The 131,597-nt window shown below is 53.4% G+C and overlaps 11 protein-coding genes, 1 long non-coding RNA gene, 1 other non-coding gene and 1 pseudogene across 30 annotated transcripts; 7 read left to right on the top strand and 7 right to left on the bottom strand.

Annotated features, from left to right (window-relative positions):
* Positions 1-5,963: 5,963 nt before the first annotated feature.
* On the top strand, positions 5,964-14,406 carry FAM3A (FAM3 metabolism regulating signaling molecule A). Of its 3 annotated transcripts, XM_070784935.1 has the most exons (10): positions 5,964-6,158; positions 6,492-6,564; positions 8,465-8,572; positions 9,158-9,181; positions 11,269-11,392; positions 11,478-11,536; positions 11,935-11,985; positions 12,559-12,643; positions 12,720-12,846; positions 13,774-14,406. In XM_070784935.1, exons 2-10 carry the CDS (start codon positions 6,552-6,554, stop codon positions 13,867-13,869), a joined length of 687 nt encoding a protein of 228 aa, XP_070641036.1. In that variant the 5' UTR covers positions 5,964-6,158; positions 6,492-6,551; the 3' UTR covers positions 13,870-14,406. The 3 variants fall into 3 exon arrangements, with proteins under 3 accessions (XP_070641036.1, XP_019811742.1, XP_070641037.1); XM_019956183.2 differs by lacking the exon at positions 5,964-6,158 and having other exon boundaries at positions 6,499-6,634; XM_070784936.1 differs by lacking the exons at positions 5,964-6,158; positions 6,492-6,564 and adding an exon at positions 8,311-8,332.
* A 4,293-nt stretch (positions 14,407-18,699) lies between these two features.
* On the top strand, positions 18,700-22,505 carry SLC10A3 (solute carrier family 10 member 3). 3 transcript variants are annotated; one of them, XM_070784934.1, is made up of 2 exons: positions 18,700-18,810; positions 20,689-22,505. In XM_070784934.1, exon 2 carries the CDS (start codon positions 20,827-20,829, stop codon positions 22,258-22,260), a length of 1,434 nt encoding a protein of 477 aa, XP_070641035.1. In that variant the 5' UTR covers positions 18,700-18,810; positions 20,689-20,826; the 3' UTR covers positions 22,261-22,505. The 3 variants fall into 3 exon arrangements, with proteins under 3 accessions (XP_070641035.1, XP_070641034.1, XP_070641033.1); XM_070784933.1 differs by having other exon boundaries at positions 18,706-19,463; positions 20,662-22,505; XM_070784932.1 differs by having other exon boundaries at positions 18,707-19,463.
* A 537-nt stretch (positions 22,506-23,042) lies between these two features.
* Positions 23,043-25,736, top strand: UBL4A (ubiquitin like 4A). Of its 3 annotated transcripts, none has more exons than XM_019956211.2 (5): positions 23,043-23,200; positions 23,354-23,459; positions 23,690-23,904; positions 24,012-24,118; positions 25,571-25,736. In XM_019956211.2, the coding sequence occupies exons 1-5, from the start codon at positions 23,153-23,155 to the stop codon at positions 25,680-25,682; spliced, it is 588 nt and encodes a 195-aa protein (XP_019811770.1). In that variant the 5' UTR covers positions 23,043-23,152; the 3' UTR covers positions 25,683-25,736. The 3 variants fall into 3 exon arrangements, 2 of the variants coding, with proteins under 2 accessions (XP_019811770.1, XP_019811772.1); XR_011565398.1 differs by having other exon boundaries at positions 23,044-23,200; positions 24,012-24,296; XM_019956213.2 differs by having other exon boundaries at positions 23,044-23,200; positions 24,012-25,736.
* An 8,065-nt stretch (positions 25,737-33,801) lies between these two features.
* Positions 33,802-35,425, top strand: LAGE3 (L antigen family member 3). The gene is made up of 3 exons (XM_019956374.2): positions 33,802-34,054; positions 34,379-34,507; positions 34,668-35,425. The coding sequence occupies exons 1-3, from the start codon at positions 33,831-33,833 to the stop codon at positions 34,780-34,782; spliced, it is 468 nt and encodes a 155-aa protein (XP_019811933.2). The 5' UTR covers positions 33,802-33,830; the 3' UTR covers positions 34,783-35,425.
* Positions 35,426-36,167: 742 nt separating this feature from the next.
* On the bottom strand, positions 36,168-52,492 carry PLXNA3 (plexin A3). Of its 4 annotated transcripts, none has more exons than XM_070784769.1 (33): positions 52,375-52,492; positions 49,988-50,608; positions 49,086-49,625; positions 48,305-48,487; positions 46,338-46,466; positions 46,167-46,267; positions 45,766-45,889; positions 45,525-45,681; positions 45,348-45,447; positions 45,081-45,195; positions 44,763-44,963; positions 44,489-44,585; positions 44,166-44,356; positions 43,941-44,086; positions 43,731-43,851; positions 43,490-43,626; positions 43,232-43,402; positions 42,761-42,854; positions 42,427-42,666; positions 42,205-42,348; positions 41,891-42,125; positions 41,662-41,804; positions 41,303-41,559; positions 41,130-41,196; positions 40,890-41,048; positions 40,633-40,792; positions 40,432-40,535; positions 40,139-40,235; positions 39,751-39,941; positions 39,277-39,446; positions 38,539-38,751; positions 38,180-38,330; positions 36,168-37,197 (listed from the first exon to the last, which is right to left on the bottom strand). In XM_070784769.1, exons 2-33 carry the CDS (start codon positions 50,579-50,581, stop codon positions 37,102-37,104), a joined length of 5,628 nt encoding a protein of 1,875 aa, XP_070640870.1. In that variant the 5' UTR covers positions 50,582-50,608; positions 52,375-52,492; the 3' UTR covers positions 36,168-37,101. The 4 variants fall into 4 exon arrangements, with proteins under 4 accessions (XP_070640870.1, XP_070640872.1, XP_070640871.1 ...); XM_070784771.1 differs by having other exon boundaries at positions 39,751-39,923; XM_070784770.1 differs by having other exon boundaries at positions 40,890-41,036.
* A 7,637-nt stretch (positions 52,493-60,129) lies between these two features.
* Positions 60,130-65,908, bottom strand: FAM50A (family with sequence similarity 50 member A). The gene is made up of 13 exons (XM_019956265.2): positions 65,702-65,908; positions 64,569-64,653; positions 64,371-64,470; positions 63,974-64,119; positions 62,288-62,364; positions 62,116-62,182; positions 61,914-61,975; positions 61,606-61,682; positions 61,275-61,329; positions 61,022-61,070; positions 60,858-60,928; positions 60,659-60,769; positions 60,130-60,549 (listed from the first exon to the last, which is right to left on the bottom strand). Exons 1-13 carry the CDS (start codon positions 65,810-65,812, stop codon positions 60,541-60,543), a joined length of 1,020 nt encoding a protein of 339 aa, XP_019811824.1. The 5' UTR covers positions 65,813-65,908; the 3' UTR covers positions 60,130-60,540.
* Positions 65,909-66,689: 781 nt separating this feature from the next.
* On the bottom strand, positions 66,690-72,558 carry GDI1 (GDP dissociation inhibitor 1). Its single transcript, XM_019956061.2, has 11 exons — positions 72,403-72,558; positions 71,216-71,323; positions 70,959-71,058; positions 70,676-70,810; positions 70,010-70,208; positions 69,612-69,743; positions 68,966-69,065; positions 68,442-68,613; positions 67,994-68,138; positions 67,814-67,868; positions 66,690-67,723 (listed from the first exon to the last, which is right to left on the bottom strand). Exons 1-11 carry the CDS (start codon positions 72,445-72,447, stop codon positions 67,571-67,573), a joined length of 1,344 nt encoding a protein of 447 aa, XP_019811620.1. The 5' UTR covers positions 72,448-72,558; the 3' UTR covers positions 66,690-67,570.
* Positions 72,559-73,147: 589 nt separating this feature from the next.
* Positions 73,148-80,950, bottom strand: ATP6AP1 (ATPase H+ transporting accessory protein 1). The gene is made up of 10 exons (XM_019956137.2): positions 80,764-80,950; positions 80,418-80,544; positions 77,555-77,629; positions 77,095-77,288; positions 76,534-76,574; positions 75,707-75,792; positions 75,100-75,341; positions 74,573-74,620; positions 74,248-74,479; positions 73,148-74,035 (listed from the first exon to the last, which is right to left on the bottom strand). Exons 1-10 carry the CDS (start codon positions 80,913-80,915, stop codon positions 73,826-73,828), a joined length of 1,407 nt encoding a protein of 468 aa, XP_019811696.1. The 5' UTR covers positions 80,916-80,950; the 3' UTR covers positions 73,148-73,825.
* Positions 80,951-81,195: 245 nt separating this feature from the next.
* On the top strand, positions 81,196-84,813 carry LOC109554737 (uncharacterized). Of its 3 annotated transcripts, none has more exons than XR_011565124.1 (4): positions 81,196-81,776; positions 82,405-82,556; positions 83,738-83,839; positions 84,547-84,813. It is a non-coding gene; the product is annotated as an uncharacterized lncRNA (long non-coding RNA). The 3 variants fall into 3 exon arrangements; XR_002180202.2 differs by having other exon boundaries at positions 83,687-83,839; XR_011565125.1 differs by having other exon boundaries at positions 83,637-83,839.
* Positions 84,814-96,249: 11,436 nt separating this feature from the next.
* On the bottom strand, positions 96,250-104,623 carry TAFAZZIN (tafazzin, phospholipid-lysophospholipid transacylase). 6 transcript variants are annotated; one of them, XM_070784332.1, is made up of 11 exons: positions 104,115-104,605; positions 103,830-103,958; positions 102,606-102,651; positions 102,271-102,356; positions 98,209-98,289; positions 98,060-98,101; positions 97,766-97,828; positions 97,553-97,605; positions 97,121-97,198; positions 96,910-97,008; positions 96,250-96,740 (listed from the first exon to the last, which is right to left on the bottom strand). In XM_070784332.1, the coding sequence occupies exons 1-10, from the start codon at positions 104,221-104,223 to the stop codon at positions 96,910-96,912; spliced, it is 786 nt and encodes a 261-aa protein (XP_070640433.1). In that variant the 5' UTR covers positions 104,224-104,605; the 3' UTR covers positions 96,250-96,740. The 6 variants fall into 6 exon arrangements, with proteins under 6 accessions (XP_070640433.1, XP_019811732.1, XP_070640434.1 ...); XM_019956173.2 differs by having other exon boundaries at positions 96,250-96,719; positions 104,115-104,602; XM_070784333.1 differs by having other exon boundaries at positions 96,250-97,008; positions 104,492-104,623.
* Positions 104,508-115,648, top strand: DNASE1L1 (deoxyribonuclease 1 like 1). Its single transcript, XM_070785016.1, is given in 11 exon segments — positions 104,508-104,675; positions 107,452-107,626; positions 107,738-107,891; positions 111,715-111,780; positions 111,782-111,914; positions 112,275-112,363; positions 112,448-112,534; positions 113,586-113,686; positions 113,846-113,958; positions 114,040-114,288; positions 114,377-115,648. Coding segments are annotated over 11 exon segments (1,482 nt in total). The 3' UTR covers positions 114,524-115,648.
* Positions 115,649-116,354: 706 nt separating this feature from the next.
* RPL10 (ribosomal protein L10) lies at positions 116,355-118,823 on the bottom strand. Of its 2 annotated transcripts, XM_019956129.2 has the most exons (6): positions 118,665-118,820; positions 117,876-117,934; positions 117,670-117,777; positions 117,332-117,470; positions 116,643-116,805; positions 116,355-116,562 (listed from the first exon to the last, which is right to left on the bottom strand). In XM_019956129.2, exons 1-6 carry the CDS (start codon positions 118,685-118,687, stop codon positions 116,410-116,412), a joined length of 645 nt encoding a protein of 214 aa, XP_019811688.1. In that variant the 5' UTR covers positions 118,688-118,820; the 3' UTR covers positions 116,355-116,409. The 2 variants fall into 2 exon arrangements, with proteins under 2 accessions (XP_019811688.1, XP_019811689.1); XM_019956130.2 differs by lacking the exon at positions 116,355-116,562 and having other exon boundaries at positions 116,643-116,794; positions 118,665-118,823.
* Positions 116,851-116,985, bottom strand: LOC139181793 (small nucleolar RNA SNORA70). Its single transcript, XR_011565532.1, has one exon. It is a non-coding gene; the product is annotated as a small nucleolar RNA SNORA70 (small nucleolar RNA).
* A 123-nt stretch (positions 118,824-118,946) lies between the features above and the next one.
* LOC109554806 (large ribosomal subunit protein P1-like) lies at positions 118,947-127,584 on the top strand (annotated as a pseudogene).
* The last annotated feature ends 4,013 nt before the right edge of the window (positions 127,585-131,597 follow it).

Raw genomic sequence — 131,597 nt, 5'->3', positions numbered from 1 at the left:
CCACGACAAAGTATTTAGGAAGGAGTGGCTAAGGGACTTGGGGACATAAACCAAGGGGGACAGGCGAGTCCAGGGCACACAACAGTCTGGCACCACGGAGTGGTACACAGCTGGCCTTCGCGCCTGAGACCAAGAGCAGGCGCCCTCCAGGGGATCTGCTGGCTTCCTTGAGCCTGGCTGCCTCTGGCTCCATCTTCACATAAGCTTCTCCCTTGACCAGGACACCAGTCATCCTGGACTGGAGGCCCAATCTCCCCCAGAATGACCTTAATCTCAACTAGCCAGATTATCTCTGCACATGCCTCATTGCTGAACAAGGGCACAAGGGGCCAGGTGAGCCTGCCCCCCAAAGGCAGTGCCCCCCCGGGCATCTGTCCAGCCTTTTCCCTCGACCAAGCATCAGGAAGGGGGCTGCAGCCGCTCCTGTGGTCCCCGCCCTGGGCCTGAGTTCTGGGACGTGTGGCTAACCCAAAACAAACATACAGGATGCTCCTCGTTTGCCGGGATGTTTCATGGAGGGACCAAGCCAGCCAACCAACATGTGACCTGAGTAGGCAAGGTCCACTCCACAGGTCCCCGCGGCTGGCAGGGCTCAGGGGTCATGGAGCCAGGGAGGTCTGTGACCGCGGGGCCAGGCCCGTAGGCTGTTGGTAAGAGCTTGGCCACCATGGCTTCTCACTTGAGCTTAGGCTATGTAGGGAGACCACCAGGTTCACGTGGACCTAGATTGAGCAGAAAAGGACTTGCTGGGCTAGGGACAGCTGGAATCCAGACCCATGGTGCCTTCAGGTCCGCATGGAGCAGCTGAGAAAGCCCCTTGTGGACATTTGGGCTTCATTTGGGGTAGGGACGCTGGCCTTGGTTCTCTTCCCTGTGCCGGTGGCCTGGGGAAGGGGCAGTGAGTCCTTCGTTCTAATGCTCTGGCTCCTGCATAGCTACAAAGAGTCCTGTCCTGTCCTGGATGCTATGGGGCAGCTGTGTGCCCACAAAGGCCAGACGCTGTGCTTAGTCGTTCAGTCATGTCTGATTCTTTGCGACCCTGTGGACTGTAGTCCGCCAGGCTCCTCTGTCCATGGAATTCTCCAGGCCAGAACACTGGAGTGGGTTGCCATTCCCTTCTCCAGGGGCTCTTCCCCACCCAGGGATCCAACCACGGTCTCCGGCATTGCAGGCGGATTCTTTACCATCTGAGCCACCAGGGAAGCCCTCAGGAGAAAAAGCAAAGAAACAAAAGAGCCTTTCTTGACCCTGCTGGGGTCTTTGTGCTCAGGGACCCCTCACACAGCTCCACAGACACCTACAGACTTTGGGGGACCCAGTAGAGCTGAGTTCTGGGGAGAGTCATCCCAAGCCCCTTGGAAAGCCTTCTGGCATGGCATCACTGAGTGGGACACTTAACAGCGTGGAGGATCCATGTAGGGCCAGGAACCGGAAATGGAGGAGAGACTAAGCTCTTCCTGGACTCCCAACATGTGATGACTACGTGGGAGCAGGGAGGGCAGGGTGGGGACCCCCAAGCTGATCCTCTCTGAGTGTCCCCACCATGACAGAGGGCCCAGGCTAGAGAAGTTAGTGGACAGCTCAGATCTTGGTGCTACCCTGTGGCAGAGATGAGAGGGCCCTGGTGAGGATGCTCAACTATCACCGGATGCCCAGTGCCAATGAAGGACAGACATGAAGGACCTGAGAAGGACAGTAGCTGTAATCTCAGCTCTAGGAGCTTGCAATGCAAAAGAGGCATGAGGTCCTGGTTGTTGTTCATTCACTCAGGCATGCCCAACTCCTTGAGAATGCATGGACTGCAGCACGCCAGGCTTCCCTGTCCTTCACCATCTCCCGGAGTTTACTCAAACTCGTGTCCATTGAGTCGGTGATGCCATCCAAGCATCTCATCCTCTGTCGTCCCCTTCTCCTGTCCTCAGTCTATCCTAGCATCAGGGTCTTTTCCAATGAGAAAAGGCTCTTTGCATCAGGTGGCCAAAGTATTGGAGCTTCAGCTTCAGCATGAGTCCTTCCAATGAGTGTTCAGGGTTGATTTCCTTTAGGATGCACTGCTTTGATCTCCTTGCTGTCCAAGGGATTCTCAAGAGTGTTCTCCAGCACCACAGTTTGAAAGCATCAATTCTTTGGCACTCAGCCTTTGTTATTGTCCAAGTCTCACATCTGTACATGATTACTGCAAAAACCATAGCTTTGACTAGATAGAACTTAGTCAGCAAAGTGATGTCTCTGCTTTTTAATACTCTGTTTAGTTTTGTCATAGCTTTTCTTCCAAAGAGCAAGCGTCTTTTAACTTCATGGCTGCAGGCACCATCTGTAGTGATTGTGGAGCCCAAGAAAATTGTTGGTCCCTGTTTGCATTGTTTCCCCATCCATTTGCCATGAAGTGATGGGACCAGATACCATGATCTTAGTTTTTTGAATGTTGTTTTAAGCCAGCTTTTTCACTCTTCTCTTCCAGCCTCATCAAGAGGCTCTTTAGTTCCTCTTCTCTTCCTGCCATAAGAGTGGTGTCATCTGCATATCTGAGGTTATTGATATTTCTCCCAGCAGTCTTGATTCCAGCTTGTGATCCATCCAGCCTGGCATTTCTCATGATGTACTCTGCAAATAAGTTAAATAAGCAGGGTGGCAACATACTGCCTTGACATACTCCTTTTCCTATTTGGAACCAGTCTGTTGTTCCATGTCCAGTTCTAACTGTTGCTTCCTGACCTGCATACAGGTTTCTCAAGAGGCAGGTCAGGTGGTCTGGTATTCCCATCTCTTTAAGAATTTTCCAGTTTGTTGTGATCCATACAGTCAGAGGCTTTAGCATAGTCAATGAAGCAGAAGTAGATGTTTTTCTGAAATTGGCTTTTTCTATGATCCAAAAGATGTTGGCAATTTGATCTCTGGTTCCTCTGCCTCTTCTAAATCCAGCTTGTACATCTGGAAGTTCTAAGTTCACATACTATTGAAACCTAGCTTGAAGGATTTTGAACATTACTTTGCTAGCATATCAAATGAGAGCAATTGTGCGGTAGTTTGAGCATTCTTTGGCATTGCCTTTCTTTGTGATTGGAATGAAAACTGACCTTTTTCAGTCCTGTGGCCACTGCTGAGTTTTCCAAATTTACTGGCACATTGAGTGCAGCACTTTCACAGCATCATCTTTTAGGATTTGAAACAGCTCAACTGGGATTCCATCACCTCCACTCACTTTGTTCATTGTCATGCTTCCTAAGGCCCACTTGACTTCACACTCAAGGATGTCTGGCTCTAGGTGAGTGATCACACCATCGTGGTTATCTGGGGTCACTAAGACCTTTTTGTATAGTTCTTCTGTGTATTCTTGCTACCTCTTCTTAATATCTTCTGCTTCTGTTAGGTCCATACCGCCTCTTTTATTGTGCCCATCTTTGCATGAAATGTTCCCTTGGTGTCTCTAATTTTTTGAAGAGATTTCTAGTCTTTCCCATTCTATTGTTTTTCTCTTTCTTTGCATTGTTCACTTAAGAAGCCTTTCTTACCTGTCCTTGCTATTCTTTGGAACTCTGCGTTCAATTGAGTATATCTTTCCCTTTCTCCTTTACTGGTTCCGGTTAAGAGCATTCAACTGTCACCTCCATTCCAGGTGCCTACAAGGAGGCACAAGATTGAAGGGGGGGACCCTGTAAGGACAGTCACTGGTCCCCTCATCTCTGAATAGTCCTTAGGGCCTCACTGAGTCACACCTTTGTACCTACTCTGGCAGTGGCAGAGGTGGCATTGGGTGAGGGCATTCAACTGTCACTGGCAACCCAGTTGCCTAATCTAGGGTCCAGGCAAGAGGTCCCGTGTAAGAACAGGCACCTGTCACCTCAGCTCCGGGTGCCTACTTGGGAGTAGAGGCAGGAGATGCCAGCACAAGGGCATGAGCACAGAGGTCCCCGTGAGCCCTGTCACTTGACAACTCCGCATGCAGCGTCTGCACAGAGAAGGCAATGAGGGATTGGCTGAGAGCACGGGTTCTGGGTGTCCACAGTTGGCACGAGGAGCCAAGCAAACACCGGGAACTAGCACTGCGGCTGTGGGAGCTGCCCTGCGGATGAGCAGGAGGGCCCAGAGGAGACATTCTGCACTGGGGCGCGTGACTTGCGAGGGTCTCATCCTCTCTTAAGTCCCCGTCGAAAAATATTCCCAGAGAAACAAAGCCGCCCACTGAAGCACAGAAGACTGGGGAGGAGTCCTGGGCCTCTGGCCCTGCACCAGTGTGGTTTCCCTGGGGTTGATGAATGTGTCATTGGGCCCTCAGGAGGACTCATTAAACCAGCGTTTCCAAAATGTCTGCTCTGAGAAAGACGTAAACAGTGTCCTCTAAGCACTAGCAGTCTCCCTGCTGCCTGGTGCCTGGCTGGCAGCTCCAGGGAGGGACCAGCCACCAGCTTCATCTATTGGGCACCACAACACCCAGCATTGCAGGAAAGACCACTGAGGGAGGGCATGGTGCCCAGGGCTTGGTACTCACAGACAGGTGTTGTTGTCCAGTCAGTCATATCTGACTCTTTGCAACCCCATGGACTGCAGCATCCCAGGTTTCCCTGTCCTTCACCATCTCCCGGAGGTTGCTCAAACTCCATTGAGTCGGTGATGCCATCCAACCATCTCATCCTCTGTTGTCCCCTTATCCTCCTGCATTCAATGTCCCAACATCAGGGTCTTTTCCAGTGAGTCAGTTCTCCACATCAGGTGGCCAAAGTAGTGGAGCTTCAGCTTCAGCATCAGTCCTTCCAATGAATATTTAGGACTAATGTCCTTTAGGATTTTCTGGTTTGATCTCCCCGCAGTCCAAGGGACTCTCAAGAGTCTTCTCCAGCACCACAGTTCAAAAGCATCAATTCTTTGGTGCTCAGCTTTTTTTATAGTCCAACTCTAACATCCATACGTGACTACTGGAAAAACCATAACTTTGACTAGATGGACCTTTGCTGGCAAAGTGATGTCTCTGCTTTTTAATACTAGTCTAGGTTGGTGATAGCTTTTCTTCCAAGGAGCCAGCGTCTTTGAATTTCATAGCTGCAGTCAACATTTGCAGTGATTTTGGAGCCCAGGAAAATAAAGTCTATCGCCGTTTCCATTGTTTCCCCATCTATTTGCCATGAAGTGATGGGATCGGATGCCATGATCTTACAGATAGCAAATAGTCAGTACTATGTGATCCCAAATACTAATCGCTGACAGCTGCAGCAGGGGCCTGAAACATCACCTTGATCTTGTAGGGAGAAGGGGGGGGGGGGAGTGTTGTGGATGCCATTGTAGAAGTTCCTGGATGCTAACCAGAGCTCTGTCACGGCCTAGCTCTATCAACTTTCTCTGGTATTTTTGGTTCTTTCCTTAGGGAATTTTCCCATAAGTGAGGTCATTGGGTCAAAGGGCATGGATGTTTCAGTGGTTCTCACGCCGCCGGGCTGCAGACGTCCCAGACCAATGGGTTCAGGCTACAGGGTGGCCCCAGCTCTCCCAGCCCCGGGGGCGGGGGGGCGGTGATGAGGGTGCCCCGGGCGGTGTCCGGGGTGCCTTCCTGAAGGAGGCTGGGGGAGCAGGCAGGAAGTAAGCGCGTGTGAGCGTGCCGCTCTCTGGAAAACAGACTGGTGAGCGGGGAGGCCGCTCAAGGCTGAGCCTGCTGGCTCCTGGATCATCGCATCCCGCTATTTCCCCGGACACGCCTCTGTTACTCCGTGTTACGAAAACGTACAGATTTAAACGTTGAAAGAATTTCTCATTACGCCCCGGGATCCCGCCGCCCGTTTGTAGGGTTCGGATCTGAGCGCCCGGCAGGAGCGTAGCCCCGCCCTCAAAGCCTGGGAAGGCGGGGCTCTCCCCGCTGAGCGAAGTCTCAAGAGGAGACGTCAGGGGCGGGACCGAGCGTGGCCCCTCCCCCCGGAGCCCGGCCCGGGGGCTCTGCCGGAGAGCGCGTCGGGGGCGGGGCAAATTCGGGCCCCTCCTACCCGGTAGCCCGCTGCCCAGAGCTAGCCGGTGACGGCGGTGGCAGCTGCGGCCGTGCTCTCGCCCCAAGTCGCCATTGCTGGGCCTCTCGAGCTGCCCCGCGCAGCTCCCTGGCCTCGCCAAGTAGAGCGAGGCGGGTGGCCTCACGACGCTGCCTTCGATCCGGCTCGCATCCCTCCCCGCAGCGTCAGGCAAGTCTCTGGCTGGCCCGGCCCGCGTCGCCGGCCTCCATGCCCGGAGAGGTGGGAGGGGGGGCCTCCCGCGGGAGGGACCCGCATCTGGGAGAACCACTTCCACTTCCCAGCCCCAGCGGCTCCCGGGTGCTCGATCGTGACCCGCCTGGTTCCCGCGTCCCCTCCAGTCCCAGCCGGGCTTCTCTCCACGTCCCCAAGGGGCCTGGCCAGGGACTTAGACCAGCAAATCGGCGCACCGATAACGCCCGCACCATAACTGGGGCCCACCAAGAGGTCGTCCCTGACCCCCACCCAAACCTGCTTGTTCTGCTTTGTTGCCCCCCTCCCCAGAGCGCAGGGTCCCCAAAGGCTGCACCTGCTGGCTGCCCCAGCCCAACGAGAGAAGTGGACATGAGGTTGGCAGGTGGGTGGCTTCCACCGTGAAAGGGAGAGTCTTGGAAAGCAGACTCGGCTGGAGGCCCAGCTGCCCAGAGGTCTGTCTGGAAGGGCGGGGAGGGCGGGAGTGGTGGGACCACTGGGTTTGTTGGGTTTTGCAGAAACACTCATTCTATGACCTTGAGCAAATCCTTTCACTTCTGAGGACTTCAGCTCCCAGCTCTTTCAGTCGTGAGAAGAGGGGTATGATAGTCTGTTTCTCCCAAACGGGGTGACTGGACACTCTTTGGAAAAAGAGCTATGTGAGAGACGCCCCAAGGAGTGCAGCAGCTGGGTGGACAGGGAGATGTGGTGGTCTTAGACAAGAAGCTGATCAAAGTGGCCCTGGGCTCAGATGGGAACCCACTGCCAGTTCTGCTGTTGCCTGGACAGTTGAGACAAAGTGGGCTTGGGGTCCCATCAGTTTTGGGGTGGACTTCCTAGTGGAAAAGGTTGCAGCACTATGAATGTATCCCAGGGAAGCTGGCCCATGAGGAACTGGCTGGGAAGATGTGGCCTCAAGAGTGGTCAGGGCTGGGCTGGGAAAATAAGAGTCACTGCTCTGTGAATGTCAGTTCAAGGCTGGGAGCAGAGGAGGGCACTTATACAGACAGTTGAGGCAGGAGGGGAGAGTGAGAGAAGGGTATGGACACAGGATTTGGGGATTCCCCAGTGTCATTCTGCAATGTTTTCACTTGCTGCACTGTATGAATGGAGGGATCATTTGCTGAAAGACAAAATACCAGAAGAATAGTTTGCTTATTTGGGGTAGAATAGAGAAGATGAGTTCTGTTTTAATATTTAGTTTGAGACACCTGTGAAATATCCAAATAGAAATAGTAAAGTAGCAGTTGGCTATATAGATATGGCTCAGAAGACAGGACAGAGCCAGAGATAAATGTTAAGGACAAGGAGAATGGTTGACATAATCCGGGAAGAGTCCATGGAAGGAGGTGAGAAGGCCATGTGGGACAGAAACCAGGACAAGCCCAGGTCTTCAGGGCAGAGTCTCAGAGGACAAGAAGGGTGAGGAGCATCCTATGGGCTTCCAGGGTGCCAGCCCAGAAGGGTTTCTGTGAGAGGGCTTCAGCCTGGAGACAACGAGGGCCCACAGGTAACCCCGGGGTGCTGACCCCAAGAAGGTCCCAGGCTAGGGGCCTTGGCGACAGGCTGTCCTACGGGGCTGATGGAGGCCCGGGCAGAGAGGAGGAGATCAGAAGACAGAGGGACCAGGAGGGAAGTCTATGCAAGGAGGGAAGAACCAGCATATGCGACTCTGGAGGGGCCTGAGAGGAGGGGAAGGGAGCAGATGGAGGCCAGCGGCCAGCTGGGGACGTGATCCCCAAGGACTGTCCTCCTGCGTCTTCAGAGGACAGGAGATGTTGACTATAGAAGACCAAGAGTGAGACAGAGTAAGCTATTCCAAGAACTCCAGCCAGGGTGGAAAGCTGGGCACCCAGCTCACAGCAGGGGAAGGGAGGCCTGCCTGGCCTTCTAAAGGGGTAAGAGCCTTCTCCTCCATCATTGCAGGAGAAGGGAGGGGCAGGGTGGCGGGGACTCAAATGCATGGGGACCTCAGGGGTTAGGTGGCTCCTCTGTCAGCATGGGAGGTGGGTAAAGCCCTCTCCAGCAGGGGCTCTGAAGGCCCCTCCACAACGCCAGGGAGAACCAAGCCAAGAGCCTTCCAGGTGCAGCGGCCTTTCCTCCTTCACCCACCAGGAGCTGATCCGCTTCTCGTGCCTGGTGGGCGGCCACAGGTACCCCCCACTCCTGTTCTCCCATCCCTTCCTCCCCAGCGGATGAGGAGATCCGCTCTTGAGAAGGCCTGGGGTCGTCCGGGAGCTCGCTGCCCTCAGAGGTGGCCTCGCTCATGTCTGTCCTGCCTCCAGGCCCCCTTCGCATCATGGCCCTGGTCATCACCGTGGCTGTCACCTGGATTGTAGTCAGCATCCTCCTCAGTGGCCTTGGCTTTCCTTGGATCCAGCAACTCTTCGCCAGTGAGTGTGGGACTTTCCCTCACCCTGCTACAAGGGTCGCTGGCGGCAGGCAACCGGACCTGCGGGCTGAGGCTCAGGACGGGTCTGGCAGCGGTCTGGTTTGTCTGTTTCCTCCTGGCAAGACACCGGGAGCTGTCCTCGCTGGTCTGCCTCTTGGTGTCCCCCACAGCCTGACCCTTACCACCCAGTTGCTTTGGCTGGACACACCAATCCCCACTCATTAGAATCCATTCAGTTCAGTTGGAGTCACTGGGGCCTGAGTGGGAGGGCAGGGGAGCTTCAGCTGAATCTTGGGGATGATGCCCTCGTTGGTCCCTGGAGGCTTTCCACTGGGTTCTGAGATGGGGAGGGAACTCGACCCCGTCTTGCTGGGGACACCTCATCTCTAAGGACTTTTCACAAGTCCCATCTACCCTTTCCTGAAACAGAGAGTTTTGCATGTGAATGTTTAGACGCCCAGGAATGTATGTGCCAGGGTCAGCCTGGCATAGCCCCTGGCCCCTGATCCTGGCTTGTCCTCCATGTTGACTTCCTGGTACAGGACCAGGCTGCCCTACTAACAGAAACAACTCTCTGTACCCACAGGCCAAGAGAACTCAGTGACTGCAGGTAAGGTTCCTCTCACCTCACGGCTCCTGCAGTGTACCTACCCCTCTGACCACCTTTGTGACAGCTGTGCTTGTACCCAGCCCACTAGGGTTTCTCTTCTCCATTTACCCCTCCCCATACTATAGCCCACTGGAACTGCTTGCATGCTGGGAGTCCAGAGAACAAGTTACCTCCTTCCAGAATACCTAGGGGGCCAGGCATAGGATGGACATTGCCATTCTGAAAGGGAGGAATTGTAAGGAATAAAGAGGTCATCAGTCTCAAGCAAGTCCAAATCCCAGCAGGGCAGATCCATTACATTTCAAAGCCTAAGAAGAATCCCTGGGCCTTTGAGGGGGTGAAGGTTGGTGGGGCTCTGGAATATAGGGGGCGATCTTACCCTCCCTTTGGGTCCAAGCCAACTGTGGCCTCTGCAACTATTGACCTGCCCTTGGAATTCTTCCTCCCTTCCATCCTTTGTCTGTCTCTCTCAGTCCAGCCTGGAAATGTTCCTACTTGTATACAAGTCTCAAAAAACCTTGTTTATCTCCCTTGGAATTCATGAGGGTCTAAGCTATAGACAAGAGAGTCCTCCAGATCATTCCTGGATAACGTCATCTCTCTCCCCTGGCTTCTGCTGACACAGCTGAGTGGGTCTACAAGTCACCCGTCTAGCTCTTAACAAACAGTTGTCCAGCCACACCCTGGGTGTTGTCTCCTGAACCTGCCCCTCTCATTTTTTTTTTTTTTTTTTTTTTTTGCAATATGGTTAGGCTGAGAATTTTCCAGACCTTCACATTCTGGTTCTTTCATGCTTAACTGGCCTGTCTTCCCTCCCATGTTATTGTGAGCGACAAGGAGAAATCCTCAACACTCTGCTTAGAAATCTCCAAGTTCAGCCTTCACGAGTTGTACCTTCCACAAAACACTAGAACACAATTTGGCCAAGTTCCTTGCCACCTGATGACAAGGGTGGCCTTTTGGCCAGTGTCCCAGAACACATTCCTCATTTCTGTCTGAGAGCTTACCAGAAGCACCTTTAGCATTCACATTTCTAGTGACATTCTGGGCACAGTGATGTGTGATTTCTCCATGAGGGTAGAAGCTTTCTCTACTGTTCTCTCTTCTTTCTGAGCCCTTAGCAGAATTACCTCCAATGGCTGTATGTCTACTAACAGTCTCTTCAAGGCAATCTAGACCTTTTCTAAGAAGTACCTCAGAATCCTACAGCCTCTACCCATTACCCGGTTGGAAACCCATTTCCACATTTTGGGGGATTTATTACAGTAGCACCCCACTTCCTGGTCTCAAACTCTGTATCCATTTCCTGGGGTGGCCATACCAAAGTGGCAGAAACTGGGTGGCTTAAACAGTAGAAGGATATTCTTTCTGTTCCAGAAGCTCCAAGTCTGAGATCTAGGTACTGAAAGGCTACTCTCATCCCAGAGGCTCCAGGGGAGGCTCCTTCTGGCATCTTCCAGCTTCTGGTAGCCCCAGGTGGCCCCTGGCTTGTGATTTCATCCCTTCTGTCTCAGCGCCCATTTTCACATGGCCTTCTCCTCCACGTCTGTGTCTTCTGTCTTCTAAGACCACACATCATTAGATTTAAGGTGATTAGTGAAGTCGTTCAGTCGTGTCTAACTCTTCGTGACCCCATGGACTGTAGCCTGCCAGGCTCCTCTGTCCATGGGATTTTCCAGGCAAGAGTACTGTAGCGGGTGGCCATTTCCTTCTCCAGTCATTAGATTTAGGGCCCACCCTATTCCAGGGTGATCGCCTCTAAATGAATTATAATGTCAGTAACCCTGTTTCCACTGAAGGTCACGTTTTGAGGTCCTAGGGTTTCAGAGCCTCTTCTGTGGGAACACAATTCACCTCGTAACACACCATCCTCCTGGCGGCTCTCCTACTATCCTCTGTTCTCCCACCAGTGGCCAAAGAGCCTCCCTGAGGGTCCCTGACCTCAACCTGAGCCATGTCTCCTCTGCACGCCAGTCCCCTGGTCTGTGATCACTCATTCGTCCCTATGGGCTGGGCCTGACCACCCCCTCTCAGGTGTCCAGTGCCCCCAGGGCCAGGCCCAGGAGTCACGCTGGTTGTCCCCACAGAGCCGCGAGCCAGGAAGTACAAATGTGGTCTGCCCCAGCCGTGCCCCGAGGAGCATCTGGCCTTCCGTGTGGTCAGCGGCGCTGCCAACGTCATTGGACCCAAGATCTGCCTGGAAGACAGGATGTGAGCCTCTCGGGATGGGGGCAGGGAGGGAAGCAGGGGCTGCATGCCGTTGATGGGCCATTGGAAAGCTTTGACCCGCTTCCAGGCTCATGAGCAGTGTCAAGGACAACGTGGGCCGGGGACTGAACATTGCCCTGGTGAATGGTGAGTTCCCCATGGAGCAGAGATGCAAAGCCGATTGGCAGCCTGCCACCCTCTGTCCACATGCCCACTCCGGGAATTCCCGGGGGGCCTGGGGTGGTAGGGGGCAGCGTGTGGGAGCTGAAGGTTCCACAGAAGTGACCCGATGGACAAGAGCAGGGTAGCAGTGAAGATCTCGAACTTTCCAGGGATGGGAGGCTGCTGCCTGGGGAGCCCCTGGAGGGCTGCCAATGCCTGGCAGCTTTGGGTGTGTCCTGGCATGTGAACCAGCAGCACGGTGGTAGGCATTCACATGTTGGGGGTATTGGGGGGAGCTTCTGGAAGGGCTGCTGATCTGGGGGCTCCGGGTGGCATCACTCTGGCAGCTCCTGCAGCAGCGCCCAATTCTTCCCCCTACCCAGGGGTAAATGGAGACCTCATCGAGGCCCGTGCCTTCGACATGTGGGCAGGAGGTGAGTCAGGCTGCCACTACTACTTTCTGACTGTGGGTGGAATGACAGCTCCTTTGCCCTGAACGCTGTTCCCTCTAGGTTCTCCCGGGCAGCTCAAGTGCTCCCTCACCTTCAGAAAAGGTGGGGAGAAGGACCGGTGTACAATCAGGGCTTTGGCCCTGGCTTCTTGTTTTCTGGGATTCCCTGGTAGCTCAGATGGTAAAGCATCTGCCTGCAATGTGGGAGACCTGGGTTCAATCCCTAGGTCGGGAAGATCCCCTGGATAAGGGAAATGGCAATCCACTCCAGTACCCTTGCCTGGAGAAATCCCATGGACGGAGGAACCTGGTGGGCGACAGTCCATGGGGTCGCAAAGAGTCGGCCATGACTGAGCGACTTCCCTTTTTCTTTCTTTCCTTACTTGTTTCCTAAACTCTTCTATTTCTTATTTGGTTCCTAAACTCATTTGGCGACTGGCTTGGCATGAATCCCTGGCCCACTCACTCCCTGCTTTAATTTCCTCGTTTGGAGAACGGGTTGGTGAGGGAGGGGTGCTCAGAGGTGGCCAGTGCTCCATGGGACCTGTCCCCCCAGATGTCAACGACCTGCTGAAGTTCATCCGGCCGCTTCACGAAGGCACCCTAGTGTTTGTGGCTTCCTACGACGACCCAGCCACCAAGTAAGTGATGGCCGAGGCCGCCCGAGGCCTCATCCATCTAGGGTCACAGCTCACCTCTTTTCCTTCTGTGCGGCAGGATGAATGAAGAGACTCGGAAGCTTTTCAGTGATCTGGGCAGCAAGAACGTCAAGGACCTGGCCTTCCGGGACAGCTGGGTGTTTGTGGGGGCCAAGGGTGTGCAGAATAAGAGCCCCTTTGAGCAGGTATGGACACAAAGCCTGGAACCCCCACTGCCTGGCCCAGGGCAGTCTGCCCGCCCCTCTGGCCTGCATCCTCCAAGGTCCCCTTCTGTTCATGCCACAGCCTTCCCTGAATTCTGCCCAGCACACCTGCCCCCCACCCCACGGTGGTCCTGGCTCTGCACGAGGAGGGCAGTAACTTTGATCTTCTCTCTCTTGTCTGGATTTCCCCCTAAAGAACCTTTGAATGGCAAAGCTTTCACATGAGCAAGAGTCACAGTTAAGACACCTCCCTGCTATACATCTTCAAGATGCTTGCCAGACATCTTGTCAGTCGTTTGGTTAAGATTCCATGCTTCCACTGCCAGGGGCAAGGGGCAAGGGGCATGGGTTCTATCCTTGGTCAGGGAACTGAGACCCCTCATGCCACGTGGTACAGCACCACCCCCACCCCCAAAAGATTCTCAGTGATGTCCCATCCCTGCCAAACCCAGGACCCCAGTTTAACCTGCTCCCCAGCTGCCCTCATTGGGAGGCCCCCTGCCCCCAAACCCTGCTCCCCGCAACAGGGCAAGGCAAATAGGCCATTCCAGTGGTTTCTGGAAGGCTCCAGCTGCCAAAAAAGCAGCTTGACTCCCAGACAAGAAATGTCCCTTTGGGCCTCACTCTTGGCACAGCTTTCATGGGCTCCCTGTGGGTGAGGTGGGGGCTGGGACACACCCCGTCCTTCCCTTCCCAGCATGGGCCAGGCCCACCAGAGTTCTGAGAACCTGACCCCCTCCAGCTGTAAGGGGACAGCTGCCACCATCTTTAGCTGAAAACACTGAGGCACTGGCAGACGGGGCTGGGTGCCCAGAGAATGCCCGCTTGGTTGACCCCAGCCCAAGAGGATGGAGGGTCTGTCTGGCCCCGGTGGCTGAGGATGAGTCCATGCCTTCTTCTATCCCACAGCACATGAAGAATAGCAAGCACACCAATAAGTATGAAGGCTGGCCCGAGGCGCTGGAAATGGAGGGCTGCATTCCCAGGAGGCCCGCAGCCAGCTAGGGGCCAGGCTCGCAGATGAAACTGAGCAAGACTGCGTGTGCCCAGCCCCTGACGAGGCGCCAGCACAGGGCTGAGGCCCCGACCCCACGCCCAGCACGTCAGGGCTTTGAGGTGGTGACCAGCGACCAGACAGTGACCAGTAGTGGGGGCTGCCCAGCGGACCCATTGCACTTTGTGTCTGGGGGGAACCCCAAGGTACCTGTCTCCTTTTCCGAAAGCTGCTCCCCTAGTCAACCCCCAACCAGGCGAGTCCCAAGCACCTGCAGCCCCAGGTTTGGTAGTGGCTACCTAGAAGGTTTGGGCACCTTCCAGAACCTCTGCATCACAGAGTGCCTCGCAGCTCCATGGGCCAGGCCTGTTTCCAGCATGATTTGTCGTGCTGGGCCACCTGGCCACCTCCAGGGAGGGGCGGCCACCTTGGAGCCGGGCCAGCTGCGTGCTGAAGTTGCGGCCTGATGGAGTGGCAGGTGGTCGCCCCTGTGGTTTGTCAGAGGGCCTGCCTTCTCCATGACCTCTTAATAAACTGGTGGCCCCCAATAGGATGAAGTGTGTTCAGCGGGGTGAGTCAGGGGTGTTGGTGTCCTGGGGGAGGGACACGTCCCCGAGGCTCAACCGACTCGCCTCCACACCCTTTGTAGTGGCCTGTGTCTCCAGGGTGCATGTCATCCACAGGCCCCTCTGCCCAGTGGGCATCCCTGTAGCCTTGCCTGGAAAGCTGATTCTGGCTGCTGGAAACTGGCTGAATCCCTTGGACACAGGCCTGTAGGGATAGGAGTGGGGATTCAAATCAACCCAGGAGGCTTCCCCCTCCTGCCCCGGCTCCCTCAAGAGCTGGTACGTCTCCCCGCAGCACTCAGCTTTAGATCCCTTTGAAATCAGGGCATGAGAGATCAAGGTAGGAAGGCTATTTGGCACTTCTCAGAGATTACAGCTCTATTTCCCTGCATTGGGTGAGAACCAGCAAGAAACGATAAGGAGTTTTGCTGGAAAAGTATACAAAGTGGCACAGAAATGGCCTGGTGTCAGGAAAAGGAGGGAAGGCAGTTTGGACTTCCCAGGTAGAGGAATCAGTTGGGCACCAGCCAGGTCACGTTGAAGGTACCGTGGTGGAGGGCAGTGGACGTTTGAGTCCCCCTCGAGGGGTTAAGTGCTGCCAGAGTGTGAGTGCATCATCAGAAAATGAAGGTATTTAAGGAGGCACAGAAGAGAGGGAGTCCTGGGATGGCCCAGGAGGAGAGGCTGTGGCTGTGGGGCCACAATCACAGCCATAAAGGGTCAGGGAGTTGCAGACGTGAGGGCAGCCTGAATTTCTTGCCTGGGAGATGGTGATCACACGAGCTGAAGACCAGCCTGACCCCGTGCCAAGAACTTGAGATGTTTTCGTTTTTACATTGACTTTGTTTTTTAGAGTTTTAGGTTCCCAGCAAAGTTGAGCAGAAAGTCCAGAGTTCCCTTATACCCAGCCTCCACTGAAACATCATCACCACCCAAAACCCAGGGTGGACTTTGGGGTTCCCTCTTGGTGTCGTGCACTCTGTTTGACAAGTGTTCATAACAACAAGTGATGGTTGAGTCACTAAGTCATGTCTGACTCTTCCGACCCCATAGACTATAGCCTGCTAGGCTCCTCTGTCCATGGGATTCTCCAGGCAAGGATACTGGAGTGGGTTGCCATTTCCTTCTCCAGCGAATCTTTCTGACCCAGGAAATCAAACCCAGGTTTCCTGCATTGCAGGCAGATTCTTTACCAAGTGAGCTACAAGGGAAGATGCAATAACTGAGTACTTACCATTATAGTATCATCTATGTTATTCATCTTTTTTTAACCTTCTATTATGGACATTTCCAACATCCTCCAAAGTAGAGAGGATAGTCTGATGGATCTGGATGTATCCATTGGGGCTGCCACAAGGATCAACATGTGGCCAGTGATTCATCTGCATGTATTCCCTGCTCAGTCGTCACAGCAACCCCAGTGAGCAAGTGCTGCTGTGACCCCTGTTTAGAGAGGAAAAATGGTCCCTGGTATACTTAGGAAAGCTTCCCTGGGGCTGGGAGGTTAGAAGCCAGCTAAATAGGGCCCCACAAAGTTAGTGACTCGCCTGAAATGAAACGCACCTTAGTCAAGGGATGAACTGCAAGGCTGGGAGGTGCCTCTTATCAACCACTATGCCAGCTGACCTGCCCCAGACCTTCATTGCTTATGCTGGATTCACACAGATGGAAGCAGCAGGCCAGCTTTATCCCCCACATGGCCCTACACAGGCCAGGACGCTGACAGTGGGTGGTGTGCAGCCTGCCAGACTTCCCAAAGTAGAGGGCCGTCTTTTTACACCCAGTGGTCCTCCTCCACCAGGGTTTTGTCCCCCAGGCCTACCCTCAGGAGTTAAGACATCCTCAGTTACAGTTACAAGAGCCAGGGTCCCAACTCAACTGGCACATGTGAAAATAAAGCCACGATAGCAAAGGGAGGCTGAATTTTCCTGTAACAGACCCCCAATGCCTACGGGTGAGTCCAGCTCCAGTTATGTCCTCAGGGCTCTCATATGTCGGCTCCCCTTTCTTTTGTATTCATGTCTTTTTCAAATGTGCTGACTTCCCAGGCAGGGGGAGCAACCCCAGCAAGAAAGAAGTCCCATCTTCCCAGTCCCTAGGGAACTACCTCTCATTGGCCCAGATTGGATTATGGGTTTATCTTTGCCTCAATCTTTGTGGCTCTGATTGGCTACCTCTGTGTCATGCACCCTCAGAGGCCAGCATTGGGGTCCTCTACATGCAAACCTGTGTACCGAGAGTGGAAGAGAGATGGCCCTCTAAAGAAAACTCAGGTACCACAACCTGTAGCTGGGCTTGTAAAAACGCCAGTTGTCACATTTCCCAGTAAATACCAAATGCATCCCATATTCATGCTTGTATAGAATATGCCTTCCATGCCTGCTTATTTATCACAGTCTTCCTGGAGGCCACTGCGTGGAGAGCAGGAGGTAAGTCCACCTCTCAGGGTCATCACTGTGCCCTGTTAGTGAGATGGTGGTGGGTCTCCCATCTGAAGTGCCCTGATGTTCTTTTAGCTGTAACTATCATGTGTTCCATCTGTTTTCTTGGTCCAGATGACTTCTTTGGAACTAGATATCCTTGACTGACTCATAGAGACCTTCCTTCTTCTGGGGTAAATTATTAATCCTCAAAACTAACTACAAACATTCTTGTTTTTTTGTTGTTGTTGTTCAGTCACTAAGTCGTGTCCAACTATTTGTGACCCCATGATTTTAATTTAGCCACCCCTTTTTCCTGGAGGGAAGGCCTCCAAATTCCTTCAGATCAGACACCCCACCAGCCCCCTCTGGCTTTTCAGGGAAGGCTGGAGAGACTAATGATAACGGGGAGCAGCCTTCTAACTACATTTATTCTCCTTGACCCCTGACACCAATTCTCATCCAGTTGGGAATAGAAAAACGAAGGGTTCCTCAAGGGTGAACACATTGTTTAGGTTTTCCATCCCCAATGTTCAGCTGATCCATCCCCCTTCTCCCTCTGGCCACTTTTACCCCATCCTCAGACAATGACAGCACCACTGCTCCTTTGCAAACTTGCAGTCTTCAACCTAACATGTGCCCTCTCACCTGTGCCAGCCTGCTTCCATCAGGACCTCTCAACCCCATTTGAGAGGGACAGTACAGACTTTCTGGGATATTAAGTCCACACACACACAAAAGGCTTATGTCTTAACTGAAACTAAAGAACAGCCTAGAGCTACAGCTCTGAATGTTTCTTGATCACTGACATAAACCCTCTCGAGTGTGCACCCCCACCATGTGTGTCTATCTGCTTACACATCACATGAATGTACTAATCTGAACTTTATAACACACATACACAAATACAGTTCTCAATAAATAAGGCTAAATTAAAATTAATAGGTTTTTATTCAGATGATTAGTTATTATTTATTGGGAAAATAAATAAAAATAGATATGCTACAGGTCTTTTTGGACATTCTCTACGATGTGTCTTAAAAACCTTCTTGGGGCAAGAACCTGCAACTTTGGGCACCACTGGCCTCCATCACAGCCCTGACAAGAAGTTCTTCCAGAACAGTGGGTAGCTATTGTCCCACCCCCTGACTGCAGTTGCCCAGCAACCTTTGGGACCATACAAAGCTCCTTTGATTCTACACTTGTTCACTGTCTTCTCACATCCACGTTCTACACCTTCACCACTTTTTTGCCCTTCCTTATGCCATGTGTTTGCACTCCTTCTCCGTGAAACCTTAGGACCTTGCTGGTGGCCCCAAATAGTTTTGAAACGTTCAAAAATCCACTGATCTTACACAGGGTGGAAATAGGCGCTCGGTCATTGCTTGAACGTAGGAAGGTGGAACATGGCCGAGACTAGGTCCCAGAGTCTGGATCCGTGAGAGTCGGCCCTCTGGCCACAGGGCTAGCGCCCAGAGAAGGCACGTGACAGAAACCCTGATTCCCGGGTCCCACCACTAAGCAGCAGCTCCCGGGCGTCCTAGCTTGGATAAGGGCTAAGCATGCGTCCCACTGCCCCTAGAGGTCGCAGCGTGGTTGGGAAGGACTGGGATGCCTACCGGTGCGGGTCGCCCCGGCAGCGACCACAGAAGACTGGTATACGCGTCTCACTAGCCACACGAGAGAGCACCCAGCACCGACCCACCACGACCCGGAAGGCAGCCAGACCGGCGCGCGCGCGCGCGCAGACTCGTCGCTCGCGTGTTACGTCACATCCGGTCTAGGCCCGCCCCGACGGTGAGAGGTAAGGGGGCCGCCGTGGGGTAGGCGGGGCGGAAGCGTGGGGCGGAGGCGGAGGCGGTGCTTTGTCGGGCTCGGGGCGGAGCCCCGGCTGGCAGTGCTCGTGGGCGTCCGCCGGCCCGGCAGGCGCTGGCTCCCGCGCCGAGTTTCCGGGCCGCCGAGGCAGGTGAGAGCCTCAGGCCAGAAGGGCGGGCGGAAGGCGGCTCTGGCTCCGGCCAGTTTCCTCCCTTGCTTGCTGTGGCGGCCGGGCGCCGCGGAGAAGGCTCGCCGCCGGGCGTTCGTGCAGCCGCGGGGACCGGGAGTGGCGTGAGGGATCCCGGGGCCGCCCGGGCGTATCGTCGGCCTGCCGGCTGCAGGGCGCCCCTCCCCCTCTCCCTCCCCAATTTCTGCCCGAGCTCTGATCTGCCCTGTCCGACTACTTCCGGACTCCCAGGTAGGGAGGAGCCCCGGGTCAACACTGCCAACTGCACCGACACCGAACACTCGGCCAGTGTGGGAAAACCTGCTGACCCGGGGTTCCCTCCCTCGTCTTGGGGCGTATCTGCCCAAACTCTCCTGGCACCTCAAGAAGAAATGGTGGGATCTGGGCCAGATCCCCCACACAGTGACTCAAAGCCACCAGTGGTACTGGAACGACGGGGTGCATGGCCATTCACCTCCTCTGCCTTCTGAACTGGTTCACACCAGACCGGTGGCTTCAGTCCCAGGTGCCTTCGTTTCTTCCCTGTGAGTCCCCTCCACTGTACTTCTCCTGCTCCCTCTGGTTTTCCTGCCTCCCTCTTCAGCGGTGGGACCCAAGGCTGAATCAAGGCCTCCAGGGTAAGTAACCCAAATGCCAAGCCAGGAGAGGCTATGGCATCCCAGGGTGGTAGAGGATGACTTTCCCAGGGATGAGCCTTCTGCTGAACCAGCCCTCCACCACCTACTTCCACTGCTCTCCAGTCTCAAATGAGACTATCCCCGATAGGATCTAGAGACACAGGGGCCTCTTCCAAGACTCGGACAATGCCAGGCATGAGTCAGTCAACAGTAAGGATGAAGAATTACTGTGTCCTCATCTTGGTTGCCCCAGTTCCTGCAGGAGAGTAGGGTGTGGGCTGCCCAAATTGAGAAGTGGAAAGAGGCAAACGTCCTTCTTTCCCCTTGAGGCAGCCCATCCCTCTAGAAACACTCCTCAAGGGTAGTTCTAGGCTCTGGTAGGGGTCCACGTGGGCATGAGAGGAGTCCCTGAACTCTGAGCAGAGCCTCTCAGATGGCACAGTGGCTCTAGGAGCTCCAATTTTGGGCCTGCCAGGGGAGTGAGAGCTCTGACAGAAAGGGGAGAAACCTCTCAGTAGACACGTGGGCCTATCTGATCCCTTTCTGCTGCCCCTTCTGGCAACTTCCCTGGGGAGAGGGGGACCTGCTTCCTCCCAGAACCTACATCTTGCCCCTGTCAGCAGGTAGGTAGGCCAGATGGCCACACACAGCACGACCATTCACATAGCAGTGGTGAACACCAGCACATGGGGCCTTTGGCCCCGGGGTCACCCGCTGCCCACACCACTTTGCCGGCTGCTCTCTGCTGGTCAGATGACACTCAGATGCCGTGAGCTGGCTTGCTGTCATCGGGCCTGCTTCCTGGGCATCCCTGGGCTGTCCTGCAGAGATTTCCTCCTGGTTGTGGTACTGCCGCAACTGTGCCTCAAAGCAAGTGCGGCACAGGCTAGTGGTGACAAGATTGGGGCTGTCTCTCCCTGGTGGCTGATCATGGCTGATCCCCTGTTGTCAGGCCATCTCTGAATTGTGGAAATCAGCCCCAATCAGCAGGCTGAAGGCAAAGTCATACCTGTCGCTGGCCCTTCTGGGGAAGTTTGAGGCAGTTGTGACTGGGGAAGGGATACCCAAATGGCACTCAAGGGCCAGCACTAGGCATTCCCTTTCCATCCCCAGGCTTGCAAAAAGGGACCCTGCTGAGTCTCCCACCAGTGGGCTTCTCGGTCATGCTCCTGGGCTCACAGCTGCTCACCCTCAACAGCCACCACCATGTCCCTTCTCTTCTCAGAAAGAGCTCTACCATCAAGAAAGGCAGCCCAGCACCAGACCTCGCCCATGGACCCTTCTCAGGACCACCAAACAGCACCAGCAAGGCTGGTCTCCTAAGCCACAGAGGGCCTGTGCACCCCACCCTTGGGAAGGAGCCATGGTGTTTAGGAGTGGTGAAGGCCACTCCCTGCAGTGGCCTGGCCCAGAAGGGGGCACTGGTTGCACGGGCCCCCAAAGCATGCTCAGAGCCACCCTGCTGCTTGTCAGCCTGCTGTGGGGGGCCCGGGGAACACCCAGTGCCAGTCTCAGCCCAGCTCTGGGCCATCCCATGCCTCTGACCAGGGGCCGCTACCTGAGCATTGGAGATGGCTCTGTGATGGAGTTTGAGTTCCCAGAAGAGAGCGAGGGCATCATTGTGATCACAAGCCAGTACCCAGGCCAGGGCAATGGGACGGGACCCAGCCCCATGCTGAGGGTCACCTCCCTGGACCCAGAGGTGCTGACCATCAAGAATGTGAGTTCTATAGCCTTGGGCAGCGGCGGCAGCTTCGTGGTAAGCATCCGCTCGGGCCTGCCTGGGATAGCCCCACTCCACATCCAGCTCACGGACCCCCGTGAGGCCCCGCCCAGGCTGATCGAGGAACGGAGAGATTTCTGCATCAAGGTCTCACCAGCTGAAGATACCCCCATCACCCTCGGCACTGACCTAGTCCACTTCTCAGAGAACCCAATCCTCTACTTGCTCCTGCCTCTTATCTTCGTCAATAAGTGTTCATTTGGGTGCAAAGTGGAGCTCGAGGTGCTGAAGGGGCTCTTGCAGAACCCCCAGCCCATGCTGCTCGGCCTTCTGGGCCAGTTTCTAGTCATGCCCTTCTATGCTTTTCTGATGGCTAAGGTCTTCATGCTGCCCAAGGCCCTGGCTCTGGGCCTCATCATCACTTGCTCGTCGCCCGGCGGCGGGGGGAGCTACCTCTTCAGCCTCCTCCTTGGAGGGGACGTCACTCTGGCCATCTCTATGACTTTCATCTCAACGGTGGCTGCCACTGGCTTCCTGCCGCTGTCCTCAGCCATCTACAGTCGCCTGCTCAGCATCCATGAAACACTCCATGTGCCCGTTTCCAAGATCCTGGGGACCCTGCTGTTCATTGCCATCCCCATTGCAGCAGGCGTGGTAATCAAGTCCAAGCTCCCCAAGTTCTCGCAGCTGCTGCTACATGTCATCAAGCCCTTCAGCTTTGTGCTGCTCCTGGGTGGCCTCTTCCTGGCCTACCGCATGGGGGTCTTCATCCTGGCAGGCGTCAGGCTGCCCATCGTGTTGGTGGGCTTCACGGTGCCCCTGGTCGGCCTCCTGGTGGGCTACGGCCTGGCCACGTGCCTGAAGCTGCCAGTGGCACAGCGGCGGACTGTCAGCATCGAGGTTGGGGTGCAGAACAGCCTGCTGGCCTTGGCCATGCTGCAGCTGTCCCTCCGCCGCCTCCAGGCTGACTACGCCTCCCAGGCCCCTTTCCTTGTGGCACTTAGCGGCACCTCGGAGATGCTGGCCTTAGTAATTGGCCACTTTATCTATAGCAGCGTGTGCGCCGTTCCCTGAGGCCCCCTGGGTCAAGCTTTCACCAGGCACCCCTAGCCCCCAACCTCCACCAACTGTCCCCACCATTCTTGTGTACCAAAGGCCTTTAGTTCTCATGCACTATGCACTCAGAAAAAAAAAACCCAGGCTTATTTTTTTTACTCGTTTTTTATTCTCCAGCTTTCAGTGCCAAAGAGGCCATGCTGAATTCTGTAGACGGGCACTGCCCAGAAAATATATTTCAATAAAACAGAAGCAAGCTTGGGTCCCTTGCTGTCTTTGCCCTCTGAGGCCTGCGGGTCGGGGAAGGAAAGATGTGGTATGGCTAGGTAGGCGTGGGCCAGGGTGGAGGGCTGGCTTGGGCGACAGAGTGACCTCTGGCCAGATTTAGCCCTCCTCGCCCCTGCATCACCTCAGAGCTGTGTATCTGTTCTAGAAGGAGCAGTGGGAAGGACAGAGGCCTGACTCCCCGGCCAGATCCCAAGCTCAGTTGCTTTTCTACAGGTGGACTAAAAAGGAGGCCGGCGGGTGGCGAAGCGGGCTCGGCAGAGCCGGGCCTTCTGCGGGCTCCTGAGAGGCAGGGGATGGAACGGGCATCAGCGTTGACCTGCTCTGCCCGCGGGCGGTGGCGCGCGAACTCCCGGCCCGCCGTCTCCCCGGGCCCAGCTCGTCCCTCCACCTTTTTCCCCTCTCCGCGGGCTTCCGAGTTCCGTCGCCCCGGGGTCGGCGGAGGACCGGCCAGGTTATGGGGGGAGGGGCCTGCGACACCGCGGGGAGGGGCCGCGACGCCGGGCGCGCCCCTCGCGAGGCTTCCGGCGGCGGCGGGCGGTTCCGGCGCGCGCCCGGGGCGGCGGCGCGCGGCGGCGGGCCGTTGAGGTGCGCGCCGGCCCGAGTGGACGCCTCGGCGGCCGCCATGCAGCTGACGGTGAAGGCACTCCAGGGCCGCGAGTGCAGCCTTCAGGTAGCATCGCTGGGCTGGGTTGCGCGGTCAGCCCCGCCGGTGCGGGATCGAGCCGCGGGCGGGGACGGACCCGGCGGGCTGGCCACCTCGGGAGAGCCGCCCTCCGCGCGGGCCGCGGCCTCACCCCCCGCCCACCTTTCTCGGCCGGGACAGGTGTCGGAGGACGAGCTGGTGTCCACGCTGAAACATCTGGTCTCCGAGAAGCTGAACATCCCGGTCCGCCAGCAGCGGCTGCTGTTCAAGGGCAAGGCCCTGGCAGGTAACCAGGGAGAGGGGACTCCGGGGGAGACCCGCGGGAAGCCAGGGGACGGGGCGTCCAGCCCAGGCCCGGGCAGCAGTGTAGGTGGAGGGGGCTCTGGCTAGGTGACCCCCCACCCCCACCCCGGGAGGCCACCGCAGCGCTTCGCCTGGGCTCCCCGAGGCCTCGCAGCGCCGTGGGCAGTGCGACTGTGGGCCACAGCTCCATCAGTTTCTCTCTCTCTCTGACAGATGGGAAAAGACTCTCCGATTACAGCATCGGGCCGAATTCCAAGCTCAACCTAGTGGTCAAACCTCTGGAGAAGGTGTTGCTGGAAGAAAGCACCGCGCGGAAAACGGCCGAGGCCCCGGCCCCACAGCCCGCCGCCTGGACGCTCATTTCCAGAGTTCTGGCCCAGCACTTCAGCGCCGCCGATGCCAGCAGAGTCCTGGATCAACTCCAGAGGGTGAGAAGCGTGGCCCAGGACCTCTGCGTCCTGCCCACCTGCCTCTGTCCCAGCGGGCCCCCCGCCCCAAGCCGCACCCCTGAATCCTTCTGGTTTTCTCTCTTCAGGATTATGAGCGGTCCCTGAGCCGCCTGACGCTGGATGACATTGAACGCTTGGCTGGCCGCTTCCTGCACCCCGAAGCGACTGAAGCTATGGAGAAGGGGTTCTCCAAGTAGGATTCTCGGAGTGTGGGGAGGAGCCTGGCCAGGCCACAAGCTGCATGTAGCATTAAATGTCTTCTTGTATTGCAACTTGACTCATAATACTGCCTGGCGGGTACCCGGGTACCTGTATCTGGCTCATGTTAGGTGCCAGGCCCCACTCATTGGCTCCCACATGTTGCACAAAAGGTGAGACAGCCGAGGCTCCTAGCGGGCAAGGCAAGGAGCCAGATTCTGAGTCCAGCTAGCTTCCAGAAGTGCTTCAGGGTGAGAGGGAGAAAAGGGTCGTTCAAATGGGTTCTGAGGGGTGGCCATGGACATTCCAGGTTTAGCCCACTGAGGAGAAACCCTCGAGCAATACCTTTTCCAGGCCTGGAAGGGGAAGCAGCTAGCCCCTGATGCCCAATCCTGTCACCTCATCCTTGGCAGGTCCAGCATTGGCAAGAGGTCAGGTGACGGCCAGCCTTGGGCCCCCTTAGAAGCTGCAACCAGTATGCACTCAAAGGGAAGGTGGGCTGGGGAGTCTAGGATGTCACCCGGCTCTGAGGAGTGACCCTAGGCAAGTCCCTGTGCCTCGTTGGTCCCCAGCATTCGACTCTGCCCAGTGAGGGCTGCTCTTGAGACTCTCTCAGTTTCCTTTAGCTCCAAAGCCTGGGTTCAGGAGTCTGTAGGCATCCTACCCCTGTGTCCCAGATACAAACTGAGGCCAAATGCTGAGTGAAGGCCAAGCGTGGCCCAAAGACGGAATGTCCTGGCCCTTAGTGTCACAGCTTTTCTCTGGGCACCCCCTTCTGCTTGTCTCCTCCAGACACAAGTGGTCCATGACCTTTAGAGATGACAGGTGACAGTCTTGAGGTGACTCGAGCAGGCCCCTGTACCCTTTGCCCATCCTCTGCCACATGTGGACAGGGCCTCCCACTGTGTACACCACTCACTGAGAGGGAACCTGGGTGGGGGCAGAAGCTGGTGGGTGGGCCGTAGAGATCATCTAGGCACCTGCTCCTTGGAGGAGGGCATCTGGGCCACCCTCTGGCCTGAGCCTCATGGGGTAAGTGCTGGGTCCCCAGGTCGGGAGGACGGACAGTGGCTTGAGGGCCAAAGGCTTTGAAGAGCAGGTGGAAGTCCATGGTTCCACCCAGGAGCTGGGCATGCACTGCCGCAGGGCCCATGTGATAGACTTCCCTACGCTCTCATTTCTTTGCAGTCAGGAAATTTTATATTGACCTTTTCAGTCACACTAGAGGTGCATGTGAGACTTTAACCTGAAAGGAACTCTATTAGCTGAACTGCTTTTGGTTTCCCCATCATTGATTTAACCATTACAGGATATTGGTTTAAGCAATAAAGGAAAGGTATTGGTTTGCGAATTGGAATTGGTTTGTAAAAGTCCAGGGGTATTGGCAGCAGATAAACGATTTCCCCAAATACCCAGTTTCTTCCTACCTCCCCTCTGCACTCTGCAGTGTCTGCTTCATCCCAGGCCTCTACCTCAGGATCAGAAGATGGCTGCCTGCAGCTTCCACCGAACCCCTCGGTCACAGCCAGCATGGAGCACCTTCCCGTCCTCTAGCATAGCTTCCTCCTCAGCTGCCCCAACAAATAAACGTTGTCCCTTTTGGATGCTCAGAACTGGGTGCCTCCATCATTTTGTCAGGGGCTTGGGTGGGCTGTGGAAGGGAGAGGGCAACTCTCAGGAAGGCCAGGTCCTCAGGGAGGGCTGATGTAGTCTTGTCAACAGACACAAGAGACAGCTGGTGAGTCTTATGTGCCTCCTGACTGGGCAGTGATGACCCTGTAGTGGCTAGGAGCCATCTGCTGGGTGCAGGAAGTCATTGAGGAACTCAGGCTGCCCATGGAGACAGGAGTGGTGTCTCCTGGGTGTATAGCAGGTGCCTTGATGACAGGACCAACGGGCCGATTCCGCAGCCCTGTGCAGCTTTCCACGACATTCCGGAGGGCCTGCGGACACAATGTCCCAGACACTGCAAGGATGCATGAAATTACTTCCCAGAGAGCATGACTGAAGAAAGGGGAGAGCACTGGACCTGGGGGGGACTTCACCAACTGGAGAAACTACAGAGGCCAAGGCGCCTCCACAGATGCAAGGCCACAGGGAGAGCTTGGTGTCAGAGGCCAGGAAGGCCCCTCCAGCCAGGGTGCAGAGTGTCTAGTGCTGCCAAGAAGCAAAAGAGAGGGCAGCCTCCTCTCAAGCTAACAAGAAGGTCATTGGCGATGTTTTAGGGCAAGAAGCTGCTGCATGGTGGAGAGGAGGAAAGGTCTTGCCAGTGACTGGAGACCCCCGGTTCCAGAAGCTTGTCTGGGCAGGAGTGTGTAGCTACAGGGGTGGAGGGGGGAGACAGGGAAGAGGTGCTGGGATGAGAGATGGGAGGCCCAGGTGGGAAGGGGCCACGGAGGCTCTGGTCTAGGCCTTGTGCTATCGCTAGAGGATAGAATGGCCACGGGCTGTGCCCTGCCTTTTTCCTTAGTTTCTGGGAGGGGGTGTGGCCCCATGTACCCTGCAGGCTCCAAATGCTGCAATATCTTTCCACAGGGGCTGGAATGTTTATGGCCAGCACTGTGCCCCTTGAGCCAAGTGTCTGCCCCAGAGGTGGGCACTGACCCCTCGCATTACCCCCCATCCCCTGGCCTGAAACCACTCTCCTCCTCATGGAGGGTCCTTGAAACAGCCCCACTAGGAGATGGCAGGGCGAGTGAAACGCCCAGCTGAAGTGGCCACAGACAGCAACGGTCCAGCACCTGGAATAAGATGCCTGTGGTGCCACTTGCCATGGGCACACTGACAGAGGGGCAGGCTCAGAGGAAAGCAGTGTTTCCTTTGGGGTGGAGCTCACTGAGCTGGAAAACGCCCAGGCAAAGATCAGCTGTGTGCACAATTTGCTGGCACATTGCTTTCCACACAGGCCTGGAAAAAAGCCAGCCTTGCCAAGTCCAGTAGGTCTGACAAGTGCTGCTCAGGATGGGTCAGGCCCTGCCAGCAGGAGGTGCGAAGGCCATGGCAGCCTCTGTGCCCTGGGCCTTGGAAAGCCTGCTCACTCCTGTCCCCCTGTCCCCTTCCAGGGCCGAGCCAGAGCGGCCTCCTGGAGCTACTGGGGACCTGCCCCGGGCCACCTCTTCTGCCTGCCCTCTCCAACTTTTCCTTCTACTTCCCCTAGCTCTGGGCTTCCCTGATAGTTCAATTGGTAAAGGATCCGCCTGCAATGCAGGAGACCCCGGTTAAGTTCTTAGATCGGGAAGATCTGCTGGAGAAGGGACAGGCTACACACTCCAGTATTCTTGGGCTTCCCTGGTGGCTCAGCTGGGAAAGAATTTGCCCAAGGTGAAAGGCAACACCACTGGGTCAGGCTTTTGATGACAGGAAGTGGGAGGCCACCTTCGCCTCTCCTAACTCTCCCTTGTCCACGTGCCATCAGGCAGCAATGCTTTTGGAAGAGTCCAGGACACTGGCCTCATAGCAAGTCCCAGGATCTGGATTTGCCTCCCTCCTTGCTGGTTAGATTCAGCTTAGGCCTTCTGAGGAGAGCGGCCACCCAGGGCAGGCTGTGTCCCTCCCCACGCAGTGTGAGGGAGGCTCAGTGTGATCATTCAGTCTCTCCCTGGTAAAGCTGCCTTCTCCCTTCCTAACACACAAGTTATCTGGGTGATACCTTGAGACCCAGGGACTTTCTCTTTCCCAACAACCTTCATCTCATGGTCTTACCACCCAAGGATGCTCCCCATTTGGATCAGTTCAACTGGATGAACTGCACTGGTGGCTGCAAAATGTTGATTTTCTTGTGCTTTCTTGCTTTCTACAATTATTAATTGGCATTTCTCTACAAAGAGCTTTCCCTTGTCCCTGCTGTCTTTTCTTAGTTGTGATGGTGGACACTTTTTTTATTCAACAACTTAGAATCTAAGTTGTCTAAGTGTCATTTTGGGGACAGTTTTTACTGCATTGTAGCATGCATACAGTAATGGGCATAAATCATCAACATACAGCTCAACAGAATTTCAAAGTGAATACACCCATGTGTGCATCCCCTCCAGATTGAAATATATACATAATGTCTGCCTATATATTACCTTCCCTGGTGCCTCCTCTCCAAAAGGTTTAATAATCTTTTGGGTGCTGAAATTGTTCTAGCTTTGGTTCTTTCCAGTTGGCTCCCACGTCTCTTTAACATGCCCCATCCTTTTCCTTTTCAAACATATCCTTCCTTTCTGACACTACAAGGTGCTCCAGGCTCCTCTTGTATTTTTCCCTGACCCATACCTAGAATCTTCCATTTCTCCAAGGAGCTCTGGTTCCTTTTAGTGGAGACTGGTGTTGAGAACCAAGTTCTGGGTACAGGGAACATTCTTTGCTACTGGAGTGTCATTGCTTCTAGACTTTCACTGGACAAAACTAGGCAATCTATTTTTTTTTTTTTTAATAATTGGAGAAGCTCTATACAGTCAACAAAAACAAGACTGAGACCTGACTGTGGCTCAGATCATGAACTCCTTATTGCCAAATTCAGACTGAAATTGAAGAAAGTAGGGAAAACCACTAGACCATTCAGGTATGACCTAAACCAAATCCCTTATGATTATACAGTGGAAGTGAGAAATAGATTTAAGGGCCTAGATCTGATAGACAGAGTGCCTGATGAACTATGGAATGAGGTTCGTGACATTGTACAGGAGACAGGGATCAAGACCATCCTCATGGAAAAGAAATGCAAAAAAAGCAAAATGGCTGTCTGGGGAGGCCTTACAAATAGCTGTGAAAAGAAGAGAAGGGAAAAGCAAAGGAGAAAAGGAAAGATATAAGCATCTGAATGCAGAGTTCCAAAGAATAGCAAGAAGAGATAAGAAAGCCTTCTTCAGTGATCAATGCAAAGAAATAGAGGAAAACAACAGAATGGGAAAGACTAGAGATCTCTTCAAGAAAATTAGAGATACCAAGGGAACATTTCATGAAAAGATGGGCTCGATAAAGGACAGAAATGGTATGGACCTAACAGAAGCAGAAGATATTAAGAAGAGGTGACAAGAATACACAGAAGAACTGTACAAAACAGATCTTCACGACCAAGATAATCATGATGGTGTGATCACTCACCTAGAGCCAGATATCCTGGAATGTGAAGTCCAGTGGGCCTTAGAAAGCATCACTACGAACAAAGCTAGTGGAGGTGATGGAATTCCAGTTGAGCTATTTCAAATCCTGAAAGATGATGCTGTGAAAGTGCTGCACTCAATATGCCAGCAAATTTGGAAAACTCATCAGTGGCCACAGAACTGGAAAAGGTCGGTTTTCATTCCAATCCCAAAGAAAGGCAATGCTAAAGAATGCTCAAACTACCGCACAATTGCACTCATCTCACACGCTAGTAAAGTAATGCTCAAAATTCTCCAAGCCAGGCTTCAGCAATATGTGAACCGTGAACTTCCAGATGTTCAAGCTGGTTTTAGAAAAGGCAGAGGAATCAGAGAGCAAATTGCCAACATCCGCTGGATCATCAAAAAAGCAAGAGAGTTCCAGAAAAACATCTATTTCTGCTTTATTGACTATGCCAAAGCCTTTGACTGTGTGGATCACAATAAACTGTGGAAAATTCTGAAAGAAATGGGAATACCAGATCACCTGATCTGCCTCTTGAGAAATCTGTATACAGGTCAGGAAGCAACAGTTAGAAATGGACATGGAACAACAGACTTGTTCCAAATAAAAAAAGGAGCATGTTAAGGCTGTATATTGTCACCCTGCTTATTTAACTTATATGCAGAGTACATCATGAGAAACGCTGGACTGGAAGAAACACAAGCTGGAATCAAGATTGCCGGGAGAAATATGAATAACCTCAGATATGCAGATGACACCACCCTTATGGCAGAACGTGAAGAGGAACTAAAAAGCCTCTTGATGAAGGTGAAAGAGGAGAGTGAAAAAGTTGGCTTAAAACTCAACATTCAGAAAACTAAGATCATGGCATCTGGTCCCATCACTTCATGGGAAATAGATGGGGAAACAGTGTCAGACTTTATTTTTCTGGGCTCCAAAATCACTGCAGATGGTGACTGCAGCCATGAAATTAAAAGACGCTTACTCCTTGGAAGAAAAGTTATGACCAACCTAGATAGCATATTGAAAAGCAGAGACATTACTTTGCCAACAAAGGTCTGTCTAGTCAAGGCTATGGTTTTTCCAGTGGTCGTGTATGGATGTGAGAGTTGGACTGTAAAGAAAGCTGAGCGCCGAAGAATTGATGCTTTTGAACTGTGGTGTTGGAGAAGACTCTTGAGAGTCCCTTGGACTGCAAGGAGATCCAACCAGTCCATTCTGAAGGAGATCAGCCCTGGGATTTCTTTGGAAGGAGTGATGCTGAAGCTGAAACTCCAGTACTTTGTCCACCTCATGCGAAGAGTTGACTCATTGGAAAAGACTCTGATGCTGGGAGGGATTGGGGGCAGGAGGAGAAGGAGACAACAGAGGATGAGATAGCTGGATGGCATCACAGACTCGATGCACATGAGTTTGGGTGAACTCCGGGAGTTGGTGATGGCCAGGGAGGTCTGGCGTGCTGCGATTCATGGGGTCGCAAAGAGTCGGACACGACTGAGCATCTGAACTGAACTGAACTGAGGACTATTGTATGAATGAACCACAAGTGATTTCACCAACTCCATCCTGATGGACATATGTGTTTTGTCCAGTTGTTTTTTTCTTTTTTAAAATTTTGGGCTGTGCTGGGTCTTTGTTGCTCCATGTGGGCTTTCTCTAGTTGCAGTGCAAGGCTTTCTCATCACCGTGGCTTTTCTTGTTGTGGAGCATGGGTTCTAGGGTGTGGGGGCTTCAGTAGTTGTGGCACAGGGGCTCCGTAGTTGTGGAGGATGGGCTTAGTTGCCCCACAGCATGTGAAATCTTCTTATACCAGGCATTGAACCCATGTCCCCTGCATTGGCAGGTGGATTCTTAACCACTGGACCACCAGGGAACTCCAATGGACGTGGACACCAAGTCCGTGTCCAATAGTTTTCTACTATTTATATTACGCTAAGTAACAAAGGATGAGGTGGTTGGATAGCATCACCAACCCAACGGACATGAATTTGAGTAAACTCTGAGAGTTGGTGATGGACAGGGAGGCCTGGCGTGCTGCAGTCCATGGGGTTGCAAAGAGTTGGACACGACTGAGCAACTGAACTGAACTGAAGTAATTTTGTGTACATGTTGTTTCATATCTGTGAATTAACTGGTACATGTGGCATTCCTAGGCCCAAGACACTGTCTGAGTTTTTGAGGGGATGAGGAGGGAGCGACAGAGGATAAGATGGTTGGATGACATCACCTACTCAATGGACATGAGTTTGAGCAAACTCCAGGAGATGGTGAAGGACATCTGGCGTGCTGCAGTCCATGGGGTCGCAGAGTCAGACACGACTGAGCATACAGAATGTTGTTTCATCCAACAAGAAACAAACCACCTAGTGCATACACTACACAGAAAAGTATCAGAGACAATACAATGACAGTATAGAAGTGAACAAACTTACAATTTCAGATTATTAGAAATGCAGCAACCTGAAATGGGCAAATGTGATGAACGGCGCCTGGGGGTAGTATGTTAGATTGGTGATCCCAAAGGCCTCTCGGAGTTGACACCGGAGACTAGATCTTAATGACAAGAAGGAGTCAGCAATGGAAAGTCTGGATACAGTCTTCCAAAAAGAAAAAGTAAGTGCAAAGGGATGGGGGCAGGCCACCCTTGGTCAGGAGCAGAGAGAAGTCCCTAGAGGCTCCACAGAGTAGGGAAGCAAGCAGGTGGAGGAACCCTGAGCCGGGTCACACAGGACTTTTAGAAGCTACAGGAAGGAGTTTGTCTTTGGTTTCAAAGACAACAGGAAACTGTTTTAGTACTTTAAGCAGAGACATGATATGATGTGATATATATTAAAAATTAAGAACTGATTCTACTGTGGAGAACAGGATGTAGAGGAGCAAGCATAGAAGAAAACTAGTCAGAAAGCTGTTCAAGGGGCTCCCCTGGTGAAGAAAAAAAAAGTGAAAGTAGTAGTCACTCTGCCGTGTCCCACTCCAGGCTCCTCTGTCCATGGAATTCTCCAGGCAAGAATACTGAAGTGGGTAGACATTCCCTTCTCCAAGGGATCTTCCCCACCAAGGGATCGAACCCAGGTCTCCTGCACTGCAGGCAGATTCTTTACCATCTGAGCCACCAGGGAAGCCCCAGTGGTAGAGAATCCGCCTGCCAGTGCAGGAGACTTGGAAGCTCTGATCCAGGAAGATCCCACATGCCTGGGAACAACTAAGCCAGGCACAACTACTGAGACTGTGCTCTAGAGCCCACACGCCCTAGAGCCCGAGCTCTGCCAACAAGAGAAGCCACTGCAATGAGCCTGCTTGCTGCAACTAGAGAAAAGCCCTCACAGCAAGGAAGATCCAGCACAGCCAAAAACAATTAAACTATATGCGAAAAAATAAAGCTTTTCAAGTTCAGGGAGATAGGGTGGCCACCGGTGGAGACTAGCAATGAAGGGGGAGAGGGTAGGCTGATTCAGGATGGATTTTGAGGGGTGATCCAACAGGCTTTGATAACCTACTTCACCTTTATGCCCTTCCTTATGATTACAAAGGAGGAAAACAAAAAACTAACAGGCCTATCACCATCAGAAATTTCATGTCACTTTAAAAACTTATTTTTGATTAAAAATGCCGTACAAGGTTACTGTCAAAAACTTGCAGAACAGAAAAGGGAAGTTAAAATCGAGTCATAAAGTTTAAGTGAAGTAAGCCAGAAAGAAAAACACCAATACAGTATACTAATGCATATATATGGAATTTAGAAAGATGGTAACAATAACCCTGTGTACGAGACAGCAAAAGAGACACCGATGTATAGATCAGTCTTATGGACTCTGTGGGAGAGGGAGAGGGAGAGGGTGGGGAGATTTGGGAGAATAGCATTGAAACATGTATAATATCATGTATGAAACGAGTCGCCAGTCCAGGTTCGATGCACGGTACTGGATGCTTGGGGCTGGTGCACTGGGACGACCCAGAGGGAGGGTAGGGGAGGGAGGAGGGAGGAGGGTTCAGGATGGGGAACGCGGGTATACCTGTGGCGGATTCAATTCGATATTTGGCAAAACTAATACAATATTGTAAAGTTTAAAAATAAAATAAAATTTAAAAAAAATTAAAAAATAAAAATATGGTTGAAAAAAAATAATAAAAAAAATAATAATAAAGTTTGCGAACGGCCCGAGCTGTGGGAAAGAAAGAGTTAGTCCCTCAGTCGTGCCCGACTCTGTGGTTTAGTCACTAAGTCGTGTCTGACTCTTGCGACCCCACGGACTGTAGCCCCCCAGGCTCCTCTGTCCATGGGGTTCTCCAAGCAGAAATACTGGAGTGGGTTACCATTTCCTCCTCCAGGGGATCTTCCTGACCCAGGGATCAAACCCGGATCTCTTGCATGGCAGGCAGATTCTTTACCCACTGAGCTACAAGGGAAGCCCCGAACTGTGGAAGGGAGGCTCATTTCCCTGCGGCCAACGGAGACCCCATCGGCCGGCCGGCTCCACCGGACCTGTTTGCGCAGGCGCGCGGGGCGGGGGCGGCACTTCAGGAAGGACCAGCAGTTTTTCAGCCGCTCGCGGAGTGGGCGGGCGACGCCAAGGCCCGGAACCCGTGGGTGGAGTTGGAGGCGGAGCACGGCAGCCATGCAGGAGACAGGTTGGGACGTAGGCGCAGGCAGCCTGGCGGGTGGCGCCGAAAGCCGGGGCCGGCGGGGTGTCGGGGGTGGCCGGGGCGGCCCCCGCAGCGCGGGTGCTGCTTCCGCTGCAGACCACGGAGCTCCGGGTGTCGCGCCGGCCCAGCACTCTTCAGGGCTGGGCGGAGACCCATGGTCCCCGGCCGAACGGCCGGGAAGCCGACCATGCGTATTGTATCCTACTCGAAGGGCAGTGCAGATAGGGCTGGGGGCTGCCTGCGGTGGGAGGTGGGACAAACGGACCGGCGGCTCAGGGGCTGCTGAGGGGTGGAATGGCCAGGGCGCTTGGGGCGGGCAGAGAATAGAAAGCTGAAGGGAGACTGGAAGCGGGGATGGGCCGGGGTGGCGTGAGTCGGGGGCAGAAATGGGATCACGGGGCAACGGGGTAGTTGGGCTGGATTAGGGCTACGAGTGGCCCGGAGGGGCTGGAAGAGGTCCTGAGACAGGACCCAGAGCTCCAAATCCTTGTGGGTGGTACCTTAACCGCGTCTCCATCAGCACCCTAAGCGTGCCTTTCCCGTCCGCCTTGGAGGCAGAGATTGCCCGTGGGTCCCTGGCCCCAGATGTCGAACCTCACCGTGGAGCGGTTGGGAAGGAGCTCACAGTGAGCGGCAGTGTCCTGGTGGTGTAAGTTGGAAAAGGGGCTGGTTGGAAGTGGTAGCAGGTGACCAAGCTCGTCTCTCTCCAGGGGCGCTCTATTTGGACACACTCAAGGGCTGTGTTTATGGAGGTGACGCAGTGTGCTGCGCCTATCTCCACCTTGATTCTCTTTTTCTGTCACTTTCAGCTGCTGGAGAGCTGAAGATTGCCGCCTCCTTCGAATCTCCATTGTCAACTTTCTGGACCAGCTTTCTCTGGTGATGCGAACCATGCAGCGCTTTGGGCCCTCTGTTGCCCGCTAAGCCAGGGCTGGGGAAAGGGGGGGTTAAGGTCTGACCTGGTGGCCCTTCCTAGACAGTGATCCTTCCTAGGGCAGTGATTCCTGCACTAGTTGCCGAGTTATTATGGGGGCCTCATCTTTTGCCTATAATGGCCCTTGGGTGCTCAAGGTCCACTTGCATTGTTTGGTGCTTAAATGCTTAACTACTGAAAATAAAATTGACCTATGATGAGTTTATTTTCAACTATAGCACCTTCAAAATTCTTGCCTTTGTCCTTAGATTGGAGGGTTATGTGATTCAGATAGTCAAGTAGTACAGTGTAAGTGAAGATCATCTAAGAAATGGAGGAGGATAGGTCCTGTCTCTCATTCAGTATTAGCTACTATCAATATTTTGGAGTATTCTCTGAGTTTTATAGTTATATAGTAAACGTGTAACAATAATATTTGATATTGTGCAAGTTTAGCGTTTTTCTTGGTATTTCTCATCTAACATGAACTTTTTTCTAAATATTCTTCAAAATCATTATTGAATGTTTAAACTATTTTCAGTCTTTGCCATATTATAGGTAATGATTCAGTGGAATGCTTGTATATAGATCTTTGCATGAATGATTGATTATAAGAAGTAGAATTAATTAAATATTTAAAGCTCTCAATCTAAAGTATGTGAAATTACTCTCCATAAAATACCCTCCCACCAGAATTCTGGTTTTCCCACATTAGTGTCACCATTGGGGGCTTCCCAGGTGGTGTAGCAGTAAAGAATCCACCTGCCAGTGTGGGAGGCACAAGAGATGAGGGTTTGATCCCTGGGTCCAGAAGATCCCCTGGAGGAGAAAATAGCAACCCACTCCATTATTCTTGCCTGGGGAATCCCATGGACAGAGGAGCCTGGTGGGAGTCCATGGAGTCGCAAAGAGTCAGACACGATTGAGGGACTCAGCACTGCACAGGGGCACAATGACTGCAATGCACTCGGGACAGTACAGAGTTGGCAGACATGAAGGTGTTTGGTGGCCATGAAGCTCTGGACCATTTTGAAGAGAGTGGGGACGAGGGCCACCATGTTTATTAACAGGGTCCCGGTGCCTCCCATGGTGAGAAGAGGCTGAAGGTAGCCAGGGCAGAAATGGGGAGACTGGCATCCAGGCAAGAGACAAGGGCAGCTTGGACCACACAGGGGCAGTGGAGATGGGGAGAAGGAAGTGGCTTCTGAACGTGTCTTGAAGGTGTAGCCACCCGGCCTCGTTGATGGATTGGACATGGCCATCCTGGACCACCTCAGATCCTCAGAAACCCCACAAGGAGTCACCCTTCCTCCCACAGATGGCATCCAGCTCAGGCAGAGTCCGACAGTCTCCCCACCTGCTTCCACCTGCCCTGAGAACAAAGCCACATGCCAACTCCATTTCCCAACATTTAATTAGGAAAAAAAAGATGACAGGGTCAAAGAAAACCTCATGCAGAAAAAAAAAGGGGGGCAAATCGAGTTTGTAGGAGCATGGACCAGGGCTGGGTTCCTCCAAGGAGGCAGAAGAACAAAGGAGTAAGGCACTGCCACCTCTGCCCCTCGAGGCGTGCACAGGGCAGGGCAGCGGGGGGTGAGTGGTCTGGGGCGCGCAGACCCCGCAGACGGAGTTTGGCAGCAAGGCCTGGAGGAGGAGAGTCCGGTGCCCCCAGGCCCAGATCTGGCCCTGGCAGGAGCCTGATTCAAGCTCTCCAGGCTTCAGAGAACACAGCCTGGGAGGAGGCCCAGGCCCAGCCTGAGAAGTCTAGACAGGCTTCTGTGTCAGCCGCAGAGCCATAGTCTGAGGGCACCTTTGGTGCCTTGCCCACCCCGAGTGCTGCTGGTGTCCAGGCCCTCTCCTGAAGATGGGCGGGGGCAGCCAGGGGAAGGGGCAGGGCCAGAGGTGAGGCCAAGGCTGACCCTGTCCCAAGGGGAGCTGGGAGGACTCAAGGAGAGGAGGTGAGTGAGACTGGGACATCTGGGGCAGGAGGGGCCGTATTTACATATGGAAAGGGTGAGTGGAGATAAATTAAATAAATAGGTGGTTGAGGCATAAATAGCAAGGAGGTCAGGGGCAATCACCAGACTGGGCAGGAGGGCAGAGGGAGGGTGGGGGTATTGCTGCTGCTGTGGTGGGGGGCTTGGTCCGGTCGCCCCCTCCCCATGCAGGGCCCAAAGCAAGGCACTAATGAAGGGCCCCGGGCTATGCTGGGGGTGTCTCGGCCCGGTGCCACCTGATCCGGGGCTCAGCCCAGGACCCAGGCCCGAGACGCCCCCTGGACGGGAGACTGGCTCAGGACTGAGACGTGCCTTTCTCCGGGTCGGCCACCCTTAGCTGTTGCTGGACACAAGGCCGATGATGTGCTCCAGCTTCTGGCGCAGCTTGTGTTTCCGACAAGAGGCATCTCGGTCCAGAGCGCTAAGAACCTGGGAAGCAGGCCCCAAGCTGGCCTCTCAGGGACGGCGGGCTGTTCCTCCCAGCCAAGCCCCCTGCTCCTTGGGGCAAGCTTGCCCCTCCCTCAGGCCTCAGGGTGTCCCTCCCTGCTGGCCAGGACCCTGGGCACATGGCCTCCAAACAGCCCCTCTTCGACCCCAAATCCTCCTCCAACCGCACAATTCTCGTCCCTCCTCTCCACGGCCAGCATGCAGCCCCGTCCAAGAGTGATGTGGACTCGAAGCTCCCCTTTCCCGTCCCCTGCAGACCCCCAATCCCCCTCTAGACCTTTCCCATCCAAAGCAGCAGGCCTTCTCGGGCCTCATCTCCATTGACCATGGGCAGCACCCAATAGCCCATCACTCCTCCTGACACCTGGTGGGGGTTCTTCACGCATGTGTTCCGGGCCCGTGTGGCACTTGGGGGTGGGGGTGTCCCTCCCAACCCTCCTCAGACTCCACAGCCACCTCCCCTTCTGCTCTGCCACATCAGAGTGTCCCAGGGCCCCAGGGCTCAGTGCCTGGGCCACAGCTCTGTCTCTAGCTGCCCGAGGACCCCCTTGGTGAGCTCATCCAGGCTCAGGGCTCTCAGGCCTGTATCCAGCTGAGGTTTACCAGTTCTCATCTCCAACCAGGAGCCCAATCCTGAAGCCCACCCTCTGGCTTCCCTGTCTACTGAGGCTCCAGTCACAAATCAGGCAGGTGGCCTGACCCTGCCCACCTCTGGCCCTACCCTGCATTCCTGGCCCTTTACTTTCTCCCAACCAGAACTTGGTGCTTCAGCCAGTAGCTTCTTTTCTGGGTGCCTCACCTCCCCACATCTACAGAGAGCATCACGTGTGCCACATCCTGAGGGCTTGTTTGTGGGAGGAATTGAGTGTAATCCAAGACTTGGTCTCCCTGACTCCCATCACGCCCCTGCTTTTGCCACTGGCTGCATTCTCAAACTCAACGGGCCTGCGGGGGTGGCACGCACCTCCTGACGGTACTTGGTGACGTAGAAATAGAGCTCACTGAGTGCACTCAGGACATTGAAGTCACTTGCGTGGAGACGGGACTGCTCCACCAGATATGCATCCATGTCCTGGTCACTGATGGATGCCATCTTGGTTATGTCCCGGTAGTACCTAATGGGATCCCGAAGAAGTCATGCTGGCAGCTGCTGCAAAAGTCAAAGCCCTTGTCCTGGCTGCCAGGCCAGCCTCTGGGCTTTCTTCCTGAAGCTGGCCCTTCATTAATATGAGCCAGCCTAGGCAGGGCCAGCTTCTACACTCTCACCCAGTAGCCATGTTCTGTGGGTGTCCAGGCCCCCCACCCCCACACACTGGGGCCCACCTCTCCACCCAGCTCTTGTAGTTGGGGATGTCCTTGGCGTAGAGCAGCTTGTTGGAGGGCGAGTCCTTGCCCAGGCGGTGCTCCGACGTGGAGCAGGAGTCCATGAAGGTCTGGGCCACCACTGATAAGCAGGCGTCCGTGATGCTGCTCTTGTGGATGTCGAACACGAACTGCGGGTTCTTGATCACGTTCACCCAGAAGCGCAGGGGCAGGCTAGACAAAGGGACAAAGGCCCACAGCTCCCCAGTTTCCCTGTGCCACATCCTCCTGTCTGCTCACCTCCACAGGCCCACAGGTGGCAAGATGACACACTGAGAGTTAGCAGCCTTTTCTTTAATTTTCAGCCTCACTTCAAGCAGTGAGAAGTAAGAGGAAATGGCATTCTGGCCTTGGTGATTTCAATGTTCCTCCCACACACACATTCACCCCCTGGACCAGGCTTCCAGCATCTCTGCACTGTGCCAGCGGTATCACCAGGTGAGCAGCCAGGCCCAGACAGTCAAGGGCACCTCTGAGTGCAGGGAACACTATCTGCATCCCAGCCGCCCAAACCCCTGGCAGAGTGACAGACACTTGCTCTCCCTACTCGGTGGCACCATCAATGCCAGGCCACTGTCCTCTCCTGCTGGGATGAGCAGTCCAGCCCCCAGCCCCCACTGTCACCCTGACCGAGGTCCCCAAGTACCAGCCAAGCCTCCTCTTCCCACCCAGCCCTGGAGGGCCAGCGCATGGTGGTACCAGTTGCTCTTCCAGGTGTGGCGCACATCAGGATCAATGATCTGCCGCTGGTCGGCCTGCTCGTCCAGGAAGTCAAACATGTACTTAATGGCCAGTGGCAGGGCCGAGCCGCGGTGTGCCGTGCTGAACACAGTTTCGAAGAGGTCATCCACGAACTTCTGCAGTGTGCCCTGCAGTGGCACAGCAAGGGCACCAGCTGACAGGGAGCCAAGGGGGAATGTTCCCACACCAGGACAGATGGGGATGGAGAGGCCTGACAGTGAGCAGGGCTTCTCTGCCCGGCTAACAACACCCCTCAGATAGACCTGGCCTTGACCTCAGGGTGATAGTTTCCATAGCAAAGGCCTTAAGACAGTCCCTTGGCATGGAAACAATCCAGTGGCCCCTACCCCAGGCAGCCGGGGCCAGTCTGAGGGCCAAGTCCAGGACAGAAGGGACCCACACTCAGGCCAGGATGGCACAGGACAGGCGCACCTTGGTGGCCAGCAGCCGTGTCAGGTAGATCTCTGAGACCATCTTGCTGCCACGGTCACCCTCTCGGTGGTCGGCGTGGTCATGGTTCTTCACCAGGTGCCACAGCTTGGTGCCTGTCTCCTGGTCCGGGGTGATCATTGGCGCCCGAGAGCGGAGGCTGTCGGGGCTGCTGGCTGTGCGAAGCAAGCTCTCTGGGGCAGGGGATGGTGTGCCCCCTTAGGCCAGTAGCCCAGCCATCACCATGGCTCATGCCCCCTCTATCCCAGGAGCCCTGCACTTCTAGGCTCTAAAGAGCCCAGACCTCCTGAGAGCAGGGTCTGGGGACCACGGCCAACACAGCCTCAAAGGCCACGAGGCCAGCAGACACCACCACACCGAAGACACTTACCGTAGCGGCTGAGGGAACGGGTGAAGGTGAAGGAGTTGGCCATGTTATAGGCTGACACTTGTTTGGGCACCAGCGCCACCAAGGAACCGTCTGTCACCTGCAGATGCCAGGGACAGAGAGGGGGCAATGCAAGAGGCTGAGAAGCCAAGGGGCTGACCCTGTGGGGGTATGTGGGGCAGCTCCCACAGCTCCCAGAGAAGGGCCTATATTGTGGGGGTGACAGAGGGGAGGGGCCAGCGCGGGACCACAGCCTCACAGGAGCACTGGTCATGGGTGGCCCTCCAGCTCCTCACCTGGTAGTGGGCCAGCGAGTTGACCCTCTTCCAGTCACACTCGATCTTGGTGGTGATGTCCTCATCCTGGAGGATGACACGGGCCATGCGGCCCTGGCGCCACTCTGCAGGCCACAAACAGCTCAGTAGGGGGGGGGCATGAACAACAGCCATAGTACCAGGAGGTGCAGAGGGGCCGGGAGGAGAGGGCAGGGGCCTCACCTAGGTCCATGTCCTCAGCTTTGGGGCGCTGGGAGTAAGGAATGCCCTTGTACACAGCATCGAGCAGCTTGTCTTTGGCCTGGGTGATACTGTCACAGTTGAGCACCTTCACGGGCACCTGAGCACTGCCCTCGCTCTCCGGGCACACACAGTGCAGGGTCTGAGTGGGTGGGGGGCCACAGGGTGGGTCCTGGGTGAGGCTTCCCCGCAGACCTGACACCCTATCCACCTGACCACCCCCCCCCCACACCACACACCAGTGTCTTATAGTCGATCTGCTGCCGGATGAGCTTGTCCTCACTCAGCGAGTACCGTGCCTCGCCTGTGATGGCATCAATGGGGCCTTTCTCCATCTGCTGCTTGATGGCACAGTACAGCAAGAAGAGCGGCTCCCCCGCGCACTCCTGCAGGCAGGGCTGGGCATACAGTTGCCTGCCAGCCAGCTGGCAGCTTCCCCACCCTACGGCCCCCACCACCTGCCCTGTGAGCATGCACACCTTCAGAAACTTATGCAGCAGGAAGGTGAACCAGTTGGTGAGCATCTTCTCAGCCACTGACTCAGTCCTGGAGAGAAAGGGGCGCTGCGGTCCTGGCCGGTAAGGGCCTCCCTAGGGGTGGGGACTGGCCGGGGCAGGGCTGGCCCAGGGCTAGGGGAGGGGGGACCCAGTACCTGCGCAGAAGCAGCTTCGGGTGGTTCTTGCTCTCAAGGTTCTTCTCGATGAGGTCCACCAACAGCTGCTTAAGCAGGCCTGTGGCATAGTCAAGGCGGCTCTGCAGGGCCACCATGGTGAGGGAGGCCACGGTGCCCCGGTCACGCATGGAGAAGCTGCTCTGGGCCTCCAGGGTGTGGATGAAAGTGAGCACGAAGGCGCGGCTGTGCAGCAGCTGCCCGAAAAGACGCAGGGCCTTCTCAACGTGGGGGGGGGTCTGTAGGAGACAGGGTGTCTCAGAGAGCAGAGGTGACCCTGCAAATGACACGGCAGGGGCAGACAATGGTGGGGGGAGTGTACGGGGCAGGGTGGGACTCACATCCAGCTCCTTAAGCACTGGGTGGGCCTCGATCCCTGGGAAGAGCACTCGCACAGCATAGGTCCGGTAGTCTAGGAAAGGGATCTGCACGCCGTCCATGTGGTTCGTCAACTCATTGATATCTGTCTGCAGCTCAGCGAAGGCTGGGGAGGGCCAGTGGGGCAGAGTGAGCAGGGCAGGAGCGGGGAGCCCCTGCGGCCTGCCCCGCGCCCCACCTCCACACAGGCACCTTCCTTGCACTCCAGGGCCACCCGGGACTCCAAATTGTCCATCTGGAACTGGAGCCGCTTAAGCGTGCGGTCGGCATCCTGAGTCTTACGTTTGTAGGCAACCAACACGGCAGTGATGGCCAGCAGCAGGAGGCTGCCCCCTACCGCCAGCCCCACCACGGCTGGCAGGGTCAGGGCACGCTCGGCTGTGATGTGCAGGGTGCCCAGCCAGAACTCCAGACCGCCCACCAGCACCTGCAGGGACGGGCACACGGTGAAGCGAGCCCCATGCCTGCCCCAGGCTGCCCTGGCCGCCTCCCTGCCCCATACCCACCATGACAGGCTGCCGGCCCGTCTGGCTGGGGGAGTCGCAGAGAAGTTGCGTGTCGGAGACGGTTAGCGCGCATGGCTGGCCCCCTATCAGTACCGTGTAGTTGAGGCGGGAGCTGCCAGCTGCCACGGGGATCAGATTCTTGCCCTGCACACAGACAGCCCAGTCAGCCAGGGCTCCCCACTACCCCAGCCATACTGCCCTTTGCTCCTGCCCCAGCGGCACCTTTAGCACTACGTGGGAGCCTGGTTTGATGTCCAGGACCCCAGAGGGCCCAAGAGGCTCAAAGCTGGGGTCAGGGTAGTAGGTGAAGGAGGACCGGTTGAGGGAGCGGGCAGTCTGCACGTGGTCCAGCAGGAAGCCAAACTCATCTGGGTGCTCGCCCTGGGCCTGTGGCTGGGGCTGCCCCAGGAAGATGCCAGGGGCTTTACACAGCATGGCAGTGTCATTGATCACCTGGCATGTCTGCGGGGACAAAGGCAAGCAGTCCAGCACTTGAGGCCACAGCGGGCAGGGAGGCAGGGGTGGGGTGGGGGGGGGGGGCGCAGCTGGCACTCACATTGGTGGTCTCAATGCCTCGGTACTTCGCCCGGACCCGGGGCTCCTGGACCGTCAGCAAGTGGGTCCCACTCACGGTAATGGCAGTGCTTCCACTAGGGACAGGAGTGAGGGACTTCAGGGCTCCTCCCCAACTGCCCCAAGCATGGCCCTCTCTCTGCTTTCCCCATTGGAAGTGGAAGTGAAGTGAAAGTCACTCAGTCATGTCCGACTCTTTGTGACCCCATGGACTATATAGTCCATGGAATTCTCCAGGCCAGAATACTAGAGTGGGTAGCCTTTCCCTTCTCCAGGGGATCTTCCCAATCCAGCGGCCCTGGAGCTTCCCTAAACCTGGGTCACCCAGTAGGTGCCAAGTGCCGTGTGGTCATGGAGGAACCAGGCTCCCCTCTGCTGAGGAGGGCTCAGGCTCAGAGGGGGTGGAACTTGATACCAGGCACTCAGAGACCTGGTCCCCAGCGTCCCCTCTTACTTGATGATGCTCCACATGGGCTCGAGGCGTGTGACAGTGGGGTCCTGGGTGTAAGTGTAGACAACACCAGGACTGGAGATGTTCGCGCGGTCAATGGCCAGCATGATGGGGGCTTGGCTCGGGCCCAGGGTGGAGACAGGCGAGATGCACACGATGGCTTCAGCATCCCTCCTGCATCAGCAAGTGGGGACTTGGAGAGAGTGGCCCAGGGCTGCCCGCCGTTTGCTGGCCTGAGGCCCCAGCTTCCGAACAACCCACCTGACGAACTGGCACTCGCCATCTCTCACGGTCACCATGACCCTGCTGCCGGCGTCCAGAGCCCTTCCAGAGATGGTGAGCCTCGTGCCCCCGGAGGCCGGGCCCCGACTGGGACTCACACGGTCAAACGTAGGCGTCTATGGGAGAAGATGTCCTAAGGGGCGGGGCGAGGGGGGTTGGCCAGGCCGCACGCTACCGGCAAGAAGCGATGGGAGAGGAAACGGGTAGGCACCCCACCCACCACAAAGGTGTAGAGCTGCTCAGACTGCGTGCGGAAGTCAGCCGAACAGTCGCCGACACAGAGCTCTGCAGGCCCTGGTGGAGGGCTGGGTACCAGTGACTCTTCCATCTCACAGACGATCCTGAGGGCAGGGTCCGAGAAGGTCAGACCCTGGAGGCCAGCCCCCAGTGGGGGATGAGGCCTGGTGTCCGCCAGCTGGGCTGCACTCACCTCTCAGCACTGATATACTCAGCGGGGATGGAGTTGCAGCGCACGCCAGCCACCCGCAGGCCCACCTCTCGGGAGGTGAGGCCCAGGTTCTCACCCACGATGGTGATCCAGGTGCCCCCCTCCTTGGGCCCCATGACTGGGTGGATCTGCAGAGCAGGATGGGAGGCGAGAGGGTAAGCTGAGTTGGCGGGTGCCCAGAGGGCAGTGGGTGGAGGGGAGACCGACCTGGGCAATGCGAGGATGGCTGCAGCGAGCGCCCTTCTGGTTCGGGTGCATCCAGTTTGTCTTGGGGGCTGGGCAGTGGGCCCGCAGCTGGCACCTGTGCTCCGAGATGCACCAGCCACAGTTGAAGCGGGGGTCAGCCTTGAGGCAGAGGCCACAGCTGGGCCGCTGCGCCCAGCACTTGTACAAGAGGGCTGTGGGCACAGAGGGCATCACTGGGGAGCAGTTACAGGCCCTGATGAAAGGTCCCCCTGCGGGACCCTGGCCCCAGCTCATGCCTATGCTGCCCCAGGAAGTGAGGTCCTCAGCCCCATCCCGCAGCTCACCTCGGAAGGTAGCAGGCTTGTCGATGGGGAAATCGCCATCCCAGACCACGGAGAAGTCCAGCTCGGTGTCACCATACTCATCACCTTCATAGGAATACTGGGGGAGAAGGACCTGTGTGACCCTCGTGAAGGTGTGCAGACCACCCCCCTGCAACCCTAGCTCAGGAATCCCCAGCAGGAGACTCAGAAAGTCCTCTGCCAGGATGAGCTTAGGCTTCCCGAAGAGTCTGCTGGGCACAGCCCGGATCCCCGAGATAGGCAGGGTGGGCCTCACCGAGGCGTTCTGACACTGCACGCTGCTGCTGTTGAAGCGCACGGCAGGCACCCGCTGATGCCGGCCCTGCACCCGGACCACGCACTCGTAGTTCTTCTGCCCTGACTGAGGCTGTGGCAGGTTCTTGGCCCGCAGGGTGAGGGGCTGCACAACGCCTACCGGGATCAGGAGGTCCCCGCTGGGCAGGATCTCAGGGCAGCCCTGAGGGGAGAACCCCCGCGTTGAAGAGGCTCCAAGAAAACCCCAAGATGGAGGGCAGCAAAGCCAGGGGCCAGCCTGCAGGGAGCCCGGCCCCCTCGTGCATGATGCCCACCTCACCTCAGGGTTGCGCACCCTGCCTTCCTGGAAGGAACAGTCATGGGGCTGGCTGGTACACACGTGGCGGTACTTACACCACTGGCAGGGGTAAGGGCTGCTGACGCAGGACATGCACCTGGAGGGGAGAGGCTTCAGAAATCATGGAAGAGACCAAACCAGGCCCTTCACTGTCCCCCGTGTGGGCCACACGGGAAGCCAAAGGAAAAAGGTGCCCACGTCACTGCGAGCCACATAGATGGGACCGGGGGCAGGCCAGCTACTACTCACGACTGGAGGACACTGCAGTTGTAGAAGACGAAGTCGGCCCCAGCAAACCTCACACCGGTCTCCTTGGAGAGCAGCTGCAGCCGCACGGTGCGGGTGGCCCCTGCAGTGAGCCCGCGGCACCCCATGTGAGCCATGGACAGACAGCATCCCCCGCCCCCCCCAGCCCCGTCCACTGACCGTGCCCCCGGGTAAGAGCCCGGAGCTCCTGGAGGGAAGGCGAGGGGCAGCGTAACTCCCCAGAGGGCAGCAGGATGGCCTCGCTCTGGGTCACCTCCTCAAAGGCACAGCTCACGCCCACACTGAGGTCTGGCACGTTGCTCATGGCCACGGTCAGCTGCAGGAAGCCGAGGGCTTAGAGGAGGGTCCACTGCAGCATGTGGGCACCACACCCCTGCCATGTCCCTGCCACGCCCCTCACCTGCACACCAGGTGATGTCACCGACACGTTGTTGGGCCAGACGTGCACCTGGACACACTTGCTGAGCACCTCAGCGAAGCCATATGGGGCCACAGCACCTGGACAGGCCCCTTGGCGGCAGCACCTGTGTGGGGTCAGGCCAGGCCCATCCCACAGCTGCCCTGGGGGCCAGGAAGGGGTGACGAGGGGGCAGCCGGCCCAGCATACGGTGCCAGGCAACCGCATGCCTCGGCTTCATCCCCGAGGGCCTGAGAGACGTCACTTGGGCCAGAGGTTCTGCTCATTAGCAGGATAAAGTCGGAAGGGAGGGAGGCTACAAGGGCACAGCTGGTGGGGTGGGCACGTGGGAGAGGGCGGGCACCACGGCCCCCAGCCATGGGCAGAGCTGGGCAGGTCCTCACCTGTGTTGTAGCACGCACCAGCCACAGTGCGGGTCCCCCGAGCCCAGGCAGGCCGCGCAGCTCAGGTATTGCTCGCAGGTCTCCACCGGGAGCTGGCTCACCTGGGCACAGCCGAGTTAGCACATGCTGCGCCCTGCCCCCAGCCCACCCTGCCACTTGCCCCGGGCCCACCTGCTTCTCACTCAGCAGGTAGATGTGCCGGTGGTCAGGGCTGAAGAGCAGGTCACGGAGTATGGGGCTGCCATCCACCACGGGCACCGTCTCGTACAGGTGAGCCTCCTGAGAGCTGTCAACCCGCACCTGGGCCACAAGACCAGCCACCTGACGCCACAGCAGCAGCCCACATACCCGGGCAGGCTCTTCTGCTGCCAGGGGCCCAGCCTTGTCCCATCATAGACAGACGGGGAAGGATAACACCAAGGCTGCCCCCTGGAGGCTCTTGGGGGTGTCACAGCTGGTCCAAAAAGGCTCACAGGGCACAGAGATGACCATACTTATGGTAGAAAGCAAAGAAGAACTAAAGAGCCTCTTGATGAAAGTGAAAGAGGAGAGTGAAAAGGCTGGCTTAGATCTCAATATTCAAAAAACGAAGATCATGGCACCTGGTCCCATCACTTCATAGGAAATAGATGGGGAAACACTGGAAACAGTGACAGACTTTATTTTCTTAGGCTCTAAAATCACTGAAGATGGTGACTACAGCCGTGAAATTAAAAGATGCTTGCTCCTTGGAAGAAAAGCTATGACCAACCTAGACAGCATATTAAAAAGCAGAGAGGTTACTTTGCCAACAAAGATCCGTCTAGTCAAAGCTATGGTTTTTCCAGTAGTCATGTATGGATGTGAGAGTTGGACCATAAAGAAAGCTGAGAGCCAAAGAATTAATGCTTTTGAGCTGTGGTATTGGAGAAGACTCTTGAGAGTCCCTTGGACTGAAAAGAGATCAAACCAGTCCATCCTAAAGGAAATCAGTCCTGAATATTCATTGGGAGGACTGATACTGAAGCTGAAACTCCAATCCTTTTTCCACCTAATGCGAAGAACTGACTCATTGGAAAAGACCCTGATGCTGGGAAAGATTGAAGGTAGGAGGAGAAGGGGGCGACAGAGGATGAGATGGCTGGATGGCATCACCAACTCAACGGACATGAGTTTGAGTAAACTCTAGGAGTTGGTGATGGACAGGGAGGCCTGGTGTGCTACAGTCCATGGGGTCACAAAGAGTCAGACACGACTGAGTGACTGAACTGTAACTATAGAGTTTGGGCATGGGGAAAAGGTGAGATTTATAGGGGAAGGGATTTTCGGGATGATGGCAATACCCTAGAACGAAAGAGTGTTCATGGCAGTGTAACTCTGCAAATGTACCCAAATCAGAGAGATGCTTTATATGAGGGTGGGAGTGCGACATGGGAGTTATACCCCAATAAAGCTGTGAGAAATGCAAAAAAAGGACCCGGAGGGGAGTAGACTAGGCCCCCAAGATTTCCCTGGCCACTCCAGACCTTCTAGGAACAGCCCGCATCTCCCAGGTGAGCACGAGAAGAAGCTGGTAGCTGGTCTGACTCCTTGTCCCTTTAGAAAACCTCAGAGCTCCCAGCCCTGAAACAGAAGCAACCCCTGGGCCTATGAGGGGACAAGATGGCAAAGGCAGTCAGGTTCACATTTGTTCCCTCATTCATTCAAGGAGGCTTCCCTAGTAGCTCAGTTGGTAAAGAATCTGCCTGCAATGCAGGAGACTCAGGTTCAATCCCTGGGTTAGGAAGATGCCCTGGAGAAGGGAACGGCAACCCATTCTAGTACTCTCGTCTGGAGAATACCATGGACAGAGGACCTGGTGGGCTACAGTCTGTGGAATTGCAGAGCTGGACCCGACTATGCGACTAACTTTCCTTTCCTTTCCTTTTTCATTCAAGGAGGACCCAGCAACAATGGCTCCTGCTCTCCTGGCAGGGAAGCCCAGAGATAAGGACAGAGGCCTGGGTCTGCCACAGGAAGTCAGTGGTTCAGGCCACAGCAGGCAGTGGCACCAGTGAGCGTGGGTGCTGCAGGTGAACACAGGGCTTGCCTGCACAGTCTTGTCCCCACCCCTTGTTCTGCATCTCAGCCTGCCCTGATGCCCACAGGCTGGTGCCCACCTTCTTGAGACTGCCACCGCGAGTGCCGATGAAGACCACAGAGTGCTGCTGGTAGGTGTAGGCGGCCACGCTGGTCATGCCATCGGTACTGTCAGCTAGAAGGGGCAGCCCCTCGATTACGTGCAGTCCACCCAGTGGCTGGTTCAACACCAGCCCACAGAAGTTTCCATTTATCTGCATGGGCTGGTGAAACAGGAGGGGTGCACGCGGGTCAGCTCACAGGCACCCACTGGACGTCGGCCATGAGATCCCACATTGTGGCAGGGAAGAGGACCCAGAATTTGTTCCTTGCTAGCCAAGACCAACCAACCATTAGTCTCGGACCCCACAGGAAATGGGGGGATGAGAAAGGAGCTGCAGGAAGGCGAGCAGGCAGGAGTGGGGAGTAGACAGCAAGGCCTAGGAGGCTGCCACTGATGCAGAATGTGAGGGGGCACCCACAAGATAGAGCTGGAGGAGCCAGGTGGGGACAGAGGGGCAGGAAGAGGAAAGGAGTGGTCCACAAACAGAGTGTGCCCACCCAGAGGACTGGCAGGGAGGTAGGCTGGCGAGGAAAGAGAAGCTGCAAAGGCAGGGAGGGGATCACCAGAGGGTGGGGAATTCTGGGCTAAGCTATCACTCCTGAAATGGTTCAGGGAAGCATCTCCCAGGTGAGCGGGCCTGTGCAGCCTGGGACAGGCCGGCAGCCTACTGGCTGCTATGTGACCACCGGGGCTGGTCCTGCAGACCTGGGAAGAGACAGAGGGCCTGGCAGAGGGGTAGGGGGTGGGCAGGAGCTCACAGTGTTGATACAGGGCAGCTCCTTGTTCAGAAGCCAGGGCAGGGCCAGCGTGCCCTCCCCACGGTAGCAGGACTGGATGCGACGCCGGATGTGCGCATTGATGTTGCTGAGGGTAAAGAGGCAGAGGATGGTCTGCCGTGGTGGGCTGGCCCGGTTCTTCTGGCCCTGAGAGAAGACGGTGAAGAGGACGTCCTCGTTGGCTGGCACGCCCAGGGCCTGGGCCAGCAGCAGGCCAGGTTTGGCCAGGTGGGCACTCTGCACCAGGCGGTACTCCACACCATGCCATGAGCAGCCGATGGGGAACTCCACGTATGAGTAGAACTCGGAGTCTCCTGAGCACATGCGCACAATCTTGGACGTGAAGAACTTCTCGCCCGCTGTGTCCAGCAGGGTCTGCTGGGTGTCTAGCTGCAGTGTCAGGAAGTACACAAAGGAGGCGCTCACAAAGCCATAGACGTAGTAGATGTCGAAGGCCGGGTACAGGGACAGTGTGTCAGAGGGGATCTTGATCTGCGAGGAGACGAACTCGTCCTGGTACACCTACGGAACAGACGGGGGAGAGAGCCTGGGACAAGGCCAGGGTCCACCTGTGGCCTCCCCATCCGTGGCCCCTGCTACTCGCCCTGGCCTCAATCCCACAACAGGGTCCCCGAGGGGCTTCCATCACAACCCCCTGCCCATGCATGCACAGGACCCCAGGCCAGAAAGACTCCAGAGGGCAGGCCGTGACCTGGCCCGCCCTGCCATCCTCAGCAGCTTGTCCCATCTAGGACCAACCAGGTCTCTTCCAGGAGCAGAGGCAGGACACATGAAGGTAGGAGGGCACAGGGCCTGGCTCTCCAGAGGAGGGTGAAGGGAAGGGAGGGCAGGGGCCGCCTGACGGCCAGGGGGGTCTCACCCACCAGACTGAACATGTCTACACCGTCCTCATCCCGGATGAGCTTTCGGGAGCTCAGGGTGGGGAAGTACTCGGACTTGCCGTCCACAGCCGTGCCTACAAACAGCTTGCTGGGCCCCTGGCCCTGCTCCACGATGACGCCAGCCATAGAGTCCGGCTCCTGGGCCCCCGACAGGTAGTGCTCCTTGCGGTGGTGGGGCTCACCCAGCTTGAAGAGGTCGTCCAGCCGCAAGAACTGGCAGATACCCTGCCAGATGCTGCCGCAGGCCACCAGGCGGCGGGCTGCGTAGTCTATGAGCAGCAGCTTGTTCACATTGTCCACAGGCGCCAGGCGGTGGGCGCACACACGCATGCTGGGGGGCGGGTAGCAGCGGGCGTTGTCCTCGACGGGCCCCGTGATGTGGACCCGCAGCTCAGTCAGATTGGGCGCCAGCTTGAAGATGTGGTTCACGGCGCCCACAAACACTTCCCCAGTCACCCGGTGCACAGCCAGGTGGGTGAGTGAGGTGTCCGTCACTGAGAAAGCAGGGAAGGGCCCGCGGCTGCCCAGGGCCTGCCCAGCAGCCAGGAGGAACAGCAGGATGAAGATGGTGGGCATGGCTGGTGGCAGTCCCAGGGGGTGAACCTGGGGAGAGACAGCGGAGGCCAGTCAGAGGCCTACCCCCTGGCCTGGCCTTGGGCCTCGGGCCAGCCCAGAACCATGGCCTAGAGGGTGGAGGCCGATCACCTGCCACTGCACCAGGGCCCCAGATGGCAGCCCCAGCTGGGAGAGAGGAGGGGCATCCGCCAGGGTGCGCGAGGGAGCCACGAGCACAGGCAGGCTTGGGGGCCATCAATCACCCCCCACCCACTGCTGGCAAGCAGCCGGGAGGCCTCGCCTCAGCTGGGCCACACCCAAGCGGGCCGCGGCGCCAGATGCTGGGAGAGGCAGGGTGGGAGGCCCTCCAGGAAGGAGAAGCTAAACAGCAGATCCCAGGCCCGAGGGTGGCCAGCCACACACGGGCGCAACACAACCACGGGCCACTCAAGGCCACAGAGCCGCCTCGCACCCCTAGTTGGGGGGGGGGCGGGGAGGAGACAAGGGAGGGGGAAAACAATCGCAAATGGGACGTTGGGGTGTCAGGACATCAGAGGTCTGAGGCATCAAAGCCTGAGCCCAAACAGCACCCAGGGACACCAATCCACCCCCCGCACCCCCGCTGCCTCCTTGCCCCAAGGGCCTCTGTCTTCTGGCTGACCAGGAGCCTGCGATCTGGTCTATAGGCTGCCACACAAAAGCCGAGTGGTGCCGGCCCCCGCAGCAATGCACAGAGACAGACAGAAATCAGGCTCTGCCCAGGCACAACCGGATGGATGCCCAGGGCAGGGGTGCACGCAGCCCCCTCCAAAGCCAGATGGTAGCTGGTGAAGGGGCGAGGCAGGATGGCTAACACAGCTGAGACTCTGGGGAGACAGGCCGGGGGACCCCAGGAGCAGTGCTGGGCTTGGCTGGGTCTTCACCCCGAGGCCACACCCAGCTTCAGGCAGCCAAGACAGCAGAGCAGTGTCGTGGCAGCCAACGGGGCAGGGCTCAGGGCCCCCCTGTCGGTGCCCAAGCCCCAAGGGAGACACAAGTTACCCCACCTTGGAGGCGGTGGCGGGGAACCAAACCAAGGCAGCCCAGAAGAAATGGGGCAGGGGGGTGGGGGTGGATTGCATTTGCCAGAACCAGGAGCAGACCCAGCTTGGAACTGCTAAGTTTCAGCTCAAGACAGCTCGGCTCTCCCAGGCTCTTTTGTCAAGGTCCACATCCTGGACCCTGAATGCCAGAGCCAGAGAAGAAAGGAGGGCGCAGAAGGGGGGCGTCATGCCACCCTCACCTCCTCCGCAGCACACAGGAATACAAGCCTAAGAAGGGGAACGGGACCGGTCGGGAGGGATACCTGGAGAGGCACGCTGTGGAGCCCAAATGCCCGTTCCAAAGCACAACCTGGAAGCGGGAGCCTCGGGCCAACCGAGCCTCTCTGAGCCAGCCCTGCGGAGCCCGAGGATGCGGGCAGACCCTGGCAGAGACGGGGCTCTCGCACTCGCTCCCCGATGACCTGCGCGGTTCTGCCAGCCCAGGTTGCCCTGCCCCCATCCAGGGACACCGCCCCCCCTCCGCCGCCCCACTCCCCCCAGTGGACGGAGGCGCCGGGGCTGCTTCTCCGCCACAAAGGGTCCCCATCGGGTAGGGGGCTGGCGGCGGGGGCGCCGAGCACTAAGGACCAGTCGGGCGGGCGCCCAAGAAGGCAGGGGCAGGGCCCGACCCCTGGGAGGCCAAGGCGAACCTCAGGGATGCCCGACCCCGGGGCGGATGAACAGGCTGGCCTCGCACGGGCGGCGGGGGAGGGGGGAGTGGCAGGCACCTACCTGTCCCTCCGCCGCCGCCGGGTCCGGGTGGCCGCCCGTCGGCCACGTGGACGCGCCCTCGAGCCCCACACCGCCCCGCTCGCGCGCCCTCGCTGCCGCACCCCGCGCGCCCGCGCCGCCGCCGCCCACACTTTGGGGCCGGCCCGCGGCCGCCGGGGCCTTTTAAACCCGGACCGTACCACCGCGCCGGGCAGGGGTGCCCAGAGAGGGCCGAGCGGCAGTGCTCGCGGCCGTGGGGGACCGCCTCTCCCCGAGCCACGGGAGAGGCCCAGCAGCGCAGCTCCGGCCCCGGCGAGCGGCCGGGGTTCCCCCCCACCCCCCGCAGCGAGACGACCCTCCCCTCCCCTCCCCTCCTCTCGCGCAATGGCCGCGTCCGGGGCGCGCGCCCCTCAGCCCGCCGCCTCCCGCCACCCAGGGACCCGCGCGCTCCCGCGCCACAACCCCTTCGGGCTCGCGGAGAGCGCGGGCCTCGGGGTCGCGCAGACGCCTCCCGGGCGCTCGGAGGCGCGCCCAAGGCCACCTGCCGCTGGTTCGCAGCACCACCACCCGTCCCTCGCACCCCGGTCACCATCCTACAGGCACACACCAGCCCGGAACTCGCGGTCCTGACCCAGGACACTCTCCTGGGGAAGGTCCACTAATCCGGAGGGCCTGCATCTGATAACATCCACGAGTACTGAGGCTGTCGGCCTTTACCACCTGGCCCCTTCCCCAGTGCCCCTGAATTGGAGATTTTCAGTCCCTTGGTTCCTTTTTCCTTTTCTTTTTATACAACTTTATTGACCTATAATTCATCTATCATGTAAGTCCCTCATGTAAAGGGTAACATTCAATGACGTTTAATATATTCACACAAAGTTGGGCAACCATTCCTCCTGTTTGATTCCAAAACATTCTCATCACCCCCAAAGTAAATCTCTATATACCCTTTAGCCAGCCCTCAGTCCACCCCGTATGAATTTTAGGATGGACTTTTCAGTTTCTGGAAAAAAAAAAAAAAAAAAAGCCAGTGGGAGTTTAATATGGATTGAATTGAATCTGTAAATCAATTCGGAGAATGTTGCCATTTTAACAAGACTTCCAAGATGGTACTAGTGGTAAAGAACCTGCCTGCCAGTGCAAGAGACATAAGAAATGTGAGTTAGATCTCTGGGTTGGGTAGACCACCGTGGAGGAGGAAATGGCAACCCACTCCAGTATTCTTGCCTGGAGAGTTCCATGGACAGAGGGACAAGAGGGACTGGTGGGCTACAGTCCATAGGGTCGAAAAGAGTCAGACACAATGGAAGTGACTTAGCATGCACGCACACACCATCTTAACAAGATCCTTTCCATCCATGAACTTGGGATGTTGTGATGATGAATTCATGTGTATTAATTTCAACTTGGCTAGGCTATAGTTGGCAATTATTTAATCAAACACTCATCTAGCTGTTGCTCTGGAGAAATTTCATAGGTGTGGTGAACATCAACAATTGGTTGACTTTAAGTAAATTACACTCCACAATGTGGGTGAATCTTGTCCACTCAATTGAAGGCCTTAAAAGCAAAAACTGAGGTTCCCTGGGAAAAGAGATATTCTGCCTCCAGACTGTAATGTAGAAGTCCTGCTTGAATCTGCAGCCTGCTGACCTGCCCTGCAAATTTTGGACTTGCCACCTTGTCAGCCCTTACAATCACATGAGCTAATTCCTTAAAATTAATCGTGTGTGTGTGTGTGTGTGTGTATCCTGTTTTGTTACTCTGGAGAACCCTGACTAAATAAATGTGTTTTCATTTATTCAGGTGTGCTTTATTTTCTTTCAGTGATATTGTCTAGTTTACAGTGTACAAGTCTTGCATTTCTTTTTTTGATGGTTTATGTGAATTTTTTTCTTTTTATTTTTTTATTGAAGGATAATTGCTTTACAGAATTTTGTTGTTTTTGGTCAAACCTCAACATGAATCAGCCATAGGTATACATATATCCCCTCCCTTTTGAAACTCCCTCCCATCTCCCTCCCCATCCCACCCCTCTAGGTTGATACAGAGCCCCCCTTTGAGTTTCCTGAACCATACAGCAAATTCCTGTTGGCTACCTATTTTATGTGGAAGTACCTATTTTATATGGAAGTCTTGCTATTTCTATTGTTAATTTATTCCTAAGTATTTTATTCTTTATGATGCTATTGTAAAACAGAATTGTTCATTGCTCAGGTATAGAAATACAATTGATCATTGCTCAGGTATAGAAATACAATTGATTTTTGTGTAATCATGTTTCTTCCTGCAAGTTTGCTGAACTCATTTATTAGCTCTACTGTTTTTTCCAGCACATGTAGTAAGATTTGCATATACAAGATTATATCATCTGAGAATAGAGATAGTTTTATTTCTTCCTTTCCTGTCTGTCTGGCTATAATGCCCTGGCCACACCCTCAGATATGCAGATGACACCACCCTTACGGCAGAAATCAAAGAGAAACTAAAGAGCTTCTTATGAAAGTGAAAGAGGAGAGTGAAAAAGCTGGCTTAAAACTCAACATACAAAAATCGAAGATCATGGCACCTGGTCCCATCACTTCATGGCAAATAGATGGGAAAACAATGGACACAGTGACAGACTTTATTTTCTTGGGCTCCAAAATCACTGCAGATGGTGACTGCAGCCATAAAATTCAAAGACGCTTGCTCCTTGGAAGAAAAGCTATGACCAATCTAGACAGCATATTAAAAAGTAGAGACATTATTTTTCCAACAAAGGTCCGTATAGTCAAAGGTATGGTTTTTCCAGCAGTCATGTATAGATGTGTGAGTTTGACCATAAAGAAGTCTGAGTGCCAAATAATTGATACTTTTGAACTGTGGTGTTGGAAGAGACTCTTGAGAGTCCTTCAGACTGCAAGGAGATCAAACCAGTCAATCCTAAAGGAAACCAGTCCTGAATATTAATTGGAAGGACCCATGCTGAAGCTGAAGCTCCAAACCTTTGACCACCTGATGCGAAGAACTGACTCATTGGAAAAGACCCTGATGCTGGGAAAGGTTGAAGGCAGAAGGAGAAGGGGACAACAGAGGATGAGATGGTTGGATGGCATCACCGACTCGATGGACATGAGTTTGAGCAAGCTCTGGGAGTTGGCGATGGACAGGGAAGCCTGGTGTGCTGCAGTCCATAGGGTCGCAAAGAGTCGGACACAACTGAGCAACTGAACTGAACACTCTCCAGTCAAATGTTGGATAGAAGTGGGCATTTTCTTTTTAACTTTATAATTTGAAAGTATTTCAGACTTACAGAAAAGCTATAATAAATGTACAGAAAGCTCCCATGTACCCTTAACTCACATTCACCAAGAGTTCATATTTTGTTCCATTTGCTTTCTCATTCTCTTTGTCTCTTGTGGGTGCATATATTTTTATTTCATATATTAGAATAATGTTTTCTCAGGCTTCCTTGGTGGCTCCAGTGGTAAAGAATCCACCTGCCAATGCAGGAGACATGGGTTTGATCCCTGGTCCTGGAAGATCCCACATTCCTCAGAGCAACTAGCCCCATGTGCCACAACTATTGGGCCTGTGCTCTAGAGCTCAGAAGCCACAGCTACTGTAAACCACGTACCCTAGAGCCCGTGCTCCACAACAAGAGAAAAGCCACTGCAATGAGAAGCCCGTGCAGCAGCAAAGACCCAGCACAGCCAAAAACAAAGAAATAAAAGAAGAAAAAAACCTATGAGGCTGATATTCTGAAAAAATTATAATGAAAATAGTTTCTCAACTATGTCTAAGTTTCATACAGCTTACCCCTTAACCCCTAAATACTTCCCTCTGTGTTTCATAACTACAGCATAATTGGCTTCCCTGGTGGCTCAGCTCATAAAGAATCCATCTGCAATGCAGGAGACCTGGGCTCCATCCCTGGGCTGGGAAGACTCCCTGGAGAAGGGAAAGGCTACCCACTCCAGTATTCTGGCCTGGAGGATTACACAGACTGTATAGTCCATGGGGTCGCAAAAAGTCAGACACGACTGACTGACTTTTACTCACTCACTCACAGCATAATTACTGTACTATAGTAATTATAACCTCTTACATAACCATAGTATAACTCTCAACTCAGAAATGTTAATGTTGATATGATGATATTTTATCTAAGGTCTTGTTAAAATTTCACCAATTGTCCCCATGATGTCCTTTATAGTTTTGTTTTTCCTGATCCAGGATCCAGTCTAGGACCCCACATGGCATTTCATTCTCATGTCTCATTGGCCCCCTTTAATCTGGAAAACTCCTGCTTTTCTTGGCCTTTCATGACATGGACATTTTTGAAGAGTGCAGGCCAGGTATTTGGTGGACCGTCCTCAGGTTTCATTTGTCTGATGTTTTCTCAGGGCAAGATTCGGGCTATGTGTGGTGGGAGGTTGCCAGGCCCTCTCTGTGCTTCTTATCAAGAGGCAAGTGTTATTGTTTTGTCCCTTCACTGTGATGTTAACTTTAAGCATTTAGTTAAGGTGGTAACTACCAGTTTCTCAATGGGCTTTTCTGATAGTTCAGTTGGTAAAGAATCTGCCTGCAATGCGAGACCTGGTTCGATTCTTGGGTGGGCAAGATCCCCTGGAGAAGGGATAGGCTAGCCACTCCAGTATTCTTGGGCTTCCCTTGTGGCTCAGCTGGTAAAGAATCTGCCCACAGTGCGGGAGACCTGGGTTCGATCCCTGGGTGGGGAAGATCTCCTGGAGAAGGGAAAGGCTACCCAGTCCAGTATTCTTCCCTGGAGAATGGACAGAGGAGCCTAGTGGGCTACAGTCCATGGGGTCACAAAGAGTTGGACATGACTTTCATTTTCATAGTTGCTAAGTTCCAAACCTCAAAATGATGGTTACAAAACAGTGCTTTTTCTCCCTTTATGATCCCTCCTACTCAATGGCATCCTTTCAGAAAGAACTCCTGTTTATCTATCTATATATACATTATCTGTGTGGACTCGTGGATGTGGATTTTCTTTGATGGATTGTAACCCATTAATTTTTTTTTTATCACACTACATGGAATGCAGGATCTTATTAATAGTTCCCCGTGCTGTGTGTGCTAAGTCACTTCAGTCGTGTCTGACTCTGTACAACTGTATGGACTGTAGGCAGCCAGGCTCCTCTGTCCATGGGATTCTCCAGGCAAGAATACTGGAGTGGGTTGCCATGCCCTCCTTCAGGGGATCTTGCCAACCCAGGGATTGAACCCACGTCTCCTGCATCGGCAGGTGGGTTCTTTACCACTAGGGCCACCTGGGAAACCCCTACACACAGGCTATATATATAAAAAAAAAAAAAAATCCTGAATACATACATACTGATGTCCCCCACTCCAATTCCACAGCAAAACTTCCTAGCCTTTCCCCAGTGTATATTTGTATCTCCCTTCAGCATTGGGAGACCTGGCTCCCAACACCACTGACGTATTGACTCATTTGCTTGATCCTCCAATAATGCATAGAGAGCACTTTCAGAGTCAAGTATTTGTCCCTAGGACAAATAAACCTACTGAGAGGGGTCTGGAATTTCCTTGCAGGACTTTTGTTGTTTAGTTTCTTTTGTCTTAAAACTGAAGGTATAAAGTAAAAGTGCTGTGTTTAAACACTGTTTACAGGGACTTCCCTGGTGGTCCAGTGGCTAAGACTCCATGCTCCCAATGCAGGGCACCCAGGTTCGATCTGTGGTCAGGGAACTAAGATCCTGCATGCTGTGCAGCACAGCAACAAAGAAGTTGGGATGTTTGTCTAATTTTTATTGATTTGCAGGAGTTTCTGTATGTCTGTGTGAATGTGTTCTGGATACCACCCCTCTGTCATAAAAATATTTTCTTTTCTCGAATCTACTGGCTTGTGTATTCATTTTCATATCTTTTAAAGAGCAAAAGTTTGCATTTTTGTGAAGTCTGATATATCAGTTTTTCTTTTTATGATTATTTTTTGTATCCTGTGCAAGAAAACTTTGCCCAGATTGCCTAGAGCAAGGTTACAAAGATTTCCTCCCTTGTTTCATTTATATGCTTTTTTTAGTTTTAGCTTTTACTTTTAGGTCTACAACCCATGTCAAATTCATTTTTCTCCATTGTCTAAGTAAGGGGTGTTTGTTTCCTGTGGCTGTCAAAACAAAGTTCCACAAACTGAGTAGCTAAAACAACAGACATTTCTTCTCTCCTTTTTTTTTTTTTACCCCTACCCCCTCTTCTCTCCTTTTGAGGTGCTAAAATTATTCTGGGAGTAGATAGAGGTGATAGCTTCACAACATTATGAAATGTACTCAGTACCACTGAAATGTGCATTTTTAAATGGTTAATGGTTACTTTTTTTGTTGTGAATTTCTCCTCAGTTGAAAAAAAAAATCCCCCAGTGAGAGACCACATGTGCCATCTCAGGTTGCATAAGTGTCCCCCCTCTTCGGGAATGACAGTACCGTGTTGGTGAAGCTGGGGAGCCAGGATTCTCACCCGGTGATCATGCTACAAAATGGGAGGGGTGTAGGGAGAAAAATCTATCACTCTCTGGAAACTTAATTATGCCTTCCCTGGTGATCCAGTGGTTAAGACTCAGCTTTCACCACAGAGAGCGTGGGTTCAATCCTTGGGCAGAGAACTAAGAATCCTTCAAGCTGCACAGAGGCAGAGGCTGTTGGGAAATGTCTTCTTTTTGATTTTATTTGACCGCGTCAGGTTTTCGTTGCATCACGCGTCCCTCAGAAACCATCCAGCCCTAGGTGAGCTGCTGAAGGGCTCCCTCTCCGCAGGAAACCACTCTTCTGATGGCTTCTCAAAGAGGGCAGGAGAGGGTTGGTGCAGGCCAGAGGATTCCCTCTCTGAGGTTTCTGGAACCCCACAAAAGGCCCCATTGACTTTCTCAGAGTTGTCCCCCACATCCAGGGCTTAGGGCCAGGCCTGCCCACCCCTCCCCGCTGTGCCCCAGGTGCTCTGGCCTATGCTCCCCTCCTCCCTCCTCCAAGTGACCCCAGATGGCCCTGCCCCAAACACAGGGTGAGGAAGCCCAAGTGACAGCTCCTAGCTGCCAGATGGGCCTCCCCAGGCCAGGGCTGACAGGGCCCTGCCAGACGAGGAGGGCAAGGGAGACTGCACTGGGCAGAGCCCACCACTACCATCAGTTCTGCCCATTGGCCTGGGATGTGGGGCCGGACCCAGAGCTGGGATGTTGTTCACCACTGGCTGGGGGCTATCCACTGCCCTTTGCAGGCAAAGTGAAGAAGGTGGTCAGCTTACCTTCCTCAGCCTCCTGGAGCTGGGTCCGGGGGAATTAGGAGTTGGAAGGGGCCACCGAGGTGGGGCACGAATGACACCCTCAAGTCAGGGCGTGCCCCCCTGGGGGCGATGAGAGCAGCCAGCTCCAGGGCAGTGTGTGCAGAGCTTGCCAGGGTGAGGTGGGCAAGCGGTGGGTACAGGGCACCCACAGTGGCCTTCCTGTGTCAGCACTGGGGAGAAACGTTGTGATGGGGACACAGGGCAGCTGGGAGCCACAGAACAGCTATGGCCCTTACGGAATGGGCCACTGGGAGACACAAAGGAGACCGAGGGGCCTGGGTGGGCAGCCCAGGGAGGAATGGCCTTCCTACCCACATAGGGGTTGTGGTGGGGACAGGCTGGCTACAAGGACAGCTGGGCCTGCCTAGGCCCCCAGTGGATCACAAGTGCCCCCTCCTGCCTCCACGGATTCGCGTTTCCACCCAATCACCTTCCACCCTCAAATCCCTGAAAAACACACTCTTGCAAGACACAGAAAGCAGAGATACTGTATAATTCTGTTAATCGAAACTTCCAGAATAAGCAAATCCAAACAGACAGGAAATAGACTAAGGGGGGTGAGGGGCTGGCTGCTAATGAACATGGGGTCTCCTTCAGGAGTGATTCACAACACCGTGAATGTACGCAATACCCGTGTGGTATACTTTCACATGGTCACAACAGTGAATTTCATCGTATGTGAATTTTAGCTCGATCAAAAAAAGTTTTTAGACAAAACACACATCGGGTGATCCAAGTGTCATGAAAGAAACAGGCAGGAACCAACAGCGCCAGGGCAGGGGCTGAGCAGGTCCGATCCCATCTCAGGAGCGGGGAGCTGGGCACCCGGAGTCCTGGGGACCAGAGGAGGGGACCGCAGGGAGCCGGGGCCACACTGCCACCATGTCATCGGATCTGGTGCGGGACGAGAGGACAGAGGAGGAGGTGAGCGGAGTGGGGCTGGGTGGGCCTCCAGCCTGCCAGCCCGGCTGGGCTTCCACCCTGCGCTCGAGGGCTTCCATACCGTGTACTTGTCCCACTTCTTCTCGGGGTCGTAGGGCTCCCAGCGGCTGGCGGGGAAGATGTGCTTGTTTTTCTCATACCAGCTCCGCAGCACCACCTTGCCTGCGTGCGACTAAGGACGGGAAGAGGCCCAGATGCTATAGCTCAGGGCTGCTGGATGCCTGCCCCCTCCTCCCTGCCCTGGCGGGCCCCAAACATACCTCATCCTTCTCCACGGTGGCGTCACTGAGCAGCCTCACGTCATCATGAACGTCAAAATTGAAGAGGGGCCCTGCAGGGACAAGGGTCCAGACCCCACCCCTCTCAGCTGCCACCCTACAACAGGGGCAAGCTCAGGAAGGAGGGCATGGCCGGGCGCACTCACCACTTTTCCCTCGAGCCTTGGTGACGATGAAGTCGTAGAAGCTGTGGTGCTACAAGCCAAGCACAGGAAAGTGACAGTGGGTGACTCATTTCGGTGTCTCACAGCTAGCTGCCTGCAAGCCCGGCTCCGACCCTGCCCACCCAAGCCAAAGACCTAGAGCAGGAAGGGCCCCCTCGAATTCCCTGGGTGTGCCAAAGCCTGAGACCCTCCCTACCACACCGCCTGGGGCTGCAAGGACACAGAAGGGACTAACGTGGGGTATGATTAAGTCCTCCTTGATGTACATGAGCTGCTCCACCCCTGCCGATCTGAGGAAGAAAAGACGAGGAAGCCACTGGTCAAGGATACCAGGCGCCAGTGCAGGAGGCCTGCGAGGCTAGCAGGCAGCCCAGTCTGGAAGGCACTTCCTACCCCCGCTCCCCATGGGGAGAGGGATGGAAAAAGGGGCCTGAACTCCTTTCTCAGGAGCGCAGTGCCCAGTATGCCACAAGCAGGAGCTGCCACTTGGGGTCCCAGGTGCCAGGCTGAGGCTGCAGTATCTGGTGCACATGTTCACATGTACTCACACGCCCACACAGCCCCACCTGAGTTCGCTAAAGTCTTTGCGCAGGATCTCGAGTGCCTTCTGCAGGAATTGCTGCATCGTGTTGCCCTTCTTCATCTGTGTGAACAGGCATGCAGGAAACCAAGGGGTTGGGAAAGGAGGATGGAAGCCCAGAAGAGGGCCCTCGAGAAGGCAGGCACCCTGGAACACTCACTGCCCTCTTCCCTGCTCCCCCCAGGCCACTCATCCCAAAGGGTCTGTGAGCTTTGTCAGGACTGACAGTTCCTTCCCACTGGAAGGCTGGGCCCAAGAGCAAGGGAAATGGGGCACAGGCTTCACATCACCTACCTTGACTGTGCGCCGGTGCCCAGAGCCATCCCAGTAACTGAAGGTGATCTCAATCTCCTCACCTACAAGACAGACCTGCTGCTTGGCCTCCAGACCCCTGCCAGATCCCTGGGGCTCAGGGCACTGCCCAGAGCAGCATTCACAGGAAAGCAGGCATGGCCCCCGCCCCGGGCTGCACGCCTCCCACTCCAGGAACTCTCACTCTTAATCTTCTCCTGCTTGGCTTCCCACTCTTGCCGTAGCTCCTCCCGGAGCCGATTCTCCTCCTCCTGGAAGAGAAATGGGCAAAGCAGGGAGGCCCAAGGCTGCTCAGGGGGCACGCGTGGCCCCCGCTTCCTGACTGAAAGCCTCTGCCAGGGTCACGCCACCTTTACCTCCCGGTCTCGGTCAGGCAAGAAGCTTGTGTCCACATCTGGGTTCTTCCCCATTTTTTTCTTCTTTGTGGTGATCTCTGGAGCAAAAGAAGACACAAGAGGTCAACAGTATGATGGCCCTTGCCTCAGGGGGGCAACTGTATCAACTCTATCAACTGTCAGAGAAGGACGTCATGCCATGTCACATGATCTATGAAAAAATCCACAGCACAGTGGTGAAAGAACAAGTGTACAGAAGGCCAAAGATGTCTTCACAGGATGATGAAGATGGTTTTGACCTCGCAGACCTCTCCAAAGGGTCTCCGAGACCCTAGGGTCACTGGATCACTCTTTGAGAACCGCCAACCTAGAAGATGAGTCCACACTCCAGGGCAAGGGTTCCAGAGCCTGGACAACTTACAAAAATTCCACACCGGGGACTTCCCTGGTGGTCCAGAGGCTACAACTCCGTGCTCCCAATGCAAGGGGCCTAGGTTCGATCTTTGGTCAGGGAACTAGATTCCACATGCCACAACTAAGAGTTTGCATGGCACAGCTAAGAGTTCACATGCTGCAACTACAGATCCTATAAGAAAGATCCAGCACAGCCAAATAAATAAAAATATTTTTAAAAATTCTACACTGGGTACCAACGGCCAGGCCCCCAAAACAAAATCTCCATGGGGAGGGGAAGCACCCATAAAGCCCCAGTGACACACAGTGAGGTTGAAAGCCTCCCTCTAGACCTGTGCTGTCCCAAAGGTAGCCTCTGCTACACAGATGCAGCTAACAGCCAATGCAACTGACCTGCCAATGGGAACGTTTTAGACACCAAATACTTAATGTTACTAAATACTACAAAGACTATCCCGGGGTTTCCCCCAAGAGGCTGGCAGGCTCTTCGCTCTTTCTCCTGACAGCACTGGCTGCTCCACTCAAAGCTGTCCCTGTGCCAACCCCTGCCTCAGTTCTACCATACAGATCCCAGACCATTAGGCTTTCTAAACACCCACCCCCTCCAGGCCTGCAGCTGCACCCTCCCTAGGCCTAAAATGTGTGCACTCCCGCTGGCTCCACTTCTGGGCACACTCATCTCTCAACTCTACACGCCTCCCAACTCCCCACATCTCTGGGTGCTAATGAAATTCCCCTCACCCTGAAGGCCCAACTCAAATCATCCCCTCTCCTCTGGCCCCAGTGGGGTGCATGGTGTCCTGTGTGACTCCCACCAGGACAGAGACGGTGCCCAGTGTCTGTCCGTCTGCCTTGGTTCTAGCCCATCTGCAAGTGGGTGCTCGGCACACAGGAGCCCCATGACATCTTGGTTCTTGCTCACCAGCCTTCCCAAGTCTTCCCTGTTACCCCCTGTTCCCTTGGGCAAGAGCTGCTCTGTCCAATTAGCAGCCACTTAATGTCTATGGTTGTGTCAATTTACACTGAAATTATTAACAGTTTGGTGCCCCAGTCATATGAGCCCCACACCTCCGCCAAGGGACTGCATACCTGGTTCCCACTCAGTCTGCCACCAGAAAGCAAGCCCTCTACTCAGCTTTGCCACAGTGAAGACTTGGCTCTCTCTCTTGCCCCAACTTCTGAGGTTCAAGGCCGCAAATGTGGTGAGCAGTCAAGGTTGTTGGTGGACGTGCTTCTTCATTCGAGACCCAGACAGAGCTCTGCCTGCTGAACCCATCCCCAGCCTGCCCTCACCTTCCCTTTCCAGCTCCTCCTCATCCATGGCCACCATCTCCTCCTCCTCCTCGCCTGCCTCTTCTTCCTCCAGGGTGAAGGACAAGCTGGAGATCTTCCGCTTGGCCTCCTTCTTGCGCTCCTTTTCTCGCAGCTTCTCCAGCTTCCTGCCAAGGCACGGGTGGCTACCATGCACGTCCACACCCCCAAGGCCCATTTTCCAACCCAGAGCCACCTGTGTGCTCAGTGCAGGGCAGGTCCCAGACAGCGCAGGCCCAGAGTCCTACCGCCCTGGGTCCGTTCAAGTTCACCAGCAGCGCTCTGATGATCAAAAGGCACCCCCACCTCCCGGCTTCCACAAGCAGGAACAGCCTCACCCGCCCCCAAACACAAGCTCCATCTGGAGGGGAGGACCCACAGCTGCAGCTCCTTCGACTGCTCCTTCTTGGCGAGTTGCTTCTCCCGCTCCTTCACCAGTGCCTCCTGCTTAGCCTTCATGTCGTTCAGGGTCACAAGACCTGAGAGTTAAGGAGACAGGGGGGTGAAAGGCGGTCACCCAGAGCAAACCACGCAGTGGGCCTTGGGCCAGGAGTGGGGGCACAAACGCTTTGCATACCCACAGTGCTGGACTTGAGCTCAGCCTCCACAGCGTCGTAGTGTGCAGAGAACTTCTTGTCAATGTTGGACTTCATTATGTTCTCCTGTCCAGGAGGCAGAGCAGTGATGATGGCCACCTGCCACCCCACCATGGAAATGGGGACCTGGGTTCTCATCCCAAATGAGTCCCTAGACTATGATGTGGCCTTGGGAAAGACATGGCCCCTTTGCCTGATGGAGGGTCCCACGGGGCTGTGAGAGGCTCTTCCAAGTGCCCAGGCAGCCAAGTGGGGTGGTTTCCCTGCACTGTTCTGGTCCATCCACATGTCCTGCTCACTCAGTAGTCTGGAGCCGTGGGTCCTACCTGCCTTTGGTATTTTTCACACCCAGCTCTTGAGCTGAAGCTCTGGAGACCCAAGGCAAGGAGTGACAAGAGGAAGCGGAGAGCAGATGGGGGCCTAGACCCTCACTGAGAAGTGTGGCTCCCTCATGAGGCCCCCTCGCTCCAGGCTTGCCCCATCCCACTGCATACCACTGTATGAACCTCCACAGAGAGATGGACCTCCGTCTGGCCACACGGCAACAGCCGGGTTGGGGCTTGAGTGTAAATTGAGGCAGCAGTCGGGCCTCAGCATGCAGCCACTTCCCGGCTGTCGCGGGACCCAAGGCCCCCAAAGACCTAAGTGGGGTGGCCCACCACCAGCGGCCACTCACAGAAGCCCTTAGTGAACCGCTAGCACCTAGGACCCTCCCGCCTGCCTGTATTAGTTGAACCGGGTTCAGTGGCCGGCAGAGTGGTTGGGGCCCGCTCTTCCGGAGAGCCACTGAACCCGGGCATTGAGGAGCCAGAGAGACAGGATGCTCTGTACCCTCGAGGGTCGCCCCAATTGCCACACATGCAACCACTGAATGTGGCTCCTTCCTGTTGCAGGCTTGTCACAACCTAGCTCGCCTCAGCCTTTTGGGCCCATTTTACAGAGGAGCAGACTGTCGCCGGCCTGCTTCCGCCCCTTGTTGGAGATTGGCGAGCAACGTTCCCACCCCAACCCGCCGCCTGCACTCCAGTCCCGCCGCCCAGGTTCTCGCGGGGTCCCGGGAAGTCGGGGCGGCGGTTCGAGCGCCTGCTGTGAGGGGCCCCGGCCCGGCCAGCACCTCAGCAATCCTCTGCTTCATCTGCTCCATCTGCTCGCGCTGCTTCTCCCGCTTCTTCATGAGGTGCATGGCGCGGCCCGCCTCGCTGGCGGCACCCTTGTACTGAGCCATGGCGGCGGCGGCGGCGGCGGCGACGACGGACTAGCTAGGGCTCCGGAGCGGCTGTGGAGACGGCGGCTCGGTCTGCTGACGCCCGCGCCTTGACGTCAGCCACCAGGGATCGCGCAGCCGCCTCGCCCCGCCCCGCCCAGACACGTGACCACCAGTCGCCCTGCCCCCTAGTGGCCCCGCCCCGCCGGCCCTCGGAGACTGGACGATCCCGCTCTTCCAGCTTCCCCATCAGTTTCACAATAAGCCCTGGCCTGAGGCTGGGTCCCCAGTCCTACTTCCTTCTGTTGACCCCAAGGCTGCCCCCACCCCGGACCCTTCACGTCTTCAGTGTTGATCTCAGTCTAAGGGTAGATCCCCTCAGTCCCTTTGCTGCCTCCCTGCCTTAAGTCCCTCTGGTTACTTCTGCATCCTTGATTTTGACTCCCCTCCCAGGACTGGGCCCCAGTCCTGTTTCCCCAGGCCACGGGACTGGGCCTGAGTCCCCTCTGCCTCCTCCTCCTCCTTCTTGGCCTGAAGGCAGGGGCCCTGTACCTCTGTTTCCGCCACCTCAACCCCCACCGCAAGCTGGACCCATCTCCCATTTCCCTCACATTGACCCCCAAGGGTTGGAGTCCTGGATGTCAGTACTAGCTCAATGTGTGGCCTTGGGCAGGGTGATGTGACCTGTGATATGTAGCCTTGGGCAGGGTGATGTGACCTGCTCCCTTCAGTTCAGGAGCTCTGCAATTCCCTGATGAAGGAATTCACATTTTATAGCCATCGGGAACAAAGCTAAATGACGTGTAGTCCCAAGCCTGTGCAAGAGAGCAGGGCAGCCCAGGGAGCCAAGGCCCTGGCCTGAAAACAGCTTTGAGAAGAAAAAACTAAAGATCTAGGCTCAGATTTCAACACAGTTTTATTGGGAGAGTTTGTTTTCTGTGAAATACACTAGAGGATGGGGAAAGGGACACATTCACTTTGCAAGATAAGGATTTCCCACCACTAATGGGAAGGAATAGGGTGGGCAGGGCACAGGGGATTTGGATCCATTTTCCCACCTCCTTCTGCTTTGTTCACACGTCATTTCTCTCTCAGCCAGTACCAGCGGACACAAAGACAAGAAACAAAAACAAGATCAACCTCCAACGAGGCCACACCCAAGCCCTCTCCCTTCCCAAGCTGTGCCAGGGTTGCCAGGGTCAGGCAGGCCCGGCCAGGGTAGCTGTTCCACAGCCCCAGGGCACACCGCGAGGTTGCAGAGGACAGGGCTCCTTTCTCACACAGGGTGGGCCAAAGTTAATAAATTAGAATAAATTACGGGGATGGACTAGGGAAAGGAATGTAACTTTGTGCTGGGAGGGCCCCTTCTTTCCAACACACTAGAGTTGGTGGGGGGAGGCAGGGGGCATCTCCAAAGGCCACTACAGTAGGGGTAAGAGCAATGGGGGCAGAAATCAGCTTTCCTCCACGTTCTTCCCAAACAGAGCAGAAGAATTAGGGGTGGGGGGAAGATACACACACAAGGAGAGGAACCCCCTTTCCCCAGGATAAGGAAGGGCCAAGAAGGAGGATACTAACCAACCCCCCGCCCCATCTCCCAAACCATCACTAAGGTTAAGGATTTGGTCAGTGAATCAATGAGGTGGATGACAGGAATGTGGTAGGGGAAGCAGAAGATGTTGGAAACAGGGACGCCCAGCCACACCCGTCTCCCCAGCCTTCAGGGAGAACAGACAGGTTGGGGGAGAGGGCACCAGGGGCTGGGCTAGGGGTCAGCCATCACTGGTCAGCTTCCCCAAAGACATCATTCTGTTTGCGCTTCATGTTCTCAAAGTCAAAGGCGGAGCCTGCCATGCGCTTGTAGATGTCTTTGATGTCGTTGCAGGTTGTCTCAAAGTGTGTGGTGGCATCGTAGGAGCAGGAACAGAACACCTGGAAACAGCCAGCGCCCAGGGCCCGAGGTGAGTGGGGCAGGGGCCCTGGGCCGGCAGCCAGGACCCAGGGCCAAGACAAGCTGCTTACCTGGCTCTCGGAACCATCATCGATGGGCTCGTACAAGTCACTGATGGCCACAAACCTGAGGGGCAGATGGAGGGACTGAAACAAGTCTCAGGATCAGCCTTGCCCTCCCTGATGTCCGTCCTCCAGCTCCCTGGCTCCCTTCCTCCCCCCAGCTCCAGCCCCAGCCCCTCAGCCCCTCACTTCTGGTCAATGGGCTCCAGCAGCTCCAGGGCCGGCTCAACCTCCTTTTCGGGATCTGTGGTCTCCACTGTGGTGCTGGCGATGGCAATGTACTTGCCCTGCGCGGCCACATTGTGTGCATAGGAGATCATGCACACGTAGATGTCTGCCCACAAGAAAGGCTCCATTAGCAGGGGTACGTGGGAGGCTTCTGGGGGCCAAGCTCAACTTGGGCCCTCCTGCCCCTCCCCAGCCCTGCAGAGCTGGCCACATCCCAGCAGCCGCCCTCGTGGAAAGGAAGCATCCCTCCCTAGGGCCTCAAGGCATGGGGACCGTGATGTGGATCCCTGCTCTTCCATGGAGGGATTGAGCAGAGAGCCAGCCCCCGGGCTGGGGGTGGGGGGCAGCGAGACAGGGCTACCCCAAAGAAGAGAACACACTGGAGGAAGTCATGTGGGGCTTGGCCTACCTGACTTCCTGTTGACCTGGTTCTGGGGGATGATGATTTGGCAGGAGTTGGCATCGTTGGTGTTCTTGATCGGGTGGCTGAGGATGCAGATGATACGGATAACCTGGCCGGCCTTCCGCACGCGGTCAGGAACATAGCTGGGGTCACAGATCAGCTGCTTGCAGCGGGCCACCTGTGAGAGCACCAGAAGGCCTTGGCCCTATCTGACCCCCACTCCATGTCTGAGGGCCAGGACACCCAAGGAGGGCTGGCAGCTCTGGTAGGCGGGCCACTCCCCAAAGCTGTCACCATCACCCCTCCCATAGCGTACATTCTCCTCCCACACCTCGGGAAGCTGGGCCCTCATCCACAGCTGTCTGCTGACAGCAGTGCCGACCGTCTTCCTCTGGAGCCCTGGTCCCCGGGCTGAGGGGCCTGGCCGAGTTGCAGGAGCCCCAGCAGAGCTAAGGTGACCGGGAAGAGGGTCTCAAAGGATGGGCCGAGCCCCACCCAGACCAGCACGCCTGTGCAGCAGGAAGGCTCACCTCGCCCTCGGACTTCACGCCCACCACCTTGCCATTCTCCATGATGATGTCGTCCACTGGTTTGTTCAGCATGTACGTCCCCCCGTAGATGGCACTCAATCTACAGTGGGGAGAGGAGCCATGAGGGTGCCTCCTGGGAGACAAGGGGACCAGCGCTACTGCATGCCCTGCCCCCGGCAGCACAGGGCATGGAGAAGGTGGCCTCAGGCAGGCAGAGCTCAGGAGACCTGGGGGCTCTTCCAAGCTTTGTTGTTGCCAGGACCTCAAGACTGAACCTGGAAGGGGCCCTCCTCTCTACACTTAATGCCAGAAATTTCGAGCAAAGGGCTAGTATGAGGGTAGCTCCTCAGAGAAACATCCCAGGGAATAGAATGAATGGCTCTGAAGAATCCGACCGGAGGTTTCAAGGCCACAGGCCCAGTCCTTGTGCCATCTGACTCCAGCTAGGAGCCAAACGAGCCCTATCTGTGGTCCTTCATCTCTGCACTTCAATGTCCCACTGGGCTGCCATCACCCGAGGATGGTGGGAAGTAAACTAAGCCCACAGTGGGAAAGTAACAAAACACAGTGGAGATGCCCAAGGGGACCCTTCCCATTGTTGGCCTCAGCCTTCTCCACTGCCAACCAACAGAAGCCACGCCCTCACCTTGCAAAGCCTTGGGGCAGCTCGCCAAGGCCATAGAGTGGGTACAGATACGGGCTCTTTCCATACCGAGCCAGGGATTCGCTGTACAACTTGATGCGGTTGATGGTCTCAAGACATGGCTGGTCCAGGTAGCTGGGGGAAATAGGGTCAGAAGAGGCTCCAAGAGCAGAAGGCCCAGTGCACCCCCACCCTGGCATCAGGCCAGCCTTCCCACCCTTGCAGGCCTGGGAAAGACCATGGGTCAAACGCAGGGAAGGGACAGAAAAGGTGACAGGTGAGTGAGCCCAGAGCTGAGTACGGGAAGTACTCAGGGTGAGCCAAGAGAGCAGCAGGCAGGAGTGGGGAGGGCAGGGTGTGGGCCGGCTGAGGGGTAATATGCCATGCCAGTTTCCCCTCACTCATCAGTGCGGTAGAGCGCCAGGGCATGGCCAGTGAAGTCAATGACATCCTGGCCCAAGTCAAACTTCCGGTAGACGTCACGCATGCTGGTGTTCTGGGGGTCGACGCCCTCAAAGGTCTTGGGGTCGTTCTCATCAAAGTTTGCCACGAACACCAGGAACTTGCGGAAGCGCCGTTTCTCAAACATGCCCATCAGGTCTGCGAGGGCCACATGCAAAGCACCACTGAGGTGCGGGCTGTGAACCTCTCCACCTGCCAGGCAGGCAGAGCAAGCAGGTGCCCTAACTCCCAGCAGGGTTCTCTTGCCGACCACTGTGTGATTTTCAATTAACCCCTCTGTGCTTATTGGCCTGTTTCCTCAACTGTACCAACAGTGAGTCTGGCTGGACAGCCTCTGAGGGCCCTCCCAGCTCTGACATTGGGGATGTTTCACTGATTAGGTGAAGCCCCTGTCAAAAGCTGAAATCTGTCCAGGACACCGTATTCCCTTCACACTCGGACTCCCCTCCTAGCAACCAGTGGGTGCACACAGGGGGATGATAGAGCAAGGGGCTTTTGGTACTGCACAAGAAACATGACCTGCAGCAAGGGCCACCCTGCTCTCGATAGCTGTCCCCCCTTCCGTCCCCCCCTTCGATTCCCTGGCTCACGGGACCCACACTCACTGGAAGCCAAGGCTTCAGTCTCAGTAGATGGTACTTTGTAGATCTTGCCCCCCTTGTAGACAAAGCTGCCCTCCACCACCTTGAAGTCCAGGTAGCGTGTCACCTCTGTATACAGTAGCATCTTCACGAGCTGCCCTGCGGGGTGGTGTGGGCAAGGCAACAGGGTCAGCATGGCTCCCTTCACAAGCTCGAGCTGGTCTGTCTGTCCCTGGTCTGCAGTCTGACCCTTCTCTGCTTGTCCCAATCACCCTGCCCCCCACAATACCTCCTTCGTCTCCCTCACCATTGGCCATGAGGAATTTGGGGATCAAGTCAACGTTCCAGTCTCGGCCCCGGCCCATTGTCTCAGGGGGCCCCTCCAGCAACTGAAAACGCTTATACAGCTGCAGGCAGGGGAAGGGGAAGAGAGAGACAGAAAGATGCATCTCAAGGAATCCCCTCCCGCCCCCGCCCCCCACCCAGAAAACCTGGGGAGCTGCTTCATTCAGCACCCCATGCAAGAGGTTAACAAGGGACAGGCCCAGGCCCGGAGCAGCCTACCTCCTCCAGGGGGGTGATGGAGGAGCTCTCGCCCCCATAGTAGGGGTTCCGGTCCATGTGCAGCACCTTCTTCCCGTTCACAGACATGATACCCGACAGGATACATTCCTGAGTGAGGGGCAATGTTCACTGCACTCCCATCTGCCCACATTCCCACCAGCAGCCCTGACCGTGTTCCCCACTCCAACCCTGAGGGGAGAGTCAACCTGAAGGGCCTCTGCCTCAACACACAGCTCCTTGCATCTATGGCTGGTCGCTCTGCCTGAAATTGGGTGGGGGGGGGGGGGCGCCTTCATTTGACCACGGTTTCCTTTTATAACCTTGCTGGGTAAAAAGGTGAACAAGGAAAAGGGTATCCAGCAGCCATATGGATGGTCTTCAAGCAACCAAGATGCCAAGAAAATCACCTATCCACGTAGAAGCCCACAAAAAGGCAGATAAAAACACAGGGATCGCCTAGCTGGACAAGCAAAGGACCCGAAAAGGAAGTAAAGAAAGGCTTAGCATGGTGCCGAAATCCCAGGCCCCACCCTGGGCCGCTTTCCTCAAAGAGGAACCCCTGACCCTGAGCTTTCCCAGCCACAGTAGGGGCTTCCACACCCGACTGTGGGGGAGGCGTCTCTCAGGGAAGCAGTCCAACAGGGTTCGGGGGAGGGCAAACACCCTCACCAGTCACTGTCACCAGCCCAAGGACAAAGGCTACAAATACGCCTCAGCCCCGAGGTCTCCATGGGAAACCGGGGTGGGGTAGCGGGAATGTGGTCACGGTCCCCACCGCGGCTCCTTCTGGAACATTCCCTGGGTCCTCGGGCCCCCTGAGAACCTGGGGAGGCAGGATGAAAGCCCACCCTGGCGAGTCCCCCTGCCCCGACCTGACTGGAGGTCCCTGTACCACAACATCTCCGCCAGAATGAGCGCAAAATGAGAAGGGATGTTAAGTTGGTCCTGGGTAGGGGCCGGGGGTCGGGCCCGGGGAATCGGTCAAGAGAGACAGCCAGAAAAGGGGCCGCTTCTTGGCAGACCGGCCATGACAGGGATGGAGGCCGCATCACGGTTGTTGGGCACGGGGCTGTCTTTTTGGGGACCGAACAGCGCCGCGCAGGCACTGATGGGAGGATGGGGCCGGGGGCTGCAGCATCCCAGGGAGAAAGAGAGGCGGCGCCCTGGACCCCGGAGGCCGCACTTACGGTGAGTCCGGTCCCCAGCACAATCACGTCGTATTCCTCGTCCATGGTCAGGCCTCGGTGTCAGCGCCCGTCGGCTCCTCCTCCTCCTCCGCCACAGCCGCCACCGCCGCCGCCACCGCCGCCGCCGCAGTGGACCAAAGATGGCGGCGCATGAGCGCCGCTCGACCCCTCCGCCACGTCAAAGAGTCCCGGCCCCTCCCCTCCGCCGCTGCTGCGCCGACCAGGGGCCCTGCTGTCCCCGCTTGCCTCCCGGGAAGGGTTGCTGGGACCCGGGCTCTAGCGCTCGCGCCATTCGGCTGGCCACGTCGCCTCGCCGAGGGCCTAGAAAAGACGGCGGTGAGGCGGGGCGGGGCGGGGCGGGGCGGCCTGGCAGACGGTGCTGAGACCCGCCAGGGATCCGTGCGCGGGAGCCTCGCGCGCCCCGCCCTGGGAAGCTCGGCGCGGCCTCGCCGGCTGGGTGCGCACTGCTGCAGCAGCCCGAGGCGGGCCCCTGGGGACGTGGGGGCGACTATTGTCGTGGCCGTCTCCCCCGCCGCCCTCTCCCGGGCGCTGAAGGCCCCCGCCCTCCACTAGTCGCTAAGACGGGGGCCGGGGGAAATCCAGTTTGTGAACGACCCTCTCGGCCTCCGCTGGGTCGCTGGAAAAGCAGCCTCCATCCCTCCATCCTCAGGCCTCCTCTCTCGGCCTTCAGCCAAGCGCATCCTCCCTTGTGCCCAGCGCAGAAATGAGTGACAAGAAACCCAAGCATGGCGACCCGTCTTTATTTTATTTGGAAGAAAACCACGAGCACCCCGGGGCTCCTGCCGGGTACTCCCGACAGGAACAGGTCCCAAACCCCGTGATCACACCCAGCCCACCTGCCATGGAGGTCCCTTCCTTCTTAGGCCAAAGGAATAAACCCCAGTGTACGCCTTATTGTTAGCACATCACCAAAAAATAAAACAATAACGCCAGCTAAGCGGGACAGACAAATAGTACTTCCACACTCCCCCCAAACTCAGGGAATGGAACAGCTCCTGGCTGCTACAAGGAACCCCATAGAGCCTGGGAAGGGAGGACTAGCTACACAAAAGCACTATCAACAGCAAGGAGCAAAAGTGGAGAAATGAGAATAAATAAGGAGAAGCGGGGTGGATTTTGTAGAACTAACGGCCCCTACCTTTATAATGATCAAGCCTGGGAGATCTGTCTACTGTCTATGCAGAAATATATACACCTTGTGGAGAGAGATGTGGTGGGGAGTGGACAGCCCAGGGAAGACCCTCAGCAGGCTGAACAGGTAGCCTGACAAACTAGGGGGAGCCAGGGAGTCGTGGGATGGCGGAAGAGGGAGAAGCCTTCCTGCCCAGTGGGCCTCTGATGGGGAGGTGACAACCTGGACCCCAGCCACGCCCTCAACCCCCCCCCCCCCGCAGGTGTGGAATCACACGATCTGGGTCAAAGTGATGGTGGGGCCCTTGTGGTCGTCGAAGCGATCCATGGTCTTGAGGCTGAGGATCATGTGCAGGCCGTAGGTGAAGATGAACAGCATGAACAAGGAGGTGAGCAACCCCATCCAGATACCCGGGGAGAAGAAGCCTGCACAGTCGCTAGCATAGGAGAACTTCTTGTCTGTCACATTGAAGGCCTGGATCTGAGGGACAGAAAGCACCGAATGGCCCCACCCAGAGAGGCCAGGTAAGTGTTCCCCAGCTGGTGGGAAGAGAGCAGCAAGGGGATGGGACTACATTCCCAGGCCCAAACCTGAAAGGACCCAGAAACCCTTCACAGGCCTCTGCTCCCCCCGAACCCCTCCTCCAGCCAGGGCTCCCCCACTGTCAGGCACAGTCCCTCCTCCCTTCCTACCTGGAAGTCCCGAAAAGTCATCTGCCAAAGAGAGGGCTGCGTGTCAGGCACAAGGAGGTTGCCATCCTCGTTTTCACTGCTGACATGCTCACAGTGGAAGGAATAAATGCTGGGCCCCGTGACCTGGGAGGCATTGAAGTAGGCGACGGAGCCATTGCTGTGGATTTCCAGGTTCTCCAAGGTAAACCAGTGCCGGGCAGACACTGAGTAGTAGCTGTTAGCCAGAATGAACCTGGGGGGGGGGGGGGTGCGCCGCGGAGCGGGGTCAGGCAGCTGGAGAGGCTGGAGCCACAGCAGCCCACCTGCCCCTGCCTCTCAGACTCACTTGAATGTCACCATGGTCCCAAAGAGTGAGTCATATGTCAGCACCAGCCTGCAGAGGAAGAGGGGTTTTCAGACTCTGGAATGGCCTTGAAAACACTTCTGAGCAAGGCCCTCAGGTCTCCTTCTACCTGAGCTGCACCAGGTCCTCCCGCAGAGCCACCTAAAGAACCAGCACCCTAGCTTGACAGATAGGAGACCTGAGGCCCCATCCCTTTCCAAGTCAGGAGCCGGGTAGCACACAGGTGCCCCACCTCCAGCTGAGGGCTCCTTCCTCTGGGTTCCCTGAACCCCCAGACTCCCTCTTGGAGTTGCTTAAGGTGCTCAGGCTGGGCCATGAGGCTGCCCAAGGGGGTGGCACTGGGATCCAGGGTGATTAGGAACTGTTAACAACCAAGGCCCCAGCTAAGGATGAGAAGGCATGAGCAGGCAGAGCTCTGAGCAGCAGCCCCACCCTACACCACCACCTGCATCTTCACGCTGAACGCCCCCCAACACAGACCCAGGCAGGGGCACGCACTTTGCCCTCACCTGGCAACGGTGTCATTCCAGAAGGAGCCAGTCAGGTTGAGGTCCTGGACCCCAAAGGTGCGGGAGGTCAGGTCCTCCCAGTGCTCCCCGTATGCCACTGAGAAGTTTTGGGCCCAGAAGAGGATCCGGGTGTCGTAACTGTCATTGTAACTCACGGGGACATTCATTGTAGGCGGCACCACCGTTCTCTGCAACAGCTGGCGACCCAGCCCCCCAGTCACCATGGCTACATCGCGGGCCACCTGCAGACAAGAGCCCACAAAACCTTCTCTCAACAGCCCTTGGGGCGAGCCCTGAACCAGATAGCCTGCCCTTCCTCTCCCCACTGAGCACCATCTCTGGTCCCACCAGTGATGCTCATATGCAAAAGCTTCCTTTGAGCAGCTTTCCCCTAAGCCTCTGTGACATTGCTAATCTTTGCAACTTCAGAACACTTGGACTTCATGTCCGAAAATGCCAGCCCATAAGGCTAATGGGGTGAGATGGGCAGTGGTTGCTTGACTTTGTGGCTCATCCATGCCCCCCACCCCTACACCTGCCCAGAGGAACCAGCCCCCCTCCAGGCTCCCCGACCACGCCTCCTGGAGCCCTGGGCATGGGCACGTACCCTAGAAGGGCGGACCGCCGTGAGGGCCGCCGTGTAGGGGATGTCTTCTGACTTGAGTGTGCTCAGCACCTGCCCAATGACCTCATCTAAGGGGCCAGGGGGAGAACAGAAACGCAGGTCAGAGGCAGCCCCTCGCAGCCACTGTACCCAGCAGAAGCCAGGAGAGGCAGGCTGTACCCTTCTATGCCCTCTCTGGGCGCCTTCTCTGGATGGCGCTCTGTGAGATCACCTTGTGGAGGCGGGCACCCCTAGATGTCTCCACTGTGAAGCCCTTCTCACCCTAGCAACCAGTATGTCCCCATGTGGGACACCGAGCCCCTCCAAGAGCCGGCTCCCATCAACCCCCAGTAGCATTTTCCATTTCAACAGCCACTTCTCATCATCCCCCCCGCTTCTGGCCTCCCCTGGGATACCATGGCCCCAGTCACCGCCTCCCCCACGTGGACAGAGGAAAGACAGACAGCTACCGAAAACACCAAATCCAGCATGGCAAGTTTCCGGTGACCTTTCTGGGAGGAAGAACTGTCCTCTCTAGCGCAAGGGAGACAAGTTCTCAGAACAGGTGTTTGAAACAGTGCTGGCGTGTTAAACCCCCAGACCCTAGGGTGCAGGCTGTCTGGGTGGAAGTTGGCTCCAGGCTGTGCTGAGGAGGCCCCTGGGCATCCAACGCTTGGGCCGAGACCTAGGGACCTTGCCCAGTTGCCAGGGGCTCGGAGAAGCAGCCAGGCCCCCTGGGAATGGAGAGGGGCTGAGGAACCTGGGCCAGCTCCGCATGGCCAAGGGCTGGTTAAAGATGGAAACCGTGCACCTTCCCCGACCCCACTCACCATTGCCCATGAGGACTTCCTTCGGTGCCATCAGACCCGAGCTAGGGAAGAGACATAAAGTTCGAGCTGCCCAAATCCTGATGGCTCTCTGCCACTCATTGGGCTGCCTCCTGAAGCCCCTCCAGGCCCTGGCATTCCCTGGTATAGCCCCGCCACTTAGAACACTCGAGCTGGGCCTCCAAGAGCCACACTCACCACCACCAGTCCCCTCTCCCAGGACCTCTGCTCACCTCGCGGCCCTGCCTGGAATCCCCTGTGCCTTCTCCCCCAGCTCCAGAGTCCCAGTCACGTCCCTGCCACCTCTCCATGAACAGTCCCCACTAGGCAGGCTGGTTCCCTGCTAGCGAGGCCCATGCCTGGCTCATCTCAGGAGGCCTGAGAGGCCTAGCTTGATGCTGGGCACTGACTCCTGAGTCCCAACCCGGCTGGAGGGCCTTCCTGCCTCTTCTGGCCAGACAGACGCCTTCTGGGAGGGCCTCAGGGTGCTAAATGGAGGACGGCTTGGCTGGACAGAGTTGTGCCCCCAGAGCTTGGGCCCTGAGGCTAGAGGCCCACCCATACCTGGCTGTGTAGGGCAGGCGGATGAGCAGCAAGGCCGGGATGCTGGCATTGAGCTTCAGTTCCTGGAGAGTGGCCAAGTCCACGTGCAGGGGGCTGGCCCCGAGCTTCTCCTGCAGGTAAGTGGTCAGAGTGCTGATCGCGTACCAGTCAACAGCAGGAAGCACCAGAGAGGAGGGGGCCAGGTCCAGGGCGTTCTGGGAACAGGGGGGAGACAGGCAGATGAGTTAGCAAGGGGCCACGGGACCAGGGTCGGCCAGCTACCCAGACCTCGGTAGCAAGCCACACCTACACCGGGTCTCACTCCAGGTAAGAAACAAAACACACCACACTCCTGGCCCTGACACTTGGCCTTTCCCCATCAAGCCAACGTCTCTGGTGCCTGAGGGGATAGTTCCTATTATGCTGGTGGAGGGAGGCACGGGGTGGCCTCCAGGGTCACCGGCTGGGTGTAGACTCTTACCTCCAGGTTAGAAAAGGCGCTGTCTTGCTTGTTTCCAAACACGCCACCATATGCTGTGAAGTCCTCAATGCTCAGCTAGTAAAAGGGAGGGAAACAGCCTCAGAAGGTTGGACAGATGTGGGGCCAGGGCAGGGGGCAGACACTGGCCCTGGGCATTTCTGCAGGGCCAGCAACATCTCATTTAGAGGCAGGTTTGATCTGGAGCATGAGGGTGCATTTTAGGGGTGGGGGTGTGGAAGGTTCTCTTTCTTTCCGCCAGCAACCCTCTCAGCAGGGCAAGAAGACAAGGAAGGCAGTCACGGGGTTGGGAGAAAATGTGTGGGCAGCTGACTCATGATAACCTCAGGAGTAAGAGTCAACGGCCTGCCTGGAGATAAGAGGAACTTCGGACAGAAGAGGGAAGCTGTGGGGAGGGGGCTGGGAGCAGCTAAGAACACTGATTGCATGCCCCCGGGGCGGAAGGCCCAGTAAAAAGAGAACCTACATGCCAGCTGCAACAGCTGGAGCCGCCTTTGTCCAGTCTGCACAGGACCCTTTGCAAAGGAGGGTGAGAAATCCCCCCTCCCCGCCCCAGTTTTGGTGGAAGGGGACAGAGGTGAAGATCTCAGAACACACTGGACCAACCACAGAAGGCTTCTGAGCACTCTGGACCACAATCACCCTGACCCCCATCCTTCTAATCTCCACAACCTATGGATGTCCTTCAACTTTAGCCCTCCGTTCCAACTCCCAGCTTCCTCTGTATTTTCCCAGGGAGGCCCAGAGGTGATCTTAATCAGCTTCCCTGATGTCATTGTGTTTAGTATACACACCTGCCCAGCCTCCTTGCCCTTCTGGGCAGGAATCCTGAGCCTCTCTGGTGCCGAGGCTATCATTCAGAAAGCCTGTGTGCACTCCCTGTTCGAAATCACCCAAGACTTCCTGCCACATTTTAGAACTGTGACCAACCCTTCCCCCTCATGTCCGGGCTCCTCAACTGACCATCTCCTAAGCCTTTCTCTCACTCACTGTACTCCAGCCACACCAGCTCTTCCACAGGCTCACCCTTTGCACCTGCTGCTCTGCCAGGAATGCATACCTTCCTCCCCCAGCCACATGGCTCCATCTCTACCTCTGCTTACATCTCTGCTTCAATACCACCTCCTCAGCGAGCACTTGCCTGCTCCCTCTTTATGTTACACAGCATTGCCAGTCACTCTGTCCCCAAGTCTGCTTCCTTCTTATCTAAGGACTATAGTGCTGACGTTATATCATACCAACTTAGCATTTACGTAAACCTCTCACCCTCGCAAGAGTGTTAGCTGCTTCGGAGTAGGGGCTTGGGTGATTCTGCTCATTGGTATATCCCCAGCACTTAATCAATACCTGTCACAGAGTAGGTAGTCTATATTTGACAAATGAATGAATGAGTGAATGCCATCAGATGGGGGTGGGGGGGGGCGCCAGCCAGATCTTTTACATGGACTATCAGAATTGCTCCTCACTGCCCTCTGATGTCAGTGGTGTCTTTTTACAGATGTGGAAACTGGTATTTGCAGAGTATTTCACATGTCCAAAGGCCAGTAAGCAATAGAACTGGAACTGAGTTCCAGTCTGACTACATTATTCACCACCTCCTGGAAGGACTACAGGCCAGCACAGCTACCACCCTCTGCCCACAGAGCAAGACCACAAAGGGAATGACCCGAACAGGCCACCAATGAGGAAGAGACAAGCAGAAGCTCAATAATCTCACAAACACTAATCCTACACTGCCCTAGAATCTTCTTGTGGTCTGCATACCTGCTTTAGGGCCAGAAATGCCCAGATGGGAGGGTAAACAGTGTGCTGGGTATGAGCACAAAATCACAGTGGGGGAGGGGTGTCCAACAGACTCAGGCTGGAATAACCTGGGACTTGCACAAGCCATGGAACTTCAGCTGATCCTACAACCCTTAGCTCCTTAGACAGTAAAACCAAGATAATGACATCAGCTCAGCTAGTATGAATGAAGCACTCAGTAAGCGATCAATCATTCTTCCATTCTGTCTTACGATCATTACAGTCAGAATCACAACTCTGCCACCCAATAGCTATGTGACCTTGGGCAAGTCACTTGCCATCCTTGGGCTTCTCATCTGTAAACAGGGTTCATCATCCTCGCCTTGTAGTGAGTCAGGTAAGGGTTTGGTACTCAATCAGCATCTGGCCTCTGACCCCTTATTTCCCCCAATCAAGTGGGTGCCATTTCTGGGCCCTCACCATTCCCATGCTCAGCTGAGTGGCTCAGTGGAAGGGTGTTGTGCCCATAACCCAGAGGTAGACGGATGGAAACCATCCTCTGCTAGCTGTTTGTCTTCCCAGGTGGCACTAGTGTTTAAAAAAAAAAAAAAAAAAGCCTGCCAATCCAGGTGTCCTAAAGAGATGTGGGTTCTATCCCTGAGTGGGGAAGATCCCTTGGAGGAAGGCATGGCAACCCACTCCACTGTTCTTGACTAGGAGCATCCCTGGTGGCTCAGACTGTAAAGAATCTGCCTGCCAATGCAGGAGACCCAGGTTTGATCCCTGGGTTTGGAAGATCCCCTGGAGGAGGGCATGGCAACCCACTCCAGTATTCTTGCCTAGAGAATCCCATGGACAGAGGAGCCTGGCGGGCTATTAGCCCATAGAGTAGCAAAGAATCAGACACGACTGAAGCGACTTAGCAGGCACACACCATTCCCACTGAACATTCTCCCGCAGGCCTTCCTAAGGAAGGAACCACACCTCTCTGCAGTTTGGACAAGGTCACTGCAGCTTCCCTCGGGGAATGGGCCTCAGTGTCCTGGGGGAGAGGGGGCTGTCTCCTGAATGACGTAGGGAGAGAGGGTTGGGGGAGGCGCACCTTGTCCTGCAGGAACAGCAGCACATTTCGGGGGCCCAGCTCCAGGGCGGGGTCTAAGTAGGTGGAGAGCTGCATGTCGCTGGTGATATGGCCCTCGTGGGTGTCGGCCGCAGGAGCCCACAGGCCTCTGGCAGGGGATAGAGAGGTGCTATCAAGCGGGGGCTTGAGATCCGAAGCCCGTGGGCTCCCAGCTTGATGCCTGGGGCCCAGAGCCAGCGCCCTTGCTACAGGCCTCCGAACAAGGGACAGCCCCCCCTGGGCCTCACCGCCCCCGCCAAGGACAGCTCCGGAGTCGAGCTAGGGCCCCTCAACCGCCGCGGCGCGCAGCGCAGCCCGCCCCGCTCACCGGTCACTCGACCACAGCACCAGCGGCACCTGCTGCTCCGACGTCGCCGCTGCCGCCGCCACCAGCATCAGCGGCAGCCATGGCATCCGGCAGAGCGCTGGAGCCCACCGCGTCCCCGCCCGCACCTGAGCCGCCGCGGTCGCCGCCATCATAACCTCTCGGCCTGTACTGCCAGGACCCACCGCGGCCGCCGCGGATCAGGTGACCGACGCCCCCGCCCAAAGTCCGCCTTGAGCTGCCATTGGTCCGGGCGCAAGACGGCTCTCCAGACTCTCAGGTGATTGAACGATGTGGCTGTCACTCACAGCTGCTCCTTTTCGCTGGTTGGCTGTACGTCTCTCCGGGCGCGCACGCTACAAATGGTTAAGGGGGCGGGGCAGAGCTCCTTTGGTTCCCACAGCGCGCCTGCCAATCTGCGGATGCTGGTGGGTGGGACCCAGCAGAAGGTACTGGGCGGGTTGGGCTCCGCTTGTCCCCGCACTCACGGCTTACCGTCTCCCTGTTTTAAAACTTAAGCATCAGGGTCTTTTCCAATGAGTCAGTTATTTGGCCACCTGATGCGAAGAACTGAGTCCTTTGGAAAAGACCCTGATGCTGGGAAAGACTGAAGGCGGGAGGAGAAGGGGACGACAGAGGATGAGATGGTTGGATGGCATCACCGACTCGATGGACATGAGTTTGAGTAAACTCCGGGAGTTGGTGATGGATAGGGAGGCCTGGCGTGCTGCAGTCCATGGGGTCGCAAAGAATCGGACCCGACTGAGCGACTGAACTGAATGCTTAGAATAGCAAGAGGGCTTTCTTTTTCCCGCAGTTGGACCCTCCCTTATACAGGTAAGGAAAGAAGAGGATGCCCAGGAGAGCGTCCAGAGAAACACCAGCACTTGCTAGGGGCAGGGAGGAGGATCAGAAGAGAGATCAGAGAGGAGCATCAAGGAGGAGGGGGAAAACCCTGGGAAGTTTCAAGGACGCCATGATTAACAACGTCAGTCTCGACTGCTACCAGGAAGCAGGTAAGATGAAGACAGAACACTTTCTTGTACTTCGCAACACCAGTTTGCTAAAAGTGATGTCATTGTGAGGAAGTGGAGACGCAGCGTTGATTGTTCCTTTCTCGAAGTTTGCCTTCAGGAGAGGAAAGAGACAACTAGAGCCAGAAGATGTGAGACACCACCTCAAATGAATTGGGAGACTTTCATCTTTCTCTGTGCCTCTTTTTTTTTTCTTTATATATATATATATATATATATATATATATATATATATGGTGTGTGTGTGTTTACAAAAGCACATACAAAACACTTACAATGTTTCAGGTGCACAGCTACGTGGTTCTTATACACATATGTTATTTTTATAATAGACACATCTATTATTGTTAGGTTATTTTCCATTATAGATATTTCAGATAATTTTCCATTATAGGTATTCCATTAGTGATATTGACAAAATATTGACTATAGTTACCTATGGTATACAGTAAACCTTTGTTGCTTGTTGCACATCTATTTTTTTAATTAGAATCTAGAAATAAAAAAAAGAAATCTAGCAATCTATTCATACTAAGTCAAAAAAGTGGAATCAAAATGTCATGTTTTTTAGCTATATGCCTCTTTTTTTTTTTTTTGCCATACCATGCAGCAGGTGGTGTATTAGTTCCCCAACCGGGGATCAAACCCAAATCCCCCTGCATTGGAAGCATGGAGTCTTCTGGACCACTGCTGGACCACTGAGGAAGTCTCTGTCTGTGCCATTTTTGATTTCTCATATTGGCGACCATTGGAATCTAGTGGGTAAGTAAATGGGTGCTGTTTTGTTTTTTTTAACATTGATACATGTACTGGGTTGAAGAGTATCCCCCTAAAATTCATGTCTATCCAGAACTTGTAAATGTCACTTCATTTGGAAATTAGATCTTTGCAGATGTGATCCAAATAAGGTCATGCTGGAGTAGGGCGGGCCCTAAATCCAATGACTAGTATCCTCCTAAGAAGAGAGAAGTTTTGACACAGACACACAGGGAAGGCCAATCGATGGTAGAGACAGAGTTTTGCAGCCACAAACTGAGGAGCTCCTGGAACCACCAGAAACAAATACACAAGGAGAAATTCTTCCCTAGAGCTTTCAGAGGGAACACAGCCCTGTTTACACCTTAACTTTGGACTTCTAGGCTCCAGAACTGGGAGAGAATAAATTTCTGTTGGTTGAAGCCTGCCCGTTTGTGGTAATCTCTTATAGCAGCCCTGGGAAACTAAAACACTATATGTTTGCAATTTTTCATAATAAAAAATATGGGGAGATAAAAGTTTGATCATGCCCGTTGCCAGCAAGGATGTTGGGAAATAGTCTTGCCTACACGGTGGTGAAAATATCAACTGGTCGAACTGTTTTTAGAGGATAATTTGGCAGCATCTAACAAACTGAAATCTGTATGACCTGTAACTAAGCGGTTTCCCTCTTAGGGATCCATTCAATAAAAATGGGCTTCCCTGGTGGCTCAGATGGTGAAGAGTCTACCTGCAGTGTGGGAGACCTGGGTTTGATACCTGGGTCAGGAAGATCCCCTGGAGAAGGAAATGGCAACCCACTCCAGTGTTCTTGCCTGGAAAATCCCATGGACAGAGGAGCCTTGCAGGCTACAGTCCATGGGATCATAAAGAGTCAGACACGACTGAGTGACTTCACTTTCACTTTCAATAGAAATACTCAGCCAAGTGCACATAAAGAGAGCTTTTGCAGCACCGTTTGTGGTTACAAAGATGTGGGTACTTGGGACTGGACATCAGGACAGTGTCCAGCCACTGCTGCTGCCATCCCTGCCCCTCAAATACCATCTCCTTGGCAGAATTCAATCTATGTGACTCCCCTCCTAGCCCCACAGAGCTGACAGACCACTGATCACCTCTACTTATCAACTGCTTAGGAGATTGTAATCATGGTTGTCACTTCAACTATGTGGCTTCAACTATGACAGTGGCAGTTGAACTGAAGAAAGGAGGTGGGCTTGCCATTGTTGAGGAAGACAGAGACTGGAGGTGGCTCTTGGATCCGTCTGAGTTGGGGACTAGGAGATAAGGTAAGTTGGGGACAGTTAATTTTGGATTGTTTGTGGGGCCCCTCAGTGGCAACGTCTGAGTCAGCTTCAGGGAGAGGTTTTTGCTGGAGCTCACTGTGTCCCCAGAAGACCAGGAGAGGTTGGAAGGCTTAGGGCCATGATCTAAGTTGTGTTTAAAAGGGCTGATTTGGCTGTGGAAGCAGAACAGATGAGGTGGGGAGAGTGGCAGCAGAGACCAGCAAGAGGCTGCTGCCCTTGTCTGGGAGGAAGGTGATGGGGCTGGACCAGGTGATGGAGAGGCAGAGGAAAAAGCCAGAGAGACTGCAGAGGTCACTGCCTCAGCACTGATGTGGGGCTGATGTTCGAGCAGGTGGCGTGGTGGCAGGGGCCCTGGGAGCATCTGAAGTGAGAGATCAGAGCCAGGGTCACCAGCAGATGGGGAAGGGAGAGACCAGAGTCCACATGCTCGAGTCCTTCCCTGTCCTTGCTCTCGCTCTCTGCCCGGTGGCTCAGTTGCATCCCCCTGGTCTGTCAATCCTGCTCAGCCTGGTGCCCCAAGGGAAAAAAAAACAGGGATCCCCCCTGCCGCACCCAAACAGGGCATCACAGCATCACTGAAGTCCAAGTTTGAAGGGAAAGATTTTCTCAAAAGGTGTGACCTTGTGGGCCAGCAGTCTCCTGCTCCCCGTCATTACAGAGGCCCACAGATGCTTTTCTTCTTTGCTCAGTTCCAACAGGTCCCTGGAGTGGTAATCCTCTGGAAGCAGTGGCTGTGGGCCGGGCACTGAGTCGGACTCAGACTCTGCCCCTCAAGTTCCCAATCTGATCTGCAGGAGACGGGACATGAGGGGTCCCAGCCCAGGGTGATGGATGTTCAAAAGGGAGACACACAGGGCCAGGAGGGAGGCACACAGAGGGGCGCACACCTAAGTCTGCTTCAACCGCAAGGTGACATCTAAGCTGAGTCCTTCAATAAATATTGACAGCACCCATGAGTACCTTCTGTCTGTGGCTTCGTTTTGGGGGTGAAAGCATTTATTCATGAAAACCCACCTGGGCCCTCACCATCCCTGTGTCTTCTTTTAATACAGTATTGGACACATCGCCAAATCAGTGTAATATCTGTGTGCTGCGTGGATTACCTATGTTGTGTAGACACGCATCACCTTTACGTTACACACATCACATTATTGCATGTGAAATAGATAATAAAAGGAGCCCCCATCACCCGCCCCAGACTTCACAGAGTGCTGCCAGGTCCTGGGCAAAAATTGTTCTCCCCAAATCCCTTTCTCCTGCCCCTCCCTGCCCCCTGGAAGTAATTGCTAGCCTAAGTTTGCTGTTTATCATTCCTTTTTCTCTTAGAGGTTGACCACTTCAGGATGCCCCCCTAAACAGTCTTGTGCTCAGTCTGCTGATACTTGAGCTTGACAAAATGGCATCATCCTGCTCATAGACCCACACAGGGGACACAGGCAGCATCAGAGCATCCTCATGGAGTAAAGCCAATGCCTGGTTTTCCTCTTCCCTTGGCAGATGCTGGTGCTTCTTACTGTCCCTTGGTTTGCCGGGAGGCTCTTAATGACCTACAGATGCAAGATGTCTCCGGGGCCATGGTCGACGGTCCTCTTGTTCACAATGATTCCGTCTCCTTCCGTTTAGGAGCACCCCTCCTTGCCCATTGCCGGCCAGGAGACACACTGCAAGTGGCGGGGTCAGGGTATCAGGAGACCCACAGGCCCCCTGTGGGAATCTTTCAGCACCCTCACCACAAGTGACTCGGCAATGGAACGTTGCTTACAAAACCCTGAGCTCCATGCTGTACTTGCTGTGAGACAGGTGAAGGGGGCCACCACCTCACTCCTGCAGCCCATGTCACCTGGAGTGCTCCGCAAAGTGGAGTCCACACCCTGAGCCCGCTCACCCAGGCGTCACACAGTCCTCCCAGGCTTGCTTTCCCCCACACAGTCCTTGTGTGACTGAAAAAGAAAAGTTGAGAAATCCAGATGTCCAGCTCAATGACTTAGCAAAGCGAACTTTGCCTTGGCATCGCCCAAGTCGAGAATTCAAATGTCTACATCCTCATCCCCCTCCCATCACTTCCTTCTCCCTTCCACCAGTGAGCACGCACCTGATTTTTGGGGTCATCTCTTGGCTTTTCATAACTTTACCAATTGTATCAGCCTGTTTGGGGTGCTGAGACAAAGTGTCACGGACAGTGGCACTTAGAAACAGCGAAAGTTTATTGCTCACCAAGGCTTGCCGTCAGAGATCAAGGTACCATCAGCGTGGGGGAGGGTCTTCTTCCCAGGTTGCAGACTTCTCATTGTATCCTCACTGGGTAGGAGGACTGAAGAAACTGGAGCCTCTTTGATGAAGACACTCATCCCATCTTGAGGACTTCACCTTCATGAGCTCATGACCTGAGCACCTCTCCCAGGCCCCCACCTCCTAATAAATACCATTAGGGCATTAGATTTCAATATATGAGTTTGGACAGACATCCTGACCATGGAACCAGATAAGCAGGCATCTCTCAATACAATGGTTTTGTTTTGTCTTCATTGGGACTTTGTATAAGTGGAATTATTCAGTATTATATTTGTGTCTAGATTCTGTGCTCAAAATTGGGAGGTTAATGTGAGTCATTGCCTAATAGCCACATGACTGCTGTTCCTCTGGACAGATATTCTGCCAGTCATTGAGCCCTTCTGTTGAGGGATATTTGAGTATTTTCCCACTTTAGCTACCACAGCTAGTGTTGCTGCAAACATATATTTGCCTAATGGTGCACATGTATGTGTATTTCCATAGGGGTGTGTGTGTGTGTGTGTGTGTGTGTGTGTGTGTATCTCAGGTCATAGGGTATATACACTGGGTTGAATGGGCTTCCCAGGTGGTGCTAGTGGTAAAGAACCCACCAGCCAAAGCAGGAGACGTAAGAGACACAAGTTCAATCCCTGGGTCAGGAAGATCCTCTGGAAAAGGAAATGGCAACCCACTCCAGTTTTCTTGCCTGGAGAATCCCATGAACAGATGAAGCCTGGCCGGCTACAATCCATAGGGTTGCAAAGAGTCTGACACGACTGAAGCAACTTAGCATATACTGGGTTGAATAGTGTCCCCCGCAAATTCATGTCCAGGCTTCTGTGATGGCTCAAACACTAAAGAATCTGCCTGCAGTGTGTGAGACCCAGGTTCAGTCTCTGTGTTTGGAAGATCCCCTGCCGAAGGGAATGGCAACCCACTCCAGTATTCTGGCCTAGAGAATTTCATGGACAGAGGAGCCTGGCGGTCTATAGTTCATGGGGTTGCAAAGAGTTGGACACAACTGAGCAACTAACACTTCAGTTTATTGTGCTTTGTTAATGCAATTACAGGAAGTTCTTACAGTATATATGTTTTCAGCTCTGCCATTGTGTTTCCTCTTCAATAAAATACCTGCTCACACCAATCTTCCCATTTTTCTATGGATTGCTTATCTTCATCTTAGTGATTTATCCATGGGATTCTCCATAGATAAATAGTGGATGAAGTGAAGTGAAAGGCACTCAGTCATGTCTGACTCTTTATGACTCCATGGACTATACAGTCCATGGAATTCTCCAGGCCAGAATACTGGACTGGGTAAATAGTGATTTATTTGTGAGATTCTCCAGACCAGGATACTAGGATGGGTAGCCTTTCCCTTCTCCAGGGGCTCTTCCCAACCCAGGAATCAGACCCAAGTTTCCTGCATTGCAGGCAGATTCCTTACCACTCACTGAGCCACCAAGGAAGCCCCCCCCCCCCCGCCCTTGTACTTTCTTCATGATGTCTTCTGATGAACAGAATGTCTTAATTTTACTGTAGTAAGATGAGATCAGATCAGTCGCTCAGGCGTGTCCGACTCTTTACGACCCCATGAATCACAGCACGCCAGGCCTCCCTGTCCATCACCAACTCCCGGAGTTCACTCAGACTCAAGTCCATCGAGTCAGTGATGCCATCCAGCCATCTCATCCTTTGTCATCCCCTTCTCCTCCTGCCCCCAATCCCTCCCAGCATCGGAGTCTTTTCCAATGAGTCAACTCTTCGAATGAGGTGGCCAAAGTACTGGAGTTTCAGCTTTAGCATCATTCCTTCCAAAGAAATCCCAGGGCTGATCTCCTTCAGAATGGACTGGTTGGATCTCCTTGCAGTCCAAGGGACTCTCAAGAGTCTTCTCCAACACCACAGTTCAAAAGCATCAATTCTTTGGCGCTCAGCCTTCTTCACAGTCCAACTCTCACATCCATACATGACCACAGGAAAAACCATAGCCTTGACTAGACGAACCTTTGTTGGCAAAGTAATGTCTCTGCTTTTGAATAGGCTATCTAGGTTGGTCATAACTTTCCTTCCAAGGAGTAAGCGTCTTTTAATTTCATGGCTGCAGTCACCATCTGCAGTGATTTTGGAGCCCAGAAAAATAAAGTCTGACACTGTTTCCACTGTTTCCCCATCTATTTCCCATGAAGTGGTGGGACCGGATGCCATGATCTTCATTTTCTGAATGTTGAGCTTTAAGCCAACTTTTTCACTCTCCACTTTCACTTTCATCAAGAGGCTTTTTAGTTCCTCTTCACGTTTTGCCATAAGGGTGGTGTCATCTGCATATCTGAGGTTATTGATATTTCTCCCGGCAATCTTGATTCCAGTTTGTGTTTTTTCCAGTCCAGCATTTCTCATGATGTACTCTGCATATAAGTTAAATAAACAGGGTGACAATATACAGCCTTGACGAACTCCTTTTCCTATTTGGAACCAGTCTGTTGTTCCATGTCCAGTTCTAACTGTTGCTTCCTGACCTGCATACAAATTTCTCAAGAGGCAGATCAGGTGGTCTGGTATTCCCATCTCTTTCAGAATTTTCCACAGTTTATTGTGATCCACACAGTCAAAGGCTTTGGCATAGTCAATAAAGCAGAAATAGATGTTTTTCTGGAACTCTCTTCTTGCTTTTTCTATGATCCAGAGGATGTTGGCAATTTGATCTCTGGTTCCTCTGCCTTTTCTAAAACCAGCTTGAACATCAGGAAGTTCACGGTTCACATATTGCTGAAGCCTGGCTTGGAGAATTTTGAGCATGACTTTACTAGCGTTTGAGATGAGTGCAATTGTGCGGTAGTTTGAGCATTCTTTGGCATTGCCTTTCTTTGGGATTGGAATGAAAACTGACCTTTCCCAGTCCTGTGGCCACTGATGAGTTTTCCAAATTTGCTGGCATATTGAGTGCAGCACTTTCACAGCATCATCTTTCAGGATTTGGAATAGCTCAACTGGAATTCCATCACCTCCACTAGCTTTGTTCGTAGTGATGCTTTCTAAGGCCCACTTGACTTCACATTCCAGGATGTCTGGCTCTAGGTCAGTGATCACACCATCGTGATTATCTGGGTTGTGAAGATCTTTTTTGTACAGTTCTTCTGTGTATTCTTGCCATCTCTTCTTAATACCTTCTGCTTCTGTTAGGTCCATACCATTTCTGTCCTTTATCGAGCCCATCTTTGCATGAAATGTTCCTTTGGTATCTCTGATTTTCTTGAAGAGATCCCTAGTCTTTCCCATTCTGTTGTTTTCCTCTATTTCTTTTCATTGATCGCTGAAGAAGGCTTTCTTATCTCTTCTTGCTATTCTTTGGAACTCTGCATTCAGATGCTTATATCTTTCCTTTTCTCCTTTGCTTTTCGCTTCTCTTCTTTTCACAGCTATTTGTAAGGCCTCCCCAGACAGCCATTTTGCTTTTTTGCATTTCTCTTCTATGGGAATGGTCTTGATCCCTGTTCTGTACAATGTCACAAACCTCATTCCATAGTTCATCAGGCACTCTATCTATCAGATCTAGGCCCTTAAATCTATTTCTCACTTCCACTGTATAATCATAAGGGATTTGATTTAGGTCATACCTGAATGGTCTAGTGGTTTTCCCTACTTTCTTCAATTTCAGTCTGAATTTGGCAATAAGGAGTTCATGATCTGAGCCACAGTCAGCTCCTGGTCTTGTTTTTGCTGACTGTATAGAGCTTCTCCATCTTTGGCTGCAAAGAATATAATCAAGCTGATTTTGGTGTTGACCATCTGGTGATGTCCACGTGTAGAGTCTTCCTTGTGTTGTTGGAAGAGGGTGTTTGTTATAACCAGTGCATTTTCTTGGCAAAACTCTATTAGTCTTTGCCCTGCTTCATTCCGTATTCCAAGGCCAAATTTGCCTGTTACTCCAGGTGTTTCTTGACTTCCTACTTTTGCATTCAAGCCCCCTATAATGAAAAGGACATCTTTTTTGGGTGTTAGTTCTAAAAGGTCTTGTAGGTCTTCAGAGAACCGTTCAACTTCAGCTTCTTCAGCATTACTGGTTGGGGCATAGACTTGGATTACTGTGATATTGAATGGTTTGCCTTGGAAACGAACAGAGATCATTCTGTCGTTTTTGAGATTGCATCCAAGTACTGCATTTTGGACTCTTTTGTTGACCATGATGGCCACTTCATTTCTTCTGAGGGATTCCTGCCCACAGTAGTAGATATAATGGTCATCTGAGTTAAATTCACCCATTCCAGTCCATTTCAGTTCGCTGATTCCTAGAATGTCGACATTCACTCTTGCCATCTCTTGTTTGACCACTTCCAATTTGCCTTGATTCATGGACCTGACATTCCAGGTTCCTATGCAATATTGCTCTTTACAGCATCGGACCTTGCTTCTATCACCAGTCACATCCACAGCTGGGTATTGTTTTTGCTTTGGCTCCATCGCTTTGTTCTTTCTGGAGTTATTTCTCCACTGATCTCCAGTAGCATATTGGGCACCTACTGACCTGGGGAGTTTCTCTTTCAGTATCCTATCATTTTGCCTTTTCATACTGTTCATGGGGTTCTCAAGGCAAGAATACTGAAGTGGTTTGCCATTCCCTTCTCCAGTGGACCACATTCTGTCAGACTTCTCCACCATGACCCACCTGTCTTGGGTTGCCCCATGGGCATGGCTTAGTTTCATTGAGTTAGACAAGGCTGTGGTCCTAGTGTGATTAGATTGACTAGTTTTCTGTGAGTATGGTTTCAGTGTGTTTGCCCTCTGATGCCCTCTTGCAACACCTACCATCTTATTTGGGTTTCTCTTACCTTGGGCGTGGGGTATCTCTTCATGGCTGCTCCAGCAAAGTGCAGCCATTGCTCCTTACCTTGGACGAGGGGTATCTCCTCACCGCCGCCCTTCCTGACCTTCAATGTGAGATATGTACCATTTTCTTGATGGTTCATGTTTTTTGTATGTGTGCTCAGTCCCTCAGTCATGTCCGACTCTTTGTGACCCCATGGACTGTAGCCTGTGAGGCTCCTGTGTCCATGGCATATTTCCAGCGAGAATACTGGACTGGGTTGCCGTTTCCTCCTCTAGGGGATCTTCCCAACCCAGGGATCAAACCTGCATCTCCTGCGTCTCTTGCATTGCAGGCAGATTCTTTACCACTGAGTCACCAGGGAATCCCTCATGTTTTTAATATCCTCTTTAAGAAAGCTTTCCCTGCCCCTAGATTATGGAAATATTTGCCTACATTATCTTCTAGAAGTTGTCTTTGTTTTCCATGCATTCATGTACGTTGTGGGGCTTCCCAGGTGGTGTGAGTGGTAAAGAGCCCGCCAGCCAATGCAGGAGATGCAAGAGATGCAGGTTCAATCCTTGGGTTGGGAAGATTCCCTGAAGAAGGGCATGGCAACCCACTCCAGTATTCTAACCTGGAGAATTCCATGGACACAGGAGCCTGGCAGGCTACAGTCCCTGGGGTCACAAAGAGTTGGACACGATGGAGTGACTAACCCTTTCACTTTCTTCATGTATGTTGTGAGGCAAGGATCAAGTGTCTTTAAGAGAGCTGCAATTGTCCCAGTACTGTTTGAGATGAATGTCCTTTACCCACTGTCTTGGAATAGCAATTTTGCTCTATATTAAGTGTGCTTACAGCTGTGGGTCAGTTTTTGGATCCCTGTTCCATTCCACTAATCAATTTGTCTCTCGAGTACCACCCTGTCTGAATTATTATAACTTCACAATAAACTTTGATACCCAAAAAGGCAAATCCTCCCACCATGTCCTTTTTTCAAGAGGCTGTTATTGGGCTATTGTGTGTTCATATTGATTTTAAAATCAATTCATTATATTGGCTAGATTACTTAAAGTTGTGGTAAAATGTATATAACAAAGTCTACCTTTTAGCCATTTTTTATTTAAAAGATTTATTGTGATAAAATAGTGATATAAAACTTTACCATTTTAACCATTTTTAACTGTCCAGTTCTGGGGCATGAAGCACATTCACATTGTTCTACAACCATCACCTCCATCCGTTGCCAGAACATTCTCATCTACCACAAACTAAAACTATCTTCACTAAACACTATATATATATTCCCTCCTCCCCCAGTCCCTGTCACCCATTCTACTTTTTGTCTCTATGAATTTGACTACTCTAGGGATCTCATATGTATGGAATCATATACTACATGTAGTCTTTTGTGTTTGACATATTTCGCTTAGTGTAATGTTTTCAAGGTTCATTCACAATGCAGCCACAATGTCAGAATTTCCTTTCTTTTTATGGAGAATAATATTCCCTTGTATGACCCCAGTTTATTTACCCATTCAACTGTTGATGGACCCTTGAGTTTCCTTTTTGCTGTTGTGAGTAATTCTGTAGATTAATTCTGGAGAACTGACATATTTACTATATCAAGTATTCCTACTCAGGAGCATGGGATCACTCTCCATTTACTTGGGTCTTCTTTAATACCTTTCTATAAAATGTTATGATTTTCCTTATGTAGATCTTTCACATCTTTTGTGAGATTCCTAGTTACCTTGTAACTTTTGTAAATGGTGTCTTAAACTATACTTTCTAATTTTTTTATTGCTGGTGAATGTATGTAAATACAACTGATTTTTATACATGTTGATCTTATAACTGGGAAACTTTCTAAAACCTTGTTTCCAAAAATTTGGGTATAAATTCTTTCAGGTATTCTTTCAGTTCCAGAAGCTAGAAGTGGTACCAAAGCAGTTAGACAAATGAAATCAAAAGTAGAATACTTGTAAAGAAGGAAACAACACTGTCATTATTCTCTGCTATTAGGACTCTCCACATAGAAAAACCAAAAGCTGACTTTCACCTCATTTTGTTCCAAGTTTTCTGAGACTGAACATGAGACTTCCTTGGTGGTATGGTGGATAGGAATCCACCTGCCAATGCAGGCGACACAGGTTCGATGCCTGGTCTGGGAAGATCCCACGTGCAGCAGAGTAACTAGGCCCATGTGACATAACTACTGAGCCACAACTCCTGAGCTCACGTACTGCAACTACTGAAGGTCATGCACTAAGAGCCTGTGCTCCACAACAAGAGAAAACAACACAGTGAGAAATTTATGCACCACCACTAGAGAGTAACCACCTGCTCTGGCAGCAATGAAGACTCAGTGCAACCAAAAATTAATTTAATAAATAATTTAAAACACAACCATGTGGAAAAATGGAACATTTATGTAGGGTATCAAATCGGAACTCTTCATGAAATAGTTGATGTCTGTCAAAATGAATATAAAATATATACGTGAAAAAGGGATGTTACATTTGGACTTATGCAGATGCAAACTGGCTGACAGTCTGTTTTTTCCTACAAGTGAAAGTTGCTCAGTCGTGTCCGACTGTTGGTGACCCCATGGACTATACAGTCCATGGGATTCTCCAGGCCAGAAAGGGTAGCCTTTCCCCTTTCCAGGTGATCTTCCCAACCCAGGGATTCAACCCAGGTCTCTCACGTTGCAGGTGGATTCTTTACCAGCTGAGCCATAAGAGTTTATGTTCTTTTTTTTTTTTTTAATGTTTACAAGGGTTTATGTTTTTTCCCCTTGTTGTTGTTCAGTTGCTAAGTCATGTCCAACTCTTTGCAACCCTATAGACCACAGCATGCCAGGCTTCCCTATCCTTCATTATCTCCTGGAGTTTCTTAAAACTCGTGTCCATTCAGTTGGTGGTACTAACCAACCATCTCATCTTCTGTCACCCCCTTCTCCTCCTGCCCTCAATTTTTCCCAGCATCAGGGTCTTTTCCAGAGAGTTGGCTCTTCACATCAGGTGGCCAATGTATTGGAGTTTCAGCTTCAACATCATTCCTTTCAATGACTATTCAGGGTTGATTTCCTTTAAGATTGACTGGCTTGATCTCCTCAAAGACCAAGGAACTCTGAAGAGTCTTCCCAGCTCCACAACTTGAAGACATCAATTCTTCGGTGCTCAGCCTTCTTTAGGGTCCAACTGTCACTAATGGCTAACCTCAGATATGCAGATGACACCACCCTTATGACAGAAAGTGAAGAACTAAAGAAACTCTTGATGAAAGTGAAAGAAGAGAGTGAGAAAGTTGGCTTAAAGCTCAACATTCAGAAAACTAAGATCATGGTATCCAGTCCCATCACTTCATGGCAAATAGATGGGGAAACAGTGGCTGACTTTATATTTTTGGGCTCTAAAATCACTGCAGATGGTGACTTACTCCTTGGAAGGAAAGTTATGACCAACCTAGACAGCATATTAAAAAGCAAAGACATTACTTTGTCCACAAAGGTCTGTCTAGTCAAGGCTATAGTTTTTCCAGTAGTCATGTATGGATGTGAGAGTTGGACTATAAAGAAAGCTGAGCACCGAAGAATTGATGCTTTTGAACTGTGATGCTGCAGAAGACTCTTGAGAGTCCCTTGGACTGCAAGGAGATCCAACCAGTCCATTCTAAAGCAGATCAGTCCTGTGTGTTCATTGGAAGGACTGATATTGAAGCTGAAACTCCAATACTTTGGCCACCTTATGTGAAGAGCTGACTCATTGGAAAAGACCCTGATGCTGGGAAAGATTGAGGGCAGGAGGAGAAGGGGACGGCAGAGGATGAGATGGTTGGATGGCATTACCGACTCAATGGACAAGAGTTTGAGTAAACTCCGGGAGTTGGTGATGGACAGGGAGGCCTGGCGTGCTGCAGTTCATGGGGTCACAAAGAGTCAGACCCAACTGAGTGAATGAACTTCACTAATGGCAGAAAGTGAAGAGGAACTAAAGAGCCTCTTCATGAGGGTGAAAGAGAATGAAAAAACTGGCTTAAAACTCAACATTCAAAAAACTAAGATCACGGCACCTAGTCCCATCACTTCATGGTAAATAGGAGAAAACGTGGAAGCAGTGACAGACTTTATTTTGGGGGGCTCCAAAATCACTGCAGATGGTGACTGCAGCCATGAAATTAAAAGATCCTTGCTCCTTGGAAGGAAAGCTATGACCAACCTAGACAGCATATTAAAAAGCAGAGACATCACTTTGCCAACAAAGGTCTGTATAGTCAAAGCTGTGGTTTTTCCAGTTGTCATACATAGATGTGAAAGTTGGACCACAAAGAAGGCTGAGCACTGAAGAACTGATGCTTTCGAATTGTGGTGCTGGAGAAGACTCTTGAAAGTCCCTTGGACTGCAAGATCAAGGGACTTGATCCTAAAGGAAAAAAGTCAGGGAAAAGTGAAGGAAAAAGTAAATAGTCAATCCTAAAGGAAAAGTAGTCAAGGAAAAGTAAAGGAAAAAGTAAAGGAAACAGTCAATCCTAAAGGAAACCAACCCTGAATACTCATTGGATGGACTGATGCTAAAGCTGAAGTTCCAATACTTTGGCCACCTGATGCAAAGAGCCGACTCTTTGGAAAAGACCCTGATGCTGGGAAAGATTGAGGACTGGAGAAGAGAGTGGCAGATGGTGAGATGGTTGGATAGCATTACTGACTCAGTGGACATGAATTTGAGCAAATTCTGGGAGACAGGGACAGGGAAGCCTAGTGTGCTGCAGTCCATGGGGTCACAGTGTCAGACACAACTTAACAACTGAACCACCACCTGTGGACAAACTGGAGCCCTAAACAGAGCTGGCTTTTCTCTCAAGAGGATTTCCCTTCTGCCAGGAGTGCCACAACCCTGGATCCTCCTACCTTTTCTCCCACCCAGAGCCCCAAACTCAGTCAAGTTGTCCCCCTTCCCACTTCTCATCACAGCACGTGTAGTTCGCAGCGGCTCACTGGGAGCTTCAGAGACCACCTCTGCCTTGGGAACCAGCCTGAGGACTGAATTGCTACTTGGTTCTCCCTACCTTGCAAACTTTAGGTTCTGAATCAAGTCCATTAACCTCACACTGCACCATTTGCAGAATGAGATGAAGCCCTACTGTTGTCAAGCTGCGTGGGGATTTCAGACAAGGATGGAAGTCTTCAGTGGCTGGTGCCCACTGAGAGCCCATCCAGTTAAGTGCTGTTGAAGTGCCCAGAGCTCTCAGGGGCCAGCCTTCTGGTCCAGAGGGTCACCTCCCAGCCCCACCCCTACAGAGAGGTCAGAGGTAAAAGAGCACAACACAAATCCTTTATTAATAGTTTATAAGACAACCAGGGGATTCAAGTGATGCCAGGGAGGCAGAAAGAACAGTGGGCCCCAGTGAGGGTCCGGGTCTTAGGCCCCATTGGACTGGGCTCCCCTTATAGAAAAGGGCAGCTCTTCCACTTGCAGCCCAGGGCTAGGCCCTGCCTGAGGCTCCCATGCCTGCAGGGAGCACAGGCAGAAGAAAGACATGGCTGATGGCTATCCCTGAGGAAGCGGTGAGATCAGGGCTCCTCCTTCCAGTGCCCAGCTGGATCAGGCCCTCTTTCCAGTCCCCAGCTCTGGGAGCAAACAGCTTGCAGGTGAGAGAGCTCAGGGCCCCTGCCTAAAGGTCTTTCCTCCCTGCGTGGCCAAGTGCGAGGAGCAGCTGAGAGCCTTCTTTCAGTGGCAGAACCAGAGGCGCTGCAATGCTCGCCCACTCGGAGGGGGAACCCTGGAAAGGTTATGCACCAATCTGTCAAAAAGACCATATCTGAGCTCCGAGCATCAGTCCATCCCCCAGCCCAGCACCCAAAGGCGGCACTGAGAGAGCTGGGAGGGGTCCCAGAGCTGTGTCTGGCCCAGGCCTCGCCCCCCCTCCCAGTCCAAAAGGCAGCTGGACCCAGGTCTAGGCGGGATGGCACCTATCTGGCTTGCAGGTGGTTGTGGAGCTGCTCCGCCTGGCTCTTCAGGCGCTGGAATTCCTCTTGGATGAAGTCCGTCAGGGCTTTGCGCATCTCCACCTGAGGGCGAAGGACTGGGGCTGCCACGCAGTCCTTAGGGAGCTTCACCCGGGGTGCCTGGGGAAGCCAAGGGCACTGGGACGGGCGAGGACAGCCCCAGGGAGAAACTCACCGCTGACTTGTTCTCTGCCCGCAGCCGTTCGAGCACAGGCCTGGCACTGAAGGGCTTGCCAATCAGCACGGTGATTTTCTGCGGGGAGACCAGCCGCCAGTGGATTGACAGGAGCGGGGGGCGGGGTGCCCACAACCCCAGTGCTAAGATGCTGAGTACCCCCTTGGGTCCACCCTCCCTCTTTAAAATGGGGTGATTGGGCTCAGTGACATCCAAGGGCCCTGCCAGTCCTGGGGTACATGCCCAAGTCGTCCCTATCCTCCCCTTGCCCTGGCCGTGGTGCCAGGAAACCGCCCATCATCTCTGCTTCACTCTGTTCCCTCTGCTGCAAGCCCAGCCCCTCTTGAATCTGGGCTCAGTGGTGCCGCATGGGAGTCACAGGGCAGAGGGCAGACAGACAGACAGACAGACATGATCGGTGGCCCCACCTACCTGCCCAAAGCGGGGGAAGTAGGGTGGGCTGTTAGGAAGGACGTCGTTCATTCCTACGGCACAGCAGACAGAGAGCCAGGGTGCAGGTGTCGGGGGTGGAGCGGGGCAGTCTGGGCACCCTGCCTCGACCACCCAGAGGAGACCCACCCCACAAGACCACTGTGCAAAGCCCTTCTCCCTGGGCTGCAGCAGTGGCCCGAGAGGTAGGCTCACCGACATGCCACAGGGGCAGGATGATCGGATTGAGATGACATTCGGCAATCAGGCGACCTATTCCTGCCCAGGGGGAAGAGGCAGAAACATTGGCATGAGCGGCGTTTTGGTGCCAGCCTGTGGACAGGGTCGCTCCTGCCCTTCCTGCAACCCCATTCAAAGCAGCTGCCCTGGGCCATCTCCTCTTCCAGGCAGGCCTTGGTCTGGGCCCGTCCCCCTCCTGTGGCAATGATCACAGTTATCCGCCCCACATGCCCGGGTCCCACCCAGCCAGAAAGGACCAATGGCTCTTACCCCACTTGAAGCGGAGGAACTCGGAGCTCATGTTCACCTTCCCTGTCAAGAGAGAGGATGGAGTTGCGGCTTAGGGGCCACTGGGAGGAGGTAGAGGGCAGTCCCATCCAGATCCTCGAGCGAGTTGCAACCCTGCTAGCGCCACTGACCTTCTGGGAAGATATGCACCCAGTCCCCGTGGTTGAGCTTCTCCAAAATGAAATCCATTCCCTTCTGGTAGACACCATCTCCTGCCAATGAGAAAGTCTCCTCCGTCAGTCTCGGTTGTCCCAGGACCCCCCTCCTCCACTTCACCCTCAGGGCCTGGTCCACGGAACACCTCAGATGGTAAAGCATGTGCTTGCAACGCGGGAGACTCGGGTTCAATCCCTGGGTTGGGAAGATCCCGGAGTCGGGAAGATCCCCTGGAGAAGGAAATGGCAACCCACTCCAGTACTCTTGCCTAGAAAATTCCATGGATGGAGGAGCCTGGCGGGCTACAGTCCATGGGATCGCAAAGAGTCAGCCACAACTGAGTGACTTCCCTTACTTCCTTACGACCCATCTATGACCCTGTCTTCTGCCCGTCAGTCCAAGCACAGCTGCATCCCCTGAGCAGCTCCGGCTGTGGTCGGACACCTGCAGTGTGTGCCCTCTCGGACCCCCAAACCGATTACTGTCCTCCCTGCCCCCGCTTCCACAGTTGGGCTCTTGGAGCCTCGGGACGAGCTAATCCAGGGGCAAGCCTCCCAGTGGCTGCCGCTGGCCCAGAGGAAGCTGCAGGAGCAAAGCAAGGCTATTTGTGATCTCCAGTCTCACTGGGGCCCAGGGTTCTGCATAGCAAGCCTTTCCCCAGGGTCTCTTCCAGGCCAGTTCCCACAGGCACCCCTCAGGGGCCTCTGAGCCTCACCTGAGTCCTCAGCCTCTGCCGTCCCTCCCTCCTGCTGGCCCCTTCCTCAAAGGGCACCCCTTGAAAACTCGAGTCGCCCTTGTAAAGAATCCGCCTGCAATGTGGGAGACCTGGGTTTGATCCCTGGGCTGGGAAGATTCCCCTGGAGAAGGGAACGGCTTACCCACTCCAGTATTCTGGCCTGGAGAATTCCATGGACTTTATAGTCCATGGGTCGCAAAGAGTTGGACACGACTGAGTGACTTTGACTCACAGTGTCACTGAGAGTTGGGGAAAAGTCAAATCTGCTACACGGAAAATGCTGTGGCTGAGCCATCCCCAATGCTGGCAACACTGCCTCAGAGATGCCCCGAGACTGTGACACTGGCCCCAAGTGGCCCAGCGGTCAGCAATAACCCAGACACGACTGCTGGCTCTTGACTTGGAAGTCACATGGGGACAATCTGTGCCCACACGCAGTAAAAACCTTGACCTTGCTTGTCAAGCCTGTCCGGAGAGTGGACAGAGACCGAGAAAGATGGAGGCTGAAAAAGAGGGGTAAATATCCTTACCTCATCAAGTGAGGAGTAGAGAGCCACAACACAAAGGGGGAGAGTGGGGCTTCCCTGGTGGCCCAGTGGCTGAGATTCCACACCACCCACTGCAGGGGGTGCGGGTGCATTCCTGGTCAGGGAAGTAAGATCTTGCTTGCCCTGTGGCATGACCAAGAAAAATAAACAGGGAGACACAGACAGAGGGATGGTAAGACTACCTGGGCAGATGCCCTAAGAAATGGACTTCCAACCTGTTCTCTGCAAGGCCAAGTCTTTGGAAGGTGCAAGATAGGGATCTAAGAGTCTCAACCCAATCCACATGGGAACGGCCTGGCAGCTCCCTCAGGGGCTGGAGTTGGGAAGCAGTCACCCACTGCAGTTTCTCTGGGTGTCATGAGTGAGAGCTGCAGGTTCCCTACTTGGGATCACATGACCTGCTAGGGCTGGGCTTCAGAGGCACAGGCTCCTGCTTGACAAAAACCCACTGGTGTGAACCAGCCTTTCAGCTCGCGATCAAAATTTTAAAATTCTATGCTTGGGGAGCAACCCTTCAGGATGTTTAGCTTTTACAAATGCTATTTCTACTCACTTGCATGGCTTGTGCAAGATCACTTTGATACTTCATGTCCTAGCATGAGGTGGGGAGGAAATTTTCTGGAACACAGAAGCAAAGTATACTGGATACTTCCTTTGCTTCAATTGTTAGGCCTTTACTGCACGAACAATGCATTTGACAGCTTGTCCCTTCCCGCATTCTCTCACCAGAAGGTGCTTAGGATTAAGACTGCACTTGCTATTTTTATTGTACCCTAAAATGTAGATACAGGTCAAAAAGAAGAACAAGGCTAGAAGTGGACACGGAAGGCCCCTGAGGTCACAGAAAGGAGGGACTGAGACTCAAGACAGAGTACCTGAGCAGCATCAGCATCGCTCAGAGCAGTGCATGATGGATACCACGGTCAACTGCCAAGACACGGGGGCCTCTGCTTGTGTTTTGGGGAGATGAAGTTGCCTCCAAATGCAGCAAAAAGAGAGTGTTCCAGGCAGGGGTCTCTGGGGAGTAAGTAAGTCTGCAGACCTGAGGGGTGGGCACTGCAACTTTTCATTGGATGGTGATGGTTTAGTCGCCAAGTCGTGTCTGACTCTTGCGACCCCATGGGTTGTAGCCCGCCAGGCTCCTCTGTTCATGGGATTCTCTGGGCAAGAATACTGGAGTGGGTTGCCATTTCCTTCTCCAGAGGCTCTTCCCAATGCAGGGATTGAACCCAGATCTCCTGCATCGCAGGCAGATTCTTTTCCGACTGAGCCAAACCATCATTACCGTTTCCACTACTAGCAATAAGGTTCCCCTGACCTCGAACACCCCCTGGTTACTTCCTCCTGATACCCCAACTTCTGGGAGGAGTGGCCCCCCTTGCTGGGCCCCTCCCCACCACTCCCACAGCTCCGATGGCTGTCAGTTCAGGGAATTGGCTTCTCCAGGGTCACGGGAAGCTTCCACAATAGCCAGGAGCCCTGTTTGGCTCCCTGCTGCACTGGGGGCTTGTGTCTCCACTGTGGTAAGGGGCTGTCCTGGTCTCTTCTCTCCCCCTCTATGCTCTCATTTCTGTGTGGCTGACTTTGTTTGCACCAGAGTTCCCAGGATTTTTAGAGTTCCAGAATGGCACATCACACTGTCTCTGGATTGCTCCCTCCTAGGATGACAGGGTTTCTCAACATCCTGCTGCTTGTTCCTGGTCCCATCCTCCCAGTGGCTCCCTGGCACCTGCCATCACCTAGCGTCATCGTTGAGTTTTCTTCTCCTTGCCCCCCACCCTCGGCCACAAGCAATCTATCAACAAGTCCTAGCAACTCCACCTCCAAAGCACAGCCCAAAGCACGTGGTCCCTGGCTCTCTGTGGTGACCCCCAGAGGCCCTGTCACCAGAGGAACCATGACAGCCCCTAACCAGGGTCCCGGCCTCCACTCAATCCCGATTCTGTCCACCAGGTACACTGCAGCCCGGGGGCTCTCTCTCTCTTAACCACACAAGAAAGCACATCAAATTCTTAGCATGACTGTTCTAGAAGCTTCACAGGCAGCCCGCAACCTACATTTTCTGCCTTGGTCACGTACCCTTCCGGGGTTTGCTACGTGCTTCCTGGGTCTAGGATGCCTTGCCTTTCATACTCTGCTGGGAAAAATCCCACTTCCCCAGAGGAACAAGCAAGCTGGATTTGAATCCAGGCTTGGCCACCTCTCGCCCTGTGATCTTGGCCCCACAGCTTTCTCTCTCCGAGCCCCTTTTTCTGGAGAAGGGGGATCCGAATGGCCCCGACCTTCTGAAGCTTTCAAGAGGTGCGAAGTAATCACTCCATGTCACATGACTCGACACAGAAGCCTGTTTTCACAAACTCATAGCCTCTGGCACGTGCCACCACCATCACTGACTGATGACACCACATGGCCATCAGTGCATCTCTTAGCAACGGCCTCCGGAGAAGCAACTGTGGATAATGTCTCCTTGACCTCCAATGCCAGAGCCCCAGGACACCCAGTCCTCCGACACTCGCAGGGAAATCGGTGCTCTCCAAGAAACCATTGCTCCCTCCTCCCAGATGATGGAGGTGGGCCTCATGCGAGTGAGGCAGCCGCCCCTGGCACCCAGGTGGCCTGTCCCACTGGAGTCCCTCAACTCCCAGTGCAGCTGAACCAGAGACACTGCCACCAGTCTCCCTGCCCCTGGAAGGGTCAGAGAAGCGTCCCTGGCACCCAGCAGCCCAACAGCCCCTCGTAGAGGAGCAGCTCACCTCGGCACACGGGCACACACTTGCCCAAGCTGAAGAAGTGTGAGTGCAGCTCCTTGGTGAAGCAGATGTCTGCAGCTGTGGGGGTCCTGGAGTGGGGACGGATGCAGTCACCCCGGCTTCCTCTGCACCCTGCTTCCCTGCCACCCTCCTCCCACCAGCGTGCTGCCTAATGGCATTGGCAATGCAGAATGGAGGCACAGGAGGGCCAGTGGGGTCCCACCCTAGGCCCTGCCTGGACTGCTGGAGGCCACCTCCTGAGCAGGCCAGGAGGAGGGCCAATCTGGGCAGATGGGTAAGGCCTGCTGGGCCCACCGTGGGGATCCATTCCTCCTCACCAACGCATCAACTTCAGGTTCCAGATATGACGGAGTTTCAGGATCCCTGGAGGAGAGAAGGCTGCATGCCCCAACTGAGCTTGTACCTAGTGGGGCACCACTTTCTGTCACCCTGTTTCAGGGAATGAGGGACAAGGACATTTCCCTATAGCCCAAAGAGCTATCTTCCAGACCCTTCGGCTGAACGCCCAAGTTCTCCTGGCTCCTCCATCTTCCACCCCCTATATCTTAGTAGTCACCACATCCGGTCTGCCTACCTCCCTGATATATGCTAATGCTGCCCATCCCTGCTGACTCAGCATTAAAGAATCCACTTGCAATGCAGGAGATGGGAGTTCGATCCCTGGGTGGGGAAGATCCCCTGGAAGAGGGCATGACAACCCACTCCAGTATTCTTGCCTAGAGAATCCCATGGACAGAGGAGCCTGGTGCACTGCAGTCCATGGGGTCGCAAAGAGTCAGACAAGACTGAAGCGACTAAGCATGCACACACAGCACATCCTTTTAACTATTCCTCCACTGTCACTGCCACCACCCTGGTCCAGGTGACTGGATGGCACTAAAACCTTCCTCCTGGTCCCTGGGATCTGCCTCTGGCACCCTACAGGCCATCTTCTGCCCAGCAGCAAGTGTGTGCTCTGAAAGACTGAATTGACCACACGGCTCCCCATGAGCTCCCTGTCCTCGTCCAGCAGTGGGAGCTCTGGACACCCCTGTAGCCAGCCACCTGGGTTATTGGAGCTAAGCAACTCCCTGTGAAGTCAGCACAGCAGAACTTGTAGACTCCCCAGTGAGGCTGGTCGAAGGCTACAAACCCAGTCTGGGGCAAAGCCGGAACCAGAACACAGGTCTTCTAGCCCCTAGCCCAGAGCTTCCTTGACAGGACACCCTATGCTCCTCAGATTTATTCCCAAGGCTCTTCCGAACCATCAACAGTTTAAAGAATGGAGGATCCCGCAGGCCTGATAGCTCAGAGTAAAGTAGCTGTCAGACCTTGCCCTGTGGTCATCTCACTTCCCCCAAATTCCAGAGGCCCTCTCCCAATCACACTGCCTAGGAGAATGCTGAAGGGGCCACAAAATAAACTTTCATCCCTGGGGCAGGACACCCCTTAAACAGGAGTGTCAGGGCCGGGCAAAGAGCCCTGTGAGTTTGTTCTGCTTGTTTGGCCCTGACCCAGGTTCCCTCCTTGCCTCCCCAAGCCGAGCACGCTGGCCCGTGTACCCCAGAGATGAGGGTCATCCATGCACGACTGGTGATTGGAGACCGTGATGAGGGGTGTGGCTGGGCCTCGGTTCTCGATGAGCTCGTACAGCACCTCCTTGTTGTGGACGGTGAGGTGGTTCATGCACTCTGAGGGGAGACGGGCAGGGTAGGGATCTTGGCTTCTTTCCCCAGGGGCCCAGGGCTCCCCCCTACCAAGCCAGCCCCTGCCAGCGCCCCGAACCCCAACTCTGGCTGGGCGTGGAGCCACGCGGCCGACCCTGCCTCGGCTGTGGGCCCACTCACTGGTCCAGAAGCAGCTGTAGGTGCCCACCAGGCCCATGACGACGCTGCTGGCCAGGGTCCAGGTGAGCGGCGGCACCGCGGGGAACGGCCATTTCACGTGGAGGGGCATCTCCCCCGCGACCCAGCTTCCGCCACAGCCCCAGCGGCCCGGCGCTCCCCTTGCCCTGTGGCAAGCCTATAGGGGCCGCTCTAGGTCTACGTCCTCAACCGCTCGGGAGCCGAGTCACTAAACAGGCCCACGGACGGGCGCCACAGCCCGGCGCGACAGGGCACTCGACCAAGATCACCTCGCAGGTCGGGCCTGAACCGGGCCCAGCCCCGGCCTCGCTCTCGCGCCACCCACCAGCCGTCCCAGAACCAAGAAACCGGGAGCGCACCCAGGACCCAGGACTGATGGCGGCGGTAGCCGCGAGCTCCGCGGACCCGCCGGAAAGCGAGACTGCGGTGGCGCCGGGCTCGACCGCCGACTGTCGCAAAACGCGCTCAGGCCGCTGGATGGCAGCGATGACAGGCTCACGGGCGGCTTGGCCCCGCCACGCCACGGCCCCGCCACGCTCCGGCGCAGGAGGGGCTCGAGCCCCGCCCCCCCGTCCAAGTCCACTTCCCTTTTGTCTGCTTTGTTCGTCCTTGGAAAAGTCTCCGTGATTAACGTGCTGCCTGGCACGTTTATCTGACGCCACTCAAGGTCAGGGTTGGCAGAGCCCTTTTAGTTTTTTCCCCTTTCTTTTTTTTTTTTTTTTCTTTTTTTGTGAGAGGTCAAGAACACATTAATTAAGAAGCTGCCTTCATCCACCTGATATCACCACATACGGATAAGGTCTCAGGCGAGCTGAAAGTTCCACAAGGCCTGCTGCTGCTGCTAAGTCGCTTCAGTCGTGTCCGACTCTGTGGGACCCCTGAGACGGCAGCCCACCAGGCTACCCCGTCCCTGGGATTCTCCAGGCAAGAACACTGGAGTGGGTTGCCGTTTCCTTCTCCAATGCGTGAAAGTGAAAAGTGAAAGTGAAGTCGCTCAGTGGTGTCTGACTTTTCACGACCCCATGGACTGCAGCCTACCAGGCTCCTCCATCCATGGGATTTTCCAGGCAAGAGTACTGGAGTGGGGTGCCATCGCCTTCTCCGTCCCCTTTATTTTCATTAATTTCATCTAACATGGAATTAACTACTTTGTAGCATTTTTATTATATAGATTATTTTATGAATGTACCATATGTAATGTTATTACACTACGTAATTTTACATAATTATCTACATACACTTCAAAATTCAGACTTAAATTGAAGAAAGTAGGGAAAACCATTAGACCAATCAGGTAGGACCTACATCAAATCCCTTACAATTGTACAGTGGAAGTGACAATAGATTCAAGGGATTAGATCTGATAGAGTGCCTGAAGAACTATGGACGGAGGCTTGTGACATTGTACAGGAGGCAGGGATTAAGACCATCCCCAAGAAAAAGAAATGCAAAAAGGCAAAATACTTGTCTGAGGAGGCCTTAGAAATAGCTGAGAAAAGAAGAGAGGCAAAAGGCAAAGGAGAAAAGGAAAGATATACCCATCTGAATGCAGAGTTCCAAAGAATAGCAAGGAGAGATAAGAAAGCCTTCCTCAGTGATCAATGCAAAGGAATAGAGGAAAACAATAGAATGGGAAAGACTAGAGATCCCTTCAAGAAAATTAAAGATACCAAGGGAACATTTCCTGCAAAGATGGGCACAATAGAGGACAGAAATGGTATGGACCTAACAGAAGCAGAAGGTATTAAGAAGAGGTGGCAAGAATACACAGAAGAACTATACAAAAAAGATCTTAATGACCCAGATAACCACGATGGTATGATCACTCACCTAGAGCCAGATATCCTGGAATGTGAAGTCCAGTGGGCCTTAGAAAGCATCACTACGAACAAAGCTAGTGGAGGTGATGGAATTCCAGGTGAGCTATTTCCAGTCCTAAAAGATGATGCTGTGAAAGTGCTGCACTCAATATGCCAGCAAATTTGGAAAACTCAGCAGTGGCCACAGGACTGGAAAAGATCAGTTTTCATTCCAGTCCAAAAGAAAGGCTATGGCAAAGAATGTTCGAACTCCCGCACAACTGCACTCATCTCACATGCTAGCAAAGTAATGCTCAAAATTCTCCAAGTGAGGCTTCAACAGTACATGAACTGAGAACTTCCAGATGTTTAAGCATGGTTTAGAAAAGGGAGAGGAACCAGAGATCAAATGTCCATCTGATGGGATCATACAAAAAGCAAGAGAGTTCCGGAAAAACATCAACTTCTGCTTTATTGACTACACCAAAGCCTTTGACTGTGTGGATCACAACAACAAACTGTGGAAAATTCTTCAAGAGATGGGAATACTAGACCATCTGACCTGCCTCCTGAAAAATATGTATGCACATCGAGAAGCAACAATTAGAACAGGACATGGAACAATGGACGGGTTCCAAACTGGGAAAGGAGTATGTCAAAGCTGTATATTGTTACCCCATTTATTTAACTTTTATGCAGAGTACATCATGTGAAATACCAGGCTGGATGAAGCACAAGCTGGAATCAAGAAATATCAATAACCTCAGATATGCAGATGACACCACACCTAATGCCAGAAAGCGAAGAAGAAATAAAGAACCTCTTAATAAAGGTGAAAGAAGAGAGTGAAAAAGCTGGCTTAAAACTCAGCATTCAAAATACTCAAATCATGGCATCCGGTCCCATCACTAAATGGCAAATAGATGGGGAAACAATGGAAACAGTGACAGACTTTATTTTCTTAGGCTCCAAAATTCCTGCAGATGGTGATTGCAGCCATGAAATTAAAAGACACTTGCTCCTTGGAAGAAAAGCAATGACCAACCTAGACAGCATATTAAAAAGCAGAGACATTCCTTTGCCAATAAAGATCCGTCTAGTCAAACCTGTGGTTTTTCCAGTAATCATGTATGCATGTGAGAGTTGGACTATAAAGAAAGCTGAGCGCGGAAGAATTGATGCTTTTTTAAACTGTGGTGTTGGAGAAGACTCTTAAGAGTCCCTTGGAGTCCCTGTATTCCTTAAGCAGTAATATTTTTAGTTTTTATTTTTTAAAGCACAGCATGACTTCATGTATTTAAAAAACATTTCCCCAGCAATTTCTTGGCGGTCCAGTGGTTAGGACTCGGCGCAGGTTCCGTCCTTGGTCCGGGAAATAAGTACCTGCAAGGTGTGGCGAGGCCAAAAAATTTAAAAATGCTCAAACCTTCTGCTCATCACCACCCCCAATCCATGAGTGGGTAGTTGCGGGGAAGACCGCACTACAAAACAGCCAGTGAGGACCCACCGCCGGGCCGCAGAACCCGCGCGAGTCGCCCACTTGTCCCAGCAGCGACCCCCACGGGGACTCTCCTCGCGGTCTGCCCTGGGCTCCACCTACACTGCGCGTTCCTGCGTCTGCTCGCCTGCGGCCATGCAGAGAACCTAGGAGTGCGCGGCCCGAGGACTTGAAGAGAAGGCTCTTGTCCTGGGGGGGTGGGGCGGTTGGGGGGCGCCCAGGCTCGCCGCGGGGCTCCCCTCGGTGCACCAGGAGCTCCAGGTCGGGCCTAGGACCGGCTCTGAGTCACGGCTCGCCCGGCGCCTCAGAGCCTCCGCCGCCGGCGGCGCCCGGTCCCTCGCGGGAGGGGAAGGCGGAGTCTGCTGAGAAGGCGGGCGGCCGGGTCAGCGTTTCCCAGGCCTGCGGGCTGCCCTCCCTTCCGCCACCGAGGCGGAGCCAGGGCCGCGCCCGCCCGCCGGAAGGGTGAGGCCGGCTAACCGGCCTCGACGGGGTTGTCAGCCTGTTGGCGGCGTCTTCCTCTGCTGTCTCCTTCCGTCTTGGTCGGCGCTGCGATTCCCTGGGGGCTGTCGCGATCAGCCCACAGCACAGAAAGTTGTAGAGACGACCTGGTCTGCGCAGGTATGGGCGCCCTCTGGCCGGAGGGGAAGGGAGAAAGTGGGCCCAGCCTGGGAAGGCCAGACGGGAAGAGAATTCCAGGGCTGGGGCTCAGGGCTGGTATTGGGAGACCAGACCCAGCTTTGGGCTGAGGCCAAAGTGAAAGTGAAGTCGCTCAGTTGTGTCCGATTCTTTGTGACCCCATGGTAGTCCATGGAATTCTCCTAGCATTCTCCAGAATACTGGCATGGGTAGCCTATCCCTTCTCCAGTGGATCTTCCCGATCCTGGGATCGAACCAGGGTCTTCTGCATTGCAGGCAGATTCTTTACCAACTGAGCTATCAGGGAAGCCCCGAGGGGAGAAACTGTCTAGTTCTTCTTGCCCTACGCCCTCCTGGGAGCCTGTGGCCCCAGAGCCTCCAAGCTTGCCCTTGCCTGCCCAGGGCTGCCTAAAGACCCATGGGCATCCCAGAATAGGCACTGGGGAAGGAGCCCAAACTAGCATGAGTGACTCTAGCAGGTGGCTAGAGAGAAACAGGCAGGGGACCCAGCCAGGGAGAAAGTGAGCCCAGGGAGGAAGGTCACAGAAGCAACAGAGAAAAGCCGGCAGAGGGAAGTAGACGGACTGACATGGCTGTGTGAGGGTGACACCAGCAGGAAGTGGGCTTTGGTTGCAGAGAAGAAGACGACTCTGGCTAACTTGAATCCAGCAATTATACTGCTGGGAGTTTGTCTTAAAGATCATGTCTGGCAGCTGGGGAGAAAGAAATGCACCATGATGGTCCTCCTGGTTGCTGATGGTGGTGAAAAGGTAGAATCAACTCTAAGGTTGAACCCTGGTGTGCTGCTGGTGGGAATGGAAGATGAGGCAGCCACTGTGGAAAATAGTATGACATTCCTCAAAAAAAAAAAAAAAAAAAAAGAGAATTACCATTTTGTTGTTGTTGCTCAGTCATGTTCAACTCTTTGCAATCCTATGGTCTGCAGCATACCAGGCTTCCCTGTCCTTCACTATCTCTCAGAGCTTGCTCAAACAAACTCATGTCTGTTGAGTCAGTGATGCCATCCAGCCATCTCATCCTCTGTCGTCCCCTTCTCCTCCTGCCTTCAAGCTTTCCCAGCATCAGGGTCTTTTCCAATGAATCGACTCTTTACATGAGGTGGCCAAAGTATTGGAGCTTCGGCTTCAGCATCAGTCCTTCCAATGAATATTTAGGACTGATTTCCTTAAGGATTGACTGGTATGATCTCCTTGCAGTCAAAGGGACTCTCAAGAGTCTTCTCCAACACCACAGTTCAAAAGCATCAATTCTTCAGTACTCAACCTTCTTTATGGTTCAACTCTCACATCGGTACATGACTACTCAAAAAACCATAGCTTTGACTAGACTGACCTTTGTTGGCAAAGTAATGTCTCTGCTTTTTAATATGCTGTCTAGGTTGGTCTTAGCTTTTCTTCCAAGGAGCAAGTGTCTTTGAATTTTATGGCTTCAGTCACCATCTGCAGTGATTTTGGAGCCCGAGAAAATAAAATCTGTCACCATTTCCATGTTTCCCCATCTATTTGCCATGAAGTGATGGGACCAGATGCCGTGATCTTAATTTTTTGAATGCTGAGTTTTAAGCCAGCTTTTCACTCTCCTCTTTCACTTTCATGAAGAAGCTCTTTAGTTCCTCTTCGCTTTCTGCCATTAGGGTGGTGTCATCTGCATATCTGAGGTTATTGACATTTCTCCTGGAAATCTTGATTCCAGTTTGTGCTTCATCCAGCCCAGCGTTTTGTATGATGCACTCTGCATAAAAGTTACATAAGTAGGGTGACAATATACAGCCTTGCCATACTCCTTTCCCAATCTGGAACCAGTCCATTGTTCCATGTCCGGTTCTAACTGTTGCTTCTTGACCTGCACACAGATTTCTCAGCAGGCAGGTAAGGTGGTCTGATATTCCCATCTCTTTAAGAATTCTCCAAAATAAGAATTTTCCACACTTTGTTGTGATCCACATAGTCACAGGCTTTAGCATAGTCAGTGAAGCAGGAATAGATATTTTTCTGGAATTCTGCTTTTTCTGTGACCCAATGGATGTTGGCAATTTGATATCTGATTCCTCTGCCTTTTCTAAATCCAGCTTGTATATCTGTAAGTTCTCAGTTCATGTACTGTTGAAGCCTAGTTTGGAGGATTTTGAGCATGACCTTGCTAGCATGACAAATGAGTGCAATTGTGTGGTAGTGTGCACATTCTTTGGTATTGCCCTTCTTTGGGATTGGAATGAAAACTGAAAACTGACCTTTTCCAGTCCTGTGGCCACTGCTGAGTTTTTCAAATTTACTGGCATTTTGAGTGCAGCACTTTCACAGCATCATCTTTTAGGATTGGAAATAGCTCACCTGGAATTCTATCACCTCCACTAGCTTTGTTTTTAGTGATGCTTCCTAAGGCCCACTTGACTTTGGACTCCAGGATGTCTGGCTCTAGGTGAGTGATCATACCATCATGGTTATCTGGGTCTTTAAGATCTTTTTTGTATAGTTTTCCTGTGTATTCTTGCCACCTCTTCTTAATATTTTCTGCTTCTGTTAGGTCCATACCATTTCTGTCCTCTATTGTGCCCATCTTTGCAGGAAATGTTCCCTTGGTATCTCTAATTTTCTTGAAGAGATCTCTAGTCTTTCCCATTCTATTGTTTTCCTCTATTTCTTAGCATTGATCACTGAGGAAGGCTTTCTTATCTCTCCTTGCTATTCTTTGGAACTCTGCGTTCAGATGGGTATATTTTTCCTTTTCTCCTTTGCCTTTCCCTTTTCTTCTTTTCACAGCTATTTGTAAGGCCTCCTCAGACAAACATTTTGCCTTTTTGCATTTCTTTTTCTTGGGGATGGTTTTGATCACCGTCTCTTGTACAATGTTATGAACCTCCATCCATAGTTCTTCAGGCACTCTGTCTATCAGATCTAATCCCTTGAATCTACATGATCCAGCAATTTCACTTCTGGGTACTTAATGAAGAGGATTGAAAGTAGGAGCTTGAAGAGATATTTGTAGAGTCGTGTTCCCAATAGCATCATTGACAGTAGCCAAAAGGTGGAAGCAACCCAGTGTCTATGGATAGGTGAATAGATAAAATGTGCTCCATCCATCCAGTGGAATGTTATTTAGAATTTCAAAAGATCATTCTGAGACCTGCTACATCATGGATGAAATGAGGACAGTATGGTCAGTGAAATCAAACAGTCACAAACAGACAGCTACTGTATGACTCCACTTGCATGAGTTGCCTAGAGGAGCCAGATTCCTAGAAACAGAAAGTACGGATGGTGGGGGGCATGGGCTGGGGGAGGGAAGGAGGGTTATTGTTTAATGGGGACAGAGTTTCAGTTTGGGGAGATGATGAAGTTCTGGGGATGGATGGTGGGGATGGTTGCACAACAAGGTGAAGGTGCTTCACGCCACTGAACTGTGCACTTAAAAATAGTTCAGATGGTAAACTCGATGCTATGTGTATTTGATCCCAATGAAAAAGAACAAGCTGAAAAAGAGCTTCCAACATACATGCTGATGTTGGAAGGTGTCCTCAGGGAAGAAAGGTAGGACATGTGTGATGGTGGCAGCACAGGGAAGCTGGTTCTGGGTAGCAGGATGAGCATCACTTTCTCTGTTGCATATTACCATGTCCTTCTGTGACTAGAACTGTGCGCAACTGGGACCTGAACCTGAGGCAACCTGCATTCCTCTGGAGGGTTCCAGAAGGCCATACACGGCCATGCTCTGCTCTTGCTCCTCCTCCTGGCCAGTGGGGCTGAGACCTTTCGCATCTGTGCCTTCAATGCGCAGCGGCTGACACTTGCCAAGGTGGCCAGGGAACCTGTGCTCGACACCTTAGTGAAGGTCAGTTCATCCCTGCAGGGAAGCTGGGCCCCTGAGGACCATGACCCAAAACCCCTAGCCCTGTCTGACCAGGGGCATGTCCCAGAGAAGAGGGGGACATCAGGAGACATGGTGTGGCAATGTGGAGCAGCACCTTCCTTCCCTGTCGGCCTCAGTCTCCTCCTCCGTGAAATGGGTGCAGTGTTGATGGCAATGGCATTCCATCTTCTCCCAGGGCTTTTCTAGCCTCATAGCTCTCTTGGGTCTGCAGCCAGCGTGTTATGACACTCATGGCCACGCCACTGCCTGGTTCCCAGAGAGACCACCCTTCTCCCTGGGCAGCTGGCCCTGAGTCGGACTAGCCTTCCTGGTTTCCTGCAGATTCTGGCTCGCTGTGACATCATGGTGCTGCAGGAGGTGGTGGACTCTTCTGACACTGCCATCCCCCTCTTACTTCGAGAACTCAATCGGTGAGGAGGGCTCTGTGGGTCTTAACAGAGGGCCCCCCACTGAGAGCCTCAGGGTCGCTGACCCCAGGTCCCCTTTCCTGGCAGATTTGGTGACTCTGGGCCCTACGCCTCCCACAGCAGCCTCCTGCTGGGGCGCAGCACATACAAGGAGAAGTACGTGTATCTCTACCGGTGAGCACAGACGGAGACCGAGGAGGCCTGGACGCTTGGTGCCGTGTAGTAGCCCCAAGGGTGGCCCTCACCTTCACATTGTACTTCTCATCAGAGGTTTTATCCCTGGGTCTTCCCATCCTCTACCCCAGATAGCTTTGGTGCCCATGTTTCCCTCCAGCAGGACACCTTCCTTCCCGAAGCATAGATGTGGGCACCCCATGCTTCCCCCCTGCAGAAGCCACTGGGGCTCAGGGCGAGGGTGGCCCCCTCTTTGGGAGTGACTGGTTGCAGCTCCCTGGGGAACTGTCTTGAGTCCTGGGCAGACACAGTTTCTGGAAACAGCCCTCAATCCCTGGGAGGACAGCCTGAGGGGGTCAGGATTGAGAGGGCAAGGGTGGCAGTTGGAGATGGAAACCTGCTCCTCTATATAGATGAAATTATATAATATCTAGAACTCAGTCCAAAATGATGGGGGAACAGAGCCCTGCCCATACACCAGCCCCGCTCCTAACCATCTCAGAGTGGAAATTGATCTGAGTGTCCATCACCCGATGAATGGGTAAATGAAAGGTGGTCTCTCCACACAGTGGAGTATCATTTGGCCTAAGAAGGGAGGAAGTCTCAGCCACGCTGCAGCCCGGATGAAGCTGGGACACATGTGCTAAGGGAAAGAACCAGTCACAGAATACTACGTATTATTTGATTTCATTCACATGACGTGTTCAGCAGAGATGGAAAACAGATCAGGGGCTGAAAGGGAGGGGAACAGAGACTGCTCATGAGTGATGTTTCTTTGACATGCTAAGAATATTCTGAAATTGATGGTGGTGATGGTTGCACAACTTTGTGCATTGCCACTGAACTGTGCATGTTAAACAAGGTGCCTTTATGGTAAGTGAATTCTAGCTCAATCTAAAAGAAGTTCTAGAAAGAAGGGCTGGAAGGCTGTGCTTCCATAAAATGAGCTGCTGGTGGCAGGCCCCCCTCCCTGAGTGCCAGCTCTGATATTGGCAGTTGCAGACCAAGAGCAGTGACATGGGGCCACCGCTTCTTGTCCCTGGTCCACCAGGTCACATGAGGCAGAGGTCCGGGACTCCTACATGTACGATGATCAGGATGATCTCTTTACCCGGGAGCCCTTTGTGTGCTGGTTCTCTTTACGCAGCAAGGGTAAGAGGAGGGGGTAGAAGGGTGGTCCCGCTATGGGGGAGCAGTAAGTGGGGTCTGGAGGGTTCTTCCAGGGAGGTGGCGGGGCTCGGTCACCCAGCAAGGACCGGGCTGGGGAGGGCCAGGAGTGGCTGGGAGCCCTGTGTCCCTGGGGTCTTGCAGTTCTTCCCAGCCTCGTGCTGGTCCCACTGCACACCACTCCGAAGGCTGTGGAGACGGAGCTGAATGCCCTGTATGACGTGTTTCTGGATGCTTCCGGGCGCTGGCAGACCAAGGTAGGGCTGGGCCGATTCTGTGGGAGGGAGGAGGGCCAGGGCAGCCAGGCGGCAGGGCCTGATGGCTGCCTGCATCTCCAGGATGTGATCCTGCTCGGGGACTTCAATGCTGACTGCACGTCGCTGACCAAAAAGCGCCTGGATGACCTAGTTCTTCGGACTCAGGCTGGCTTCCACTGGGCTATCGCCGACGGCGTGGACACTACGGTGCGGGCCAGCACCCACTGCACCTATGACCGCATCGTGCTCCACGGGGAGCACCTCCAGAGCCTGCTGCGTGGCGCGGCCGCCTTCGACTTCCCCCAGAGCTTTGGGCTCACTGAGCAGGAGGTAAAGCAGTGGTGAGGCCGCAGTGGGCTCCCCGGGAAGCCCCTCGGGCCTGAGACTGATGCTTTGTCTCCCCTCTGCCCGCCCCCAGGCTCTCAACATCAGTGACCACTACCCTGTGGAGGTGGACCTGGCGCTGAGCTGGGCAGTGCATGGGGTCCAGCCCCCCTGCCTGGCCACTCTATGGCTGTCACTGCTGCTGCCCCTCCTAGCCCCCCAGCTGGGCCTGGTGGCCTGAAACCACCTGGTGGCCTGAAACTAACCTGCTGCCCCAAAGTGAGGACTGTCCTGTCTTCTGGACTCAAAGCCCTGCCCTGCTCCCAGCCTGCCCTGGTGCCACCCCTCTGTGTGCCTTCGCTTTGGGTTTGTCCTCTGGTCGGGCCTGTGCCTGCCTGGCATCAGAAGGTGGAAAAGGCAGGTGGGGCCCTGGGGCTGGACCCATGCCACTTGTCCCCTGGGTAGTGTCAAGAATGAGGACAAAAGGCTGGGTTAGGGGGTGAGGGGGCTCAGTAGAGGTGATCTTGGCTCAAGGGCAGGGCTAAGAGAAGGGAATCACAACAGATCAAAGGATTTTATCCTGACAAAACCATCCACTCCAAGAACAGAAAGCCAGATGACACAGACATTACATGTGTGTAGCAGACATGCCAAAAGGCCATCTTTAACATACACAAGACTCCTAGGAAACAGTATTAAGACCCCAGGAGATACAAGGGTAGAGATCAGCAGTTTATATACACACACACACACACACACACAAACTAGAAAACAACAGGAGATACAAGGGTAGAGATCAGCAGTTCATACACAGACATACACACGTTAAGAAAACAGCAAGCGGTCAAACTCATTGTAACTTAACCAGATCCCATAACACCTCTGATCAAGTCCATGTTCAGAACCACAGTGCAGTTTGGCCCCTACCATTCAGGGTATGGTCAAGCACTGCCTAGAAGTCGCCAAGGCTATAGATGCACACAAAGTATCTACAGAAACCAGTTATCATGCAACCATTATAGATATTTTGTAAATGTGTGGTCCTATGGGGGTAAAGACTTCCCTGGTGGCTCAGATGGTAAAGCTGCCTACAATGTGGGAGACCTGGGTTCAATCCCTGGGTTGGGACGATCTCCTGGAGGAGGAAATAACAACCCACTCCAGTATTCTTGCCTGGAAAATCCCATGGAGGAACCTGGTAGGCTATAGTCCATGGGGTCACAAAGAGTTGGACACGACTTCACGGGGTAAAAGGACACACAACAAAAGTTAACTAAATGACCCCATTTACTGTGTTGTCAGCACAGAGCTCTTCCCCACCTTCCTTTTCCAGAAAACAGACCTCGTTAAAAATCTGGACATCAGAGCCATTGTATTGTGAATTATCTGTGATTTAGAAATATCTAGTTGAGGTACAAGGGTGGCTCATCTTGTCAAGAATCTGCCTGCAATGCAGGAGACCTGGGTCTGATCCCTGGGTTGGGAAAATCCACTGGAGGGGTAATAGCTTCTGGAGGAGGACATGGCAACCCCCTCCAGTATTTTTGCCTGGGAGATCCCATGGACAGAGGAGCCTGGCAGGCTACAGCCTCCAAGGTCACAAGAGTCAGACTCAACTTAAGAGACTAAACATTTCCACCTTAGCAACTTGATGTCAGGTGTGGTGGCCCTGGGAATTAAGTCCTATAAGGGGTGGTGAGCTAGGCTTAGAATGGGGGATGGCAACAAGGTCTGTCAACAACTCTAAACCCAAGAAAAGGCAGTTAGGCCCAGGACAGATGTTTACTCTAGGGCTTACTGGACGACCCCACCTCCAGGGCTGTGTCTGGTGAGGTTCCACAGCAGCCTGAGGCCAACATTAGACCACAAGCCCTTTTCCATGATCCAGAGTGTGTGCTTCTCAGTGCTCCACGTACAGGTGTGGGGACTTCAGAACCTACTGCCTGGGGTCAAGGCATGTACCTCACTGGCCTTACTGTCAACTGGCTGGCTTATCAGTCTTCTGAAATGACAGTGACCCTTGGGGCTTCCAGTTCCCCACCCCCCCATGAATCTAGATGCAAAGACAGATGGACAGGAAATAGCATTTATTGGTGAGCATGATTAAGGAGGGGACAGCACTGATGCTCATGAGTGTAGGGCCCGCCATTTGTCCAGGGGACCACGATTAGGGATGTATTTGACCCCACAGCCGTCTGGGATGAGTCGCTTTTCTGCCACCATGTTCTCAAATTCATCCGCGTTGAACTTGGTAAATCCCCACTTCTTAGAGATGTGGATCTAGAGAGAGACAGAAACAACTGAGTCATGGGCCCTGAGGCCAGGAGCAAAGGGGAGACCCAGGCTGCAATGCTCCTTACCTTCTGGCGGCCAGGGAACTTGAACTTGGCCCGGCGGAGGGCTTCAATCACATGTTCCTTGTTCTGCAGCTTGGTGCGGATGGACATTATGACCTGGCCAATGTGGACCCTGGCCACTGTGCCCTGGGGCTTTCCAAAGGCACCGCGCATACCTGTCTGGAGTCTAGATTGGGAAACAGCAGGCCAGTCATGAATGCCCACTAGAAAGAGTTGTCTCCAAGGTCCCTTAGGGCAACCTGTACAGGCAACAGGTTGCATACACTACCAAGGAGGCTGCTATCTGCAGCCATTGCACACTGGGCCCCCATAGGGAAAAGAGCACAGTCGGCTTAATTGGCTGCGAAGAAGAGAACCAAAAAACAGACTAGCTAGAGTCCCTGCAAGGTGCCATTGGGCTCCTCTGAAAGCCAACTGACCTATGACCACCCCAGCCACCTGCTTGCTTGCAGATTATGTCATCAGGTGCAAATAGAAGCTATTCCCACATGAGCAACTTGCTCTATGTTGCCCAGAGCCATGATGCCTTTTGAGCTTCTTTCTGGGACTCTGGGTTGTTCAGTGTCCACTGAGGTCCACTTACTAGCCCTTTGGCCTGGCTTTGCTGTGGGTCAATCTCTATGGGGCCACCTCTCTGCCCTGGTTGATCAAAATCATCAAGCCCAAAGTACAGGTCTCAGGATCCAGCTCACCTATCAGCTCCAGCACAAGACAACATCTTGTTGATGCGGATGACATGGAAGGGGTGGAGCCGCACTCGGATGTGAAAACCATCTTTGCCACAGCTTTTCACCATGTACTTGTTGGCACAAATACGGGCAGCCTCCAGGGCTATGGGAAGACAAAATGCCACAGAAGCTTTTACCATGGCTCTCTGTCTTGGTGGGATGAGTTTAGCAAAGAGGCTAATGATTGGGCACTTGTGATTAATAAGCTGGTCATTTCAGTGCAGTGAGTTCCAGGTTTGGCTGGGGTGGGGGGGGCGCACACACAAGGAACCGGGCAGCATTGACAAGGAAGCCTGCCTCACCTTCAGAGGAGAGCTGCTCATACTCATCTGACACCATGTGGCCACAGAGTGGGAACTCATCCACTTTGGCCTTCTTACGCCCCAAGTCAAAGATGCGAATCTTAGCATCTGGAAAAAAAGACAAGACAACCTTGCTTAGTGTGGGAGTTCCATGAGCAACTAGGTCACCGGGCCCAAACCAGTTTGGGAGCTTTGCCCCTACTTACCAGGGACACCTCGGCAGAAGCGAGACTTTGGGTACGGCTTGTTCTTACAATACCGGTAACTGCAGGGAAAACGACTCAGGTTAGCCAGGGTTCATAAACGAGCTCTACAACATGCACGCTGAGAGCTTGACACATGTTAATCTCCAAGCTTGGTCTCATTTACTGGAAATGGGCGCTAAAGCAAGATGTAGCCAAAACTCAAGTTACCCATGACAGGAGATTAAAAAATAAAATACCATCCTCGATCCTGTTGCTTTAAGGCTCACATTCTGAAACGCACTTTCTCGGTTTAAATATAAAATAGCACAGTTCAACCCATCCACCTAAATGGACCTTGGAGCACGTGGCATTAAGTTCGCCTCCAAGCCATGTGAAGGGCTCCTGGCGCCCCCTGTAGGGCCGAGGCAGCTGAAACCACTTTTCCGGGATTGCCCTTGGCATCCGAGGCGCCCACATCACACGTCGCCTGGAAATAAGACGGGAATGGTACACAGAGGCCCCAGGAGGAAACTAAGCTGGCGAATTTTCAAGTCCAGAGAGCGGGATACAAGGTAGACATCGCTTGTACCCCTATACTGGGGCCGTTGTATACAAAATTGGGTCAATCCACCACTACAACAAAATGGGGGAAGACCTCAAGTGACCCGGAATGTCTCAGGGAATACGCAGAGTCCGTCCCCAGGACAGAAAAGCCGCACCAGGGAGACCCCACCCCACTGTTGCTTTTAACGGTTAAATTGGCTCTCCCTCTCGCTTCCCAGCAGCGAAAAAACATGGAGTAGCACTCACCACCGGGCGGGGCGGCGGCCCATGGCGACACCAGGATCTTCAGTGGCTACAATGAAACAAAGTCGGAAAAGAAGTCGAACACAGGTATTAAACTAGGAGACAGAAATGGCAAGAGCACAGCCAAAACCAGAGCCCGCGACTACTCACCGTGCCAAAGGGAAAGAGGCGCTCCCACGCCTGCGCAGGTCTTATATAGACAGCCTATCTTCACGCGTAGGAACCATAGAGTCCAGGCGAGGGCGCGTAGACGCTCTATCAGACTTCCGGACCATAGATGTAGCGATGCTCTGCGCCTGCGTGCGGTGGGAGCTGAGCACATGCGCAGACCGAGAAGGCGGCTGGGCTCCCAACCGCGGGCAGCCAGCTGGCGAATGGGGCTTCGCCACATCGGCGCGAGAACCCAGCTTCCGGCTGGCCATCTTGGGCGTAGAGCTCTTGCCCGAGGCTTTGCCGTAACTGTGAAGGACGTTATGTTCCTAGAGTTGAAAGAAGTACCCTCAAGTGGGGGTTCACGGCGGCCGCGCGCATGTTCCCGGGCATCGCGGAGCCTGGGACAAGCCCTCTCTGCCTCCCCCGGTGCCCCAGAGCCCGGCGGGGATGCGCCCGGCTGGAGGCTCAGCCTGCATTCCTTTGTCGACCTGGAGGCCGAGCGGGAAGCCCGCCCCTGCCCCCGCCCCCCACCAAACGAAGAATCTTGAACCCACTTGTCCGCGAGCAGTACCCAAGTCTCCCTTCTCTGAAGACCCAGGGCGGGAGAGGGGTCCATCGCCGACCCCAGGTGGTCTGCGCCTTCCTCCGAGAAAGGCCAAGGAAAAGCCGCCACCAAGATCCAGAGCTCAGGAGACCCCACCTGAGCACCGTTAGGCCTACCCTGTCCCTTGCAAGAAATGAGACGTTGTTCTCCGCAGGGTGCCTTGGAGAAGGGGAAAGGAAGCTGGTGATCCCCTTAAGATGGCAAAGGAACACTGTCAGTCCTGGGCTGCGCCCCAGTCCTGGCCCCCGAGAGCTGCCTTGATCAGTACTCCTGGGATCTTCCACACTCCCGGGGCCCAGAATCTGGTACTCACCGCCCCCCCGCCCCCGCCGCCCCGCCCCCAAACACACACAGCCCCGATGTAGTTCTTTCTGTTCCCTGCCCACTGAATTCCAGCACCTCCTGAGTGTGCCTTTGAAATGTTTACAGATAAAGCACGGATCCTTCCCCCACCAACCCAAGGATAGTATCCAGAGAAGTGTGCAAAGCTAATGCTCCTACCACCAGGGATCTAAACGTCTGCCAGAGGTGCCCAGCCTTCTAGAGGTGAGGACGCAGGAAAGTAAGGAAGTCTTGAAGGCGTCCCCATGTCGCTTGACAGATGGGACGCACCTCTTCTCCAGGGCAACCTGTCACTTTAGTGCATGGGTCCTCTAGGAAGGCTTGGGAAGATTTGTTGTGTGCACTTCCAGCTGTGGCACGGGGTCCTTCTCAGGAAACACGATCTCTCATTCCATCCAGAGGCCTTACCTCTGGAAATGGGGTGAGATATGACTATCCGTGGGGGCAGCTCAACTCAGGTTTTTGGCTCCGAGAACTAGAACATTTAGGGTTGTATAGTATATACATCAGGCAGAGCTGGAACAGTTGATACTGTTCACTTACTTATGTCTGAATCTTTGCAAACCCATGGGATGCAGCATGCCAGGCTCCTCTGTCCTCCACTGTCTCCGAGAGTTTGCTCAAACTCATGTTCACTGAGTCAGTGATGCTAACCAACCATCTAATTCTCTGTCACCCACTTCTCCTGCCCTGTTTTTCCAACATCAGGGTCTTTTCTAATGAGTTGGCTCTTCGCATCAGGAGAAAGGATTCGAGCTTCAGTTTCAGCATCACCCCTTCCAATTAATATTCAGGAGTGATTTCATTTAGGATTGACTGGTTGGGTCTCCTTGGACTCCAAGGAACGCTCAAGAGTCTTCTCCAGCACCACAGTTCAAAAGCATCAATTGTTCGGTGCTCAGCCTTCTTTGTGGTCCACTCTCACATCCATACATGACCACTGCAAAAACCATAGCTTTGACAATATGGACTTTTGTCGCAAAGTGATGTCTCTGCTTTTTAATATGCTGTCTAGGTTTGTCATAGCTTCCTTTCCAAGGAGCAAATGTCTCTTAATTTCATGGCTGCAGTCACCATCTGCAGTGATTTAGAGCCCAAGAAAATAAAGTCTGTCACTATTTCCAACGTATCCCATCTATTTGCCATGAAGTGATGGAACTGGATGCCATTAATTTTGTTTTATGAATGATGAGTTTTAAGCCAGCTTTTTCACTCTCCTCTTTCACATTCACAAAGAGGCTCTTTAGTTCCTCTTGGCTTTCTGACATAAGGGTGGTGTCATCTGCATATCTAAAGTTATTGCTATTTCTACTGGAAATCTGGATTCCAGCTTCTGCTTCACCAGCCGGGCATTTCACACGAAGTACTCTGCATAGAAGTTAAATAAGCAAGGTGACAATATACAGCCTTGACGTACTCCTTTCCCAATTTAGAAACAGTCTGTTTTTCCATGTCTGGTTCTAACTGTTGCTTCTTGTCCGGCATGCAAATTTCTCAGGAGGCAGGTAAGATGATCTGGTATTTCCATCTCTTTAACAATTTTCTACAATTTGCTGTGATCCACACAAAGGCTTTAGCATAGGCAATAAAGCAGAAGTAGATGTTTTTCTGGAATTCTCTTGCTTTTTTGATGATCCAGTGGATGTTAGCAATTTGATCTCTGGTTCCTCTACCTTTTCTAAATCCAGCTTGAACATCTGGAAGTTTTCGGTTCACGTGCTGTTGAAGCCTAGCTTGGAGAATTTTGAGCATTACTTTGCTAGCAATGCAGCCAAAGATGGAGAAGCTCTATACAGTCAGCAGAAACAAGACCGGAGCTGACTGTGGCTCAGATTATGAACTCCTTATTGCCAAATTCAGACTTAAATTGAAGAAAGTAGGGAAAACCACTAGACCATTCAGGTATGACCTAACAAATCCTTTACAATTATACAGTACAAGTGACAAATGAATAGATTTAAGGGGTTGTATCTAATAGACAGAGTGCCTGAAGAACTATGGATGGAGGTTCATGATATTGTACAGTAGGCGGTGATTGAGACCATCCCCAAGAAAAAGAAATGCACAAAGGCAAAATGTGTGTCTGAGGAGGCCTTACAAATAGCTGTGAAAAGAAGAGAAGCGAAAGGCAAAGGAAAAAAGGAAAGATAAACCCATCTGAATGCAGAGTTTGAAACAATAGCAAAGAGAGGTAAGAAAGCCTTCCTCAATATCACTGCAAGGAAACAGGAAAGCAATAGGATGGGAAAGACTAGAGATCTCTTCAAGAAAATCAGAGATACCAAGGGAACATTTCATGCCAAGGTGGGCACAATAAAGGACAGAGGCGGTATGGACCTGACAGAAGCAGAAGACTAAGAAGTGGTGGTAGGAATACACAGAAGAACTGTACAAAAAAGGTCTTAATGACCCAGATAAGCATGATGATGCAATCACTCACCTAGAGCCAGACATCCTGGAATACAAAGTGAAGTGGGCCTTAGGAAGCATCACTATGAACAAAGCTAGTGGAGGTGATGGAATTCCAGGTGAGCTATTTCCAGTCCTAAAAGATGATGCTGTGAAAGTGCTGCATTCAATACACCAGCAAATGTGGAAAACTCAGCAGGGCTGCAGCACTGCAAAAGGTCAGTTTTCATTCCAATGCCAAAGAAAGGCAATGCCAAAGAATGTTCAACCTACTGCACAATTTCATTCATCTCACACACTAGCAAAGTAATGCTCAAAATTCTCCAAGCTAGGCTTCAACAGCATGTGAACTGAAAACTTCCAGATGTTCAAGCTGGATTTAGAAAAGGTAGAGGAACCAGAGATCAAATTGCTAACATCCACTGGATCATCAAAAAAGCAAGAGAATTCCAGAAAAATATCTACTTCTGCTTTATTGCCTACACTAAAGCCTTTGACTGTGTGGATCACAACAAATTGTGGAAAATTTTAAAAGAGATAGAGATACCAGACCACATTACCTGCCTCATGAGAAATCTGTATGCAGTTCAAGAAGCAACAGTTAGAACCAGACATAGAACAATGGACTAGTTCCAAATTGGAAAAGGAATATATTGTCAATATCCAGCATCAAGGCTGTATATTGTCACCCTGCTTATTTAATTTCTATGCAGAGTACATCAAGCAAAATGCCAGGCTGGATGAAGCAGAAGCTGGAATCCAGATTGCCGGGAGAAATATCAGTAACTTCAGATATGCAGATGACACCACCCTTATGGCAGAAAGCGAAGAGGAACTGAAAAACCTCTTGTTGAAAGTGAAAAAGCTGGTTAAAACTCAACATTCAAAAAGCAACGATCATGGCATCTGGTCCCAAGACTTTATGGCAAATAGATGGGGAAACAATGGAAACAGTGACAGAATTTATTTTGGAGGGCTCCAAAATCACTACAGATTGTGACTGCAGCCATGAAATTCAAAGATGATTGCACCTTGGAAGAAAAGCTATAACAAACCTAGACAGCATATTATAAAGCAGATATGTTACTTTGCCAACAAAGGTCCATCTAGTCAAAGCTATGGTTTTTGCAGTAGTCATGTATGGTTGTGAGAGTTGGACCATAAAGAAGGCTGAGCACTGAACAATTGATGCTTTTGAACTGTGGTGTTGGAGAAGGCTCTTGAGAGTCCCTTGGACTGCAAGGAGATCCAAGCAGCCCATCCTAAAGGAAATCAGTCCTGAATATTCATTGGAAGCACTGATGCTAAAGATGAAGCTCTAGTACTTTGGCCACCTGATGCAAAGAACTGACTCATTAGAAAAGACCCTGATGCTCAGAAAGATTGAAGGCGGGAGAAAGGGACGACAGAGGATGAGATTGTAAGATGGCATCACCAACTCGATGGACATGAGCTTGAGCAAGCTCTTGGTGTTGGTGATGGACAGGGAAGCCTGGCATGCTGCAGTCCATGGGGTCGCAAAGAGTCGGACACGACTGGGCGACTGAACTGAACTGTACTGAAGCCTTTGTATTCTTTCCTCCACCTCCTGTCAGGGCTCTTCTGGCATCAAAACCTATGAAATGCAGGTCAGCAGTAGGTCCAAGTATCAGTCAGCCACCCATGTGAAGTGCGTGCTAGACTACACAGCAGCTGCATGTCCTAATACTGATGCTTTCAATCAGAACCCTCTAGTAAATAGGACTCTATCAGTTAATCCACTTCATCGACTGGCCCAGCTCACCTACTGAGTCGAACTCCCTGAGAAGCTCTTACCACAAATGTCCAAATAAAGTTAAGCTGGTAGATAGCAGTGAAGTCTGGGAAATATTTATTGATGTATGAGCTATTTCCTGAAGTGTCAGACTTTGTGTCTGTCCCCTCAATCATGCAGTAATCGGACCCCACTTATAAGTCTCATGGCAACAGGATGTGGTGGCAGAGGGTCTGGAGGACAGTCAGTGTCCCCTTGCAAGGCATCGGCACCAGGTGAGGTAATGACACAGTCCTCAAAGGACAGAACACCAGCCTCCCAGACACGACCGGACAAGCTACTTCCATCAGCAAGGGAGGCTCTGGGGGACTGAGGGCTTGCCAATTGTGAGCTTCCACCGAGGGCAGCCAGATATCCTGAGTCTCGGTTTCAAGGTCCCACTCGTTCACATAGCACTGTGCCTTTCACCTAGGAAATGCAGAGAGGCTGGGAATTCAGGCAACCTGGGGATTCTGCAACTGACATGGTGGAATGCTGTGTTTGATTTCCAGCCCCGTCAGCCCTGCAGGCACAGGGGAATTTGCAGGCTGCCATGGAAGAGCTGTGGCTGTCATCCTGTGACCTGAGCCGAGAGCTAAGGCAGGTGTCCTTGTCAGTTTCCTCCCAGGGACACTGCAGTCACCGCACAGCCCAGCCTTGGTTCCCGGTGTTCCCTCCATGACAGTTCAGGATAGCAGCCGCTCTGGCACCTCGGGCACTTGCTGCCCTTGGCCCTTCACCCCAGTCGAGTGCAGGGGCAGCATGGTGACTGCTGAGACCCCCACAGGTCATGGGAGCCTTGAGCCCAGGTGATCACTCAGGGATGGCTCAGAGGGCTGAAGGCACGCAGCGAGTACAGGAAGCAGCTGCCACCCCAGACCCAGGGCAAGAAGGGAAGGGGTTGATGTCATTGGAAGCCCGCCCAGGATGAGGGGCCACGAAGACCAGCCCATCTCTCTTCCACATCACTGCCTTGTCATCTTCTGAGTCATCTGTCTATCTGTGGTTTGATTCATCAGTTGAAATTTTTATTTCAAAGACTGTGGTTTTGTTTCTAGTGTCTAAAGTTGGTTTTCAAATCCACCTAGACTTTTAGAATTCGTCTTATCTTTATGATTCCTTCTTGTGTATCTACTTCTTCAAGTTCATTTTTAATTGGAGGATAATTGCTTTACAATACTGCGTTGGTTTCTGTCGTACATCAACATGAATCAGCCATAGGTATACATACGTCCCCCTCCCTCTTGAACCTCCCTCCCACATCCCACCATGTGTGTCTCTTTTGGTGTCTTGGAGGCCAGTGAAGATTGGGGGAGTTGCAGTAGCCTTCTATCACAGGAATGCAGATGACTGGTAAATATCCATGAGAACCGCTCCCTGATCTCATGAGAATTCAAAGGTACTGTCAGTCTGTTTCAAAGTCCCCCCGATTAGGCAAGAGTACAGGTGTTTCTCTTTCTCACCTCCTTCCTTTATAAACTGGTCCAAGGCCCAGGGATATTCACTGGGACTCACCTCCAATGCTTTCAAGACAAGCTGATGTGCGATACAATGCCCCAGGAACCTCCTTGGGAGCCAAATGGAGAGTGTAGCCTGCAAAAGGGCTTCCCTGAGAGCTCAGTTGGTAAAGAATCCACCTGCAATGCAGGAGACCTCAGTTTGATTCCTGGGTCGGGAAGATCCTCTGGAGAAGGGATAGGCTACCCACTCCAGTATTCTTGGGCTTTCCTGGTGGCTCAGCTGGTAAAGAATCCCACCTGCAATGCAGGAGAGCTGGGTTTGATCACTGGGTTGGGAAGATCACTTGGTGAAAGGAAAGGCTACCCACTCCAGTATTCTGGCCCAGATAATTCCATGGACTGTATGGTCCATGGGGTCACAAAGAGTTGGACACAACTGAACGACTTTCACTTCACTTTACAGCCTGCAAAAGGAGGTCAGTGGATAGGTCAATGTCCCTATCCACCCTTCCCTCTGCTAGCTAGAGATTTAGAACAAGCTGCTCAAGTCTTCGTGTCCTCATTTGCTCATCTGGAGAAGGGGGTGACATGCTACCGACTTCCTAGAGCCGCCACATGTCTGGGATGGATGAGTCCAGGCACGTAGCAGACACTCCCAGCCCTTACCGAAAATTATATCATCTGGTCTCTGACAGTAACGCCCTGGGGACGTAACAGGGCCACTCCTCTCTCTGAGGGACCTGCCAGCGTTCCATGAGGATGGGTGGTGTCCTCAACATGAGATCGCAGACCGGTCTTCAGCTGGCCCTCTGGGAGTCCTGAGTGGGAAGCCAGGGGTTAGGCCTCCCTTCTGGGACCATCCGCTCTGCCAGGAGCCCAGCAGTACAACCACAGTGCTGGGGGTGTGGGGGGAGCCTCCCTCAGCCAGTGGTTTGCTGAAGCCCCACTGTCTGTGGCAGAGGGATGGAAGCCCCTGCTTGCAGATGATGGGGACCGGTCTTCTCACTCAGACGCATGCTGGGATGGACCCAGTTCCTTTTACAGCCTTGTCCTTCCTTCGTACCATGCAGGTGACCTTTCAAGAGCACTGGTTTTAGGTGGATTCTCGGTTCTTATCTGTGCTTTCCCCATGGATCTCGCTTGCTCACCTGCGGGCCACGTATGCATTTAAATAATATAATACACTCTTCTCAGTACGCATTTCCTCGTCTTTTCCCCAACTGACCTGGCATCCCACGGGGGCAGAGGCTGGGTGTCTGAGAGGCACTGGCCCCAGTCCCGGCCTACCTAGCCTGAGATCATAGGACACCCCCCCACACACACACACACACAGTAGTGGGGCCAGCAGGACAGCAAGAATCAGCCAGCCTGGGTCCACGAAGCATTGGGTGTGGGAACTCAGAAATTCTGCCCCGAGTCACATGACTCTCCTCACTTGAGGCAGGACAACTTTGTGCCCAAGATACACAACCCAGAAATCATCAATCCAGAGTGTAATAATTTGGTCACATAAAATTTTGTAACTTCTCGACTTCTGAAACCAGCCGGCCTAGTCTTTTGAGACAAGAGACAGGAATCCCACAGTGGTACAGTGGTTAAGACTCCATGCTTCCACTGCAGGGGGCGGGCTCGAGTCAATTCTTGGTCTGGGAACTAAGATCTGGCATGCCATGCTGCGCAGCCAAAAAAGAGAGATCCTTTCTTACGCGGCCCCTAAGCTGCTCTGTCCTTCTGAAAAGCCAAGGCCATTTTGGGGTGAGGCCCTCACTTCATCTGGCGACTGGCACCAAGCCAGCAGCCCCACCGAGCACTCGCCCACACTGTGGCCTCTGTCTCAGAGCTTCCTTGCACCTACTCGGCCCTCATTCTGCCCAGTGAGGTGATGGTCACAGAGGATAAGATCAGTGCCCTCGTTAAAGCAGCGAGTGTAAATGTTGACCCTTTCTGGCCAGGCTTGTTTGTAAAGGCTTTGGCTAGTGTCAGCATCGGCAGCTTCATCTGCCATGTGGGGGCTGGTGGACTTGTCCCGACAACTGGTACTGCGCCACCATAAGGTCCTGCCCCCTCCACCACTGCAGCCCCAGCTGAGGAGAAGAAAGTAGAACAAAGTAAAAAGAATCTGAGGACTCTGATGATGACATGAGCTTTGCTCTTTTTGACTAAACCTCTGTAGTAACTTCCCTGGTGGCTCAGATGGTAAAGTGTCTGCCTACAATGTGGGAGACCCGGGTTCGATCCCTGGGTTAGGAAGATCCCCTGGAGAAGGAAATGGCAACCCTCTCCAGTACCCTTGCCTGGAAAATCCCATGGATGGAGGATCCTGGTAGGCTACAGTCCATGGAGTCGCAAAATATCGACACGACTGAGCAACTTCACTCACTTTAGTAATAACACATTCAATAAAAAGCTGAGCTCTTTAGAGAGAGACTGAGAGAAAATCTCTGCAACACGTGGAACACAGGGCTAACAGCCCTGCTATATGCCGATCAGGGTCTTTTGGGGAGGAAACTGCTTAGTATCAATAAACATGGTAAATGGCCATAGGTTTTGACCTGGTTCAGTTCAGTTCAGTTTAGTCACTCAGTCGTGTCCGACTCTTCACAACGCCATGAATCACAGCACGCCAGGCCTCCCTGTCCATCACCAACTCCAGGAGTTCACTCAGACTCACGTCCATCGAGTCAGTGATGCCATCCAGCCATCTCATCCTCTGTCGTCCCCTTCTCCTCCTGCCCTCAATCCCTCCCAGCATCAGAGTCTTTTCCAATGAGTCAACTCTTCGCATGAGGTGGCCAAAGTACTGGAGTTTCAGCTTCAGCATCATTCCTTCCAAAGAAATCCCAGGGCTGATCTCCTTCAGAATGGACTGGTTGGATCTCCTTGCAGTCCAAGGGACTCTCAAGAGTCTTCTCCAACACCACAGTTCAAAAGCATCAGCTCTTCGGCACTCAGCCTTCTTCACAGTCCAACTCTCACATCCATACATGACCACAGGAAAAAGCATAGCCTTGACTAGACAGACCTTTGTTGGCAAAGTAATGTCTCTGCTTTTGAATATGCTATCTAGGTTGGTCATAACTTTCCTTCCAAGGAGTAAGCGTCTTTTAATTTCATGGCTGCAGTCACCATCTGCAGTGATTTTGGAGCCCAGAAAAATAAAGTCTGACACGGTTTCCACTGTTTCCCCATCTATTTCCCATGAAGTGATGGGACCGGATGCCATGATCTTAGTTTTCTGAATGTTGAGCTTTAAGCCAACTTTTTCACTCTCCTCTTTCACTTTCATCAAGAGACTTTTTAGGTCCTCTTCATTTTCTGCCATAAGAGTGGTGTCATCTGCATATCTGAGGTTATTGATATTTCTCCCAGCAGTCTTGATTCCAGCTTGTGATCCATCCAGCCTGGCATTTCTCATGATGTACTCTGCAAATAAGTTAAATAAGCAGGGTGGCAATATACTGCCTTGACATACTCCTTTTCCTATTTGGAACCAGTCTGTCGTTCCATGTCCAGTTCTAACTGTTGCTTCCTGACCTGCATAGAGGTTTCTCAAGAAGCAGGTCAGGTGGTCTGGTATTCCCATCTCTTTCAGAATTTTCCACAGTTTATTGTGGTCCACACAGTGAAAGGCTTTGGCATAGTCAATAAAACAGAAATAGATGTTTTTCTGGAACTCTCTTGCTTTTTTGATGATCCAGCGGATGTTGGCAATTTGATCTCTGGTTCCTCTGCCTTTTCTAAAACCAGCTTGAACATCAGGCAGTTCACGGTTCACATATTGCTGAAGCCTGGCTTGGAGAATTTTGAGCATGACTTTGCTAGCGTGTGAGATGAGTGCAATTGTGCAGTAGTTTGAGCATTCTTTGGCATTGCCTTTCTTTGGGATTGGAATGAAAACTGACCTTTTCCAGTCCTGTGGCCACTGCTGAGTTTTCCAAATTTGCTGGCATATTGAGTGCAGCACTTTCACAGCATCATCTTTCAGGATTTGAAATAGCTCAACTGGAATTCCGTCACCTCCACTAGCTTTGTTCACAGTGATGCTTTCTAAGGCCCACTTGACTTCACATTCCAGGATGTCTGGCTCTAGGTGAGTGATCACACCATCGTGATTATCTGGGTCGTGAAGATCGTTTTTGTATAGTTCTTCTGTGTATTCTTGCCACCTGGTCTTAATATCTTCTGCTTCTGTTAGGTCCATACCATTTCTGTCCTTTATCGAGCCCATCTTTGCATGAAATGTCCCCTTGGTATCTCTAATTTTCTTGAAGAGATCTCTAGTTTTTCCCATTCTGTTGTTTTCCTCTATTTCTTTGCACTGATCACTGAAGAAGGCTTTCTTATCTCTTCTTGCTATTCTTCGGAACTCTGCATTCAGATGCTTATATCTTTCCTTTTCCCCTTTGCTTTTTGCTTCTCTTCTTTTCACAGCTATTTGTAAGGCCTCCCCAGACAGGCATCAAGACCATCCCCATGGAAAAGAAATGCAAAAAAGCAAAATGGCTTTGACCTGGTAGTTACACTTAAAGGTAACATCCGGAGGGAGATTTACAAATCTTCAGAGGTGCTAACAAACAAACAAGAAGTACAGAAAAAGTAATAATACATCTGTTGGGGATTTGTTATGTAAACTATAGTACATGTGTTCTGTTCAATACCTGGTGGCCAGAGATGACATGAGCTAGACTTGTGTACTGAGAAGGAAGACTTTTGCAGATATATTATTGCTAGTTAAAAATCACACTGAATATACAGGGTGTGTGTTTTTTTAACCTGAGTGAGGAACTATGTAGGTGATCCCATAGAAGAATATAGTTAGAGGTGAGAAACAGAATTGTTAACAGTCTTGCCTAAAACAATGTTTTGTAAAAATCTTCAATTATGTGCTTTAAAAATATCCAGGGTGGTAAGGTAAAATGGTCCAGCCACAGTGGAACGCAAATTGGCAGTTTCTTCTAAGGCTAATCGTCCACTTCCTTAGGACACAGCACTTGCACTGCTGGGCATTCATGCCAAAGAAAATGAAAAATTCTGACCACAGGAAAGCCTGGATACAAATGTTCAAAGCAGATTTTTTCTAGAAACCTAAAAGTGGAAACAGGCAACAGTGGGTGAAGGCTTGAACAACTGTGGCTGACCCACACCAACGAAGGCTAGCAATACAAACTGAGAACTGACTGCTGAAACCAACTATTGATTGAGATGGATGGATCTCAAGGGCAGGGTGTGATGGAACAAAGGCCCATCCCGGGTTTCAAAGTGCATGGTTTCATTAACGTACTGACGTCTGTGTGTGTGTGTGTGTGTGTGTGTGTGTGTGTGTGTGTGCGCACACGAGCGAGCACATGGTGAGGCATGCTGCATCCCAGCTCCCCAACCAGAAATCGAACCCAGGCCACCGGCAGTGGGAGTGCGGTGTCCTAACCACTGGCGCGCACGCACGCACACACACACACCGAGAACCCTGAGCAGCTTTCCGATGGTACCAATGCCATCTCCTGGTGTGACGGTCCACTGGCTACGCAACAAGCTGATGCTGGGGCAACAACGGGAGGGGCATTTCCCTGTAACTTCCCGTGAACTTAATTCCTTCAGAATACAAGCTCACACCAAAGGCACACAGCAGGGCTTGGCGTATACACATCGGATCACTCTATGCGTGACTCTGCACGGACAGTCTGGATCTCCCCGCCGGAAAGTCCAGGGGCCCACAGCACGCCCGACTACGGACTGAGGAAAAAGAGACAGACTGCTGGGCGGAAGGCGGAGCTTACGCGATCGGCCTGCTATGATTGGGTCACAGAGCTGCCCGTCACAAAGAGGGACAGGCTTACTTGGAGCTGGAGGGCGGGTCTTCTCAGGAGTCGAGCATGGTCATTGGTGAAGCCAGCCGGAAGAGGTGGGCAGGAAGGCGGTACGCCACGGCTTCCGGTGGGCTGCCTGAGGAGGGGAGCGAGAGGCGACGGCCGCGGGGACGCTCAGGGCGGGGCTCGAAGCACGGAAACGGCCCCCAGCTTCGCGTCCCCACCTCCATCTCGGTGCACAGCAGCCTGCCTTCTGGGTCCTTTGGCGGGGCCAAAGCCCCGCAGTTTGCTGGGTTGTGCGTCTTTTACTGGGGAGAGGGCGAAGAGACGTCTCCCCAGAGCCCAGGGCCCTGGAGACCTTGGGGATTCCGT

Source organism: Bos indicus, chromosome X (assembly GCF_029378745.1).
Source record: "Bos indicus isolate NIAB-ARS_2022 breed Sahiwal x Tharparkar chromosome X, NIAB-ARS_B.indTharparkar_mat_pri_1.0, whole genome shotgun sequence".
Taxonomy (NCBI): domain Eukaryota; kingdom Metazoa; phylum Chordata; class Mammalia; order Artiodactyla; family Bovidae; genus Bos; species Bos indicus.
The sequence above is the reverse complement of the archived record's forward strand: the minus strand, read 5'-3'. Positions and strand labels throughout refer to the sequence as shown.

Coding starts and splice junctions, on each gene's coding strand:
- PLXNA3 (XM_070784769.1), bottom strand. CDS start 50,581: ATGCCCACCATCTTCATCCTGCTGTTCCTCCTGGCTGCTGGGCAGGCC. Junction 46,268..46,337: donor ACCTGCTGAGTGAGAAGCAG/GTGGGCCCGGGG, acceptor GGCTGTGCCCAG/GTGAGCCAGCTCCCGGTGGA. Junction 44,586..44,762: donor TGCAGTGTCAGAACGCCTCG/GTGAGGCCCACC, acceptor CTTCTCCCCCAG/TATTCCTATGAAGGTGATGA.
- FAM50A (XM_019956265.2), bottom strand. CDS start 65,812: ATGGCTCAGTACAAGGGTGCCGCCAGCGAGGCGGGCCGCGCCATGCAC. Junction 61,683..61,913: donor GGCACCGGCGCACAGTCAAG/GTAGGTGATGTG, acceptor CTGTTCACACAG/ATGAAGAAGGGCAACACGAT. Junction 61,330..61,605: donor AAAGACTTTAGCGAACTCAG/GTGGGGCTGTGT, acceptor TTTCTTCCTCAG/ATCGGCAGGGGTGGAGCAGC.
- UBL4A (XM_019956211.2), top strand. CDS start 23,153: ATGCAGCTGACGGTGAAGGCACTCCAGGGCCGCGAGTGCAGCCTTCAG. Junction 23,460..23,689: donor CAAGGGCAAGGCCCTGGCAG/GTAACCAGGGAG, acceptor TCTCTCTGACAG/ATGGGAAAAGACTCTCCGAT. Junction 23,905..24,011: donor TCCTGGATCAACTCCAGAGG/GTGAGAAGCGTG, acceptor TTCTCTCTTCAG/GATTATGAGCGGTCCCTGAG.
- ATP6AP1 (XM_019956137.2), bottom strand. CDS start 80,915: ATGATGGCGGCGACCGCGGCGGCTCAGGTGCGGGCGGGGACGCGGTGG. Junction 77,630..80,417: donor TGCTGTTCCTGCAGGACAAG/GTGCGCCTCCCC, acceptor CCCTTTTACTAG/CTGAGCATTGAGGACTTCAC. Junction 76,575..77,094: donor CGCCTGCCCTACACAGCCAG/GTATGGGTGGGC, acceptor TCTCTTCCCTAG/CTCGGGTCTGATGGCACCGA.
- GDI1 (XM_019956061.2), bottom strand. CDS start 72,447: ATGGACGAGGAATACGACGTGATTGTGCTGGGGACCGGACTCACC. Junction 70,209..70,675: donor GACTGAAGCCTTGGCTTCCA/GTGAGTGTGGGT, acceptor TGGCCCTCGCAG/ACCTGATGGGCATGTTTGAG. Junction 68,614..68,965: donor GCGTGAAGTCCGAGGGCGAG/GTGAGCCTTCCT, acceptor GTGCTCTCACAG/GTGGCCCGCTGCAAGCAGCT.
- LAGE3 (XM_019956374.2), top strand. CDS start 33,831: ATGCAGGAGACAGGTTGGGACGTAGGCGCAGGCAGCCTGGCGGGTGGC. Junction 34,055..34,378: donor GGAAGCCGACCATGCGTATT/GTATCCTACTCG, acceptor CGTCTCCATCAG/CACCCTAAGCGTGCCTTTCC. Junction 34,508..34,667: donor AGCGGCAGTGTCCTGGTGGT/GTAAGTTGGAAA, acceptor TGTCACTTTCAG/CTGCTGGAGAGCTGAAGATT.
- SLC10A3 (XM_070784934.1), top strand. CDS start 20,827: ATGGTGTTTAGGAGTGGTGAAGGCCACTCCCTGCAGTGGCCTGGCCCA.
- FAM3A (XM_070784935.1), top strand. Junction 8,573..9,157: donor GATCCAGCAACTCTTCGCCA/GTGAGTGTGGGA, acceptor CTGTACCCACAG/GCCAAGAGAACTCAGTGACT. Junction 12,644..12,719: donor TACGACGACCCAGCCACCAA/GTAAGTGATGGC, acceptor TCTGTGCGGCAG/GATGAATGAAGAGACTCGGA.
- TAFAZZIN (XM_070784332.1), bottom strand. CDS start 104,223: ATGCCCCTCCACGTGAAATGGCCGTTCCCCGCGGTGCCGCCGCTCACC. Junction 103,959..104,114: donor CTACAGCTGCTTCTGGACCA/GTGAGTGGGCCC, acceptor GTCTCCCCTCAG/AGTGCATGAACCACCTCACC. Junction 98,102..98,208: donor GGTGCATATCTTCCCAGAAG/GTCAGTGGCGCT, acceptor CTCTCTTGACAG/GGAAGGTGAACATGAGCTCC.
- RPL10 (XM_019956129.2), bottom strand. CDS start 118,687: ATGGGCCGCCGCCCCGCCCGGTG. Junction 117,935..118,664: donor GGCCGCCGCCCCGCCCGGTG/GTGAGTGCTACT, acceptor TTTTCCCTGCAG/TTACCGGTATTGTAAGAACA. Junction 116,563..116,642: donor AGTTCCCTGGCCGCCAGAAG/GTAAGGAGCATT, acceptor GTCTCTCTCTAG/ATCCACATCTCTAAGAAGTG.